At 40.8% G+C, this 131,430-nt stretch overlaps 8 protein-coding genes and 1 non-coding gene across 23 annotated transcripts; 5 read left to right on the top strand and 4 right to left on the bottom strand.

Moving 5' to 3' along the window:
* Positions 1 to 13,390: 13,390 nt before the first annotated feature.
* Positions 13,391 to 24,465, top strand: LOC144990086 (uncharacterized). The gene is made up of 5 exons (XM_078942668.1): positions 13,391 to 13,569; positions 17,443 to 17,751; positions 18,219 to 18,497; positions 23,782 to 23,919; positions 24,066 to 24,465. Exons 1-5 carry the CDS (start codon positions 13,521 to 13,523, stop codon positions 24,101 to 24,103), a joined length of 813 nt encoding a protein of 270 aa, XP_078798794.1. The 5' UTR covers positions 13,391 to 13,520; the 3' UTR covers positions 24,104 to 24,465.
* Positions 24,466 to 27,744: 3,279 nt separating this feature from the next.
* LOC101157827 (pleckstrin homology domain-containing family G member 3) lies at positions 27,745 to 61,335 on the top strand. 9 transcript variants are annotated; one of them, XM_078942660.1, is made up of 20 exons: positions 27,745 to 27,880; positions 29,656 to 29,707; positions 42,507 to 42,563; positions 45,078 to 45,532; positions 47,572 to 47,672; positions 47,760 to 47,829; positions 47,916 to 47,962; positions 48,751 to 48,901; positions 49,070 to 49,201; positions 49,509 to 49,556; positions 50,163 to 50,345; positions 50,415 to 50,507; positions 51,257 to 51,343; positions 52,689 to 52,722; positions 52,810 to 52,899; positions 52,976 to 53,008; positions 54,325 to 54,335; positions 56,515 to 56,586; positions 57,143 to 58,562; positions 59,390 to 61,335. In XM_078942660.1, exons 2-20 carry the CDS (start codon positions 29,659 to 29,661, stop codon positions 60,196 to 60,198), a joined length of 3,942 nt encoding a protein of 1,313 aa, XP_078798786.1. In that variant the 5' UTR covers positions 27,745 to 27,880; positions 29,656 to 29,658; the 3' UTR covers positions 60,199 to 61,335. The 9 variants fall into 9 exon arrangements, with proteins under 9 accessions (XP_078798786.1, XP_078798787.1, XP_078798788.1 ...); XM_078942661.1 differs by lacking the exon at positions 42,507 to 42,563; XM_023952908.2 differs by lacking the exons at positions 27,745 to 27,880; positions 29,656 to 29,707 and adding an exon at positions 40,456 to 40,679.
* Positions 61,336 to 61,941: 606 nt separating this feature from the next.
* Positions 61,942 to 70,415, bottom strand: mep1a.1 (meprin A, alpha (PABA peptide hydrolase), tandem duplicate 1). Its single transcript, XM_023952919.2, has 14 exons — positions 70,209 to 70,415; positions 70,111 to 70,135; positions 69,992 to 70,036; positions 69,877 to 69,917; positions 69,678 to 69,753; positions 66,942 to 67,059; positions 66,649 to 66,824; positions 65,842 to 66,063; positions 65,560 to 65,706; positions 65,234 to 65,449; positions 63,942 to 64,406; positions 62,513 to 62,686; positions 62,357 to 62,432; positions 61,942 to 62,285 (listed from the first exon to the last, which is right to left on the bottom strand). Exons 1-13 carry the CDS (start codon positions 70,260 to 70,262, stop codon positions 62,383 to 62,385), a joined length of 1,809 nt encoding a protein of 602 aa, XP_023808687.1. The 5' UTR covers positions 70,263 to 70,415; the 3' UTR covers positions 61,942 to 62,285; positions 62,357 to 62,382.
* An 822-nt stretch (positions 70,416 to 71,237) lies between these two features.
* trnas-gcu (transfer RNA serine (anticodon GCU)) lies at positions 71,238 to 71,319 on the top strand. Its single transcript has one exon. It is a non-coding gene; the product is annotated as a tRNA-Ser (tRNA).
* A 122-nt stretch (positions 71,320 to 71,441) lies between these two features.
* On the bottom strand, positions 71,442 to 74,204 carry LOC101160866 (uncharacterized). Its single transcript, XM_011491738.4, has 6 exons — positions 74,091 to 74,204; positions 73,944 to 74,006; positions 73,723 to 73,863; positions 72,117 to 72,171; positions 71,940 to 72,034; positions 71,442 to 71,832 (listed from the first exon to the last, which is right to left on the bottom strand). Exons 2-6 carry the CDS (start codon positions 73,953 to 73,955, stop codon positions 71,578 to 71,580), a joined length of 558 nt encoding a protein of 185 aa, XP_011490040.1. The 5' UTR covers positions 73,956 to 74,006; positions 74,091 to 74,204; the 3' UTR covers positions 71,442 to 71,577.
* Positions 74,205 to 75,383: 1,179 nt separating this feature from the next.
* brox (BRO1 domain and CAAX motif containing) lies at positions 75,384 to 86,858 on the bottom strand. 5 transcript variants are annotated; one of them, XM_078942667.1, is made up of 14 exons: positions 86,809 to 86,858; positions 86,638 to 86,719; positions 82,994 to 83,113; positions 82,731 to 82,837; positions 82,414 to 82,510; positions 82,185 to 82,280; positions 82,024 to 82,096; positions 79,876 to 79,981; positions 79,694 to 79,783; positions 78,901 to 78,986; positions 78,734 to 78,815; positions 78,407 to 78,557; positions 78,175 to 78,334; positions 75,384 to 78,016 (listed from the first exon to the last, which is right to left on the bottom strand). In XM_078942667.1, the coding sequence occupies exons 3-14, from the start codon at positions 83,092 to 83,094 to the stop codon at positions 77,933 to 77,935; spliced, it is 1,233 nt and encodes a 410-aa protein (XP_078798793.1). In that variant the 5' UTR covers positions 83,095 to 83,113; positions 86,638 to 86,719; positions 86,809 to 86,858; the 3' UTR covers positions 75,384 to 77,932. The 5 variants fall into 5 exon arrangements, with proteins under 5 accessions (XP_078798793.1, XP_020570220.2, XP_004083701.1 ...); XM_020714561.3 differs by having other exon boundaries at positions 86,638 to 86,816; XM_004083653.5 differs by lacking the exons at positions 86,638 to 86,719; positions 86,809 to 86,858 and adding an exon at positions 83,642 to 83,777.
* LOC101158071 (alpha-1,6-mannosyl-glycoprotein 2-beta-N-acetylglucosaminyltransferase) lies at positions 84,046 to 86,631 on the bottom strand. Its single transcript, XM_004083807.4, has one exon. It carries the CDS (start codon positions 86,585 to 86,587, stop codon positions 85,325 to 85,327), a length of 1,263 nt encoding a protein of 420 aa, XP_004083855.1. The 5' UTR covers positions 86,588 to 86,631; the 3' UTR covers positions 84,046 to 85,324.
* Positions 86,859 to 92,524: 5,666 nt separating the features above from the next.
* LOC101161360 (26S proteasome regulatory subunit 4) lies at positions 92,525 to 100,077 on the top strand. 3 transcript variants are annotated; one of them, XM_004083654.5, is made up of 11 exons: positions 92,525 to 92,626; positions 93,394 to 93,447; positions 94,943 to 95,039; positions 95,289 to 95,413; positions 95,509 to 95,694; positions 95,767 to 95,895; positions 97,225 to 97,321; positions 98,102 to 98,291; positions 98,499 to 98,650; positions 99,077 to 99,231; positions 99,812 to 100,077. In XM_004083654.5, exons 1-11 carry the CDS (start codon positions 92,540 to 92,542, stop codon positions 99,944 to 99,946), a joined length of 1,407 nt encoding a protein of 468 aa, XP_004083702.2. In that variant the 5' UTR covers positions 92,525 to 92,539; the 3' UTR covers positions 99,947 to 100,077. The 3 variants fall into 3 exon arrangements, with proteins under 3 accessions (XP_004083702.2, XP_078798781.1, XP_078798782.1); XM_078942655.1 differs by having other exon boundaries at positions 92,608 to 92,805; XM_078942656.1 differs by having other exon boundaries at positions 92,626 to 92,745.
* A 2,609-nt stretch (positions 100,078 to 102,686) lies between these two features.
* Positions 102,687 to 112,515, top strand: LOC100049419 (calmodulin-1). The gene is made up of 6 exons (XM_023952933.2): positions 102,687 to 102,877; positions 105,845 to 105,875; positions 108,540 to 108,683; positions 110,750 to 110,856; positions 110,946 to 111,081; positions 111,368 to 112,515. Exons 1-6 carry the CDS (start codon positions 102,875 to 102,877, stop codon positions 111,394 to 111,396), a joined length of 450 nt encoding a protein of 149 aa, XP_023808701.1. The 5' UTR covers positions 102,687 to 102,874; the 3' UTR covers positions 111,397 to 112,515.
* Positions 112,516 to 131,430: the final 18,915 nt, after the last annotated feature.

Here is a 131,430-nt window from a genome sequence, read left to right as displayed (position 1 = left end):
CACGATCATCTCCTTGGTCTTCTTCACATTGATGCAGAGGTTGTTGTCTCTGCACCAGCCCTCCTAATGCTCCACCTCCTCCCTGTAGTTGGACTCATCGTTGTTGGTGATTCGTCGAAGTATAGATGTGTTATCTACAAACTTCACAATCAGACTGCTGGAGTGACTTGCTGTGAAGTCATGCGTGAGCAAGGTGAACAGGACGGGGCTTAGCACAGAGCCCTGTGGGAGGCCCGTGCTGAGGGTGATCGGGGGGGGGGGGGGGGGGGGGGTCACAGATCTTCACAGACTATGGTCTTTCAGGAAGTCCAAGACCTAGTTGCAAAGAGTGAAGCACAGTCCTATGTGTGCAGTTTATGGATGAGGGTATTTGGGATGATTATGTTGAAGGCTGATGTGAACTCCACAAAGGGCAGGCAAACACACGAGTTCTTATTCTCTAGGTGGGTGAGTGTTGTGTGGACCACTAGTGACATCTTGTGTGAATCGGTTTGACCTGTATGCATATTGGTGCAGGTCCTTGGTAACACCAATGGATTCTGTGATGTGGGTCATGAACAGTTTTTCAAAACATTTTATGACCATCGGAGCTAGGATCACTGGCCAATAGTCCGTCAGACCTGTCACTGAGGATGTTTTGGAGTTTGGGATGATCATTACGGTCTTCAGGCAGGTAGGGAACACTGCCTGCTTCAGGGGGGTGTTGAAAATGTCTGTTAGCACCTCTGTGAGCTGGTGTCTGTCAGGACCCGTCCAGTGATGTTGTCAGGTCCAGAAGCTTTGTGAAGATTGATTCTCTGGATGGTCTTCCTCACTTCTCCACTCTTCAGGGTTGGAGTCCTCAAAGCTCAAAGCAGCGCTACAAAAGGTTGAGTGCGTCTTGTAGAAAGGGGTCTTCGGAACAACTCTGGTGTTGTAGTCTGTGATGCACTTAATGCCCTTCCACATACTACGGGGATTATTGGACGTAAAATGTTGCTGGATCCTCTGAGGGTATGCTTGGCCCTGTTCACCCCAGCGTGCAGATCCCTTCTCACTACTCTGAGTGCTACCTGGTCACCAAACTGGAAAGGAGCATTCCTGTTTTTCAGTAGAGACTACACTTCTGCGTTCAGCCAGGGTTTCTGGTTGGGATAGTACGTTACAGTCATGGTGCAGGTGAAGTTCTCCATGCACTTCCTGATGTACCTGAGGACACCTGATGTATAATCCTCCAGGTGCTCCTCCACCTAGTGCAAAGCTGCCTTCTGAAGACCTGCCAGTCTGTGTCTTGGTTAGCTGGGGCAGTCTCATTGGGCTACACTGTGATGGTCCTCTGTGTTGGTGCCTGGCGTCTGGGGAAAGGGCAGTAAACAGGAACCAGCACGATTGCGATGTGGTCGGAGAAGCCCAAATGAGGATGGGGACAGCTCTGTGTGCATCTTTTTTGTTGATGTGGACACAGTCCAGAGTGTTATTTCCCATGCTGGTGGAACTTGAACAAAGTGTCTGTCAGGTTTACATGGTTTAAGTCTCCTGCAACCACGTAAAATGCCTCCGGGTGCTTATGCTGGAGCAAGCTGATATTGTTGTGGAGCTCTGGCAGTGTGTCGTTAGCATAAGCATTAGCATTATGCTAATGCTAATGCATTAGGAGGGATGGTGTTCTGTACCTACACAAAAAACCCTTTTTGGATGGAAATTAACAAAATGCCTTCTGTTAGGGGAAAAAAAACACCTTTGGTGTTTAAGTTACATTCAAATTTTTAACCCAAGCTTTGGTCACTGGTTCAAATGGGCCTGTGGGGGAAAAATCCATCCAAAAACATTTTGAGAATTGCTGTTTTCTTTCAGAATGGGGTAACTGTGTACGTCTTCCTGATTTTTCTTCCAAGGAGTTTGGGGATGAAAAATATCTAGGGGTTTCTGTGCACCCACATTTTTAACATGTTGTACAGGGGTTTGCAAACTGGGAGACGTCTGTTTTGCCACAATCAGACATATATTTTTGAAACTGTGAACCCTGGAACTTCTGTTTTTCAGGTATTTGGAGCTGCCCCCTTGGGCCAATATTGTTTAAAAACAGGAGAAAATTCACATGAGAGCCCCTCATGGGGTGCTTAATAAGTTCACCAAATTTTAGATTGCTTGTTTGCCTGGTTAGATAGTTAGCTTTAGCATCATGCTAGCAACAAACAACAAAGTTATTTTGCATCAGGGGGATGAATGATACAACATAGTCAAAGATGGGCTTTATTGGCCAAAGGGAAGCATTTTTAATCTTGATTTCACACTTGAATTGGAGTAGGCCGAAACAAGGGTACAGGGGGCTACAGGAACAATGCTTTGACCTGGGGGGCTGAAACTTCTTTCATTACATCAGGCTGTTACCCTAATGCACCATCCAGAGTTTGGAGTCTCTTGCGTAAACTGGGCCACCAAGGGAGACGCAAACATTTACAATAAGCTCATCCTAGATTTTCCTGATGAGGTGTTTTCTTTAATTTCTCAGATCTGCTTAGAGTGAGAACTACCAAACTTACCAGTAATGGTTAAAACCTTGTACTTAGCTACTGTACAAAGTGTGATGCTCCTACGATCACATTTCCCCTCACAAGACCCCAAAAGGTGTTGTTTCAGGACTAGGCCTCAAGCCTCACTTTTTTACCGTTGACATTTGAGTAGAAATTGCCAGGTTATCCTGGCTTTAAAAATGACATAATTTGTTTCAACTAAGTATATCTGTTTGACAATACAAATATTGTCACTTTCCAAAAGTAATTTCAATATTTGTAATCATAAAATATGATATTGAAAAAGTACACACTTTGTCAGGAAAATGTCCCCATTAGTCCAACGTCACACACTGCTATACCCACTCTGACCACTAGGATGTCATGGTGAAACACACCTTGTCATGAAAAGTCATCTCCAGGGGACCGATTTTACTTTGCAAAAAAAACAGCACTAGGCATATCAGGAGGCTTTTTTCTATTGATTCCAATGCTTGTGCCTGTGGGGACCGAGCTTCGGTCCCCACGGAAAAAATTGGTACCCACGAGGTGGGTGAAATTTCAGGTCCCGGATCCCACAAGGGTAGAAATACAAACGCACACACACACACACACACACACACACACACACACACACACACACACACACACACACACACACACACACACACACACACACACACACACACACACACACACACACACACACACACACACACACACACACACACACACTTGTCAAAAAGGTGACATAGGGCTGCACGGTGGTGCAGTGGCTAATGATCTTGTTTCAGAGCAAGAAGGCCCCGGGTTCAGGTCTCAGCTGGGGGACCTTCAATGGGGGTCCTTTCTGTGTGGAGTTTGCATGTTCTCCCCGTGCATGCGTGGGTTTTTTCCGGGGTCTCTGGCTTCCTCCCACCATCCAAAAACATGCTTCATAGGATCATTGGCTACTCTAAATTGCCTCCTAGGTGTGCATGGGTGTGTGATTTTGGCCCTGCGACAGACTGGTGTCCCCTGCCTCCGCCCACAAGTGGCCGGGATAGGCTCCGGCAGCCTTGTGACCCTGAAAGGGACCAAACAGACGAGAAGATGAATGAAATAAAGGTGAAACAGTCTTGTGTGGTACAACAATTTCACATGGGTCATTATGAGTTATCATAAATGCACATCATTAAAAAATAATGATAAATTCATCATCATCATCATCAACGCTCTTGCAGGGGGGCAATGCCCCTTTCCGGGGCGTAGAGCGTAGACTGCTGAACTGATGCTGCCAGTGCCCTTCTGCGGGTTATCTCTGGTTTTAGGTCACCGTTAACCATCACTATGGATCCCAGGTATGCAAAGCTCTTCACAGGCTCTGTTACGTCCCTCTTCAGAGAGGAGGGAGAAATGTGTAACATAAAGAAAATTATGATAACCGGGCGGGGTTAAAGTTGGCCACGCAGCCGTTTATTCAGTGACAAATAACACTCACAGGGGACTAAAAGAGAAATAATCAACTCAACACCAAAGGTGCAATAAATAATGGGATAACTTAAATTCTCAGGCTTTAAAGCAAGGCACCAAATTACTCAAAATGCAAACAAAAGACCACAAGAGTAAATGTAACAAAAGGACAAAAACCAGAATCAAAGCTAAGGGGGAAACCAGAGGCTTTCTCAAGCTAAGGCCAGGCAGACAGCAGGGGCAGGCTGAAGAACAAATTCCCACTCAGGAATGCAGCCGCCACTGGAGCAGAGGATCCTCGGAGCTTTTAAGCTTCCCTCCAAGCCAGGCGATTGGTAGCAGCCTCAATCAGCTCTGCAGAGGGGCGGAGTCAGCAGCTGTGCAGGAGCTGGACTTCTACAGGAGCTGAGAACACATATGCATACACACACGCACACACAAGACAAGCAGACAACTACTAGGGGTCGTAACACCCCTCCCCTTAAGCTGCAAACCTTTAAATATAAAGATTTGCAAGCAAACCAACCAAAATGGAATTAAGTGTGTGATGCACAACTTACTCTGAGGGAGAACGTGAATCCAAACTGGTCATGTCATCACCTAACTGGTTCTCCTCTCCAGCAAAACCGAGCGCCGGAGGCGCTGGTTAGGAGTTCCGGGCTGGAACTCCTGCCTAAGGCCGGAGTGGAACGTCGCGAGGAGTGAATGCTGCCTAATTTTCCCGGTCTAAAAACTAGTGCCCCTTTCACTGGGTCACATGCAGGACATCCAACAAAACAAGCCGTGCGTAAAAGTGGATCAGCTCTCCGTGTGGCACGTCGCTGTGCGCATACGGGGAGCGCGGACTTCCTAGAGCGCTCCAAATCAGACGTGTGACCTTTTCTCATGGTCACCTGTCTTTGAGAAAAACTGTCAGATTTACACGACGTCGTGACATGGTTAGTTCCTGAAAGAAAATGCATAGATAAACCGTCAGACAAGTCATCTCGCGGCTGCGCGCGCGTAATGGCGCAGGCTGGATATGGTCTGTGCAGGGCTGTTCGGCGCTGACTTTTCGGCGCTAAGGTGGTTTTCGGGGGTACCTCGAGATGTGGCACAACCTTCTCGCCAGCCACATCATTTCCCAGCAAAACTGTAACACCTTTTATGGGCAGTTCCGGACAAACAGCCATGGGAAAAATACCTGAAATTAATTCAGATTTTAGATGCACGAGGTGAACGGGGCGAGGAGAATACTCCATGCCAATCCCACGAAGAAGGCAGGTATATCCACAGGAGGATGAATCTGAAAATGATAATGCATTAGCCAAAATAACGGTCTGGGAACCACCCGTGTCCCTCAAAATGCGCACTGAGCGCTCATCCGTGCGTTTGCCGCTCAGCGAGATAAGACCTTCAAAGACAAAAGGTTTAAAGCAGGAGGCTGAGGGTTTCTTCCTTTTACCTGACTTTAAGATGATTCCAACCCCTTTTGGACTAGAAGGACTCTGTTGGGCATTTTCAGATCTCGTTTGGAGGAGAACGCAGTCAGCGATGACATGTCCAGTTGTGTGACAATAAAAACACTCGCGTGTTTCTCTGGATGCACGTGGTTTGTTGCGAGTCGGCTGAGGTACAGCAGCAGCTCTCAGGTGGTTGTTTGGCACGAGGAAGGATGTTTTGTGAGTTAACACATATTCATCAGCCAGCACCGCTGCTGACGTCACAGAGTTCACTTTTTGCTCATTTAGATAAACAACTAGACTCTCGGGCAAACTTCTTTTGAACTCCTCCAACAATATAAGTTCCCGAAGAGAAACAAAATCATCAGCTTTGGATGCCAAACACCATTTATCAAAGAGAATGCTCTTTTCGCGGGCAAACTCCACATGAGTTTGCGACGGACTTTTTATCTGCTGTCTGAACCTTTGGCGATAAGCTTCAGGCACGAGTTCATATGCCTGCAAAACAGCTGTTTTAACCAAATCATAATTTAATGAATCCTCAAGAGGGAGCGACGCTACAACCTCTTGGGCCTTTCCACTCAATTTACAGTGGAGCAACAAAGGCCACATTTCACGGGGCCACTTCAGAGTACCAGCGATTCTTTCAAAAGATGCGAAATAGGAATCAATCTCCGCTTCCCTGAAAGCGGGAACGAGACAGATCAATTTACTGAGGTCAAGTGAGCTAGTGGGTAAACCGGGGAAAGTAGGGTTTGTGCCGTCATCAGGGTTTACAGGAATGTGAGCTTTTGCCTCCAACTCCAGCTGTCTGATTCTCACAGCTGTCTCGGCTTCAATCTCCATTCGTTTGATCTCCAGCTGCATCTGGCGGGTCTGCGCCTTTTCCTGCGCTTCAAACTGCAGACGGGCGAGCCGAACTTTCAGCCGGGTCTCATCCCGTGACCCACCGCTGCCTGGAGAGAACGGATCATATCGAGGGAGGCTGAAGGGCGGTTTTCCCTGTTCGAGCCTTTCAGCGCTCTCTCTGACAGGTGCTCCTAGCACGGGCAGTGTCTCCGCGTGCACGCGGCGACCCACGCGCGGGGCGCCGCCGTCACGCTCGCGGCTACCTCTCCCCGAGGCGCCGTCCGCGGACAACACAGGCACATCAGTGACAGTGACAGGCAGACAAACCACACCCATTTCCACCAAGCTACTCACCAGCAGATCCTTCAGATCCTGTTTGAGGATGGGTTTGGAAAAATTGACGAGGAAGTGATTCGCTATTTGCATCAAATCGCTTTTGCGGCACGTTTCCAATTGTTCAAAGGTTGGATGAGCAATGAAATGCTCCAAACCAAAGCCGGATGCCATGGTTTTCCCCTTTACATACACAGGCGTTGGCACACAAACAGGAGGAAAGGACACGTCAGCACAACAACGCTGCAGGTGTCACACAAACAAAGGTAAAAGCTGGTGACAGCTGACACTTGAACCCCTTAAATTTAAATAATCCCGGACGAGCCCCCACTTATGTTACGTCCCTCTTCAGAGAGGAGGGAGAAATGTGTAACATAAAGAAAATTATGATAACCGGGCGGGGTTAAAGTTGGCCACGCAGCCGTTTATTCAGTGACAAATAACACTCACAGGGGACTAAAAGAGAAATAATCAACTCAACACCAAAGGTGCAATAAATAATGGGATAACTTAAATTCTCAGGCTTTAAAGCAAGGCACCAAATTACTCAAAATGCAAACAAAAGACCACAAGAGTAAATGTAACAAAAGGACAAAAACCAGAATCAAAGCTAAGGGGGAAACCAGAGGCTTTCTCAAGCTAAGGCCAGGCAGACAGCAGGGGCAGGCTGAAGAACAAATTCCCACTCAGGAATGCAGCCGCCACTGGAGCAGAGGATCCTCGGAGCTTTTAAGCTTCCCTCCAAGCCAGGCGATAGGTAGCAGCCTCAATCAGCTCTGCAGAGGGGCGGAGTCAGCAGCTGTGCAGGAGCTGGACTTCTACAGGAGCTGAGAACACATATGCATACACACACGCACACACAAGACAAGCAGACAACTACTAGGGGTCGTAACAGGCTCAATGACATCCTTGCCGAGCTGGAGAGGGGGTGGGTCTGGGCCATCACCAACTTGCATGAATTTGGTTTTTGTCCAGTTTACCTTGAGACCATACTTTTTTGCTTCTTTGCTGTAAATGCTTAGAGCATTTTTTAGCTGGCTGAGGGATGTGCTGAACAGGATGGTGTCGTCTGCATACTCCAGGTCAGTCAAATGGTAATTGCCAAGAGACACTTCAGGGACTTGCTCGCAGACCCGGGACATCAGCTGATCTATGATGCAGTAAAAAAGATCGGGAGCTGCCACACAGACCTGGCGAACACCAATGGAGATGGGAAACCAGTCTGAGTCTTTGCCGTTTACGCGGACACAGCTTTCTGCGTTGCTGCAGAGCAGACTAAACAGAGAAACAATCTTGGGTGGTGCTCCAAGGGTCTTTAGGATATTCCACACTGTGGTATGGCAGACTGTGTCAAATGCAGCCTTTAGATCTATGAACACAATGTAGAGATGGCGATCTTTACGGAATTCATAGGTCTTCTCTATGAGTAGACGGACGGCAGAGATGTGGTCTGTTGTCGAGTGGTTGGGCGTAAAGCCAGCCTGCTGGGGACGTCGGCTGCTTCTGATGGCTGCGAGAGCATGGTTGAGCAAGGTGAAGAGCTTGCCAGGAATGGAGAGAAGTATTATGCCTCTGTGGTTGTTATAGATCAGCTTATCACCCTTGCCTTTCCAGAGGGGCAGGATAACCCCTCTAGTCCAGTCCATTGGAAGCCTCTCTGACTCCCACACCTCATTAAAGATGTTGGTTAGCTACTCGATCATGCCGTCTCCACCTGATTTTAGCATCTCAGCGGTTATGGCACAAATACCAGGAGCTTTCCCGTTCTTAAGATGTTTTAGAGCGGCTCTGACTTCTTGGGATATAATAAGATCTGTTCTACAAAATGCACTGTTGGGCAGCACTGTTTTGCAGCCTCCGGGCTGATGGAGTCTGTTGAGGCAGTGCTGTGCTGCAGGAGGTCTTTCCAGCGCTTAAGGCAGTTTTCTTCATTTGTAATAAGTTTGCCATCGGCGTCTTTCACCAGGGCTCTCTTTATGCGTGGGCCACCGCGGGCTTGACGCAACAGATTGAATATGCTGCTTATGTTGTTATTTTGAGATGCAGATTCGAGGCGCTGGGCTTCAGCGTGCCAGAACTTCTCTCTGTCCTCAGCTATGGCCACGTTTGGCTGATGGTTCAGTCGGCGGTACTCTTTCAAGTTAACACGGAGCCAGGCCTCTCGTCGCTCATCAATGATCTTAAAAGTCCTCTCTGATATCCAAGACTTTCTTGGGGGGGGGGGGGGGGGGGGAGCATCTGAGGACAGTGTGCGCCACCTGGATGACAGTTTCCTTGAATGTCCTCCAGTCTGTCACCTTATTAGCAGTGAGAGAGTTTAGTTTTTGGCAGATGGAGGAGCTGAAATCTGTGGCGATGATAGGATCGCTGAGTAGGAAAGAGTTCAGATGGGGCTGAGTATTCCGGAGCTGGTTGGCTCGTAGCTTTAGTTTAATGTGGGCTACCAGCAGGCGATGGTTTGTGTTGCCAAGCTCTGCTCCTCTGTACACACGGCAGTTGGGGATGAGGGATTTCCAACGTCAGGATATAAGGATGTGATCCAGTGCCCTCCGAGTTCTGCTGTCCGGGCTGTACCATGTCCAGGTATCACCTAGGCAGAGGTTGCTTTGGAGGCAGAGTAAGAGGAGACGGTCACTATTGTCATTTGTGAATGTGTATGCAAAAGTTGTGCCGACTGGAAAGCCGGTGGACCGGGCGTTTTAGAATATAGTGGCATTGGCATCAGTAAGGATGATGGGGATGTCGTGTGCTGGAATTTGGCTAATGGCCTGGTGGAGTTGGTCAAATAACTCATCTTTTATATCTACATCTGCAACATTTGTGGGGGCATAGGCAACTATTCTTGTCATCTTGCCATGTTTATGTAGGAACGGGTAGTAGTATTCTGTCGCTTAGGGGTGTCCAGTTGAGTAGGGATTTCCTGATGTCCTTTGGGGTGGTAAGTGCCACACCATAAAGGCCTGTCGGTTTTGCAGGGCCACTCCAGATATAGCAATGGTCGCCGGCAGTCAATTCGCCGGTACCTGACCATCGTACTTCACAGAGTCCAGACAAACATAGACCCACAGCTTGTCGAAACCATTTAAGGTGGCAGCCCCACTATCCAACTATCCTGCGGAGGGCCAACAACCAACCCAGGAGAAACTTCCTTTTTACGAAACCAACCAAAAAACAAAGCCGGAGAGCCCAATAAATGAAAAATTAAATGAGTTACATTTTTGAAGTTCTTGTCAACAATTTTTGGATTAAAAACAAAGAAAAAAACTAATCTCACAAAAAGTCATGTAAGTACACTGAAGGACCAACCTTAGTACACTGTGATCAGTTGTATGTATCCAACCTATCCAGTAGTTTTTATTTAAGGATTGCAATACGAAAGGAATGTTGTGTAAAAATATAGCCAATTTGACGCGCTTAAAGAGAGGCTTCCAATGCAAATTTGAGGCACGAATCGCGCAAACTTACATTCACACTGGTTGCATCAACCCGCATTTAAATGACACTTTCGATTAAAAAGTCTATGCATAGGCTCGTAAACCCTTGCTTTGGGAATTCGTTTTCAGAACTCTGATCTGTCGCTACACACGTTTTTAAGTGGATTCCAGGCACAAACCAGGTGTTTATTGATTGCGTGCTGAAAATTCAACCACTTAAACTTTTGACTGGTCTGCACAGTCCTGACCTGAACCCGATAGAACATCTTTGGGATGGATTAGAGCGGACACTGAGAACTAGCTGAATTAGAGCTATGACAGGTTCAAACACGCCATTTATGGAGATTACCTTCTCAGCCTGCGTGTTCACCTAGTGAACAAGTAATCTGCTCAAACAATCAGATAGCAGGCTTTACTGACAAATGCCCAATAACTTCCTAGAGCCACCTCCTCCAAGCTGTGCAAAGAGTCGTTACCTGTTTTATTAAGCGAAGTGAGAGCCATGCAACTCCACACCCGCCACCAAAGCCAACCCACAAAAACTCCACAAGAAACTGACCAAAGAAACACCACCAGAATCCATAACAAACACCTAAGAGAAAGAGAAGAAAAAAACTGAGTGAAGGAGTTTAGGAGTTTGTGACTTTGTTTTTCAAGCTGGGGTTGTTTGGTTTTGTGTGTGCATTGTGGTCCTGCGCTCAGCTTGTGTCTATTAGGTATTTTTCCCCTGCTTTGAGGACTTGTAAGTATTTAAAACTTTTTGTTTTTTTCCTTTGATTACAATGTGGTCATTCACAGACAGGATTAAGGCACTAAGGATCCCCATCCTCTTTCTGAGACTAATCGTATGCTTTGATGTTTCTCGAACCAGGTCTGTAAAAAAATTCAATGAAAGACATTGAAAGAGCACCTAGCTCCACCTAGCGCCTAGAGTTAAGTCTTTTGGCCAGATGTAAACACACCTTATAATTGTCTTTGACATAGACTTGCATGGCGCTTTTCTACCTTCCTCAAAGGCCTAAAGCATTTTACAGTCACAGTTCCATTTACCCATTCACATACATATTCACACACTGATGGCCGCTCAGCTACAGAACACTGGCATCAACCTAGAACAACCAGGGGCAATGTGGAGTTTAGGGTCTGCCCAAAAACACTTGACACATGGGCAGGAAAGGCAGGAACTGAACCTATAATCTTAAAATCAGAGGTTGACTGTGCCTACCTCTGCACCACGGCCTTCTTATGATGCGTTTCGTGTGAATACAGTTTCACAGCTCTCATACATGTCTTGTACATCTTAAACCTTCTTCTCCTCCAATCTAAACTTCATACAAAACCACAGGCAGGCCCTCGCTTTGGATCATCTCAAAGGAATTTTCTAAATCGGGGGTCTGCAACCCTTAACACTCAAAGAGCCAGTCATGCTGGTTCCTCACTGATCAAAACCAAGCAGAAGCACAGAACATTACTTCACCCTTTCTTTATACGTATGTCACTTTAACTTTGATAATAAAAATTTGAACTATTGGGTTATAGGTATGACTGAAAACATAGAAATATAAAGGAAAAATAGTTTTTTTTGTCTCAGTAAAAATGAAGTTTTGTTTTTTGTTTTTTTCTGTTTTTTAAGCTACATTTTAAGGCCCAGTTTATACGGAGAGGGATTTGAAATTGCTCTGGTCACATTGATCAAAAGGCCATGGGATGAGAATCACTCAATCACTGCAGAAAATGACACCAGCTTATGATGTCATTGGGATTAGAATTTGCCCCAATTTGGGGTAAAAGATTAAATGTTTATTAAGTTTTTTTTTATGTATTTAAACACTATGGATGCACTTGCATTGACAGAGTTGTATGTTATTGTGTCACCATTCCATTTCTGTCTTTGATTGGATGTTTCTTGAAATGAAATGAAAAGAAAGCAACTACTTGCTTCATAATATTATAATGACATAGGTGACTGTAGACAAAAGACCACAAAAAAGAACATGACATAAAACAAAAGATAACAAAAACATTCATTCATTTTCTAAGCTGTTTGTTCCCTTTTGGGGAAAGGATTTCATTCTTTGGGTCCCTTTTGCTGAAGCCACTTGTCGGCGAAGGCTGGGGACACTCTGGACAGGTCTGTTGCAGGGCCACAATCACCCACCCATGCACTCACACCTATGGACATCTAGAGTAACTAATGAATCTATGAAGCATGTTTGTGGAAATGGGAGTCCCTGGAGAAACCCCACGCATGCACGGGGGTTAACATGCAAACTCCACACAGAAAGGTCTCCTTTTGGTGTACTGTTTCCTAGCTGGGACTTGAACCAGGGACATTCTTACAGTGAGGCAAGAGCGCCAACCACTGCACCACTGTCCATTAATAAGAGAGTAATTTAGAAGCTGTGTCAGTGTAAGTAAGAAAAAAAAACTTTTTTATGCATTTTTTTTAAAGAGTGAGGTGTAATGACATATTAATAATAGAATAAATAGCAACAGTTACAAACAGATACTTTCAGTTGAAAGTATTAAATAAAGAGCTGCAGTGCAACACCTCTACATATCAGAGGAACAAATGACTTCATCTTCCTCTTGTTTCCATGACTGCAGGAAGAGATGTAATGTGCAGATGATAGGTGTTAGAGAGGTTATTTTAATTACATGCATTATATTATTAAAAGATTGCAGATGTTTTTGAAAACATTGTTTCAGAAACTGCCTTTAAAAGCTGAAAAACATTATTAATTTAAATTAGCTGGAAGATCTTCTTCACTTCCAGGAACTTTGGGCTGCTGTTGCTTCACTCCACACTCCAGTCATCATGAAGTCTTCTTCTGAACCAATAGAAAAATGCTCACCTTTCTTTTTATATTTCCACTTTTAAATTCACTTTCTAATCAATTTTACATTTCCTTTCTTAACTTTTTAGACGGTTTTATTCGCTCTCCTTCACCCTGTTCTCCAGCTGGAACAATAGTTTAGCATGATCTGACCCTTGACCTCCATCAGCGTCTATAGACTCCGGGGTTTGTTCATCTGTGGTCTGAGCTTGTTTCACACATGCAAGACGCCATGGACCCAGAATCTAACCACCAAAGATTTATGGACATGTTTATTAGGTCTTTCTTTCTCTATAAAGATCTCTCTTTATTGAAAATAGACACTAAACAGGCTCAAAACTGGAATGTAGTGAGTACAGGAAATGAACAAACACAGCATTTCCTCTGTTCTCACACTTCTGACAGGAAAAAGAAAGACTTTCTTTTTACGATACTAAACTGATGAACTATTGAGCTTTATCTTCAAATATAAAGACATCAATTTTGTTCTTTTGTTTCACTTTTAACTTCAGAAACTTAATTTTATATTTTTTAATCCGTGATTCATCCTTTCACTCTGACATCACTCACAGATGTACTGACACTAAAAATATTGAGTGGGTGGAGCCAAGTCTTTCTTTTCTATTTAGTCATCATCAAAGAGGAAATGAACATTTACAGCGAGAAACCAACAAACTAAGAATGACTCTACTGCTGGAAATAATCCTTATTTTCATGCTTCAGTTTGGAGGTAATATTTATTTTTATGTTTTGAAAAATATTTCTTACTTTAACTTTAAAACTGTTGTTTACTACTTATAGTGGGTCAATTTTTAAAATTACATGATTTTTTTGTTTATAAAAAGGTGTTTATTCTAAAAGTAGGTTATTAAAATGATAAAGTTGGTTAGGTATTATTAGTTTTGTTTTTGATAAAAAAAATATATTTTAGAATTTCTTCAGAAGAAAAAAAACGTTGGTGTAATTGTTTTTGTAAACAGAACTTTTAATAAAAATAAATACGCAATTCAGTTATAAAAGTTCCATTTGCTGCAAAAATGCATATTTGAATTCTGACAGTTGAAGCTGTGAAGATGGTGAAGAATGTTAACACAGTGAAGAAAAGTTAAAAAGTTGAAATATTTACTAAAACTGAACTAACTTCCTTAAACTAAAATCACTTCTGGTATTTTAACTGTAAAACTGCACTAAATGGTAATAAACATGTAAAGAATCTATGTTTTGTTGAGTAAAAAATAATTGAGGAAGAGAATAAAAGGAAGACTTTCAAGAACACAAATATTAACGCTACAGATTTCAGAAATGGATTTACTGACCTCATATTTTAGCACTAAACAAATTTACTTTTAAGGATTTGAGGTTTCTCTTCATTTATGGTTTAAATTAAATCAAGTTTAGAAAAATAACCAAATGTTTGCAAATGACTTTAGTTTTTAATGCCTAAAAGGTTGTAAATAATCTAAATGTCGGTTTGTTTGTAGCTGTTTCTTTCCATTTCTAAAAGTACAAACTAATAACTTGAAAAGAGACCAAATATTTGAAATACCATCAATTACAGGAAAAAATAAATACTTCATCTGAATTCACAATTCTATTCAGGAAATGTCAGAGTTAAAGATGTGAATGAGGTCAATATTAGAGGAAAGTAAACATGTATGCAGACTGTGGATTTCTACTCTGTATTTAGAAACCTGACGTTTTTATCAAGATTCAAGAACAACTTCATTGATCCCCGAAGGGAAATTTAGTTGCAGTAGCAGCACTACGGAAATAGGGGGATAAAGACAAACACAGACACAAAATATACAGGGAAGAAAAGACGAAAATTTGAATAAAATAATAATAAAATAACTATACAGTCGGTAACTCTAGAATTCTCATGTACATCCAAGTCTGTCAGATGAATTGTGAAGTCTAATGGCTGATGGCAGGAATGACTTCCTGTATCGTTCTCTGGCACAGCGGGGGTGTAGAAGTCTGCCGCTGAAACTGCTTCTCAGGTTGTCCACCTCCCTGAAGAGGGGGTGGGAGGGATTGTCCATGATGGTCCCCAGTTTAACCAGTAGTCTGTCCCCCACTACCTCTTCCAGATTGGCAGGCTAGAAGCCAATAACAGACCTTGCTTTTCTAATGAGTTTGTTCAGTCTGTTGGCGTCCTTTGCTTTGATGCCAGCACCCCAACACACTACAGCAAAGAAGATGGTGCTCGCCATGACAGACTGGTAGAACATATGGAGCATCCTACTGCAAACATTGAAGGACTTGAATCTCCTCGGGAAATAAAGTCTGCTCGTGCCCTTCTTGTAAACCGCCTCAGTGTTTGTGGACCAGTCCAGTTTATCATCTAGATGTACACCCAGGAACTTGTAGGACGAGACAATTTCCACATCCGTCCCACCGATACAGACTGGGGAGGGCAAAGGCTTTCTCCTGCCAAAGTCAATCACCATCTCTTTTGTCTTAGCCACGTTTAGCTGCAGTACTTCTGGAGGTGACAGAGCTCAGAGTGGTACTGGAAGTCACCTGTGTATGTGATGAATAGGAAGGGGGACAGCACGGTTCCCTGAGGGCCTCCTGTGTTGCTTATCAGGGTGTCAGACACACAGCTCTGCAGTCTCACAAACTGAGGTCGATCTGTCAGGTAGTCCTTAATCCACGAGACCAGGGGGGCATCCACCTGCATCTTCCCTAACTTCTCCCTCATCAGTCTCGGCTGGATGGTGTTGAAGGCTGAAGAGAAGTCAAAGAACATGATCCTCACTGTGGTGTTCGGCTTTTCCAGGGAGGAGTATGCCCTCTGCAGCAGGTATATCAGTGCATCCTCCACTCCAGCCTTGGGTTGGTATGCAAACTGCAAAGGGTCTTGGAAGGGGCTCACGAGGGGTCTGGGATGTGACGGCCCCAGCTGCTCCATGACCTTCATAACATGGGAGGTCAGCGCTATAGGCCTGTAGTCACTAGGGGCCTCAGGATGGTTTTTCTTTGGCACCGGGACAAGGCAGGAAGTCTTCCACAGCAATGGGATCCTCTGAAGGTTAAGTCTCAGGTTGTACAGGTGCTGAAGTACACCACATAGCTGGCTGGAGCAGTTCTTGAGTACCTGGGGACTGATGCCATCAGGTCCAGCAGTGTTTCGCTGGTTAAGCCTCTCCAGCTCTCTCCTCACCTGAGTGGGAGTGATGAACAGTCCATTCTGGGAGGTGGGGGTGGTGGGGCCTGTTTTAGGGTCTGTGAAAGATGTCAGCTGTGGGGAGGGGGTGGGGATTTCAGAGGTGCTGATGATGGCCCTGGAAGCTGAGTGGAAGGAGTCCAGTGGTCGTTCAGAGGACCAATGGGTGGACTGATGAGGGAGGGGGAGCAGGTATCGAACCTGTTTAAAAACTGGTTCAGGTGCCATGCAGGACAGCTGGGGGAGGGAGGTGGGGAAAGCAGAGGTGTTAATGGCTCTAGAAGGTGAGAGGAAGACCGTTGATCACTCAAAAGAGGAGTAGGGGGACAGCTGGGGGAGGGGGAGCTGGAATCAAACCTTCAAGGCCTGTTCACACCGGGACGAATTTCGCCGGCGATTTTCGCCGACGTTTAACGCCTCGTGACTAAACAAAGGCCACCAACGAGAGTGTGCACACCGACGCGAAAAAACGCCAGGCGTTAAAGCGTCAAAAAAAAAAAAAAACGCCTCGGGTTCGTTTTTTTTTTTCGACGCGTCGCGTCGAAATCTACTCGACCAATGAGAACGGCGCTTTTGCTCACGTGTCTGGAGCTTCTGAAGTTACAGTAAAACACAACTTGGGGGCGCTCAAACACAAAACTGCCTTGCTGAGCACACATACCAGCGAAGAAGATAGACGCCAAGTAGCGTCTACACTGCCGCGAAGCAATAATGACGGACATTCTAAAACATCCCCGAACCAAGCACCAGTTGGAGCTACTGGTGCTTGAAATATTCATGTTTTCTTTGTTTGATTCTGACAAGCGTGTAAATACTTGCTCTCTTCTTCTGAGGGAAAAGCGAGTTTAAGAAGCGTAAAGTTGCGCAGCGCCACCTTGTGTACAGGAGTATTTCTGTTTTACATTAAGCGCCATCTAATGTCAGGGAATGAAATTGCATGTTCACTCCACTCATCGTCAGCGAAAATCGCCTGGGTGTGAACACAAAAAACGTGGCGAAAAACGCTGGCGAATAACGCCTGGCGAATATTCGTCCCGGTGTGTACGGGCCTTCAGGCTGCGTTTCAGCTCCTTCTGGACTCTGATGAGCTCCACGCGGTCCCCAGCCATGAAGGCCCTCTTCTTCTCATTTAGAATGGCCTTCAGCTCACAAGTAACCCAGGGTTTGTTGTTCGGGTAACATCGCACCCTCTTGGACGGGATGGAGTTGTCCGTGCAGAATTTAAAGTAATCCGAGACACAGTCTGTTAGTCTATCCAGATCGTCACCATGAGTTTCATACAGAAGAGACCAGTCTGTGGTTTCCAGGACATCACGCAGGCTTTCCGTGGCACCGTCAGACCATTTTGTAACAGTCCTCACAGTGACTGGTTTCAATGATTCTGTTTGTGATTCTGATTTTTTAATTTTCTGTTTCTTCTTGTTTCTTCTGCAGGTTTCAGTTTGAAATTGGAGACAATCTATAAAAAAGTTGGAGAGGACGTCTATTTACCGTGTAATGTTAATAGATCCTCTGACTATGATGTTAAATGGTTGATCTACAGACGTGGAAAACCTGGTTTTGAAAGAATGAGCTGCAAAGAAAATGTTGTCCAGAGTTCAGCTAGAGCTTCCAGGCTGAGTGTGAGCAGTGACTGCTCTCTGCTCATCAGAAACATCACTGATGAAGATGCTGATGTATACGTCTGTCGGCTTGGAAACAATCACCACAATGACGCCCATGTGTTCCTTACTATTTTGAGCAGTGAGTATTCTGACTTCAATAATTCTGTGATTACATGAATGTCAACATTCTGATCTGATCCAAAAAAAGCTCAAACCCTGAAGAGACTCTGACATGTGAACTCATTGAATCATTTAGGTTGGAGAAAGGTCAAACTGCTGACAAAGCATGTTTAGTGTGAGAGATGTGAGAGAGTCGACTCATGGGAGAAAATATCATTACATGTTTCATTCTTTCTATAGTAAATAGGTTGAATTGATGAATCCATAAACAGTAAAGATCAATGTCTCTGATTATCACTGATTAATGAGGTGAACAGAGAGTTTGAGAGTTTCCTCTTTAGTTTAACTTGATAAACTTCAGATCAGTTTGATTGATTTTAGTAAAAACTGTAAATGTGTCACACATTAAAAAATGTAAATAGAAAATTCAATGAAGGACAAAAATAATAAACTGAAAACTATTTTCTATTGTTTGTTTTTCTTTAGTCTCTTTGTCTCCTTCAGATGTTTATGGAAGAGTCGACCTAACATGCTCATTAAAAAGTTTTTGTGGACCAGAAGATATCTGTAATGAAAACAGCATCATCTGGATGGATGAGACAGGATCTCAACTGTCTGGTAAAAATCCTGAGTTTGAGGTTAAAAAACAAACAAACTGTGATTCTGTTCTGACTGTGAAACATCAGAGTGGAAACCTCAAAAGATTCACCTGCAAGTTTGTTAAAGATGATGAAGTGAAGATAGAAGCTGTCTACGTTCTAACAGGTAAGACATTTTAAAGGATTTTAGTTTATAATTGTGTTTCATCAAATCATATTTAACCACATATTTGTTCACAGTTTAGAAACCCTCTCTGGGTTCTCGTTGGCACCCGCCCTCCTCCCCGCTTTTTACTTGCATATTAGACACTCTGATTCATCTAGGGCCTTGTGGAGAGGGTCTGGTGGAGGGGGGCACGGTGAAACATCCGTGCTCACCTTTCGCTGGCCCCCCCCCACAATTTTAACTTTCTCTCTAGACACACACACTGCATGCTAGCAGCACACACACAGCAAATACACACCACTCACAGAGGGACCCTGGAGTGGGGGGCTTTGCGGCTTGGCAGCGGTGGAGCCCCCCACACTGGGGACCTCCTATTTTACCTGCAGCACACACACAGCACTCCCACACCTCCATACATGGGTGGGGTCGGGGGGGGGGCGGCCAGTCTTCACCCGCCTGGTCCTCTCAGGGCGGCCGGGCTTATGGGTATCCTGTCGGCTGCGGGAATGGTCGGGCATACGGCGCTGGGGGTCGGCCGGCTGGGGGGGGGGGGTTACTGCGTGGCGGCGGGGGGTGGGGAGGGTAACCAGATGATTGTGAGTATGTGTGCGTGAGTGCATGGGTGGGACGGACCTGGGGGCTGGCTCGCTGGGACCCTCTGGGGCTTTCCCTCCCCATCACAGACAGGGGAGGGCACTGAGAGGGTTGGGGAGGGGGCTCAGATATTATGGCTGGCGGGGGGGGGGGGTTGTAGTGTGTAGGGTTGTAGGGTTATGGGGGGTGGCTGTGGGTGCGTGGCGATCCCTGGGTTGCTTAGGTCGCGTGCCTGTGCTGGCTTGTGGAGACGGGGCGCCGGTCGGGTGGTGGCCAGCTCATGGGTTCTGGGGGCCCTGGCTTTGTCCCTAGCCTTTGTCTCGGTGTCCGGTGCCCAGTGGCCCCCATGGCTGCCGCCTGGTACGGCTAAGCGCTCCTGTCTTGTGGCCTGGGGGCCGGACACTGGGTTCGCTTGTGCCTCTGGGCATTGGGGGGGGCCCCTGTAGGGGGGCACTATCTGTGCCTGGCTGGTGGGGTGGGCGGTACCCTCCTCCCCCCCTCCCGGGCTGCCTGGGTCCGGGTGCTGGGGGGGCTTCTGGCCTGGGGGGCTCTCCTCCCCTCTCCTGGTCTGGCTGGTCTGGCTGGGTAGGATCTGGCTTCCCTTATGAACACACGGTTCACGTCGGCAGCATGCATGTATCTCCACCCCCACGTGCACGTGCACACTGCCACACTGCTCCCTGTCTGCTTCATCCCTCCTCCTTACCTACAGTGTATTGATGGACAGGTTTTTTTTCGCTCATCTTAGTGTCAGATTTTCACCTTTGATGTAACATTCGTCTTTCCAGCAGATCTGGTATAATTGTTACAGCTTAAAATAATAACTTATTCAAATCAGTGCTTGTATCCCCCACCTTTTCACCTTTCTTCCTTTTACTCTCTTCCACCCTCCCCTCACATTCTTCCCCTCTCCCTCCCCACACACACCAAATGTAACAAATAAATAAAAAATAATACGACAAAAAGGGGTTTATACAAATCTACACTCTAGTTTCTCGAAGCTATATAACCTCTTTTTGTGATAGTAAAACCTGTCCAACACATAAAGCCTTCAGCTCTAATCTGTTTGCTCAGCTGTTGGACAGAACAAGTTTAGAGAGAAAAAGAGAAAAAGAAAGGAAAAAAAAAGATGATGAAGTGAAGATAGAAGCTGTCTGTGTTCTAACAGGTAAGACATTTTAAAGGATTTTAGTTTATAATTGTGTTTCATCAAATCATATTTAACCACATATTTGTTCACAGTTTAGAAACAAAAACACATTCTGTTCTTTTCAGTGATTCCTGTGAATCTTTGCTCTGTCAGCATTTTCAGATTCAAACAAAAACAAACTTTTACACAACATCACTGTGGATCATTTTAAAACACATTCAATGTCAATCAAAAATATCTATTTTTAACTTTTCAATATAAATTTCAGATTTTTTGTTTTTAACAAAGTATCAAGAAAATGAAGTGAAGTAAAAACTTAAACTTTGAACAGTAACTCATTTGTGTTGGTTGTTATATATTGATTGATTATATTGATAATCATTTTATATATTCAATCATTTAATGTAATCATCACAGAAGAAGAAAAAGATAAAAATTAAATCAAAAATATCTGTTGAATCAGGTATTTATTACAAATTATTACAAATTGAAGCAAACATTTAATTCAATAAAACACTTCATTTAACGCAGGTTTAATACTTTAAATAACAGAACCTGTTTGGAGTTTATTTTAGAAAAACATAAATTACAACCACTCAGCAGTTTTAGAGGAACATGTGACTTTCAAGAATTTCTGCTTTTTTGATCAACAATAAGAAAAAAATGAATGTATATGTATGTATGTATATACCAAGGCTATGTCCCACCAAGGTGGGGTAGCCTAGACAGGGCACACAATTTTAACTCCCTCCTTCTCCTCCCCAAACCCTCCTCCTTCAGTGTGTGCGTGTGTGTGTGTGTGTGTGTGAGACTGGTCTAAGGCCTGGTCTAAGCCACACCAAACTGCACCAGGGTCAGCTGCACAATCCAGTGTGGGCACCTCCACAGCAGGGCCTCAGCCAAGGCTGGTTTCCCCTTCATCCCAAGACCAGACCTCTACCACACCCATCCATTCATTCATACACAAACTCTCTCCACCCATCCCTGTCCTGAGCAGCCTCTCTCCCCTGCACCACAGTCATCCCTCTTGCATTTACCGCTCTTTTTACACCCTCTCTCCATCCTTTTCGTGGTATTCCTCTCATTCTCACTCTACTCACATCAGATTCTTATACCTTTTTCACCAAACGCTCCCTTTCCATTCTTTCAACATGTCCAAACCATCCCAGTGCCTTTTGCCCTGCTCTATAGGCCAACTCTCGCATCACACCAGTTTTCTCTCGGATAACTTCATTTCTCACACGATCCATACGCGTCACACCACACATACTCCTCAAAAATCTCATCTCAACTACATTCAGCTTCCTCTTTTCTGCCACTTTCAGACTCCATGTTTCAGCCCCATATAACGCTGGAGGCACCACCACACCCTCATACAATCTCCTTTTTGCATCCTTTCCCAGTGACCTACATTCAAACACTCTCTTCATTCCCCCCCATATCTTTCGTACTTTGTTCATTCTAAACTCTTCCTCTCCCCCTATTCCACCATCCACACAGACACACGAACCCAAATACTGAAAACACTCTACCTCTTCCAACAACTCCCCATTTAATGCCACATTCAATCTACGTTCACCCTTTAACCTCCTACACCTCATCACCTTACTCTTTTCCATATTACTCTTTTCCATCCCCTGTGGTTAGGGGGGTCAAAAAAGAATACTCCCAACGTATTCCCTGCGTGTCGTAAAAGGCGACTAAAAGGGACGGAGCGAGAGGACTGGGAATCCTCTCCCCTAAAAAGTTTGTTTTACAAATGTTAACCTTACCTGACTTTGATTCTCTAGATTGAATTGTTGGTTTAGACATAATAATGATTACATATATTTAACCAAAGGGAGATGTGGAGAGTTGTTTTGTTCTTTTTTTTTTGTTGTTGAGTTTTTTCATTTGTTGTTTTCTGCACATGTCTGAAGAGTCAGTTGTGTTGTTGTGTGAGTCTCTGCTGATCCTGCAGGTTCTTTGTTGTTTTAACAGTGTTGTGGCTCAATGATCAGAGTGTTGCTTGTTGGTTGTTCTGCAGCTCTGCTGCTATTTGCTCCATGAAAGACTGATGTATGATCTGCTAGAAAGACCAGCGTTAGGTGGTCTGCAGGTGAATTATGGGTTATACAGGTTTACGGGGGCTGTGAGCTCTCTAGGTTCTACTTGATCACTTTCTGTGAGGCTTTGGAAGAAGTTTTCACCTTTGATGGTTGGAAAGAAGTTGACAGACAAAACTCATGAGAAGTGTTTTGGAAGAAAGAAGCTTTTTAAAACAAATCTGAGAACAGTGAGCTTTTTCATGAGCTGGTTTTCTCAAGACAATCCCTTTAACCCTTGTGCTATCTTAGATGACCCCATCCTTACATTGATGTGTTCTCCCTTCCATGACAAAGGTGGATAGAGGTGGAAGGATTTCATGCAATCCATGGACACCAGTGAAGATCACAATTTATTGAAGAAAAAAGGTTCAGTGTCACTGTCTTGTGGGGTTCAGATGACCCCACTCCCAATGTTTAAGTGCCTAAAATTGCACAAGGATTAACTTAAAATATTTTTTAATTCTTGTTCTGTCAGTCTTTTGACTTTGTCATCCATGTTTGATTGTTTAAAGTTCATGTTTGCTGAGAAACTTCAAAGAAATGTTTACCATTAAAAGCATTTTTTTTACCTTAGGGTGAAGAAAACCTTCTTGAATGGATCTGAGTTAAAGATATCTTTGTAAAGAGGAAATAAAACTTCCTTGAGGAGAACTAAAAACTTTGTCTCTGTAACCCTTGTGCTATCCTAGGCACTTTAACATTGGGAGTTGGTTCATCTAGACCAGTGTTTTTCAACCAGTGTGCCGTGAGAGATGATCAGTGTGCAGTGTGGGAAATTGCCCTTATTAACTGATCTAAAAACATTTTCCATCTCCAGGACATCAGCTCTGTGTTCATCCAAACAAACCCTGATTAAACACTGAGAAGTTAGGAATATGAAAGATCGTAAAATTCTTTGTGTTTATTTGATTGAATTAAAGACATTTTGATAAGAATGACGGTACCGCGATTTAGCTGCAGCTTAAGCTCTGTTTTAGGAAAAGTCCCGCCCCTCTAACTGTCTCCACCAATCATTCTTGGAGTCTTAATCACACGTCATCAGTCTGACCAATCAGAAGTGGTTAAAGTTTTCACTTCCTTGTTTCGATTTAGCTCATAAGTCTCTCAGTTCTAACAAAAATACGAGCTAAAGCTCGTCTTTAGCTTTCCACAGAATCCGGTTTCAGACCGTGGAACAAGTGAACAAAACAATGAAGCTCAGAGACGCTTGTCTTTCTGCGGTCGGCGGATTTTTCCACTACATCTCCCATGGTGCATTGGGTTAAAGTGACAGCGTCTTAGCGCACAATGATTTTCTCCTCTTAACGTCTTAAAACAACAACGAACTCACATCATACAGTTTTTGAATCTTCTAACTTAACTTTTATTACATCTTTATCCACAAAGACAAAGTTTTGAATGTATAATCCATACACATCTGTTTAGTTGATGTTGGTAAATCTTTTGTCTGCAGATCTTTCTGGTCACAACTTCATCATCATCGTTGGAGCTGTGATGAAGGTGGTGTTGATGTTTCTGGGTGTGGTTGCAGCTTTGGTCTACATGTACAGGAGGAGAACCAAAGAGAACGAGGACCAGAGAACTACAACAAGTACTTTCACTCTTTTACTATTCATCATCTTCTGATGTGGATGATGGCATTTCCTGTTTCTCTCTACTTATATCAATAACTGAAGGTGGAATCAGAAAGATTTGATCTTTAAAAACTGCTTGATCTTCTAATTTGTGTTTCTACAGGAAGAACCATTGAGGAAGATGATGAAGACGCCCTGTGAAGAAGAGATCCAGGAAAGCACTTTTGCAGAAAAAAATATTAGACAATTTTTCTTTTCAATTTGTTAACAATTTTATTACATTATTGCAGATACATTCAGTTTGCTGATTGTTTTTTTTCTATTATTAGATTTTTTTATTCTGTTCTGACATAAAGTCGATGGAGATGCAGGATTCTCTGTTGGAACTTTTTTAAAAATGTAACATTGCATCTTTAGCTCCAGTGTTTACATTTTTGGAGCTTTTAACTCTCTTTACCTTAAGAACATATTGTTTACATTTCTATTCTGCATTACAAGAAATTATGTTGTTTATCATTTGTAATGTTTTGTTCTGTTGCATAAAATATTTACAGCCTTTAAAATGAAGTTCTCTGTTGGAGTTTTTTTTTTTCTTTTTCTTTTTTTCTAATTGTGGCCAAATACAAAAGTATTTTATTCCAGTGGATGGTGTCTGGTAGCAGAAACTGTAAATCGGTTGAGTTGCTCTCAAAGGCAGCAAGTTTCAGGACAGGAAATGAACTTATTGGTGGAAAGGTTTTGTTGTAGTATCACAGGATGCAGCGAGAGTAGAATGGTGAATTAACTCCAGCTGTTGCTAGGCTTCAGGAATTTTCTGACTTAAAGCAAACAGAAATTTTTCAAAGACTTACAGCTGTTTTGAGCAAATTCTCTGGAACTTCACTCTACTCTTCAAAGCCTTTCTTCAGCGAATCTCACTTGCAAATATTTACTGTCATTCACAAAAAACACAAATATTTTGCATTTCATCATTGCACCAATGGCTTCTTACAGAGGACACATTCATTCATTCATTTTCTTGACCATTTTTCCCTTTTGGGGTCACAGGGCTGCTGGAGCCTATCCCGGCCACTTGTGGGCAAAGGCAGGGGATAACCTGGACAGGTCGCCAGTCTGTCGCAGGGTAGAATGTCCACAAACACACACCCATTCACACACTCACACCTGTGGACAATTTAGAGTTGCCAATTAACCTATGAAGCATGTTTTTGGATGGTGGGAGGAAGCCGGAGACCCCGGAGAAAACCCACGCATGGAGGGAACATGCAAACTCCACACAGAAATGTCCCCCGTTGATATAGTATCTGACATCCCCCAGCCGGGACTTGAACCGGAGGCTTTCTTGCTGTGAGGCAAGAGCGCTAACCACTGCGCCACAGAGGACACAATCAAGACTTTTCTGGTCAGAACTTCACTCAGAACCCCCACAGTGTTGGAAATCTCTGCAGTACTCACAGACATTTTACCAACAATCAGGGACATTACGATACCAAACCCAACATGTATAACCTACATGTGCAGCCAGAGTCCAAAATGGAAGTCACTAATCAAACATTAAGGACTCAGTTCTCTAATCAGATCTTCAATTCCAACGGATTACGTACGAGAGTGAGATGATCCGTCAAAAAATGGAAGAGGTGGAGGAAACCCTCCCACCAGAAGATCTCGAGTTGGAAGAAAAAATCCTCCAACTGGAAAAGGAGAACGAACAACTTCGAAATTAAAACAAAGAACTATGCAAACATCTCAAAACTGCTTATTACGGTGAGACATCCTACCTTGAAATAATGGAAGAGGAGGAAAAGTGGATAAGGAATGTTTCGCCTCTCCCAAGGAACTGCTGACGGTAAATTAATTATGCAACTTTTTTTGCGAGAGGGAAAATTAATTAATTAATTACGCCATGGAATGAGCGATGTTTAAGTAGAAAATGAAAAAGCTTTTTGGGGGATTGATTTTTAATTTTATTTTTGAGTCCGTTGTTGCAGTTACATTGTGAAAATGAAAAAAGCATTTCTGTTCATCCATTTTATTTGTCAAATTAGATATTTCTAATTAAATTTTGCTACACTTTTACCAGATAACTTTTTGAAAATGAAATGTTAAATACCATTTTCTTTATCATTTTAATTAAGTGACAATATGAGCAGTGTTGAAGAAGAAAAAGAAAAAGCCATTTGGCGGATTGATTGTTCATCTTAGTTTTTGGGTCAACGGCTGCAGCTTCATTTTGAAATTTTCGGTATTGATTTTTATTTTGAATTATGAGAAACATATGCTTCCATATATTACAAGGTTCAAGACTTGAAGCATCTATTCTAACTAGGAACATCAGTGACATCTAGTGGCGACATGCAGACATAACATAACATTTATTTGTTTTCCATCTGAACAATTTTTAAGGATTTAAAAAAACGTTCTGCTTGGAGATTGTTAATTTTATGTAGAACAACTTCCAGAATCATTGACTTTTTCCCCCCCAATAAACTTTATAGCACATTTTTCAGTTTACAGAAATTCACATTTATATGTGCAATAAAAAAACAATTACAAATATCAAACACACATATAGAACCAAACAACAATGATAATAATAGGCCCTGTGTGCGGAATCTGTGACTGCCACATACTTTTTCGACCTGCTATTTGTATATGTATGTCTATATTTCTCTGGAAACTCCAAAGTAAATTTGGATGATTTTACCATGAATGTTGAAAAGTTAGACTGGTATTTATTTTAATTATTTTGGAAACAGAAATGTTGATTTATGTTCTGGAATAAGTGCTAGTTTTAGATTTGATAAGGATTTATTAAGATTGGGCCAACTTGTACTAACATTGTATTCTTATTTGTTCATATTTTGTTCTAAAACATAACGTTTCTGCTTAGATAATATATAGTTGTCACTGTAATCAAAATAAACTACAACTAGGAACAGAAATCTATAGAACTGGCAAAATGATACCGGTTATTGGACTGAATAACATTTAATTTTAAGTTTTTCTATATTTTTTAAAGCTTATTTTCCCTTTTGAATGCTTGAGTGGAATTCCTTGTTTCCAGATTTTTGTTTCTTTTTATAATATCTCTTGGTAAACATTATTTGATGGATGGACAGTTCACTTTCCATTGAGTTTCTTCTTAAGAATAGTGTTCCATACTTATTTATAGGCTACTCTTTTGAAGTACGCTTTTTAGAAGTCAACCCGTTGTTTAGAAACCAGGCTGGAAACACACTTATCCCCATAACCAGTGAGCTCTTTAGGAACCACATCTGGCTCTAAACTAATTTATCTTAGGTTTGTTTGAAAGAAATGTTCTGGTAATTGAACACTAATCTGACATTGCAGGTTTAAAGTCAACTGATGCTTAAACTAGTTTGTTCCTTCAACTACTCTTTTACAATTTTAGTTTTTGCATCTTTAAGCGTTTGCATTTGCTGGGTGAGAGTCCCTCATGGAGTAATTATTTCTGTTTGATAAACATTTATTTTTCTCTAACTGTTTTTTTAAATACATTTGTAGAATTGCTTTTCTATTTTTTAGACTTGTTCTCTGCAGCACATTTTTTTTTTTTTGAAAGTACTTTTGAAAGGAAGATAACTTATGCATAGCACCTTTTTGTGGTGATTTACTGCCCTCCTCTCTACTCTGACCAAACTGCATCTTTGTTTTAGGTTTGATTATTTGATAAGATCCACGCGTCTACTTGGATATATTCTTTTCGGGTCTAGTTTTCCACAAAAAAGAAGGAAAACAAGAGTCATTTTGAGGGGGCACGTGTATTATCTTATATTTATTCACCATTAATGCACATTTTTAGCCTTTTATTTTTTTGAAAACGGGGCGCATGCGCAAGGGGCGGCGGCACTTCAACTATCAGACAGCAAGGAAACCGAAAAGATTAGATTGTCTGAACTTGCAGAGGAGTAGATTTACGAGGATTGATTCCAAGCTGGTACATAAACCTGCGGTCAGGTGAGCTCCTGCACGTCCTTTGCTTGCTTTGTTCGTCCGTTTTGTAGTTTCGCTCCAGCTGTCACACAGCTGGATCCGCACCCGTGAGACACGGAAGTCCGGGTCTGACCCGGTCCAGTTGTAATGTGACCTAAACCGCGTGAAGACCACCGAGCTGCTGTAATAGTTTCCACTTCACTCAACCATCACTCTGAGTTTAATAAAAACTATCTGCAGGTTGAAGATTATGCCTTAGGTGGGGCGTAAACTCGAATTTACGACAGAAAAGCTTTACATTAACGCGACGTGGATTTCGGACAGAATTGGTTAATTTATCGCAAATAAATAATGATGAGTTTTTGTTAAAAAGCCCGTCTTTAATTCTGCAGATATTTTAAATAAAACTGTCCATTTTAGTGTAGTATGAACGTTTAAATGACTGTCGGAGTTTCTTGTTACTGACAGATTCAGGAATAAAATAAAATCATACAGGTGAGCATTTTAAAGTAAGGTTAGCGGGTCGGAAAATAGAGTTTCAGTCAACCACAATATACATTTCTTTGGCTTTTAACAGTTCTTAAAATGTTGCATATATTTTCAGACGAGCCTTATGTGTGGTTATAACCCCTAAAAACGCTAATATCGCCTAAATTAAGACTGATAAGACTCTGTTAGCTAACATTTGCTGTGATGCAACTAAATCTTTTTCAATGTAACTTAGAAAAAAAAAACAAGAAGGATTTTGTTTTTCTGGAGCACTTGAGCGTGTTTGAACACACCATAAAAAAGCCCCCAGCAATGATCTCAGAGGCAATTGTTCACGTTCAAATAGTCTGGAGGAAAACAACAGAGAGAAATGTGATATGAAGTCTTTCAGGGAGCATCCCAAACGTATTTGTTGTCGAATAAATGTAGAGCTGCCCAAAGCAAGCTTTCTTGCAGATTAGAGATCTTTTATACTGATCATTAAATTCATGCAAAATATCATAAAGAATACTAAACATTCATAACCAACCTGTTTTGCTGCCCTGCAGTGGTACTAATTCACTCCACCCTATTTTAGGATTCACTAATATCTGATATTTTTACTTCCATATGTCAAAAGCTTCACATATATATTCATACTTTAAATATTTAAATACCCACTTCTATAAATAAATTGTGTTTTTGACATGTTTATGTGGCTTTTGTCTGATGATGGAGAACATATTTAAAGGAAAGTAATCTTAAAATTGCATTTCTGAGTATTTCTTCAAATTGTTGCAAAGAGTTTTATTTATTGAAAAAGTCTGTATGTTGAAATTCTCCTTTAGCTTCTTTTAGAACAGGAACCTTAGCTCCTATATTCTTTACATTGTTTTACGTTCTGATGCATTGTTTTTACTCTATAAGTGCCATGACTGATCCTTAGATTGCCGAAATAGTTCTAGATGTTGGATTAACTATTAAAGGAACTCATAAATATAAAATGATCATCAAATACTTTTGTTTAGAATTTTATCAGATTATTTCTTTCAGATGGTAAAAGAAAGGTTACACGGAAAATGAAATCGTGGTTGATGAGATGTTAGGAATCCCGTCTGACAGCAGAAACTGTGATGAACTTTCTTTGTTTTGCCTCCATTTAACAGACTGCTGACACTGCTGAAAACGTATCCTACGATCCCTCCCCACGTCTTTGTGTTGACTAGAGATATGACTTTCCATCAATCATATCTTTGTCTGCGATTGGCTTGTCTGTTATTCCTGTTCTCCTTCAAGCCCTCATCCATGCCCCTTGTGTGTGTTTGAGACAGGTGATGCCTGAAGGATCTCGCAGCTCGTCCTCCCTTGAACGAAGGAGTGAAGGTAAGAAGCCTCACCTTCTTCTTGGTGAGAAATGTTTACAGTCATCAGTCGCCTGAATGCATCCTCGCCTTCCTCTATGTCCAGTTTGACAACACACACACACACACACACATTTACTGTCTTTGTGTTGTGATAGTCAATCTCCCCTCTTGTTTTGTGTAGGAAAAAAACAAGACATAGGAGTGTTGTAATGGCAACAACACGGAGGAAACCAAAGATTAGACATTACAGGAAACTAATTTGATTTTTCTACTTTGGTGTATAAATAACAAAACAAAAATGCAAAAAGTGTAAAAAAAATGCTGATTAAAATAATAAGTCATTCTGTTCATAACATGTTGTTCCTTTTAATTCTAGAAAACAGGTTTTATGTTTTTTTTGGTCTTTAAATACACCTTTACGACATCGTGAGGTGTTCATCAGAGTACCTTACTAGGAATACTGCCATTTAATAAATATATTATTTCCCTTCTAGCCTCCTCCAGGCAGGTGTCATTTGTTGGAAACAACAAGACCTTAGAGTGTTTTAATAGCAACAAATCTGTAGAAATTTAAGAACGAACATTGCAGCAAGTCATTTTTTGATTCCTCCTTTAAACATGTGTTCATGTAGCCAAATAAAAATATAAGACATGTAAAAAATTGATAATTAAATCAATAAATTATCATGATAATTATTTACTTTAAATATGTCTGGCTGCATATCAGGTTCTTGGTTCTCATTAACTGAATCTAACTGTTGATTTTTATTTTTGTAATAAATAAAAAAGTTTGAGGCTTTTTTTGGCCCCTTGGATGCACCAGGAGGTGTTCATCACAGTTCCTTTCTAGCAATCCTGTCATTTTATATTTTCTTTCTTTATTAGCCTCCTCCAGGCATTTTCTTTGCAGGAAACAACAAGACCATGGCGTATTTAAATAATAAATGAAATCAAAGGATGAACATTACATTAAATCCTTTTGACTTCTTCTTTAAATTGTGAATTTAACAAAGCAGTTCTATAAAAATGTTAAAAATGTTAACTAAAAAAATGTATTCACATGACACTTTCATTCTGATGAGATGCGGTTCTTTACATCCTAGAAAATAGTTGGCTTTGATGCATATTCCCCCGGGTTGCTCATGAAAGTCTCGCTTCTTATAAACACTATCTAACTTGGTTTTTTTATACACAAAACTTTAAGCTTTATTGTCATTAAACTGACTTTTCAGACCGCTGTAGGTGTTCATCAGGGTTCCATACTAGGAATGCTGTCATTTTAAATACTCTTTTGTTTTAATTATCTCCCAACTGCAACACTTATGCTCTTTAACCAGCATGGTACCCCCCCTCTGGAATTAGGCTTTTCCTTTAAAGTAAAGAATAAATACGATATTTAAAGTTTAAAAGTTCTTAAAAGCCTGTGCCTAGAGAGATAAAACACATTAATTCTGTATTCCAATTTACTCACATTAGTTTTCTGTAAAGAAACAAAAATAGAGTTTTAGAAGTAAAAAAAAGTTTATTCTGAAATTTAAAATGTTTTTGGAGAATTATGTTTTGTATTTTTTATTAGAGCAATAATTACCAGTACTTTTTTACTATGAGGGTTGTCATGTTTTAATTAATGTTTCCGTTATTTACTACCCGTGAGGGATATCATGTGTTTGGATCCATAACTCCAGAGTCAAGATCCTTCTAGTATCAGATCCAGGATTTGTAGCTGGTTCGCTGTTCGGTGCAGTCCCGGCTCATCACAGATCGGTCTTTGTCTGCGTGGATGTGAGCAGTCTTTTTTTTCCTCTGCGGTGGAGGGAACCGGCAGTGCTCTCGTCCGTCTGTGGGACAAAGAACGGGTGTCTTCAGAGCTCTGTTTGTTGGAGCTGAACCTACACCTGCAGAATGCCTGACCTTTTTTGCATACATTTAAGGCAACGTGTAAAGTAAGGGTTAATGGCCGACAAAGTGTGCGTTATTACTTTTTAAGTAAAGTGCGTTAAAAAGTAATAATGCACACAAGGCCATTAACCTGCTTATACCATGGTCACTTACAAAAGCAATACATATTAACCAGTTTTTAGTCCTGAATTCTTGTTTTTTTTCTTATTTGGATCGCCTTTCTCACAAAAAGCGGACTATTTGTTACGTAACAAATAGTCCGCGATGCGCCGCACCACCACTGCAGTCAAAATCCGGCACACTTGATGTGGACAGTGGACAAAAACACAGAGTATCCAAATCCAGTCTGAAGACCCGAGTTACTTCTGGTGCATCTACTTGTGTGTATCGTGGATACAACTCATGTTGTGTCCAAAAGGCGGCTGCTCCTCACCCTGAGACTAATTGGATTAAACCCCGCCCCCTCCTATTAGAGCTGCAGGCTCTTTCTCCTTAACTGAACAGACCTGAGGAGGCTTGTTCCTGCGTTATTCTGGTTTTAGGCTGACTTTTTGTTGTTTTTCTGCCCTGAAGAATATGCTCACCTGAAGGTAAGCTGGAATTTCAAAGCCACTTCTAAAATCTGCAAATTGTTTGACGTCAAACGCGACTTTGTCCTGAAGTCCTGGCAGATAAACATGGGGTCAGCAGAATCTGTGCTCTAAATGTACATAGGGTTGTTGTTGATTTTTTAGGGTGGAAAAGATTGAGTCCATGGTGCTCTGACAAAATGAGAGGACTTTTGTTCTTTAAGTAGACAGGGTTGTGCTGCAGGGCAAAGAACATCTAATCCAGAAGGTCATAACTTTGATGGTTGCTGTTGCCGTAGTAACAACATGCCTCTCAGAACTGGAAGCAATATTTAAGATATTGATCTGATTATTTGGGATTGTTTCTGCATCGTGTGTGTGTTCACGTGAGTGTGTGTGCTGTACTTATAGCTCACCTTGCGTCAGATGCCTCATTATAGCCTCAGGAACCAAGCTGGCTGCACCAGCCTGTGTTATATAACACAGAAAACATGAAATGGTTGAGACTGATTTATTACTCATTCAGGTAACTTTTAAGATTTAGGCGAGTCTTTAGTGGGTTCCACCAGTTTTTCTGGTTTTTATTGCGCAGGTACATTAGCCAGGTAAAGTCACCTTTTAGGACTTTGAGGGCAGGGCCAGTATCTGTTGCTTATAAGACTCTTATAAGTCATGAATCATATTTAATTTGACTTTAACCATCACATTTCTGATAAGCTGGTTAATTTTTATTAGCTATGGCAGTGTTTTGGTTACCCAGCAATAGAAGTACATTTCATCATTGTTGAATGTAATCACAAAATGCCTTATATTAACAGTTTTTTAGTTGTATTGACTTTTTACCAACTGTTAGAATAGATTGCAACTGTTATTACTGTAAAAATAAATCACCATGCATGCTGTTGCAAATTGTTTTTATTTATTTACTTTGGCAATATTGTACATTTAGGGTAAAATGATTACTAACCCTGAACAGACATCTGGAATACAAGTATTAATATTTAAGTGTTACTAACACATATGTCACCATAAATTTAAACTGGTTCTTCTACCTTGTCAGACATTAGATTTGTTTCTTTGTTTTATTGAACTTTTAAGAGCCACTACCATTGATGAAACCGCACAGAGCCTTATACCGTTTTCTATTGCTACTCCTGAAGAGAGCAAAAATAAGAGCAACTAATCTTCCGCTCATCACTATTGATGGTACTCTAAAGTATTACAAAAATATTGTACATTTGATGTAAGTTTGATTCTAACTAACATCAAAGAAACCAACATTAAAATAACATCAAGGAATTAACAAAGCTTGCAAAAGCCAAAAGTTGAACCTAATGCAAAATTAGGAGCATTCTTAGTAGTATTATTCATAAAATCCAAAGCTCTTAGTGTAAAAATTGTCAAGAATAACGAGGACTTTTAGGAGCCTATAAGGGTCGTTGGTTCATGAGCTCTTTATTGGTTCACCACCCACCAATGGAAAAGGGAGTAAGGTCTTGCAGTTACCAAAAAAAGGAACTTTAGTCTTTTTATTTTGATTTCTTTTCAAATAGATCATAGTGATGGTTTGTTTTGTGATTTTAGGGTAAGCTATTTTAAGAAATGCATGTTTCGTGGGATGTTTATAACCGATGGTATACCTTTGGTATATGGTACCCAAGCAGTAATAGTGGTTTTATGATTTTCATACTGAGCTTGAGCTCACTGTTGGCCCACTTCTGAAGACAGCTCTTAACTGGGTTAGCTTAAACTTGCTAACAAAAGAGAAAGGGGTTAAGGTGGTTTAGAAGATGGATGGACGGATGATTGGATAGACATATTTGGGTTTGTTACAGTTTATTAGTGTGAGATGGCCCTTTGGTGCAGACTAAACAAATTAACCTTGGTTCCTCTTAAAGTTCAGTTCCGTTTATTCAGCAGACCAAAGTGCAAAAGTGAACCAAGGTGAGTAAGTGACATCAGCTGGTGCATTAAAACTCCATTCTCGAACTCAAGTTCAGTTAGTAAGAATCAGCAAAGTGTTGGTAAGCATGTCGTCAATAGATGTGTTTATTGGAAATAAAAAAAAGGAATATTCATTTTCTTTGTTTATTTTTTGTTTGTCAGCACTTGTGTTGGGAAATAACCATCCTCAAAAGTGCAGTGTGAAAGAAACTAAATCAAAGTGTTGAACTGAACATGTCCAAAGAGAACAAGGTACCCTGATGTCCAAATCAAACCAACTTTGACCATTTCTGGCACCTGGTTTACCACACACCTCTAGCTAAGATTGTTTCTTCAATGATGCATCATGGTGTGGCCGTGGTGCAAAGGTAGAGCGGTCAACCTCTGTTTTGAAGATCCCTGGTTTGGTTCCTACCTTGTCTACACATGTGTTGAAGTATCCTTGAACAAGACACTGAGCCCCACATTGTTCCTGGTGATTGAGGTTGGTGCTGTGTGCTGTTACGTACACATCAGGCTTGAGTGGGGTGTTCAATAGTGTGCTGAACGTGGGTTTTTAAATATGCTATACAGTGTTTACACTGGACTGTCACTACCCATTACTACTGCAAGCCTACTCACAGTTGGAATAGGCTTGGTCAAAGCGGGCTTTTTCTGTCACAGCTCTATTCCAATATATGAAAGACTTGGTCTCATATTTCTGGCTGGGCACAAGCCACAATTTTTCATCTCTCCTTCATGAACAATTTTCAAACCGTTGGCACTTTTGTGTTTTGAAAAAGGAGGACGCTACCCATATGTCACTACCAAATCCGAGTCCATGATTGGTCAAAGTTCAACTAGTTTAACTGCGCGTTTTGGAGCTGGATAAAAACGTGCGTAGCGACGCACTAATGTGGGAGTTTTGAATGCGGTAGCCCGAAACGCATATATGTGTGTGTTTACATAGACTTTCCATTGAGAGTGGTCTCTTGAACACGTGTTTCCGAGCCCAGTCTGAATGTGGCATAAGGTAGCAGAGCTTGAATGTGTGTATGAAGGAAACTTTGACTGTGAACCGGTTTGGGCCCTAGAGCAATGTAGAAAAGTGCTGTATAAATATACACTATCATCTTTAGTGTCAGGTTGGAGAAAGATCCTGGCCTGATCTCCAGCTCCTCCACAGTACCCGATACTGTGCAGTTCAGGTCGGCCTAAATAAACATGTCGTAATGAGCAAACGCACTAAACACACGAGGTAATAAAAGGTGGGTGTGCTGTTTGTGTTTCTGGCAGGTGGTTCATGACTTATCAGTAGAATTAGCTGTAACTGTCGCTACACTGTCCTCTGAACTCTTGCCCAACTTTCCCTTTTGCATCAAAGTTGTGTAGAGTGTTTTGCTTCAGGTCACATGATCTCCACACTGCAGAGAGCGACCATGTGGGCTTCACATGCACGGACACTGTAGCACTGGCTGCTGTCGGCTGGAACAGAGCGGAGGTTATTGTGTTATTAGTTGTGCTGGATTACTTCACCGCTTCATCCTCATTAGTTCAGATTAAATCGTGCGCTTTCCTGGCTGCCAGCACCTCTGAGGCCTCTGCTTTAATATCTGTAGCTGATGAAAAGACCTTCAGTGGAATCCTCCTACTCCACTTTGATTTTCAGAGCTGTTGTTTTAGCAGGCTATTGGGAAACAAAGTGTTCTCAGAACGAGGCGTTCCAGGCTTGAAGCAGTTCTGACTCGCCTGCCGGAGTAGAAATTCCTAGTTTTTACTGTTTACCTGCATTTTCTTAACAAGTGACTCACCTGCGTTTTTTGTACTTCCTGCCTGAGTCACTTCGGCTGATTGAATGTGTGGGTTTCAGAAAGAGGTTGATTATCATGCTGTGAGTGGGTCTAAAATGATTCTGCAGTGCAAACTCAGTTTCAAAAGAACACCCAACTTCTCTAAAAATTACATTTTTGTAAGTATTTTACACACCTCGGTGTGAAATCCCTGACCACCTGAGTAAACCTGTTCCTCAGCAGCTTCAATGGAAGTGTAGCCATGGCTGTGAATGGTTTGTTGGTCTGGCTTTACAAGAACTGCAGCTGAAGACGTTCAATACCGCAACTTTTAGTGAGATCCATCACATGATCTCACTGGACTGTAAATGTCTTGAGTTATAAACTAATTTAAGCTGTTTGAGAATCTTCTAGGTTTTATGTCTTAAATTGACATTTTTGACATTTTGTCATTGAGATTTTCTTTTTTTTTATTGCACAGCACTAGTGATTGAGAAACAGCATCTTATTGTCTTGTGTATCTACAGGCACAAAAAAAGCAAAAGACTTGTAAATCAATGCACTGCAGATGCAGGGCAATCAAATTTCAGATTTCAAATTAATTTTATTTATATAGCACCTTTCATGAAAAGAAAGACAGCTCAAGGTGCTGTACATAAAAACAAAAACAAATGCAGAGAAACACCAACCACTATTCGTACAATAAAGTACATTAAGTTAGCCCCGCACAATAAAATACACAAAGACAAACACCAGTGGAAAAAATAAATAAATTAAAAAACTCTCCAATCAGTTGTAATATGTCCTCCATCATCAAAAAAGTGCAACAAGAGTATGTTAAAAACACCATTTATACTTTAGTGGGTCTTTTGGAGCATTTTACACTGAAATTTAGTGCCTTGGCAGGTTAATCAGAGCTGTAACTGAGCTCTACCTTATAACTGGACTATAAATGGGTTTTAACGGGACTTTAGCTGGACTAAGCCAGGGCTGCATGTTGGCCTTAACAGTGTTTTAAATGTGGTGTTTGTTTTTGGCCATAAATGGGCTTTAACTGAACCAAAACAAGACCATACCTGAACTAAATATTTCTACCAAATGAGCTGATTCAGCTGTGTTACATTGTTTCATCCAGACTATATCTGAGTTTTACAAGAAGCTTTTATTATTAACTGGATCACAGCTGGACTTTCTTTGGGCTTAATCAAAGCTTTGACAGAACTCAATACTGGGATTGAGTTGAATCTTTGCTTTGACTGAAACTTTAAATGGCCTGTAATGAAGCTGTTGTATTTTTATTACTGCAGATCTACTTTTAACTGGGAACTCTCCAACCTTGAAAGCAAAAAACAGAGAATATAAGAGCTCTTCCTGAGCTATAAAGAAGCACTTACTAGGAATTGCCAAGCTGCATTTCTGCATAGTTTAAATTCCTCTAAAAGTAGGGATGTTAGTCACTGAGTCCTCAGAATTACATCAGAATAACTATTTATGACATTTTTTTAGTATAATTGTTGTCTCTAAAAAAAGCTATCATCATTAACAAAGACTCCAGAAAGTAATTCAGCAAGAACCACAAACACATACAGCTGTCATTGTTACTGCTGCCATTATTTAAAAAAAATTTACTTTTATTTATCCCACAATGGGGAAAATGTTCTCCGCATTTTGACCCGTCTCCTAGGGGGAGCGGTGAGCTGCAGACTAGCTGCACTCAGGGGGGCGACAGCTGGCTGGGGAGAGAGGGGATCGATCCGCCAACCCTTCGGTTGTTGGACAACCTGCTCTACCGCCTGAGCTAAACTGCCTCAAACGCATTTAGGTGAAACAGATTCAAACTCTGATGAAGTAGCTCATACCAGAGAACGGTGTGGCTGCTGCATCTCTGGTCCAACACTGCATCACACGGGAATGTCAGTCAAGTATGATGGATTAGCAGATCTGGAAGAGTGCTATGAAAGAGCTTGACAGTTCACACAGTATGAGCTGTTTGGACAAAAATGTTTGACAGAAGAGGAACTGCTTCCCTGTGAAAACATCCCCAGAATGTCAGCTGTAGTCTAAAATCCTCTCAACAAAAAGAAAGAAAAAAAAATATTTGTTCACGTTTTGATGTAATTAGAGCTCAAAGTTTTGCATTATTACTGACGCGTTTTTATCTTACTGGCAGGCAGTTGGACTCATGTTAAAATGTTTACTTTCTTCCGTCTACTTGTCCATAATTGAAGGTCGTTGGGTTAGACAGAGTGTGCCCCTGTCATTGTGTCCGTCCCACTTTCGTCTTCATTTTGTTGGCTGATGTCAGACATTACAGGTTCAGTGGGCAGAACAAGGTTCAAGTAGTGTTCTGTTGGATCCACTCATCTGCAAATCAAAGAAACACACCACTGATATTTAAAAAAAAATTAATCATCTTTAATTTAATGAAATATACTTAATTTTTAAGCTATTTTGGCACTTAAACTTATCTTTACTTGGGTTGCTTCAGCGTTTTTTAGCTATTTATTCAACCTGTTTGATTTAGCAAACTTCAGCTTCTTATTTGGACATGAACAAAACTGCTTCAGCATCTCCAGCAGTCGCATTCAGCTTGCAGCATTTACACTGTAATGCAATACAGTATATCTATTTGTTTATATTCTCTGGCAATGTTTTTTCTGCTTTTAATGTCTAATTTAGGACAGAAAATTGATCTAATGAATTCAATTTCTACCTCAATTTATGAATTGCAGTGATTTTTATTCTATTTTGTTCATTTTCATTTTGGTCCTAGTATGTGTGATACATTAACATCACATCCACATTTTGTTTAGTAGAAGGGAACATTTGTAAATCCCCGAAATGAGCATCATGTGGACTAACTATAGATTTGTCTGCTGTCACTTCATGACAACATATCAGGCATGAAGAACTCTGTTGTGTCTTTAAAACAGATGGCCTTTATACGCGTCAAGACAACCCCCAACACCCACACACACAAACACACACACACACAGACACACCCCAGAGGCGCTCTGGCACAAACAAACCCAGAACAGTGAAGACTCTGAAAGAGGCGTTGCTCGAGCTGCAGAAACTGTTTGTTTTCCGTCAACATGAGAGTCGCTCATCTTCACAGAACATATTCCATCTGCAGTCAGAAACAGTGACACCTGCTAGAGGGTTTTAGCATTATTCAGTTTTTCTTTGAATAAATGTTTCTTTAGGCCATTTTGGAGACAAAAAAAAAAGAAAAGAAAAAAAGTCACCTGGTTGAAGTTTTGAACGATCACACTCATTCCCCCCTCTAATTCGCGTATAAAATGCCCAGCTTTAAAACTAAAATGTCATCCTCCTCTTCCTCACTGTGAAGGGCCTTCTCAGCCCATCCGTCCCCCTGCAGAGTTCAGTCGACCTTTGAATCAGTCAGAATCAAAGTAAAAAGGTTAGCGACCACAGCAGTAAGAGAAGAGAAGGTGCAGGATGTTTATCCAGTTACATCATTTTGTATCCAACCTTCAGCAGCCAACAGTAACATGGTAGGGCTTTCACAATATTTTGCATATTTATTAGTGCATCATGTAAATTATTCACCTCTAAAAGGACTTTCGTCGACAAAACTGAAGAGAATCAGCAGAGTAGAGTAGATGTTAAGCTGAACATTTTAGTGCTCTAAAACTGATGACAGTATTAAAACATTTGTTTAAGAATCTGTGGGGATGGATTGGTGGATGGAAGGACAGACAGATGGAAAAATAGATGGATGAAGGGACAGACAGATGATCAATAAATGCATGGAAAGACCTGGATGGGTAGTTTAATGATTGAACAGATGTGTGGATGGATGAATGTGAGATAAATGGATAGATGGATGGATGTTGGAAAGATGAGTAGATGGATGTGAGCTACATGGATGGATGTGTGATGGATGGATGGACAGATAAAGGTGTGGATGGACAGATGGATCTGGGACAGATGAGTGGATGGATGGATGGATGGATGGATGGATGGATGGATGGATGGATGGATGGATGATCAAGGGTAGCTGGCATGAGCGCCTCAGTTGTCTCACATTTTCTCTAACTTGTGATCAGTTCAGGTCCCAGAGACAAATATTCCAAATTATTACAAAATGCTTTTTTTTTCACACAGTAGAGCTGATTCAGGTAGTGAAAAATTGTTCTTACGTAGGTTCTGCCTGTGCTCCAAACGTAATGTTTGTTAGCCTGGATTTGACCACGCCTGTAAAAGGTTCAGATGTGGATTAAAGTATTCAAAAACAGGTCAAAGTCCGAATGCTTGTCACTCTGAGAGCCTGTCTGACTGCTTGCAGAGCACCTGTCCAGGTGACAGACGGAGATCCTCCAGCAGGGTCGATCTCCCTGCTGCTACAAAAACAAACAATGAATCTCGGGAGATGTTTGCTTGCTTCCTCCCTACTGTTTTTTCTTCACGACTGAGGAAATCCTCCACCTCCTAAGTGGGGTTTCTCCCTCTCCCTTGATTTTCTTTTTTTTGATCCCACCTTCCAAAACTCCTCCTCCTTTCCTTCCCTCTCTTTTGGTGTTGAACCCTCAGCTGTGCTTTCATTTCCTTGCTGAACGAATGTCCCTAAAGTCATAAAAATCTCCTCCGGCGTGGCGCTTTTTGGGGATCATCTGCGAGCCGATGGGGTATCAGAGGAACGGGGGGCGCAGTCTGGGAGGGGGAGGAGGGAGAGGAGGTGTTGCTGTTGTGAGGTGTTCATGTTCAGAAGAAGAGGTGAAGATTTCCTTCAAGAGTGTAGGTGATGACCGGCGGCTCAGATTGGTGTTTGGCCGGCGCTGGTTCGGTGAGTGTTTTTCATTTATAGATCATCTAATTTGTAAAATTTCTTTAGTTACGAACTTTTAAGATGCTTTCAGTTGACTTCGTCTACTTTCTGCATAGAGTTTGTGCTCTTAGGCTAGGTTGTGCTCCTCTCAAACATTTGAATGTAAACTCTGAGCTCTGACTGGTCCACAGACTCATATCAGCTCTTTAAGGTCCCTCCTTTCCTGCTGGGTCAGTGAACGCCTCTCTGACTTCACTCTGGCAGGAAGCCAGCCAGCCAAAGGACAGCCGTGTTTGAAGCTGGTTACATTTAAACATATCCTCCTCCTCCTCCTCTTCCTCCTGCTGTTGCAGAACACAGACAATCATATAGCTGGACAGTTGAGTTTAGAGTCTCTGTAGTTTGGTCTTTACAGACAGCAAAAAGGCCTTTCAAGTTTATAGAGCTACCTCAAATTTACCATACTTTTTAGCACCCTCTTTCTTAGGATATTCTTAGAAAAATAAAAGTTCTGGATTGTTTAATTTTTTAAAAATAGTTTTCGTCCTGCAGAGCTGCCCAACCCTGGTCAATAAGATCGGTAGATCTGATAGGTTTCTTGCATATCCGGTCCTCTGTCATCAACAGTTTTTCGATAGGTGGTAGATCTTAGAGATTATGGTTGAGCAACCTTGGTCCACACTCTGCTACAATTTTTTTTTTTAGTGAAAAGTGTTTGCAGGTTTTTCAAGACATTTTCTATCTCTTACTATTACTTGTAAACGTTATTGATTTGCTAAACCTCTTTAAAACCCAATTAGTAGTCAAACAGCTGTAGATAAAGTGTCTAATTTCAGGATGAATCAGTCAGTGTATCCAGAAGTTTTGATTTTTTTCACTTGCTATATCTCCATTTATTGTAGTCAGCAGCTTATGGGCATCCCCCTGTTATCTGCAGCATTTTCCTTCAGGGAATATAAGGACATTTGTGCAGATGCAAGGCAACTAAAAGTACTAAGACAATATTTAAAAAAAAATTGTTCCAAGAAATATAATTTATTCAGAAAAAAATAATTTATTCCTGATTTCTCAACATTATGTTGTCAATAATCAGTTTATTTCATAGATATAAAAAAATAGATATCACAGTTCAGGTTATGCTTCATGATGCTGATGCTTAGCAGTTCCCATTGGTATTTTAATTATGCCGTTTTTAGGCAAATAAAAAAAACTTGTCGTTTTTCTAGTGTCTGTAGAGATTAGAAATTCGACTCTGAGTTGTGGGACCATTGGCGTTGAACTACCCCACTTACCTTCCCCTTATCATTGCTGAGAGCTGTCTGTTTACATGCTTTCACGCCAGCTTACAGTCCGTCACACCCTAAACCAAACATTACCGGTGCAACAGAAATAGTGAGCACAATTTGAGCCATCCAGCCGGACATTATTAGGACCAGATGGCAGGTCGGAGCAGAGCAGGAAGCATGTGACCCGCCCACTGTATTTTCTACACCACAAAAACACTCTTTTTTAAAAAAAAAAGGCATTTTCTCGTCAATGATTTGAATAAATAAATACTCAGAAATGCAAGTGTGAGATTAATCTTTTTCATATATGTCCTTTATCTTCAGAAAAAATACTACAAAAACATGTCCAAAACACCCGAAACCTTATTTTCATTGGAGTAGGTCTCTGAGTACAGTTCCTGATAACTTAGCTTTAAGAGATTTTTAGCAACACATTGTTGGGGATTATTTTTTATTTTATTTTGCAGAAACCTTAGGAGTCTCTGTTTAATATTGTTAAAAGACCCTTGAGAATGTTTTTTTTTTGATTGAACAATTGTTTTTGTGTCTTGTGTCCCAGACGGACTACTTGTGCCTCTGCTATATAGGTTTTGGTCTAAACCCTCGAAGGACGGCGGTATGTTCACGATCTTCCACCTCAAACCGACATCCAATCTAATCGGATGGATAAACGGCTCTGATTCTAAAAAAAATAACAATAATAATCTTGATGATCACTCACTGATTCCTTCACTTTGATTTAAATCGAGGCAAACCTATTGTTGGGATGTAAAATAAGTTAAGGTAAAAATAGTTCTGTATGTTTGACTTTACTGAAAAAGCTCATTTCAGTTTAAAAACCTGCCGTGCTGAAGAAAACAAGAGTTCTGTTTAGATGAAAAAGGACCAGAAATGGATTGATATAGTCTTGTATTCCAGAAAATGATTTAGAAATAAAAAAAGCTTCAAATCAAAACCTGTGAATGTTTTGTCCTTTACTCATGCTACAAATCAACAGTAATTTCTAATGTTGGCCGTGTTCTGTGCATGTTCTTGATCGTCTTTAGTCACACAGGCGTTTCTGGTTGGATCAATATGGGAAATTCTAATGATTTATATGGTGACTGTTGATGCTTCATTTCCTCATTGTGGCAGACTATATCCTTCACTTTCATGTAGAAAGCAGGCTTTCCCAGGGCTATTTGTGAATGTTAGAAAGGTTTAATGATTCTTTACTTTCAAAGATAAGAAGATAAGATGTTCACATGCCTAGCATTTTTGAGTCAGAAGATTCAAGTATTGCTTCATCCACTCAGACATAACTTTTGTCTGTTAACAGCGAGTGGGAGGACTTTTTTAGACAAAACATTGAAAGCAAACCTAATGGTGTTCAACCTGTCCAAGTCCAAGGGTGGAAACTGGTCCAAGCTGGTTTCTTTGGATAGTTTCCTCTTTTAGCTCATCTGAACTCCATTTTCACGTGAACCTTGAGCAGGTTTGTTTTGGCTAATATCAGCGCCGCAAGTGTGAACATCAACACCAGGATATAAATCAGGTGAAAAAAAGTAGAGAGGGGCCTTTACTTGTTCACTTTAGAGGACCAATCCCCGTTTTTCTTTTTCTTTTTTTTTAAATAACATTTACTGGTTAGTTCCAAGCTCACATCGGCTTTACGTTACACTGTCGCTGAACTGCACAATTAAACATAGACCACTGCTTTCAGGTGGACCAAAATTCAGAGGAGCTCCTACTAAGTAGACCATCTAAAAATAAATAAATGAAATAAGAAGTATTTGGTGCAGATTGACTGTTTCTGAGAAGTGAATTGAGTGACTCCTCCCCCCTGGTGCTCTAATTAGGAAGTACCCGCTGGTTCCAAGAAGCCAGAGAGGGCTTTATTGACATTTTCTCCTGAAACTGCTTGCAAGTGGTAGGGGCGTGGAATTCTAACAAGCTCACACCTTATTGGCGAGCGTGGTTGCCTTAGAAACGATGACTCAGACTGAATGACTTGGACATGGTCTAGCTCAAATAAGGCGGTGTCCATATTGGGTAAAGCGGCGATTAAATTGAACCAGAAGTTAGTCATTTTCTACTCGCTCAGTCTAGTTCTCATATACAGTCAATGGTGCGGACTAAGCTCTCTACCTTATCCCAAAACCTAGAAAAACGGTCGTTTTCTGGAACGTTGTTTCTCCAGAGTTCCTTTGAAATTCACCTCTGAGATGGAATTGATGGCGTAGAGCAACCTCTCCCCCCCTTCCCCTTGTTGCTGAGAACTTGTACCAGGGAGCTAGTGGCCTGCCCAACGTATTTTCTATGTCACAAATAAGCTCTTTTTCTAACAGCATATTTTTTCGACTCCTAGTGAAAACAATCTAAACAAATACTCAAAAATGCAATTTGGAACTTAATTTTCTTAACATTTGTCCTCCATCATCAGAAAAATGCCACACCAACAGGTTAAAAACACCAAAAAAAAACATTATCATCTGAGTGGATGTTTAAAATTATATATATTTTTTGTCCCGTGGATCATCTGAACTTTCTTCCAGCATCTTTCCGGTGCATTCACTCTGGCATCTTAGGTCTTACCAGAGTTCATGTCCTCAGATCATCCAATTTGTTTGGCAGTTGTGAATCTCACCTGAACTCCAGCGTCTCAGTTTACCAACAATAGAACTCTGAAATGTATGTATATAAGTGTAAATGTCAAAGAGAGGTCTAGGCAGAACAAGGAGGAAAAAATCCAGCTCTCAAGCAATGCAGAAGACGTAGAGATCCCCAAAAAGTTACAACATGTCCCACCATTAAACAGAGGACTAGTGAAATAAAGGTTTTGTAGTTTTTTTCTTTTCCTGGTCAGAGTTTATGTTGAACTTGAAGACCCACTTTGATCATCTTTTCAACTATTTAAAAAGCGTTCCCAGTGGTCTTTTAATTAGAACGACCAGAAACGTGATTTTCATCTAAGTGGGTCTTTAATAACTAAATAAGCTGCTGTTGTAGCCTAAATCTGTGGTCAAATATTTGTTAGACGAGCTTGAGCAATTCTATTCTTGAGAATCAGTTTGCTGTGATGGTTGGTGTTACTGTTGCATTTAAGCAGAAGGATCCATTTTAGTGACAGAATTATTCTCTTTCTCTTCAGAATCCTCCCGCCTGTCCACCGCCTCCATCAGCAGTGATGAGCGCGCTTCTTCAGATTCACCCTACAACTCATCCGAGCCGCCGCCGCCGGGCCAGCGACCGCTGAGCCAAATAACATGCTCTTCCAGCGATGACAACATCGCCCCCCCTCAGCTTTCTGCCACATCTTCAAGCCCAGAACTGAACCAGAACCAAATCCCCGGTGGGGGCAAAGCCGACACTGAGGGGCTGAGTCCTGAGCCTGGAGGGGAGGACAGGAAGACATTCATTTACAACCAAAACAACAACAACAAAGCGTGGATAGCGAACCGTTCCTCAAATCGCAGGCAGTCCGCCTCGCCCTTCATCAGAGCCACCATGGCACCCAACCCCAATCTGACCTACCTCGATCGGGTCATCATGGAGATCATCGAAACGGAGAGGATGTATGTCAGAGATCTGCTCATCATTGTGGAGGTGAGACCTTGAAGGCCTCTCAACCTTGCCTATGACAGAGCTAGAGGTGGATCGGGACTTTGGACAGGACAAGTGGAGTACACACAAACACACACACACACCAGTGTGAGAGAGTGACCTGCCAGCGACTCATCACAGCCGGCTATAATTAACTGGTTAAGCAGGATTACCTGCTTATCCATCAGTCAGGATTGCACAGAGACTTGAGGCAATACAAGAAGCAGAACTCAAGCTGGGCATTAAAATCATAGAAAGAAAAAGGATGTAGAAAAACAATAAGTAGATGTCAACTCTTTTCACATATATATATTTTAGAAATTACTTTTGAAAGATGAGGGCTTTAATTGAACATTTTAATTTATTTGTAAGTAGTATAAATATTTTGTAACAAAAGTGACCACATCAGTAAAGTTAAAACTAGGGGTCTAACGATTTATTTTAGTGATTCAATTTATTTCATAATTTGTGGTTGACGATACGATTCATAACCGATATTGGTTCATTTTAGCCAAAACTTCAACCATTGTGACTCAGATAAATACCTGGATACTGAACAGTGCAGGTGAAGTTTTCCAGATTCCCTGTATTTCTTACAAGATAATCAGGTGTAAATTAAATATTTGTACAAACAAAGAAGTTAACAATAATTAATTGCAAATCTATTCTTATTTTAGTTTCCTAAAGTTAGTCCACTGTTGTTTTTCCACATCCAAATAATCCAAAGGGAACATTATTTGACCATTATGCCACACTATGTGATCACATGTCTTTGCTAAATTCAAAGTGTTTCCACATATTGGACTGGAATGATGGACTGATCAGTTTTTGCTGCATCATCACACGTCTGTTGTCCATTGTGATCGTACTTGGTTGTTTACATTATACTTGTACTCTGCCTCAATCCAAGTGGTATTTTCCAAAGTCGAAAATAGATCGATTTATTTCATTTTGAAACGATTTTATAATGGTATAGTTTGATTTGTCGATCGATTTGCTTGGATCGTAGGAATGTAAGTCGATTCGTTGCATAATCTTCGCATCCCATTTATGACGTACGGGATGATGCTGTCGTACAGTACGCTTATGCCACACTCTAGGTTTTATTAAGGTGTGCATGCTGGCCCCTTAATCACCGCATTAAAATGCTGCATTCATTGAGTGTGCACATTATACGTACTTAGGATGCCTACACAGACCACACGCTGATTGTCTAAATTCTAACAGTCAGAGGACGCACTTATCACGTGAAAAGCCCTGATGGGCTCCTTGCACAGTGCACAGGGTTTGGAGGGGATCACCTGCGTCTCACTTACTTAACCTTACCTGTTTTATAAGTGTTTGTTATGAGTTGTCGCCCACAGGATGACCATAAACTAGGCCTACACAATAAATCGCAAATTAATCATTATCGCAATATCAACCTGTGCAATATGCATATCCCAAAAGACGGCGATAATTACAATAAATGGTTACCTTAAATGTGCTAAAACAATGTTATGGCAGCTTCAAGTATTTAACTAATCAAATAAATCCATTTATGCATTTGACCAATCAAATGGACGCCTGCACGTTGTTGACCAATCGGATGGAGCCCTTTGATGTTAGATGTTGGCCTCCTATGTGGATGATGGTCATTTGAGTATCATTTTTAAATGGCAATAATGTTTGTGGTTGTTTTGCTATTTGTTCATGTACCGCAAGTTATATCGTCATCACAATGCTGATCACTAATATCGCAAGTTTTCCTCATATCGTGCAGCCCTACCATAAAAACTAATGGACATGAACATTTTCTGTCTTCGGGTTCACAGAGCCGTCTACAACCTTGCTATGTCGTGCAGGCCACCTGCGTCCCCATACAGGTTTGCCCGTTTATTGCCCCCAGACATCCCGTATTGAAGAGCAGTTGTAACGAACGCTTTAACAGTTTATCACACATCCTTACCCAGAAATCTGGAGAGCTGAGGATTTAACCATGTAAATTTATCAAATGAGATCCTACTCATCTGGTTTTAACTTCCTGTTCTTTCTCCTTCCAGGATTATCTGGCCTGCATCATTGATCATCCTAAACAGTTGATCCATCCCGACCAGGTCTGTGCTCTTTTTGGGAACATAACAGACATCTATGCGTTTAACAAGTAAGTTTTAAACTATCAGAAAAGCTTTGGTTAAAAAGAAAAGCAGGTTTTTTGGGGATAATGGGGTATGCTACCTGTTGTTCACAGTGAGCTGCTGCAGGACCTTGACATGTGTGAAAACGACCCTGTTGCAATTGCCAGGTGCTTTGTCGAAAAGGTTAGTGATAATGTGTTAAGGATGTAGTTTAATCACATTGTCATTGTGAAACAGTGAAAATTTCATCCGATTTCTTTTGGTTTCAGAGGGAATACTTTGACATCTACACTCAGTACTGCACCAACTACCCGAAGTAAGAGCCGGAAAACTTTTAAATCCCCATGTTCATGTCTCAATTCTGATTGTTCATTCGTAGTTTTACTTTTATTTACACTTGGTTTCAATTTTATCATATATGTTTTCTCTCTTTTTTCATTCAGTTTTATGTGCCTACACCAGCTTTCTTTCTCACTAAACTGCATTTTTCTCGCTTGTATACACCAGATTTTTATGTTTAAATGTGTTTTTTGTTCATTTACACATCTTTTTTTTCTATTTACACTTTATTTATTGTTTGTTTTAACCTGTTGTTTTTGTCTACACCTATTTTTTTTGTTCCCATCTTCTTTCTTTCCTTTTACCCTTGATTTTTGTTTTACGCCTGGTTTCGTTTATTTACACCTCTCTTCTGGTTGTTTAGACCTGCTTCCTCTTTGTGTAGATCTGCACATTATTTTTTTTGTCTAGGTTTACTGTTAAAACTGCTTTACGTTTCATTATCTTTTAATTCATTTTTTTTATAATTGTTTGTTATTTGTAAATTTATTAGTTACCCATTTTTACAGGGATTCATTGGTTGTTTTGACCTATTTCCCATCTGGATTTCCCTTCTTCTCTCGCCTGTTGTCTCCATATTCAACATTACTCACTGATCACACCAGTTTTTTTTTCCCCTTAACCTAGATGTGTTATTTCTTTTTGACATGTTAGAGCTGCTCTAGGCTCTTCTGTTGAGGACTTTTTTGTTTCATGTTCATAGTTTCAAGCTGTTCTGCACTCACTTTTGTATGTTCTTTTCTTTTTTTTCTTTATATTTTTCAGCTCTGTCGCAGCACTAACAGAATGTTTAAGGGATAAGTCAACAGCCCAATTTTTTAGAGACCGCCAGGCATCATTAAAACGCACGCTACCTCTGGGTTCTTACCTACTCAAACCAGTTCAAAGGATCCTTAAATACCACTTGTTGCTTCAAGTATGTGATTTTCTTCCAATTTTGAATAGTTCTGTAGTTACAGCCTGTTTTTTAGCACTTGCATAAAAACAACAATATCGTCTGCATAAAACCAGACTTTTCCTCCTTATTGGAAATAAACCTTTAGTTTATGTGAACTTCATCGTACTCTTTGCCAATGTCGCTCAGGAGATCGCAAAGCATTTTGACCCTGAAGAGGAAGGTTACGAGGATGTGGAGGAGGCCATCAATACCATGACAGGGGTGGCCTGGTACATCAACGACATGAAGAGGAAGCACGAGCATGCCGTTCGGCTGCAGGTCAACCAAAAACATGCTGGATTTTCATGTGCGCATAATGCGCCTTTCCACATCCTGTTTGCATAATTCTGTTGTATTCCAATCAAATTAGATTGAATGCATATATTTGCAAATATAAAGTAAACAGCAAATGTAAACTTATTACAATTGCTTTTATACTATTATACATTAAATATTACTCAAAATAGCTGGGGGGAAAAAAATTTGGTCACTGTCACTTTAAAGTATTTCTTCCAGTTTTTGTTTGAAGTCCAGATTTAGAAGAACAATTAACAGGGTTAAAAAAACTAATTACCGTATTTTCCAGGCTATAAAGCGCACCTGTGTACAAGCCGCACCCACGCAATTACAGGAGGTGTGTTAATTTCTTGCATATACAAGCCGCATGTAGTTACTAGCACGATGAACTTGACACTAACTATCCTGACTCTGAAAATTGAGACATCTTACAGTCTCACAGTGGGAGGAGTCAGCATAGCGTTGGCCCATGCAATTAAAGATACCCTCATCTACCAAACAGCATGCACGTGGCTTCTGTTCACAGGTTCCTCAGTTATGGTTTTATTTTTTTACTTATTGATAATTGAGGTATCATACATAAAATAACAGTAGTAAATAACAGTAACCATATAATTAACATTACATCCCTCAGTTATGATGAGGAAATTTACCCCCACGATTCCCCACTTCCCATGACTCTTAGGGGCTTAAGGCGGGGCTAACCCCCAGGTCGCCACACTCTTTTCTCTTCCGCCTGTGTCGCGGCAGCAATATGGTAGTAACAGGCTTGTAGTCCAGAAAATATGGTATTTATTGGAATTGTTCTTTTTAATGAAAAAGTATGTTGGAAAAATGAAAACCTTTTGCAAAGTTAAAATAAAACCTAATTAAGTCTAGAGTTTTAAGATGTTGACTTAAATACATACAAAAGGAAGGCTAACATCTTGTCTTCCGGCCGCAGGAGGTCCAGTCCTTGCTGCTGAACTGGAAAGGTCCGGATCTGGCTTCCTATGGAGAACTGGTTCTGGAGGGGACCTTCAAGGTTCATCGGGCCAAAAACGAGAGAACACTCTTCCTGTTCGACCGCATGCTGCTCTTTACCAAACGCCGTGGAGAACACTACGTTTACAAGACGGACATACCTGTAAGTAACAAACAAGCAAAGATTATTAAAGACTGACAGACTGGCTTCATGGTTGTGTTTGTTTTTCAGTGCACCACTCTGATGCTGATTGAGAGCGCCAAAGATTCCCTGAGCTTCAGTGTCACAAAGTACAAAAACCCTAAACAGCCTTACACTGTTCAGGTGAGTCTGTAGTTTGAAGTGATGTCAGGAAGAGCTTTTAGGAAACTCAATGATCGTCCATGTTTTTCTTTTCAAAAAAGTTGCATTTCTTCCTTCGGATTTTTCTGTCTTTGGGTAGGACTGATTAGTGGGGCTGTAAATCAAGCTCTGGATTTTAGGACCATTTCACCACCTCACATACATCCTGTTAGATCAGTTAAGCTCAGTTCTGATACTTTAGGATCTACCACCCTGCTTTTACATGCTTTTTGTTTAGCTTATTAGTTGGATCGGGTCAGTTTTTGTCAGACAGAAGCAAGATGAACTAAGTAGTCAAGATCAAGTACAGCAGAGAATGTGGTGGTACTTCTTAGACGGCAGGGTTGGCCAATCCTGTGTAGGCTTCTCTGTTGGGGAGGCAGCAAGGTTGTTTGGAGTGAGTGTTTTTCATCTGACCTCAAACAAAAACATGAACAAATTGCTAGGAGCAAATGAGAAAATTCTAAGAAAGACTGCCCTGCTTTAAAGACCAAGGGGGGTTGTTTAGCTGCACTCCTTTAGAGACCAGGGAGGAATCAACCCAGATACATTTTTAAAAAGAAAAAAACTTTAATTTTCAGAACAGAAAAAGTTTTTTCATTTGCCAAAAAAAAATCCGATTGTGTTCAGTTAAGAGTGGACATAGATATAAAAGTTTTCTACTAACCCTTGAAGCCAGATTTTAGTTTATATCTCCTGTTGTGAAATGTCCTCTTTTTTGTGGTTTGCAGGCCAAGACAGTGGAGGAGAAAAAACTTTGGGCTCATCATATCAAACGCATCATTGTGGAAAACCACCATGCTGTCATCCCTCAAAAGGTCAGTCAGGCTTTAAATTAAGGATTCAGGTTTTTATGGCCCCACTCCGATTCCGAGTCGTTTGATTTTGAGTATCTTCTGATCCTGAGTCCTGATCCGGTACTTTTGTAACTCATTTAAAAAATCAACAAATGTAATAAACAGATCAAGGCTGGTCCCTATTTTTATTTTGTTAACCTTATTTTATCGTTAAACACTTAAATAGAGCATCTTTGGAAATGTCTTGAACAATTAAGTAAAAATAGTTTAACTATTAACTAAATAAATAGTTAACCGTTAATTAGGAAAAATAGATCAAAGTTAGTCATGTGAGAAAGTTTGGTGGCTGTAGCGTTAGTATCATCAGAACTATTGAACATTTTGGATTGTTATTCATATCTCCATTAAAACGTCTTAAAAATGACTTTCTTCCCAAAACATTGTTGTTGCATGAATATGATGATGAATTTCCCTGACTAGCTCGTATCAATGTAAGCATTTATTAGTTTAGGTTGCTTTCGAGACGTTGTTTTTTGTTTTTTGGGGATCACTTTTTCCTGGGGCTTGCACTTTGTAGACGGTCCCCTAGCAGCCGTCTCACCGCCATCTCTCTGTCAGCACCACGGAGAGAGTCATTCTCATTAAAAAGAAACAAAAACCCAATCTTTTAGGTCCTTGTTTTAGTTGCAAGAGAGACTTGCTGTCAGTTTAAAACGTTTATTAAAAGAGTCATTGAGCCCCAAAACCCCCATCTGGATATTTTACTGAACCGTTTTTGTGCGCCTCCTGCTCAAACTATATGCTGTATTCTGTTGTGATCCGTTCATGATCATGATGTAGAGCAGTGGTCCCCAACCACCGGGCCGCGGACCGGTAGGGAAATTTTGGCACCAGGACGCACAGAAAGAAAAAATAATTTCCATTTTATTGTTTTTTTTTAAAAAAAACGTTTTATTTTGAAAAGTGACCGGATTCTCTCTGTTACATCCGTAACACTTAACGCACGTCAAAGTCGAGACACCAAACATCACGTGATACACACCTTGCGTTGCACCTCAACCCCCCACCCCCCCACCGGTCCGCGGTAAACGTGCCTTGCGTTGTACCGGTCCGCGGTGACAAAAAGGTTGGGGGCCACTGATGTAGAGTATTAATCTTTAATAATAAGCATGAAATATATAGCGTTGATAATAATAATAATAATAAAATAAACACCTGATCCCTGATCAGGGTGCAACATCCAATTTCAATCGAGTCTGAAACTACATGATCTGGCCTGATTTCCAACCAGGGCATAGTTCAAATTCGCACCAGCAGGGACTTCCATAATATGCAAAGAAAAAAATCTTATTGTTGTTTATTGCAGGCAAAAGAGGCCATTCTGGAGATGGACTCCATCTGTGAGTGAAAACAATGTGTCAGTGCCTAATTTGCCTTTGGTGTAATTTTAGTGTGTTGGTGCCGATGAATTCATATTTTTCTTGCAGATCCATCCAAGTATCGGTTCAGTCCTGAACGTCTGAAGAAAGCTGGTAACTCGCAGTCTGACGAAGCTCGTCAAGGCCGTTTCCATACTGGTAACCATCACATCGAATTACAATGATTATTCATTACTGCTAAATACATGTTTGAAACATTTTCTTGTCTTTACAGAAGCCAACAAAAAAATGCAAAAAAACGGCAAAGGTACAATTGTTTTTTATTTAATCAGAATCAGAATCAGAGATACTTTATTGATCCCACACGTGGGAAATTTGTTTGTCACCATAGCAACTGACAGCAGAGAGGAAAAAAGACTTAGAATTAAGTAAAAAAAAAAAAAAAAACAAGAACAAGAAAATGTAGCATAAATATCTCTTATCTCTTATTCTCTCAAAAAATGTTTTTCTTTGACTGCACAGAGATAATGTGCTTATGTACTATGGCAACTTTGAAGAGCCACATTTATTCATGAATAGTATATTTTAACATCGAGGAGAAAGTGGAAAATATTTGAAAATAGCACCAGCTGGTGGACAATAACAAGCTGTGAAATGGATCTCAGTTAATTCTTAATGATCAAATCTCATTTTGTTCAGATAACTATAATCCCTATTATGAGATTTTCAAAAGAAAAGCATTTAGTCTCTTTGTTTTCATTTTTTGTGAATTGAACCATTACAATCAGAATTTAGAGTGAAAGTAAAAAAAAGTTAACAATCAAGGATCTTCTGAAAAATGTTGCAGACATTTGACATGGCTAAAAAATAGCTTGAAAATAAAATCAACAATTGAAACGAATAATAAATGCTAAAAACCTTCATCTTTGAGTACATCCATCTGGGTAAAATTACTAAATGTATCCAAATGAGCATTTTTAGTCTGAGTTCATCAAATGTAGTGTTTTTAGTGTTTTTGTCACATTTTCTTATAATGGAGGACATATATAAAGGAAATTAAATGAATAAATTACTTTTTTCAAACTGTTGTAATTCAAGAGCTGAAAAGAAAAAAAATGTTAGAAAAAAAACTTATTTGTGAAATAGAAAATACGTTGGGCGGGCCACAAGCTCCCTGCTCCGAGGGAAAAGGGGGCGGGGTTTCCCTGCACCAACAGTCCCGTCCATAACTCAGGAGTGAATTTCTAATAAATTACTGCCACTTTACAGAAACTGCGTCCTAGAAAACGACACATGATTTTTGATTTTGGATAAAAACAGCATAATCATAATTAAAAGACACCACAAGATGATCAAAGTGGCTCTTTAAAGATTAAAAAATCAGATAAAAGTCATAAATAAGAAGAAAATAACCTCTGCTTCACCTGTATTTATTTCTCACATGAATTTATGCAGAATTAATGGAATGGAGAAATACTTTAAATGTCTAAATATGTCTAAGCACTCATAAGTGTAACGACACTTTCCAATTTCTTTAATAATAACAAACATCTCCTCTGTGTTTTCCGGATCACGTCATTCCCTCCTCTTCCTCTGCTGCCATTACACATGGGGAACCCTCAGCATCTAAAGAGGTAAGAAACCGAACTCTGGCTGGGAAATCATTGTGTTGAAAGTAGTCCTGTCTAGTCTGTAAACCAGCTGCAAAAGTTAGGAAGCGGTGGGTAAAAACAGTCGGGGTGAGCAGCGTGTGCCGTCATGCAGCTCTCGGACGGTGAAGGCGGCGGGTGCTCACTGTGGCTCGCTGAAAGTAGCGGCACGCTGGACTCCAGCAGCCTGGGGGAGTCTGACGGCGACCAGCTCGTCCATGAGGAAGAGCAGGAAGAGCTGGGCGGTGGGAAGGACTCACATGAACTGCAGCTGAGGTGCAGCGATGAAGAAGAAGAGGAGGGAGAGTTTCTGCTGGAGGATGAGCAGGTAGAGGACTTTGCCAGCTCTGTGCTGGCTGCCATCTCCTGCTGGCACTACACGGTCCAGGCCTTCCTTTCCTCTGCGGGGACGGTGAGGCTTTCTGCTGCCAGCCTGGTCTTCATCTCCTCCAGCCCTGTAACCCACTAAAAGGTTAAAGGCCGCAACTCCAGCTGCTGTTGGGTAACTCTGCACAAGCTTCATGCATGCGACTAACTGCAGGCGTGCTGCATGGAAATGCTCACCTAAAGGAACAGTCTGACATGCTCAGTTCTGGTCAGAAGGTTACAATCTCTGCACGGACAAAAAGGTCACAGAAATCAGGCATTTACTTTTCTTTCCTTAGTGCATAACATGTGGAGGAAATTTGCATAAGGTCAGCATGAAGGCAATCCCATAACTCTGACGATGTTAGCTATTTTGATTTCAGTCCACAGATTGGAATTCTGGGTAAATGTCCTGCTCCTGAGAATTGATAAAGCAACAGGTGCGCTGGTACTAAGCTAACATATGTGTGTCCAGCCATCCAAAATCGCTGAATCCCTTTTGGGGTTGCAGGGATGCTGGAGCCTATCCCAACTATCCCAGGTCACCAGTCTGTTGCAGCGCCACATTACAACACCCGGACAGGATTTGAACCAATACCCTCTCACTGTGAGACGACATGCACTAGTGAGGACTACACCTCATGTGTGCATCCCACGTACTATCTACCAAGTTCTAAAAATAAATAAAAAGTTTTAAAACATTTCAGAAGCTCAATTGCCATGCGGTTTGCTCTTCTTCCTCCTTTATTCTGACAGTAAAAGCAGTTTTAGGACAAGTTTTTGTAGATTCTATATCACAAATATGCTCTATTTCAAACAGTATTTTTTTTCTCATGTCCTGGTTCACAGCAATTTGAACAAAGACAAACTCAGAAATGTGATTTTGTTCTTAATTTTCTTTATATATGTCACTCTTTATATATGTCACTTTTAGCTTGTAAATCTAAATTTCAAAGGATATTAGAAATGTTATTGCAAGGATCATTGGATATTTCTGTTTCTCATTTTTAGGATCCATTGTCTTGGCTCACTAATATGGAGTACCACAGGGTGTGGTACTAGATCCACTCTAATATTAGTGCACATTTTTATAAAATAAAAACTTCATTGTTTTACTCTGTACAACCAAAATTCTTCGATTACACATCTTTTGTCTTTAACTCTCGCTTAAGTGTCGCTCTGAGTTAAAATCACAGAGATGGAAAATCCCAAAACACTGTTCCTTTAATGAACTCATTGGTTTGGCTTTTTATTACCTTTTTTTTTACAGTTTCATGCATGTATTGTTTTGTGAAGCCTCTGGCTTTGATCTTAACTCCTGCTCATTAAGGTACAAGCATGTTTGAGTTTTTTCTGGCTCAGTTTTGTTACGCCGCCCCCTTTTTATTTTTTTTATTTTGGTTTTGCTGTTTGCTTATGTTGTATAAAATAGTGAGTCTATAATGCTGTGACAAACGGTCAACTCATGTTGTGGAACTGCCTTTTATTTTATCTCGCAGTTGGGCTAAGCATAAGAAAGAATTGTTATTGTTGTGGTTTGTTTTGGAGTTTACTTATGTAAGATTATTACAATTGTGAAAAGAAATTGCACCCTTGAGAATGTTAATAATGGTCATGGAGGTATAGTGTTTAGTTATGCAGATTAACCCATAAATGGAGCACGAACGCTTTTCCTTTTTTTAATAGTGATGTGTTTGTGTTCTTTTTAAATAATGCAAACTGTATATAGCCTATATGTTTCCATAGTTTTTTTTTTAATGAACATGTTCTCTTTTTTATTTTATTTTTATTTTTCAAGGAGGCAGACAAAGACAGAAACTTATCAACCAAAAGAAGTGGTCAACTTGCAGAGGAGGCAACGCCTCAGCAGGTAACCAGTTTAGCTCAAGTCTTACATTGCCTCCCACTGTATTTTTTTATATATATATATAAACCAAGCTTTTTTGGAACCAACTAATGAAATGCTCCGTAAACCTGCTTTGGTCATTTTTGTTATATAACATGTCACCAGTTTAAATTGGCAAAGATTTGGTCATAAAAAACTGTCAAATTTCTTTAAAGTCCTAATCCGATGAAATTTGTGGTTTCCCATGTTCTTGTGGCATTTTTCTTATGTTGAAGGACATGTATCAAGAAAACTCATCTTAAAATTGCATTACTTTATTCAAATCATTGTGACTGGAAACACTTTTCATAAGAGATGAATAGATAATTGGAGTGGGTCTTCAATGATCTATCAACGTGGCGCTACACATACTACAATGTGGTAGTCTGATAGCACTACATTAAATCTTAAGCCTGTACAACCTGACTGTGGATTCACACCTGGAATCTTACTTTCACAGGGCAGACTCTCTACATCTTGGCCACTTAGCACAGTCAGTACTCGCACCCAATACTTACTTTCCTTTATTTTGCCTTTCTAGAGCCCTGCAGATACATTGCCTCAGGAAAAGACACTTGAACAGACGGTAAACTCTGAGGAAAAGCCGCACCCCAATCTGGATCCCCCCAGGAACTCGCAGTCACCTCCAAAGCCAGAAGCTGTGAAAGAGGAAGAAGCGAAACCTGCCACACCCGATTCCGACTCCAAGACCCTGAGCAGCGGGGAGTCCTCTGAAGATGAAGAGGAAGAAGCAGATGAGCACATGTCCCCTAGTATACTCCCATCCTCTGTCCTGGACAAGGCCAGTGCCATTGCTCAGCATTTCACCAGTAGCATTAAGCGAGGCAACCAGGTTCAGGACGAGACCCGCTCCATTGGCTGTCCCTCTCCCCGGTTACCCAGCAGGGCCGCCAGCTGCCTGAGCCTCGCCACTGAGTCCGCAGACCAGCTTCCACGACTCAACAGCATCTCCTCGGATACTGCAGAAACAGTCAGTGGGACAGATTTGACTCTGATGTCTCCTCGAGAAGACAAAGTCTTCGATTTAGACCGAAGTATCCGCAGGAGGAGGGACTCCACTCTGTCCAAACACGACCAGCTTCTCATCGGGAAAATCAAGAACTACTACGAAAGTGCTGGAAGCCAGGACTCCACTTTTAGCCTGCGCCGCAGGGAGAGCCTGACGTACATCCCGTCTGGACTGGTCCGGAGCTCCGTCAGCCGCTTTAACAGTGTCCCAAATGAAGAAGGAGTCCCAACTTCAACTTCATCCAACTCTCTTGATGGTCTGTCAGCAGACTCGACCACTACTTTCCCTGAACAGCCTCGGACCCGTATGGTTTCCTGTCACTCTTTGGATTCTTTAAGATCCGAACAGCTAAGCACAGACTCTGGGGAACATTCCAGGTCCAGGTCGCATGATAATCTGACTGAAGAAGAAGAGTTCAGACCTTCATCTCAAATAATTCAAGTCTGGAAGGAGATGGAACAACAGATCTGCAAATCTCAAACTGAAGCCGGAGCCTGTGATCAACCTAAAGAAGCTTTAAAAGCCTCCAGAGAGAACAGCATCCGCAGCTGTAACCTAACCAAAACCAGAAACTCGTCTGACCTCCCACCCGCTGAAGTAGACTCTGCAAGTCCTTCTTTCTCCAAAACACTAGGGGTAAACCGCTCCAGCAGCCTGAAGAAGACCCTGAAAGTTTTTGGAGAAGAGGCGGTGCACCTCAGGGCCACAGTTCCTCGAGTCGGAAAGCTGAGGGCGGAGGAAGATAGGACCCAACCCAGCGAGAACTCAGAGCAGACAGAGGAAACGGACAAAGCGCAGAGTAAAGTCCTCCAGCTGGCCCGACGATACAGCCAGAAAATCAAATCCACCCAACCTGAAGTCCAACAACAGAGTCAGAGCAACCTCATCCGCAAGACGAGCTTAGCCCGTGTGGTGGAGGAGGAGAGTTCAGGTACTGAATATCTGATGATCAGCTTTGATTATTCTCATTTTGTCATACAGGATTTCTATTTTAAATTTAACCCTTTACCATAAGAGCTTTAGCTCCAGTGCTTACATTCTTTTGACTACCGTAACTCTTAAATCAACCTAAGTCCAGCAGATTCTGAAGCCAAGAAAAGCGGTTATGTCATTATGTAACACTTTACGTTAGTATGTGTGACTTAACTGCGGTAAGCCGATATGAAAAGCCGTTTTTCTCCATGTCAAAAAGTCCATGTCAAAGACGGTGTGTTATTTAGGTGTCACTGGCGAATCTCCTGTGTTAAAAGGTTACAGGCTTATCAAATTTGTTCTCTGCATTTGACCCATCCCCTGGCGAAGCAGGGAGCTGCAGACACAGCCGCACACGGGAACCATTTGATGGGTTTACTTTTCCCCAATCCAACCCCTTATTTGGCCGTTGGGTGCCATTTTTAGAGTCTTTGGTATGATTTGGACCTGTGACTTTCCAATCACAGAGCAGAAACACTGCCACAAGACTATGGAGCCCCAAAATCTATGTGCAGGTTTTTCACAATTTCATGATATTTTTATATATTTATGAGAGATATATTGGTTGAGCATATTGGGTCATATTAATTTTTTTAATTATGAACAATTTGGGGCTCCATATTAGATTACTAAGTTGAACCTCAGATAAGATCAAAAAGAGAAATCTGTGTTTTAATATCTTTAAGACCTTTTGAACCCAGAAAAGGTTTTGTGTGTTTTGCCTAATTTGACTTTGCTACTTATTCTTAACACCCACTGCACATGTCTGCTTTTTGACCCTAAAAGACCAGGTCCTGTGTCCTGATGTGGGATCTACCGGCAGCTCCAGGGGCATCTCACAGAGCCGGGTGTCCTCCCGTAGCCCCCTCAGCCCATCTCCCTCCACTGAGGGATTCAGCTGGCCCGACGTCTGTGAACTCCGCTCCAAGTACTCCAACCATGGTGACTCCTTAAAGGGTTCTGTAAGCCGGAGTGGCTCAGTGGGGGAGCAGATGTTCGACAGAAGTATGAGAAGGTACTCCAACAGCCTCCTCAGTGACGTCATCGGCGTCGAGGACCCCAAACACCAGGCTAGTTTCGAAGCTGGCCAGTATGAACCCAACAAACGGCTCCACAGAGCCAATTCTCTCGATCCTCGACTCAGCAAAGACCAAATGACGGAGCTGCAGAGGCTCCAGGAGAAGGCTGCTAATGGTGACCACAGTGGTTACTACATTGCAGCTGAGGCACCACGAACAGGTGACCCCAACCACAAAATCATTGTCGTGGAGAAGCTTCCAGAGCCAGAAGAAACTAACCAACCTAAAGAGGAAGACGATGGTGGCTACGTTCAGATCCGTTCACCAACCAGCAGAGAGAAGATCTCCATCATGGCAGTAATCGACCGCTGCCGGGCCTATCAAGAGTCCGACGACTATAAACACAGAGAGGAGACAAAAGCAAAAACCGAGCCGGCGAGATCTCAAGAACCGGACAAGATGCCAGCGGCATTGACCAAACAGGCGGAATCCCAGAAAACCAGGCAGAGCTCCGGACAGAGCGGCCAGCAGAGCATGGTGAAGAATCTGAGAGAAAAGTTCCAGAACCGCAGCTGAGAGCCCAAAAAGACCAACATTTTAACTCATAGCTAACCAAACAACATTTTCCACAGATAGATTTTTAGGAACTGATGGAGACGATGTCAGTCATTTCATGAGAGATTTATATTTTTAGACAGAAAATGGTGCGTGGTCTCACAAAAATAGCACAAAAAATAGCACAAAACCCAAAACCTTCATTCTCAAACCTCTAAAGGAGAGTTTGTTTTTATTTTGTAGATGGATGATGACATGTAGTGATATAAATATTAAAACGCCTTGTCATAACTTCACTTTCTTTGCATTACCACTTAGTGAATCTTTCAACAAGATTAATTGTTGAGCAAAAGCAGAAAACTGAATAAAAAGCACCTTTTTTTTTTATTGGTACCGCCTGCTTGAATATTTAATTAGCGTCAACCTTTTGAGATTTTCTCTCTGTGAAAGAAAGCTGGAATTCGCTGTTCCCTATACTCCCCTATGTGACTTAAACTACTTTTAAAGCCACATTCTTGAGTAAAAATGGATTTAATGAAGAGCTAAAATTGATGTGTACCGTTAGGTGAATCGTGGAAGAAAAAACCTTTCAGAGCTCACGTGATATATTTTTTTTATTCTTTGAACAAGTAATGACTATTAGCGGTTAGGATGTATATTTGTTCCTGCCTACATGTCAGAATATGTTTGTTTTTTTAAACCCCTGTGGTTGTGGACACACTCACAGAATTAAATTTCATATATATATAGATATATATATAGATATATATATATCTATATATATATGGCGGTTTTATGTTCAAAACAGCATTAAAATGCTATTTTACTTTCAGTTTAATACTTTTTGATGTTGTGCCTTTTTATAATTCAAAGGTTTATTTAAACTTGAGGTTATTTAACATTCTGTCGGTTTTGCTTTCCATGCTCAAGGTTGATGGTTTCATTCCCTTCTAGCCAGGAGGCAGGTTTGAACAATTTGCTTCTTCTGCACGTCCTCCGACTGACTCTTGTGCCCTTCTTTATATTTATTGCATCTTGTAAATAGAAACAAGTGAGTGTGTCTCAACACTGTAGACTGAATGTATACTGTACATATGTGAATGTGTCTGATCATGTCGACTACACAAATAAAAAGAAATAATCAATGGATGAAAATGAGCAATATGTGTTTACGTTTCTTAATCAGCAAATTACAATTCTTTTTTTCTTTTTTTGAAAAAAGTGCACCTGACACATTGAGATGTTTACAGTTTGATCAAATAAAATTTAGCTTTGGATGCAAAAGAAATGTTAACATACTTGAAATTGTGTGTTACATTTTTGTGACCAGTTGTGTTCTTAAGTATTTTTAAAGACCCATTGGGATTTTTCTGCTTTTGACTTTAATTCACAGCATTTCTTCTGGAGCGACATTCTGAAGCTATGATGTCAGAAAATGTCAGATTGTTGTATACTCAGCAGCCCACAGGGCGGCGATAAAGCACACAGCAGAGTTGGTTGATTTAGTACTAACCCAAAATTATACACAAACACAAAAAAGAAAGGCCATGACTCTCCAGGTGTTTTCCCAGTATTTACACCAGACAGATTGGAAGATTACAGATTAGAAAAGCAATTTTGTGGGTTTCTTTATGCCTACTGAATCAAAGCTATTCAAATTCCTGGTTTTAGAACCAGATTGCAATATTCTTTATTGCCATACCAAATTCTGATTAAGGGAAAATAAATCCAAATCATTTGTTTAATATGTAACACGTAAGCGACTAGTTTTGATCACGTTTATTACAATGCTTATTGCGTTTATTATAATGCTTACAAGCCCATGAAACTTGCAAAATATTGCTGTGCACTAATAACTACATTAGAAAATGTTTTAAATTGTTCTCAAAAAATCAAATCCGGTTACAGAAAATAATTCCTATTTGTTCTAATATTGATCAATTAAAACAACAGAAGGTAAAAGTTTAAAAGCGGAATAATTTTAGATTAACAAACTTTTACATATTTATCATTTACATGATTCTAACTGATTATTCTTCATCCCATGTGGCATTTTCACAGATTCTTGCACCAACTCTCAATGCAAACGCGCCGTCCAGGTTTTTTGACTGAAAAACAAAAACATTTACCTGGATTATTTACCATTACATGTGAAATTGTGTCTATTCTAAAGTATTACCTCTTCATCCTGTTACAATCTGCTGTCTATTCATTTGGCTTTACGGGGACTTCCGTGTGGATGAGTGATGTTAAATCTGTGGACAAAGAAAAGCCCCCTCCAGTAATTCTTCCTTCTTTGCCTGCAGAAGAACTTAAAGGTAGAAAGAAGACTAACCCTCAAAGTCAATGAAGATAATAAGGTCATCGTTCTTGAGGTAGTTGCGCCTCCTGAGGTCGAAGTGCTTGATAAAGTTCCTCCATCCCCAGGATTCACCTCTGTAGCAATCACAGGAGGAGTCGTACGTCCCCACCTTGGATGGATTGTCCCAGCGATAGTTTCCATCTGAAGCTACAAACAAACAACAAAAAGAATCATGGCTGACAAGCGAAGCCATCGTGTAAATGACCAACAACCTGCAATTGTATTGCTGAAAACTATCAGAAACAAAATCCTCAAAGACTAACTCGGATGTAAATTCTATTTTTGGTGTTTTGGTATTATGTTCTTGTTGCATTTATCTCATGATGGAGGACAGATATTAAAGAAAATTAAGCTTAAAACTGCATTTCTAACTATTTCTTTGTTCAAATACTGGTGAATCCGGAGCAGAAAAAAACACAGTTTAAAAAAGATTGCATTTGTGACATAGACAATACGCTGGACGGGCCACAGGCTCCCTTCTCTTAAGTTCTCAGCAGCATGGAGGGAAGAGGGGGCAGGATTGTTCCGTGCCAACAGCCCCGCCCACAACTCAGACGTGAATTTCTGTTAAACTAGTGCTACTCTACGGAAGCTAGAAATCACAGCAGGTTTTTTTATTTTGGCTAAAAAGCGTATACTCAATTAAAAGACTACTGGGAATACTTTTACAATAGTTCAAAAGACGATCAGAGTGGGACTTTAATTTGACCAAAAGCCCTGTCCCAGTAAACACTGGTGTATAGCCACTATGCTTGTTTCCTCTACAACAAAAACCACTGAGAAGTGATCCCATAAGCCTCCCAAACCAACAGTCCAGGTGGAGTTTGTTTCCAAAAGTGGAATTCTGAAAAATGGTACTAAAACTTTCTCAACTGTAGTTGATGTTCCAAACCATGATTAAAATCTAGTTTAAAAACTAATTTTGTTTTTAGAAAAGGACCATGAATAAAATACGCGATTTTTCAGATTGTTAAACAATTTTAAAAATGTAGATATCTAGATCGAGTCTCACAACACACAGCAGCAGATGTCCTGGTTTGTTGTTTTTTCTTTTTACGTCATTGTTTTGTGAGTTTTGTGGCTCTAACAATATCTGTCAAGTAATTCAAGTTGTGCCAATTGGAGCTCCAGTTAAGACATTACTTTGATGGGACCACACTTGATACCAACGGTCTGCCTTGACGTTTCATAGATCTTTATACAATGAATACAACACGGACATTCTAACTGTTAAAATAACTGTTTTCGTTGAACACCTGTAGGGTCTTGCAATGTTGTCAAATCTTCATTCCCTAATTTAAATGAAAGAACCTAAATACCAACACAAGTTGAGTTAAAACGTGGTTGTATTTCATGTTCATTGGACTTCCTGTCTCTAATGTCTCAAGGCAACAGTGCTTACCTTTAGACATATCAGTAGTAAGACTACGAGCAGAGGACATCCTCAGCAAGATGTTAGGATCTTGGTCCATCACCACCAAGGTAGCCTGTCTGTTGATTGCTGGCCACTGCAGAATGAGGTCATTCTCCCCACTTGCCAGGTGAAAGTACAGTCCTGTGTAGTTCCCTGTGAAGTCACTGTACTCTGACAGTGGTTTGACACGGACGCCGTACGCATAACCTTCGGGGCTGTAGAAACGAGGGCTGTTGAGAACCGTGTTGTTGTCCGCCGTTTCCATGATCTTAGAGAAGTTGTGGATGGTCCACACAGCACTGGGACACCGTGTCTCAGTCAGGCTGATGTCGTCGATGTAAATGCCTCCGGAGGATGCAGAGGGGTCGCCGCGCACGGCTTGGAAGGCGTATCGGAATTTAACTTCCATTTCCATTTGGACGTGGGCAATTTTCCACGTGTGATCAGAATCCGCTGGGTAGACAAAAAATTCAACAAAGCATATTTCAGTGACAAAATCTTGAAACTATTACATTGTATAAATGTTTCCAGCGTAAATGGATGTCAGTATAAAGCTGTTGTGTTTTTTTAAGTTGCATGTGACACTATCTGAAACGTGTTGCTCAGCTTATCAGGGCTCTCCACAGCAAATCAGCTGTCAATGATATCCACGGGTTATTTGTTGGATTATTATGCCAATGCCACTCCAGACACAACCCTGTATTTTATCCAGATGCTGGCACAGACAGGGGGACCCAGATTTGGGCCCCTTTAGTTATGCAATCGTGGGAAGGGTCAAGGAATCACACTAGATGACATTTATCGCGCCCCCTGAGAAGTGAACTATTTTTCCATGTGCCAGTCCTGCCATTAACCAATTAAGCTATGCAGCCACTATCCAAAATTACTTTGCATAAAGTGGAATATTAGGATTTCTGTTACACAGCGAATGACCATTCCACATAAAATATATCGCTACAGACACCTGTGTGCCTCCCAGAACAAACTTGCATTGAGCTTAGCTGATAAAAACAGGTTTTCTACAAAAAAAATGATATTATTTTTCTGTTTTGATTAGGGAAAAAAACTATTGTAACTTTAAAAAATACAACGCAACAGTAGATGTGCAAATGAAAGAAAATTGCCCTGCATAGGCTACTGTGTTTAAAAAATAAAATGTGAACTACAAGCATAGAATAATTGACAACAATCGGATTTTAATTTCGCTTATAGCATCTCAGCACTTGCAAAAGCATGTGACTGTTACTGTTGTAGCGTCTGTACTCATTACTTCTAAATACCCTGAAAAGTGTGTATTTTCCTCATGCTGCGAACAACGCCTGTCCCATCATCCATCTTGACCCATATCACCAGCTTGTCCTGGACATTCCCAGTCATTTTATAGAAAAATTGCAGGCACTGAATCTTCCTCTTTGGATAGAGGGTTCTGGATTCCAACAGAGCTGAGTCCTGCGGGTTTCCGATCCTGGTGTTCAAGTACATGAAGTACCCAGCATCTGTAAAACAACACATAAAAAGAATCGACTGTGATGCAAAATTCCTTTAATACATCTTGTTCTGATATTTTACTTTAAAAGGTGTGTGAGTGGCATCTTAGAGGTCTGACCTCTGCACCTTCCCAGGAGTGTGTGGTCTTCTGCATCCGCAGTGCTCTTGGTATGAACCCAGTCAACATCGTCAGTGGAGGCTTGGATCATCCCACAGATGCTAGCGTACTCAAATGCACACTGATCCAGCAGGGTCAGCGGCCCAGCTGGGGATAAAGTTTAAACTTTAGTAGACATTCATGGAACCAAAACTTAAAAAAATAATATATATATATATATATATATATATATATATATATATATATATATATATATATATATATAGAACTCTGATCACATACAGCAGTTGTACATGCGATTGAGCCTGAGGGTGTCCTTCTCGCTGAAGTCTAGGTATTGGCCGATGATGTAGTAAAACTCTGGGATTTTGGTGGTGATGGTGGGTATGGATTCATTCTTGTTAAAGGAGAAGGGCCGATAATGCATGACAGACTCGTAGTCGTACGCCGTGTTTTGATCGGTGATGAAGTCGTCGTTGTATGCGTTGAAGTTGTGCTCAAGTCCTGCGAGGAATTTGATCCATTTAGTTTAGCTTTTCACAAAAACATTAAAAAAACAACCAATTTTTTAAGATTTCTACACTTTTCTAACCCAGATTGATTGTAAAAACACATCATTCAATATCTATATCTATCTATTACTGAAGTATTATACAGCTTCAACAGGTCCTGATACATTTTGAATTGGATTTTAAAAAATGGTTTTTAAACAATTTTTTGCAAAAATTCTCCTGCATGTTGATTGCCTACTAGTGTCAGGTGATACACAATTTGCAAACCATCGCCAAATCATTTTTGTATATCTGAAATATTCAAGACATCTACCATGACTGACGATACTATCCGCATGGTTCCAATGTCAATTTTTCCACCTTATACATCTTGATGTTTTGGATCTCTAATTAGCTGGTGTCAAACTCCATGCCATCAAGGTTTACAGTCCTACATGTTTTTCATGTAACCTGCCATGTGGCACCCTGTTGACTAACTCATATATTCAGGAACAGGTGGTTCCTGAAAAACCAGAGGGATGCCAGTCCTTAAGGCCTATCATCCTTCTCTCATACTTGGTGCAGTTCCTACACATACCAGGTTTCACCTGATCAAGCCAGATGTTCACATAGTCATCCCTGTCTGTGCGGGACTGCTCATGATAAAATCCAAGGGCATGAAGAAGCTCATGCTCAATCACAGCCTTGTGGTCACAGCCTGGTCCCAAAGATAGAATCTGACCGTCACTCTGTTTGCCAACGCTGGAGAAGCATCTGTGACAGAAGAAATGGTAAGAAATGAAGATGGTAGAGCCCAGGGTTGGATAGCCTTGGATCCAAGTAAAAGGCAGATTTATTTCATTTTTTGTGGTGATTACAACAGTGTCTCACCCTCCTTGTTTCTCAAACTTGATGTAGGACTTTTCTCCCTCGTACGGCTTGAAGTCGACACAAGACTTGAGACGATACACTTCAAATGCCTGGTGGACACAGCCTTTGGCATTCAGATCTGAGGAGACAAAGTCGGAAAGTTTTTCCTTCCAATTATTTTTTGGCTTTCAGTCCTGTCACAGCTGGTCAAGAGTATTAACTATAGTTAATGTGTAATTGACGGACTTTTGGCCCACATGAAGACCTACACTTGCAAGTAAACCCTGGAACGACTAAAGGACTCTCTGAATGCAAACAAACATCTTGTTCTGATATTTTTCTTTAAAAGGTGTGTGAACTCTGCCAATCTTGTTCTTGGTTTGGATTAGAACTTTGTTTATGATTGTTTTGGTTTAGCTTTCAGTATACAAAGATCCCTCGTTATATTCTGGTTTACCTTTTGCAGTCTTTCTTTTTTTTATGCAGTTTTGCATCCTTTTTCCTTTTTTACAGCACATTGGTTCTGCATCCTGATTGGCTGTAGAGCATTGTCAATCAATTTCTTCCTTGCCGTGACTCTATACTGTTATGGTTTGTTTTGTATTTTTTGGCTTAGTTTTTGCTTCCTTTCTGTTTCATGTTTGTTGTCATGTTTGAGTTCTGTTTCCTGTTTTATTTTGAAAGGTTTCCTGTTGTGCCATGGTTTTGAATTTTACTTCCCTGGTTCCAATCTCTCCTGATCATGTTCACCTGTGTCTTGTCAGTGCAGTTTGTATTTAAGTTTTGTCTCTGCCTTCCTCTTGTGCTGGTCTATACCGTCTCTTCCCTGGCTGTCATTTCCATGTCCGTCTACTGTTAAATGGTAAATGGCGTATACTTATATAGCGCTCTCTACCTTCTTACGAAGGCCCAAAGCGCTTTACAGTCACAGTCCCATTCACCCATGCACACACACATTCACACACTGATGGCGACTCCACTGCCGAACACTGGCGCCAACCTCCCACCAAGGAGGCAAGGCGGGATTCAGTGTCTTGCCCAAGGACACTTCGACACAAGGCGTGCAAGGCGGGATTTGAACCTGCAATATTACGATCATGGGTCGACCGCCCTACCGCTGCACCACGGCCACCACAGTTAGCACACAGTGAGTTTTTGTTTTGTTTCCCTGCTCGGCAGCACTTTTTGCTGTAATAATAAACCCCTTGACATAATAACAATATACACGTATATATATATAATAATAAACTTGACATGTACAGAATCTGTCCAGTTTGCCATAGTTACATAAATCTTTGATCATAATCAGGTCTTTGTTTTTCTTCTACAATACTGAACAGATTTTTCTATGAAAATTTGAACTTTGAGAGTCTAGACAAGAGAGAAATGTGTGAAAATGTTCCTGTATATCTGAGAAAAGTGTATAAAGTGTGTAATGAGGAGTTTTACAGCCTTTGCAGCCTGGATGAAATACAGGATCATGTCAGAAATCTTTGCCAAACCAACTGTGTGAAGCTGATTAACTGTGGCAAATCCTGAAGGGATGTACTGAAAGGTTATCATTATTTGCCGTTTTCTTCATAATTTCAATATCTTAATGTAATACTTCTCACCTTGGATTTTGTGTGGAAAATTGTCATCTTAAGTAAATGGGAACAAATCAATATTCAATATTCTTGAGGTGTGTTTTGCCTTCATTTGGACCCAAAGGTTGACTAAAAGTTGGGCTGGATAGTAAATACAAAAATAAAACTGACAACGTCACCACAAAAAAAAAACAGCTGTTGATCATATTTTCATGCTCTGTATGAAAGCAGTATCTTCTTTATTTAATAGTATTTAAAAATAAAAAGTAAAAAAAAAAAAACTACATTTGTGTTTGATTTTGTACATCACTATGAACAGTACTACTGACGTACCGTTAATTTCTAAAAATTTTTGAACTTTATGCTAAATTGTGAAATAAGTTGTGAGCATCCCCACAGCATGATAGCACCACCGCCAGGAAGTGTTTCTCATTTTATTTTCAGCTACTCCCTTCATAGGTTGCCACAGCGAATCATCCACCACCATAAGATGTTTGCATTAAGGAAAGCTATTAATAATGAATAAAGGAAGCTCTGTTTTAACAGAGATTTACGCTGGCTTCCTCTGTCTGTGGAAAGGTAACAAATTAAAATCTTAAAATGTATTTGTAGATTTTCACTCTTTTCTTTCAGAACTGATGTTAATATGAAAATAGATTTCAGTAAGAGTGCAGGGTGCTTTAAGGAAATAAAATATTGTTGTGCTGTCTACTCTGGGCAGAAATCAGTGTGAGTTTGCAGATGCATTTCAACATATTTGAGAATATTTCTCATTGAAGGTATGACTTTTTTCAAAGTCAAAAACTGTATTTATGAATATTAAACTATTTTATAAACCAAAAAAGCGTATTCTAAAATTGCTTTTGGTGTATAATTTAATCTGGAAAATGCAAGCTTGCTCAAGTCCTGATGGTTTAGTTTAATCCCCACTGCTATAAACCATAGCTGTTAACAGCAAAACTTGAGAATCAAGTTGCGACGTTAAAATAAAGCTACAAAACTCTTTACGTAATTTCCATTTATGTCATTAGATTAAACTATCCTGCATTAATTAAAAAACATTTTAACTATAAGACATTCTGCATCTATAGCTGCACCTATTTCTCACCAATGAATATAACATCAAAATAGCTCTGGTCAAGACTTTTTAATAAAAAATAAAAAAACTCACCTAAATCATCTCCAAGGATGTAGGGGATGGGAAACTGCCATCTGTACCGTTCATTAATTAGAGCATTCCTTTCTTTCTATGGCATGAAGAGTTTTTATTTAAGTCAGGTTAATGTAAAATATTTTTAAAAGCAGCATAGCCACTTAAGAGGAAGGCAGCTGCCAATGAAAGAAAATGTATTATAAAAGTTAGAACTTACAGGAAGTAAAATGTCACCCTCAATTAGGTTGGCATCTGAACCTGAAATGTAAATATCTATATTTATTTCTTATCAGCTGGAGCAGATTTCCAAAGAGTCGAGTTTCTTATCTTACCCTCGTTAAGGAGAGGATTCACATCTTCACTGTTTTCATACACCTCTGTGAGAAAAACATTAGTGTTTTACCACTTTTCGTAAATAATTGGTCAAAATATATAATTTTTAGTTGCATACCATGTACTTCCAAGGAAACTGGTATCTGCACAAAAAAAGCCACTGCATCAACTTTATTCCATAAATATTCACTATTTTTGTGCATTAATTATACTTACAGCATATGATGTGGTGAAAAAGACAAGTCCAAACAAAATGAGCACCTTCCCCATTGTGTCATGGAGTTAATTCTGTTGCTTTTGAACCGAATGTGCTTGTAGTGTTAAGACTTTAACAAACATATCCAGTTTATGGTGCCTCCAAAGAGCAACAAAAGGACTTTGACATAAAACTGTTACTAATTGGCAGAGTTTTTTTTTACATGTGATGCAGTGGCTTCTGACACTGCAGTATTTTTACTCAATGATTAACTGTGCAATGTAGACCCAAATATACTCTGCCTTTGTTATTTTATTGAAATTTTAGTTGTAATCAGTAAATATCTGTGTGACTGAACATATAGTCAGTAAACATTTGAATGAACGCTTGGAAATTATCTCACATTTTACTGTTGCAAAAAATATATTATTTTAAGTTGTTTTATTAACCACTTAATCATTTGGAGGATGAAGTATCTCAAATCAAGGGTTAAATTCTAATTTTCGAGGTGTCATTAACGCACCACGGTTTTTATGTTCTCCTGTAGAACACTAGGGGGCGACACAATTCTAATTTTCTCAAGAACGCTTTTACATAGATTGTTATATAAAGGCAAGAAAAGCTGCATAATTGCACGTTTTATAACAAACTTGATGATTTTTAAGTAGTGTTACAGTTGTTCTTGTTTTCAACTATTAGGCATGTAACTGAGCAAATAAGACTTTTTATTAATTTATTGGTTGTTTTTTTACCGTGAGATCAAAAGAAAGCTGTTTACTTGATGCTTTAAAAGTAGTAATTATCCCAGTTTGCGAGGATTACGCGTTCATGTGTTGAATTTTACGTTAACAGAAGGATTATTTTTAAAAGGTCGCATGAATGCAACGTGTAACGTTTACGTAACCTCTGTTTAGCTACTTCAGAAGTTGGACATTGTTGCCCAGTACCTAAATAAAAGCGTTGATAGACGCGTAATCCGAGACCCATGGAATCATTAGTCCAATATATGCTAGGTCCAAATACGAGGTTTTGTGTTGGAGCGCTCATCTGACGAGGTGGCCGAGTGGTTAAGGCGATGGACTGCTAATCCATTGTGCTCTGCACGCGTGGGTTCGAATCCCATCCTCGTCGGACCAATGAGTTTTTCTTTTAGACAGACAGATGTGATCTTCCTAATGATTTTTAATCGCCATATTTTATTATAGATTTAAAATTAAATCTAATCTTTACTCACAATCATCATATAAGTAAAATTTGGTATTTAGCAGCTTATGGATTTTATTTCCTGCATTGCATCACCTTGTAAGACATTTTACAAAACTAGAAAATTATAGCAGTTAAAGGTTGTTAATGGTAGTTTTTAATTTTTACTGTGGCATGTGAATCATCTTAGCCATCATTTGTTTCAAAATGATCCATCTGAAAACACTTGTCCTCTTGTGACATCTCCAGATTTCCACATTGTTCCTTTCTCCAATCGTATTTCTCTTGGTTTGCTTGATATCCTTTATTAAGATATCCTCCGCTGTTGCCACACCTCTCTGTGGAATTCGAAGATACGTTTAAACTTTCCGTGGCTCCATAGGTGCTTCCACCCACTCCAGGAGAGAGGTTCAGCATCTCTGCTCGTCTCCGCTCATCTATCTGTTAGAGCGTCATGGGAAAGAAGAAAAAAAAAGAAATGCAAACCTTGAATGCTCACACATTTGTTTATGTTTATATATTTCGAGTAACGTTTTGCTGAGGTATACCTTGTGTTTTCGATGATACTGATCAATGGCGTACTGATACTTGGCAGCATTCAGCCCAAAAACTCCAGCGAACCTCTCTCCGAGAAAATCGCAAGCTGCAGTTTTTTAAAACCAAATCACAGAAGAGTCTATGACAATCACCAGATATAATATTAGTTTGTTGACCACAGAACTTACCTAGAAGTGAAATCCTACCTACTAGAAGGGCCGCATTCTTGAAAGATAATTTGGTCTGGAAAAGAGACAAAAAACTTGATTTCCTGCCAATTTTGTAGATTTGTCCACGATCAACTTAGTGATTTATCTATAAACTGGTGGGTTTATTTGAGCGGAACATAATAACAACAAACAAATGAAAAAAAAATGACAAACTTATTTATATTTTACTTTGCAATAAAGGCTTGTGTAAATTTAGTAATAAATAAAAAACGTCCCGCTGGAACGAATCCCGTTTGTTATGCAAAGGTCCCATATGACGTACATAACAATGTAATGTTTAAACTTCCTGTTTTCCTCTGTCGTTTGGTTAACATGTCGTGGAGGTTCGTAGACAGGAGCAGCCGGCTCAAGGTGCATCTTAACCCTTGTGCTATCCTAGGCACTTTAACGTTGGGAGTTGGGTCATCTAGACCCACCAGACAGTGCTCTGAACCTTTTTTCTTCAATGATTTCAGATCTTCACTGGTGTCCATGGATTACATGAAATCTTTCCACCTTTATCCACCTTTGTCATGGTAGGGAGAACACGTCAATGTGAGGGTGGGGTCATCTAAGATCAATGGTTACGAGGAGCACAGGTGTGTCTTGCAGTTTATTATTATTGTATGACAGCTGTATTTGTGTTGACTGTCAGTTGAGCACATTTACGAATTATGGGTGATGCTGTCGTGCCCCCATGCCACTCTCTAGTCACTAGTAAGGAATTAGCCCTTACGGTTTGATACTGTGGGTAAAAAATGGGTGCAAGGTGCACGCACTTGTCCCATGAACAGCACTTATGGGCTCTTTGCACAACCCACAGGATTTCGAGGGGTCAAAAAAACTGAAAAATCTGTACGACACAACAAATCTGTCCACATGCAACTCGTTGTCTGTAGCATGCCCAAAAATGTGCACGACCATTTTTGCACTACGGTTTCACTGAGCGATCTACGACCTTTGCATTTTATCCAGGTCACCTTGCCCACACTGTCCTAGTGCATAATACCTCCCCTTCCGTGTTTGACAGTGAGGGGGATGTTCTTGTGGTCCTCGGGTAAATTCCCCTTCCTCCAAACTTCATTTTGAGTCGATGCCAAACCCCTCAATTTTTGTCAACTTCCACCTAAATTCTCCTCTGAATCATCCATATTTTGGTGATTTTAAACTTTTGATGTACATGTCTTCTTCTGGGGATAGGGTAGTGTGGTAACTGTTGGTTTCTGGGTAACTGAGCTCCCACAATCCTCCTACGTAGTTCCTCATCGTTATGATCATACGTTCTGCGTTTTTTTGTTATCTCTTTCTCTAGTCTTAGTGATAGTCTTGATACTCATTCCAACTTTGTGTAAGTAGTCTTATTATTGACATGCTGGGACATTTCTTTAATCTTGGTCATAGTAAATTATTACTTTTCCTCAATAAACAACACTAGTGGGTCACAAATCGAATTGATTCCTGTATTTTTGTCTAAATGTTCAGATTAAAACAATATTTGGATCATTTCTTTGTCAGTATTTGACTGAGAAAAATCATGTAGAACACATGACCTTACAGGGACATTATTTTCTAGCAAATCCCCTACCCTCCCTGCTGGTTCCTCAAAGGGGATTGGCTTTGATGGCTCCTCATCTGTGCTGTCCTCTACCTCCAGAGTTTCACCGCTAGAGAAGTGGAGGATCTTCCTCTGTTTAGGCAAAGCCGATCCCGGGATTTCTGTTGGCTCCTGAAAAATTGTAGAGGTGGACGAACGTCAAATACAAAGTCTCACACATGGAATTTCTGTTGTGAAGTAGAAAGTTTGACCTGGTTGTTCATTCTTCAGAAGTTAGTCTCCCATCTGCACGGTTTCCATCCAGTACAACTCAGCTGTTTGGACAAAAATGAATCCAGGATGCAGAGCAAGTGTTGAAACCGGAGATGACAAAAACAAACCTTCTCACAGGCTCCTACCATGTTTCCTTCTTAAGCCTGATAGGCCGGACCTGGGTGGTGACAGGAGGGTGTTGAATGTCAAGCTTTATTGACACTTCTTGCCTTGTAAACTGCACAATGAACAAGACATCCAGCTGCTTGTTTTTCATGGATCATCAGGAAAGAAACTTTTGAAATCTGTTCATTTTCAGCTGGTTGAGTATTTTAAAACACTTCGTACAAACAGAATTAAAGGTACTAAATCTAAATAACTTTGATGATTTTTGATTTTGTGTGATACTTTTCTTCCGGTCTCCAAAAAGCAATATTTTTGAGCATGTTCTTACTTCCATGAGTTCAGAAAGGAAAGGAAATATTGATCTGAACACTGGATTGGTTTTGGATTATACTCTTGGATTCTGGACCTTTTGCTAAAGATTCCACCCTCTTGCTCCCCATCCTAGATTAATCACCACAGCCACAAAGTCCAAGAAAACTTTCTTTTAACCCTTGTGCTGTCTTAGATGACCCCACCCTTACATTGACGTGTTCTCCCTACCATGACAAAGGTGGATTAAGGTGGACAGATTTAATGTAATCCATGGAAACCAGTGAAGATCACAAATCATTGAAGAAAAAAGGTTCAGCGCACTGTCTAATGGGTCTAGATGACCCAACTCCCAATGTTAAAGTGCTTAGGATAGCACAAGGGTTAATAAAATCATCCAGGTCCACTTTGGTCTACAGCGCTGTTTCTTTCTCACTGGGACGTTCAGATCACAGTCACAAGGACATCCTTGTGGTACGCCGTCATGGCAACACGAGTTCATCATCTGGACATAGAAAATATCTTGAGGTTATGACGGGAATTCTGGTTTGAGCTGTGGCCTTAAAGCCCTAGAAGCATTAGTAGTCAATTTGTCTAAATTCCTCTGGTTTAGCTCAAAGGTTAACGGTTTCCCACATCACTTTTAGAGGCTGAAGTGCCCTTGAGCAACACACCTATCCCTCACCTGCTCAACTGCAAACTGAATTTCAAAGCATAATACATGTAAAGTTGATGAAAACAGTCAAATGTCTTGTTGGAATTACTTTAGTAGGAAATTATGACTTTTAACATAAGTTTTGCAGTTAAATGTCTATGGTTTGATTTTTTTTTCTTTTTTTTTTGCAAGTGACATGTTTTTTGAACATTTTTAGGAACTTCAACATGGACCATAGCCTGATCATGTCCTATTAAAAACAAAAAAACATTTTTAAAACTCAGGTCAAATATTTATGATTAAAAAGTACCTGAACTGATCACTAAAAATAATTTATTTCACAAGAATCTGACACGGCTTATGATGATTTATTACAGGTAATATAATGTTTAACATGAAATAATCAATGTGTTTATATTTTCTAAAGATACATTGCAGAAAATTGTTTTCTTTTAAATGATTATGCATTATTAACACCTTTTTATACATAAATGAAAACGTTTAATAACATATGAATTTTATTTTTAATGAAAGACACACTTAGAGAAAGGGAAGTGAATACATTTGGGATGACGGGACTTAACCTTAAACATTAGCCCACAAACTGATGGGGACCGACTTTGAAAAAATAAAAGATGAACTACAGTACACATCATTCAAACCATCTCCATAGTGTGCCATAAAGGTGTACACGTCTACTTTTGGTTAGCAAACAGCACATTAAAGCAGCATATTACTGTTTCTTTATGTTTCCAGCAGCCACGAGCAATGCTCTAATTGACAGGACTTTTATTTTGAAAAGCGGGAGGGATGGTACATAGAGCAGGAGTCCACTTTCATGTATGTGGTTTTCAGGAACACAGAGTAGTTACTTCCTGCATTTCAAAAACTATTCAGTCATCATCCATAGCAACAGACTGCAATTCAAAGCTCCATGACGTCAAAAGTGTATTCAGTAGAAATAAATCACTTTTTCCTCATAAAACAGACTTCAAATCAGTAGCGTCCAACAAGAACAGTTTTCTAAAATGTGATAAAAAGGAAAAGAAACAGCAAAAGAATCCATTAGAAGATATAAGAAACTGTAAACGGTTCCGTCAAACCCAATTCCGATCCCACGTTCCAGATGATAAAAGTGCTTTTTTTTCTAGCTTTGTGTTCTGAAAGAACATCCAGCTTTGTAAAGAGCTTAGTGTTTTAATTGAAATCCTATTTAAGAGGCTGGTAAAGTCCAGCAGATAACATTCTGATTTAAACAGATCTGTCCCAACTTTATCTTTTCTTCTGTGAATCTTAGCAGCTGAGAAGCTGCAGAAACTTTCTTGGTGGGGGCTCCAGACCTTAAAATGACACACACAAAAAAACAACAGAAGTAGGCTGGTTTGGTTTGGTTCTTCCTTAAAGTGCTGCTTTCTGCACATAAAAAATAGATTTATCAGGCAAATAGGAGAACAAGCTCCAAAAACGACAGGTTTGGACACCGAGTAGATTAGAACCACCGCAGAGAAAAACAAAACTACCAGCTTCATCATTTTCAATATTTTTCCAAGAGGGACTAATAGGGGCACAATAAAAGAAGAAAACTGAACAAATATTTGAGAATAAAGTCCTAAAACTATGAGAAAAAAACAGTCAAAATATTACTACTAAGTTGTACAGTGGGGAAAAAAGGCAAGTTTTACAATAATTAAGTCATAAAATGTGAGGAAAAAGGCAACATTTTATGACAAAGTTGTAAAATTATGAAAAAAGGCTAAAGTTAACGAGAATAGAATCATAACATTGAGGGGGGGAAAGTCTACATTTTACAAGAAAAAAGTCTCATAATAAAGCTTCATAAGTTTTTTTGAAAAAAAATAATAATAGTATTTAGCTTTAAAAACATTTCAACAAAGACAATCGATCATTAACCGGTTTAATTTTTGTTTTTGGACATCAGACTGCTCAACAATCTGCTTTACTTTTTAGTACATCTGACTATTTTGACAAATTTACAACTTTATTTTCAAAAAGCAAAAAAATAATTTCTAACCCTTTTTCCAATAATTGTACCACTATTCTTGTAAAACGTTGACTTTTTTCTTATGCTTTTACAATTTTTTCCTCATAATTTTACAACTTTATTCTCAAATATTATTTTTATTTGATGGCTGCTCTAAAACGGTCAGTTTTTTTATTTAAGTAAATTCAAGCACAAAAATGTTGTGACTTTTTAGAATTGTTAGGATTTTATCTCATAGTCGTGACTTTAATCTTAAAATTTTAACTAAATATCAGAATTCTGACTTTTTGTTTTAAAAAAAATCTTAAAAATCTTATAAATATCTTTGTTTCTCCTCAAATCTTTTTGGGAAGTATCCAGACTCAAATCTTAAAATTTATACCTCTTTAAGTAGAATTCCAGCAGTTTTTCATTACAATAATGTGTCACTATATTCCGCTTAACTATAAAAAGGAAAATTTCTTGTAATATTTTTGACATTTTCCCCAAAAATTGTTGAATTTTTTTTAGTATAAGTTAAAGAAGATTTATCTTAATCTCAAACCTAAACATTTAATTTCAGAATTTAGGTTTTGTGACACTTTTTTTATTATTTTTTAACTAATAAAAATAAAATAAAACAAGAAAAATAAGAAAACATAAAAGAGACAAAGACCACCCCCCCCCCCCCCCCCCCCATAGGCTCAAACACTTTACCGTACTTGGAAGAGACGGATCAAATACCAAACGATAACTGCTCATTTGTAGAATAGGTGTACTTGTCTTAGCAGGAATGCATTACATCATCGATTGATAATACCAAAAATAATAAGACAGCATGAGTGAAGGGAATTCTGGGGGAGCACATGGGGGGAGGATTGCTGACTGCAGTGGAGGTTAGAAACGGTGATGAGTGTTTAGGAGAGGACACAGCCCGTGTCCTTCTGTGGCTTCAGGTCGGGCTCCTTCACCGGCTTCACCTCCTCTTCCTTAGGTTTGCCCTGATTTTCAAGATAAAAGAAAATAATAAAACATGATGTAGGAACTGAAAACTGTTCACCTCTCCAGATGTGTTTTTCAGATCACGTTTCATAAAGAGTCACAACCCCTTTTCTGGATTTGTGTTGAACGTTTTGAATTTTTTCGCTATTGTTTTCACCTTGTCGTTTTTGGCTCCCTTGGTCAGATCGAAGGTGGCGTAGACTTCAGGGGTGCACTGCTCACTGAGGGGGGGCATCTCGAATCCGACTGGCTCGGCCAGGCCGTAGCTGGCCTTCAGCTCCAGCTGGGGCGCCTCGGCCGGGACTTTGTGGAAGTATCTGAGGAACCAAAGGAGGAGATGAAATGGAAGCGGAAGAAGACGCTTCGTTTTCCACGCCAGCCCGACTCACATGAAGCCGTTCTCCCTCTGGCACTTCTCCAGCGTGTTCTTGATGAGGGCCCCCAGCTTGAGAAAGAACAGCTGCTCGGAGGGTTTGGCTGTGGAGCCGGGTCCGCTGGTGTGACGGTACTCCTTACACAGTGCCTCCGCCCGGGAGTAGCCTAAACAGAAGGAAAACGCAGCAGATTCACACAAAAGACTTCGCTTGCATGACAGCAAACACCTGTCAGGACGGAAAAACAGCAGAAAAATGCAAAACGACATTCTACCGCACAAGAACTGACTTATTAGATTTCACTTTTTTAGATAAATCAAATAGCATCCAGAGCAAACGCACACTTTTCGGCCTCCTGCAGCGATCGAATGGCCTCTCCACACTTGTCGCTGGCCAGCAGAGTCTGTCCATGATAGCAGTACGCCTGCAGACAAAATAAACGTGGGACTTTTTCCAAAGAGGGCTCGTTTTCCCACAAAGTAATGCCGTAGACATCTGTGTGAACCCACGTAGGCCATGTAGAACTGCTGCTTCAGCTGAAGGTACTTCCTCCACTTGCTGCTGTACTCTGGATCCAGAGTGTTGAGTGTGTGATCTGAGGAGAAAAACAGAGCAGCTGCAGATGAGACAACCACTAGGATTTAAAAAAGATATGTTTTTGACATGTTCTTGTGGCATTTATTTTCCTGATGGAGGACATATATTAAGACAATTAAGCTCAAAATTGCATTTTTGAATATTTGTTTTTTCAAATTGGTGTGAATTAGGAGCAGACAAAACAAGGCCGTTTGAAAGGATCATGTTTGTGACGTAGAAAATAAGCTGAGAAGGCCACAAGCTCCCTGCTCTGCTCCATTCTGATGCATCCACTTGTAGACAAACAGATCCATGTACGTCTTTGTTTTCCTAATCCGAGCTGGAATCTGGCTAAAAACTGTACAGCTGGAGAGCTCCGATATCACTCGCCATTTTTTTTCACCGCTAATGTTAGGTTGGGGGTGTGAGAGATTGTAAACAGAGAGCTCTCAGCAAAGGGGAGGGTAAGTGAAGGGTGAGGTGGCCCTGCGCTATCTGTCCCGTCCAAAATCAGAGGTAAATTTCTAATGAACTTCTGCCGCTCTGCATAAATTATGTCCCAAAAACTACACAGGTTTTTGATTTTGCCTTAAAAACAGCATAATCATAATTAAAAGACCACTAAAAATGCTTTTACAATAGAACAAAAGATGACTGGGGTGACTTTAATGCAAGCTGAAGCAAACAGGAAGCAGGTAGGGAGTGGAGATGGGAAGTAACACCAACCGGCTTTCTGGTAGAAGTTTGCTGTCTCAAAGGCCAAAGCTGCGATGAGCGAGGCGTTGTGCTTCAGTTCAATGGCTCTGGCAATTGTCACTGTTAACGGAAAACAAATAAACATATTTAAAGTTTCCACTGCCTAGAAATGAAATCTTTCTGGTAGAAAGTGTCTGGAGTTTTGCTGCTACCTTCTTGAGCTTCTGCTTGACTCTGGATGATGTATGCGTCCATGACTCTGGGCTCCAGGTCTTTGCCTTTTTCAGCCGGAGTGATGAGGCGCGGGACGTGGACTTCCTGTGGAGAAAAACAAATCTTGAGCGATTGGTGCCTAAATCAGATATTTAAACCTTCTATTTCTTTTTGTCTAAACCTTAAATGTTTACAGGTAAACAGATACCGTCACACGCCTGACATGTGATAAGAAGTACTTCAGAGTTCATAATTGTGTTTTAATGCCATAATCAATAACAACTATAATTATTGTGTATCCTTAGATTTAATTGTAAAAAAAACAAGCAAACTACTAAATGTAAACAGATGATTGACATACACAGGTAAAAGTTTGGTTCGTTTCATAAAACGTATCTTCTAAAATATTGCCTATGAGAAGAACAATTTCTCCAAAAAGTCACTGCAGCAGATGTGACTTGTGGCCACTCACCCATGAGTAAAGAAAAAAGCAACAAACACACAAAAAAAAACATGGATTAATTGTAAAAATTTTGTCTTGTGTTGGAGACAAGTATTGACACCTGCTAACTGCCAACTAAATAAGGATATAAAAATAAAGGTAAGAAATAAAGTAAAAAATGTTGCTTCCTTTTTGCCCTTTTGTTTACATTAAACTTTATTTCTTTTTCTATGGATGACTGGAAAAATAACTAGAATTCTGTATGTCTAAATCAGGGGTCGGCAACCTTTTTTACTCAAAGAGCCATTTGGGACCGTCCCCAATAAAAAAGAAAGCACTCGGAGCCACAACCCGTTTTGACATCATTATATATTTTATGCATGTATATATTATTCAAATGTGCTCATTACGTCGATCGCGATCGACCTTCAATGACATGAGTGTAGATCGCGGGCCAGAAAAGATTTAAAAAAAAAATTACTTCTTTAAAATCCACCAGCCAATCAAAATCCTCACTGAGAAGTAAGGGACTTGATTGACATGTATATTGGCCAATCGGACATCGTCTGAAGCATACGTCGCTGCAAATGCACATTGTGTTCTTTAAAGGATGATACCGCGGCCGCGTGTGGGAGGAGCTACTGGTTCTGGTCTGATCGCTGCATGGAGCGATGTGTTTATCAATGCATGGTAGACACTGAGAATGTGGAGAGATCAGGATTATTGTTTTGAAGAGTTCTACTTGGTAATCATGTTTCCATGTTTGAGTTCATAAAATCATCCCAGAGAAAGTCTCTGCTTCAACTCCCGCAGGGAAAGCTGCGTCTCAATCTGACACCCGTGTTTGCATCTCTCTGACAGAGTTTGAAGCCAAAGCCTCTCCTCCGCCTCTCCACCTGCTTTTCCTCTCTACCTGTTCACCTGTTCACATCCTCTGCAGCTGAGAGTTGGTTTCCCCCGCGCTCCACAGTGTGTCCGACACAGAGAGCGCAAAATACGGTAGTCGGGGGGCTCCTGCGCCGCACAAGGATGAAAGAGCCGGACGCAGGTTATAGCGGGGATAGAGCGGGTTAAGCAAATGAATGGAAGAAGGCGCTCCGCTGAAGAAATATTCAATATTGTACACATTTTATTATTAGTCTGAACTTTCTTTTATTTAGAAAAATCTTTTATTTTATCAGTCCAGTACGGAAAAAAAACATCAACAAAAGCTGTTTTGGGCGGTTTTTGGCTGGGTCTGGCGGTTTTCAGACGACTTTTGGGCTGGAAAACTGTGACTCTATCTGGCAACGCTGGCGCGAACTCTCAGTCTGTCATCAGCGAGTTGGTCTCTGCCCCGCGGTACGTCAAGTTCCCGGCAGAAGATCGGAGTGTTTATTGAAGCCGCCCCGCGTGCCTCTCCCTGCTATCAGCTCTGCAGGTCTCGCCCGATAAATACGAGCTCATTAGGAAGCTGTTTTTTACGTGGCACTCGCTTCGTGCGGAGCCAGCAGCGCCTTTGAAATGCCATGAAAAATGAACAAACTAAAATAAAATTTAATTATTATAAAATACTCATTATTTTCCAAAGTCACAGGGAGCCACAACAGATGGATGAAAGAGCCACATGTGGCTCCGAAACCATGGGTTGCCGACCGATGGTCTAAATCTATTAACATCAGACAGGAAAAAGCTGCCCCCCTATGCACACACAAACACACATTACCTTGAGATTTTTGAATATTCCTGCTGCAACCTTCAAGCTCTTGTGGACATCTTTGGCTTCAGCCTCTGTTACGCTGTGGACCACAGAAACAGCAGGAAATCAGTCAAAGTACCATTACTGTACATTTCCTGTTGCATTCCTAAAGCGGCAGAGGCACTAACTTCTCTTTCCCGGCAAGTCTGGAGGCAAACTTGGTGTACCAGAGAGCAACGTTGAAGGCCATGGAGGCGAGTTCAAAGATTGCATCCTGCTGGGCACTGGGGGCAGAAGACAGAGGCATCAACTAAAGTTCAGATACAAAAATAATTTAAAAAAACGTAATCAAAGAGTGATGAATAAGAACAACAGAGCAAGCATCTCTTTGCTTTTGGCTTTTTCTTTTGTTTTCACCTCGGAGTGTTTCCATGTAAGGTGTCGGTCCACTTAAAGTTCTGGATGAACCTCATCTTGTTCTCTTGCGTGGTTCCATCGAGAGCGGCGATAAAACCTGTTAGTCAGAATCCAGCGAAAACAAAAGCATAGAAGCTGGTTAGAAGCAGAGCAAAGATGAAGGGATGAGCAAGCAGCAGCATTAGAAATGAATAAAACTGAAACTTGAAAAACAGAAATTCTATCAAATCAAGATAAATTAGTTCTTTGTTAGAGTAAAATCCAATTTTAAGACATTTTCATAAACAAACAGCTCTGGAAGAGCATTGTCAGGTTACCTTGCAGTAAGGAGAAGTAAGCGTCTGTGGCGTTCTTCATCATCTCTGGATTGCAGGTGGAATCCGTGAACATGTCCAACAGTCTGGCTCGGGTGGTCCTCAGGTCACTGCATGTGGAACAGCCATCTTTGTGTTATGACGTCACCCTACACAACCTTTATTTTAATTAAATATATATATTTTTGAATGTACTATAGTCAATCCATAACAACATCATGCCGATAATACAGTGTGCTGTGGAAACGTGCAGATCTTATACACACTTGCATATCTTGTTGGCTGCGGGGCTTCCTGCTACTCCATAGTAATTGAAGGAGACCGGCGCCGTTGCTTTCAGAGGGTTTCTGTGAAACCAGTGGGCCATCCTGCGGTTCTGGTCGCACCTTCAACAGAGACAGGTTTCAAGAAGCTGGCCTGTACTTATAGGTTCCACTCACTTTGTAAGATAATCATTTTTAGTATGTAAGCTCAGCTGTGTTGATGACGGATAGGCCTCATCCCGCCTTTTCAACAGTCTAGATCTATAATTCAGTGAGACAATATCATAAATAGTATCTGGGAGGAAAGCGATTACTAACTAGCTGGCAATTTTTTTTCTAGCTAGCTTAATTTTAGCGCAACGGAACAGGTCGGTCTCACCAGACATTTCTCGTATCTACTTCGTCCCTCAGAAATAACATATACATTTTAAAACATAACGTTTTTGTGAACTTGTGTAAAATGTATATTTATAGGATCTCCTTTTGACGGGAAACCATTTAGTTGGCTACAACAAGCTACCGCTAACGGCTAACACAGGCTACACGGACAAGCTTAGACTTATTTTAATTGGTTGGTCTGACAGATGTTTGTTTTATAATACGGTTTAAAAATATTTGTATTTAAAATAGTGTTTTTTATTTGTTTATTACCTGTCAAAGTGGCGCTGTAGATTTACAATTCGATGAACGTAAAAGTCTGCCGACAACTTACTTCCGGAAATAAACACGGAGTAAAAAGTGGCCTATCAAATGCGCGACTGGCTGTCACGTGACAAGCACTCAGCCCATCTCGTTTTCTTGAAGCTCTGTTTGGGGCTCATTGACAGCTTTTTTTTGACGTAAGTGTAATAACACGTCCTTTGATTCAAGTGTTCTATTAATGCTTCAAAAAAAAATCCATTTATTTTAGTTTTTGATGCATACTATAGTAATGTAACTTTTAAAATTGTTACAATAGAAAATTGATTTTAATTCAGTTTAAAGATCTAATAACTGGATCATAACACTTTGAACAAACTATGTATTGCATATTTAATGGTTCACAGGAAACAATGGACAGAGAAAAAAACATTTTATTTTCCCATTTGGCACAAAGAGTGAACACCGAATTCAAGTGATTATCAGAGCAAAAAGAAAGTGTGACAAAGTAATATTTGGCACCGTTCATAAAAAAAAAAATCAGAACAAAGAAATTACAAATATACACACAAGATAGTCAATTTAGAATCATGATCTGCATTTCCCCGAAGCTTTTATTGTATTGCATTATTCCATTCCTTTTATTTTGAAGGAATTCCACTAAGGCACATCAGGTTCAACCTCTTTTCCTGGTGTCACTGTTGTTTAAGAAACAGAATTTAAATTTTTTGTTTTAAAAAATTTCATAATTACCAAAAAAAAATAAAAGTAAATTGGATCCATACATTTTTACAGCATAAAATCACTGGTAAGTACTTTGCTGATAATAATATCAGTGCATAGAAATCTCTTCCCAAGCCAATTTAGAGGGTGGGGGGGGGGGCACTTCTGGTTAGCTTTAAAAACAAAAACAAATAATCACTGCTGTTACTGTCACAGTTACAAAGCAAAGATCATTTAAAAAAATATTCTAAAAAAAAAAAAAAAATCTCTTTAAATTTAATGCTGCTCTTATTTAAATGAACAATCCCAAACCTGTTCCAAAGGAAAACAAAGGTGCAAATGTGATAAAGCAGAACATGTGACCCTGATATTTACACAATACAAGCGATTCCAAAAGGGCATCACATAATCAATTTGTGGTCTTAACCCCACCTGGAAAAGCACACGAGTCAGTGTGACAAGTAAACTAAGCTCAAATAGCACCCCAAAATTTCCCTTTGGTCCCACAGTTTACATTCTGCTACATAAATTCCACTTTGTCTTCTTACGATGGGAATTCCTCCCCCCCATATAAACAACATTGTGAGGAAGGCACCGTCATGAAAAAGTGGAAAGTTGTGTTACATAAAGAGACGTCAAACAGCAATCAGGTGACTTCTAAGGCAGGCAGCCTGACAGTCAAGTTTAGGTTCACGACCCCAGGTCAGGAAACCAAAGCGGAATGTCTTAGTCATAGACTCTACCCTTTTAATATATTAATTTTCTACAAATCTGATCAGTTTTTGGCTTGTGAAACACTGAGAAAAAAAGTCTTTGGCATCGGTAAGGCTTTGGTGAATGAAAAAGATGACTTTTTTTTTTTTTGCATGTCAAACATTTGAATCGAAGAATATCCACGACCCATTACGGCGCCAATTGAATCCATTTAAATATGACACATCTGCAATTTTAGGCTGAAGAAAAGGTGTCATTTCAAAGACGTTTGGCATAGTTTTTGCACAGAATATGATCCCGGATGTCCCCCCATCCTCCGTTCTTCATGTGGGCTTTGTGCTCCACCGTCTCTGCAGCACTGAGGACGAGCGACTGAGGGAACAGGCTGCTTTTAGCCTTCAGCACGATCTCCTCTGCCCTCTTTAAGGCACGCTCAGGATTGCAGCTCTCCTTCTGGTGGAGGCCGCAGTCTCCTGTGTGGAGGACCCTGGACCCCAGCGCGGCTAGAACCTTCAGAGGCTTGGATATGCAGGTTCCGGAAAGGTGCTGCAGCGTCCAGTCCCAGTTGTAGTCATCGTAAGTGCAGTATTCGTCACTGCAGCCCATCAGCTTGTAGTACACCTCCCTGGAGATGCCCATACCTATGTTGTGTTTGGTGGACAGCCACCCCGTGGTTAACACTTGATTAGAAACGCTGGTGAAGTCACTCAAGTCATTGTGATTGCCCAAAGCGAGCAAGTCGCAGTCTGAGCAAGTCTTTTTAAACTCAGCCATTAATTTGTGAAAACTGAAGAAGTCCGGTAGGATGTAGTTGTCTTCCTCCAGGAAGATGGCAAAGCCGCTGTAGCCTTGCATGGCGTGAACTCGCTCCCACACGAAATGCAGCTTCCACCACCAGTGGTGTTTGGTCTGCGTGATGAAAGCTTCCCTGTAGTGTCCGTACGAGTCCGGGTGCTTGGCGTTGAGGCATCCTGTTTTGAGGGCTTTGTCCTTGGACAGGTCTCGGGGGCAGTCTCGTGGATCCTGCCCAGGAAACTCATGGGGATACAGCTGAGTGCTGAAGGGGAAATAAATCTGCAGTACCTTGCAGAAAGTTATCCCACGCACAATTCTGTTCATTTCCTCAGAAATGTAATCATGGCTGAAAATCAGGAGGAAACTGTGGACCTCTGCGGCTCTCTCCAGTGACCTGATGAGCAGTTTGAGGTATTCTGGACGGTTGTGAACCTGCACGACCAGAACCAGCTGGGGCTCTCCTGGGAACTTCTCTGCGTTGAAAACGCACTGTTTGTAATTGGCACCGTAAACGGACTGCCTCAATCCGTCCAGAGAGTCATACTTGAACCTGAACGTGTCACACGACAGCGAGTCCCGATTCCTGTCAGTCACAGTTCCGGGTAATTGAAAGTCACTTTCCTGCTCAGAAACGACCAAAACCCGAGTGGAGAGCAGGAGAGTCACCACCACGAAGGCGACCCCCAGCAGGGCGAGCAGGTTTCTCCTCAGCAAACGAAACCTCATGTTTGCCTCCAGTGAAAACACAGCTTGTCTGGACGACGGCACGCGCTCACCTCGTCACCTTAGTCTTCGCAGGGCGGCCGCGTGTCCCCGGGAAGTCGTAACATTTCAGATTTTTTTTTTTTTTTAGTGCTCCTATGTTAGACAAAAAAAGTGAAATAAAGTCAGCAAAAAAAAAAAAAATCATAAACAGTTGAACTCGTGTAAGAAGTGGAGTGGTTTACCAAGCAAATGGGTGTTCCAGCAACCAGGAAGAAGACTAACTACTGTTGACGTGTACAAGCCAGCCAATCAGCGGACAGAATCTTTGACCAATCAGAGGTCGTGACACATAACTGGATAAAAAACAGCTAAAGATTATTTTAAAGGAAAGTTGTGTTTACTTGGTTAGTTTATTGTTGTTGTTGCACTTTATGACAAAAAAGTCTTACAGCACAGCGGGGGAAAAAGCCAATTCATTAACGTTTTGTTTGTTGTAACTATAAAATATTTGTTTGCTGTCTTGTTAACCATCTTTTAATCTATTTTTAAATTGTTCCCAGTGGTCTTTTAATTAGGATAATACCATTTTTAGGGGGAAAAACTGTTGTTTTCTAGGACACGGTTCCTGCAGAATGCCAGTAGTATTTTAGAAATTTGTCTGAGTTGTGGGGGTGACTGTTGGCACGTACTACGCCTGCGCCCCTCTTCCCATCACCTATGACTGAGAGCTTTCTGTTTACACGGTCTCCCAGTAGCTTACAGTCCCTCACACATCCAACCTAACATTACTGGTGCAACAAAAATGGCGAGCAGTATTGGAGTTATCTATCCATACAGTTTAGAGCCAGATGCTCGGACAAAGGAAACATCAATTCATCAGAATGGAGCGGAGCAAAGAGCTTGTGTCCCATTGTTCCAGCTATGAACAGGTATGATCTTTTTCTAACAGCATTTTCTTTCCATCTGCTCCTGATTTACAACAGTTTGAATAAAGATTTTCTCAGAAGTGCAATTTCGAGTTTAATTTTCTTTATATGTGAACGTGTTATTTAAAAGCTTCTTAAGACATTTTCTTTCAGATGTGCTTTTAGCTAAATTTCGCTTGTTGACTGCCTTTTTCTTGTTTTTACCTTTATTGTATTTGACCTTTGATGTTTTATTCATTGATTTTATTTTTTACTAAATTTATATTTTGCTTTTTATTCATTCCTTGTTTTTTTTACTTGTGAAAATTGCTATACAAATACGTTTCTTTTTTTTAGAAACACCAAAAGGACAACTTTTATCAGAGTGGGCCTAAAGCCGTTAAGTTTGGGAGCATGTCAGTATTGCTTTTTTAGTTTATTTGAATTTTTATAGTTTTTATTGCCTTTAGTATTTCACATTATTTTGCTGATTTAGCCTATAGCAATTACCTTTGCTCTTGTGAGAGTTTTAAAAAGATTTTTAAACAGTTGCATACTTTTGCATATACATATTTTACAGAGTGAATGCAGTTCTTTGTGTACTTTCAACTCTGTATTCAGGTTAAACCAACATGCAAAAACGGAAGCTATTTAATGTATTACATGTATGCAAACCTAACACAAGGAGCAATGAAACCCACAGTTGCAGGTTTTCCTGCAAATATCTTTAAAAGTAGGCCTCCCCGCCCTCTTCACAAAAGCAACAGAGAACAAAAGAGTGATGCCTGACTCCACAAGGCTGCAAAACCTGATACCACTGATAAGACAAGACGTTACAAAAGAAGATGAAACCAGAGTTCTCTGGGTTTTATTTTATACTGGGACATTATATGCCCTTGGAATGTCTATTGGCTGCTATGTCAGCTAACAGCAACACACAAGGAATGATGAAAAACTACCTGCTTTTAAGGAAAACAAGGACAAAAAAAACATTTTGACTACATACCAGAATTATTTTAATAACTTGTTGCAAACATGCCTGCAGCAAAAACGTTTGCCACACTTTCACCTGTGGTGTTATCTTAGAAACGTACCATCTATCTGGTAACCCCATCTTCCTCATGCCTTTATCCCGCCCATTATTTGCATTTTTCTCTTGCAAAAGGAAACAAAGTTATGTCTGTTTTTTTTCATGGCTGGTAACAAGCTCAGCAAGTTGATTCCAGCCTGAAAAACTAGGTCAATTTGAGTTAAAACTGTATTAAGTTGAAAAAAAGAACATTTCTTAAGAGAGAAAAGCAGCATATTACACATATAACACAAAAGAAACACAACAGTAGGCTTCAGTGTTTTCTGATTTTTGAGGTTTTGTGTTAACTTATTTAACCAAGTACAAAAGCTTCTACTGTTTTGCCTGCAATGCGTGGCTGAACATTGCTGATTGGCTGTGTGGAACTTCAGTTGTGATTGCTCGATGCTCGTCTGTTGTCTTTTCAAGTTGCAAAAGAAAATAAAGAAACAACAACCCTGTGAGATAATTTGCTTGTCTGCCTGCTTCATGTACTTCTGCAACGCATGTTCAAGTGACAACTTTCAATGAAAAGTCTATTTGAATATGAACGTAAATGACTTTTTGACTTCTATGTTTAAAACATTTGCGTTCACGCGTAGCTACACATATTTTTCAAGCTTTTTTCAGGCACTATGTACAAAACGCACGGCCACTGAGCGCACATTGAAAGTTAAACCAGTTGAAATTTGACCAATCAGGGACTTGGATTTGGTAGTAAAATATGGAATTTTTCAATTCACTAAAGTGCCAACCTTTTGAAAATTGATCACAGAGGAGAAATTAATAATTGTGGTTTGTGCTGGCAGGAATGATACGACTCCATGTCTGTCATTTATCAGCATAGAGCTGTGAAAGAAAAAGCCTGGAGCAGGATTTCCGAGGTTTGCACCACATTTCCCATCAAGCCCTCTCCAACTGTAGGTGGCGGACATGCACCAGTAAACAGTAAACAAAAAAAGAAGCAAATGTCCCTCCCTGCTGGTCCCATGTGAACACTATTGGTTAAATGTGCATTTAAGAACCAACAAGTTCGTTAGACTTTTTAATATTTACAATGCTTGACATTGTCTTGCAGTTTTAATTAAAGCCATTCAGTCCTCATTGCACAATAGACTGAAAAAATACAAACTGTCCCATAAAAAGCGAAACAACCATATGAAAGTCAAACTATGCTAGACGATGGCATTTGTTTAAAATATCTCGTAGTGCAGAAGGTTTTCTGAAAAGTTGAGGAATAATTTTCTTAACTATTGATGGAGTCTCATCAGGGAGATGTGTGAGGTTGAAGGAGTAGAAGCTGCCCATCCTGGATGCAGCTAAAAGAGGAGGATAACTATTGGATGCTAGTGTTCAAATTACCTGGTTTCTGGGAAAAACCTGGGTACAACAGGTTTAGATGTGAGGCGGTAACTTGACTTCACTTCTTTCATCGCGTCTTTTATAAAAGTTGTTCCACTTGTTTGATAGTTGGGTTTGAAGTGTTAGCAGCCCTTGTTTGGACTCTGTTGCAGTGGAGTAGCCATATTACATGAGCTTTTTTTGGGTACCGGTATACTTTTTTGTTTTTGTTTGCTGCTTTGTAACAGTGGTGTGCACCTTCACCTCACAGTGAGAAGGCCCTGCTCAAATCCCGGCTGTGTCGTTTCTGTGTGGAGTTTGAATGTTGTCCCTGTGGATGCCTGGGTTTTCACTCCAGCTTCCTCCCACCTAACACAGGTTTTTATAAGATCATAGGCTAATTGGTGACTCTAAATTAGCCCTGAAGTGTGGTTGGGGTACCCTGAAACAGAATGGTGACCTATTCAGGATGTGGCCACCTTCTCCCAGGGGCTGGGTTGGCTCCAGCACCCATGTGCCAAGATGGGATTCAGCATGTTCTCAAGATGGAAGGATGTTTAGGAAACAGGGACAATTGACTGTAACTGGGTTACTTTAGTGCATGTAAACACAGCGAGTTTCCACGGACACTATTTTAGGTTTGTACTCTAAGTCAACACACAAATACAAAAAAAAATACTGAGCCTTAATGTATACAAAACCCTCTTCAGAATTCTCAATTCTTTACTAAATCAGCCACACGGTTTTTGTGATTTTCGCCTTTCAAATATAGGACAGGTCTTTTACATTTTCTCCATCTGGATAGGAAGAATAAAGCAAAAGAATTAAAAGCCCACATCGTCTTTTGATATATTTTAAAATCCTGTTTTGGTTTTTAGAACAAGTTCCTCTTAGTGATGAGCAGGGTTAAGTCTGTTAACTCTGGCTAAGCTGCATTTGATGTGTGTATTGAGGGTGGACACTTTCCTTGAAATAAACATAAGTACAATACTTGCTATCGTAAGGAGAGTGTGTTATGGAAAATAATATGGCTTTAATTTCATGTTTGTGTGTGTGTGTCTTAGCGACAGTGGCTCAGGCGGTGAAGCGGGTCGTCGAAGGGTCGATCCCCGCTCCCTCCAGCCAGTTGTCGTTGTGTCCTTGGGCAAGACACTTCACACTTCAGCTGATTGTGTCAAACTTGTTCGCCACCCCTGTTGTAGAGCAAGTTTAGCAAACGCCTCTGTCCCTCTCATCTACACCATGAAAACAACTTCAAACTATCCTCAGTCTTGCTCTCTTTTTTTGACAAACACCATGTGGGTCAACATCCCCGTTGGCGGTTCGTAACCCAGGTCACAACCCATCCACCGTGAAAGTTCTGTTTGTGATTCATATGTTTGATTTTATGATTTCCAACAATCCCCTTCATAACACAAACCTCTGCATTTATCCAGACTTGGAACTGATAAACACACACACAAAACCATGGCCTACACTTTAATTTTTAGTATTCTTTAAATAAAATGGTCATTTTCCTTTATTGTTGTTTAACATTACCCAAGTATTTTGTTTTCCTGCTAGGTTTTTCAAAGTATGTCAAACAGAAAAAGCTGTCACTAGTTAGGAGGTAGTTTGCTATGAAGATCTTTTAAAAAAAAAGACATCTCTTATAAATACAATAAAAAAACACCTTGTTAATAAAGCATATCTTTTATTTAGTAACAGGCATATTACACATAACATAGAACAGACCTAAACATGAGAACTTAGGAATACTAACAAGTACATGTGTTCCTGGAAAAACTACTTTCAGGGTATATTTATGTGGCATTATGGTTTTTTTCCAAATTGCTGCTGAGGGAAGCCACCAGAAAACAAACAAAATTAAATGAAAACATATAATCACAGGACTCTGACATAGGAAACACTGAACTCTCACACTGACAGAGGGAAATCACTTTTATAAACTCTCTGCAGGTGAGCAGCTGCTGCACACAGGTGGAATCATTTTTGGCCCTCCACCTGCCACATTTAAATAAATTCCAAAACAAACAAAATAAAAATATGAGAAGAAAAACTCTCAGATTGTTTTGCATGTAATTTTCAAATATGTTTGTGGAACGTGTGATTGTTTTAAGATAAATGGATTTTTTTCAACAGTTTTTTTCAAACATCTTAATACTTGAAATAAAATCTATATGATACCCACTTATAGATAATAACAGTAGTTTTTTTTTTTTTTACCTTTATTTAACCACCGGGTTGAGATTTAAAATTTCTTCTTCAAGGGAGCCCTGGACAAGAAACAACAACAATAAAATTAATAAATAAATACAATAAATGCTAAACAATTGGAACAGAGTTACAATGATGATTGAATTAGTTATAGATCAATGGTAATAGTTGTAATGGTAATAATAACAACAACAGCTATTTCTAAAAGTCAAATAGGCAATATTGGACTAGTTTTTTTCCTTTTAAAAAAAACTTTATTAGGCAATGTTCTACTTTTGCAGAAATTAGCAAATAATTCAGAAAGTAATACAAGAATTAAGCAACACATTACAATTGTAAACGATTAATCTTGTAAAGTAAATGATTACTTTTCAAAAACAAACGCAAACTGTAATGTATTACAGTTCGAAGGTTTGAAAAATGTATTTTCAAAGAGACGAGATGGTAACTGCCGTTTTTACTCAGAGCTCTTTTGTCCTAAACTGTTGCCGTAGCTTTGACGTCACATTTCCGCGACAAGCAACAATGGTACGTGAGCAAGCAGTTTTGTCTTCGGCTTGTTTCCATTTATTTACACAGCGTTTTATTTCCGTTTTTGCAAAAATATTGCACAAATAGTGATGTAAAGGAAAATATTTGATATAAAGGTAGTTTTTGTTTGACCCCCGGGGTTTATTACGAGAAGTTAAAAGAAAAACAAGAAAAAGGTCCGTATCGCTAGTACTACTAGCCGAGGGCTAACGAGGTTTGGTTTCTTGGTTGTGTTCGCCTTTTTATGATTATTTTTTTTAAAGAAACATTCTTAGTACTGATAACTTTTCTCTGATCAGACTTTTGTAAAGTAAACCTTTTGTCTTTCGAATTTACAGTAGTATGCAGGAAACAGAAATACGTCTGAGTCATAGTAGTTTTTAATCTATTAACCTAACATTTTAATAATCGACAATAATATTCGAAAATCATTTTTTAAATGTTACAGTGCTGATGGTCTTAGATCATGGATTAAGTCTGTTTACTGTATTTTTTCGTAACTGTATGAAAGCAACAAATCGAATCATTTGACTGCAGGCTCGTGACCTTCTTTTCAAGTTCATTTTTTTAAAGTGTCCAAGGCTGACTTCATATTTTGTCTGTACGGTGATGAATTGGATACTAAATTCTGCTTTAAGGGCCTTAAAAGCTTTAAGAAGTCTAAAAATGTATGTGTGAAAACCTGTTGGAACCCTGACATAGGCAGAAGGACATTTAATTTATTATTTCTCTGATTTATTAATTGATGTTTAATGTTTTCCAAGGGTCAAAGTCAGAGCGGAGGCCACGGCCCAGGAGGTGGAAAGAAGGATGACAAGGTGAGATCGCTGATGATCATTATTTCAACAGGAAAAGAAAAAAAATCTAAGGGGTTGATACCCTGCAATGTTTTCAAAAAAATGACAACAAAATCACATAATTGGGATATTTTGGACACATATTGGCTTTTCTTCAGAGCACAAGAGAATAAAAAGATAAGTGCTCATTTCAGTATAGCTGTTTAAGAGAAAATAAAACTTTCAGGGACATTAAACAGACAAGATGAGTCTGTAAGAAACAAATCAGTCTAAAATGCCCTGCCCCTCTTGAAAGTCCTGTGTTACACCACTTGTATGTATCCTTCAAAAGATACGAGACAAAATCCAACACCTCTAGGTAACCATCCAGAGAAAAAACGTACAAAATTTTAATCAAAAGCTTGACAACTGAGGAAAATCAGTCCTTTCTGAAACAGAATACATATTTTTGCATTTGTTTTGTATCATATCTGCATCCTTTAAATGTCATTTCATTTTCTTTGCATTAACTTGACAGTTTTGAAAATATTCCGAGTGCAAAAGTAAAGTGAGAATGCTGAAGAGCCCATTTTTAAGAGACAGAAAACACTTCAATCATTTTGTTGCAGCAGGAGTAAAGGTTAGAATTTTGACAAAAAGAAACTGTAACTCTTTGTTCATTGAATCTGACCTTTAAAGCTCTTGGATCCTGGAAATCTACTGAGAGCAACTTTTCAAACTGCTCTTTGGTTGGAGTTTGAGGCTAAATGATCATGTGACTCCAATTAAAGTCCTGTTCCAATCATTTTGTATTATTTTTAATCTATTTTAAAAGTCTTCCCAGTGGTCTTTTAATTAGGATTATACAAAAATGTAAAAACTCCTTCTAAGACAGTTTCTCCAGACCAACAGTTAACATTAAAGATTCCCCTTTGAGTTGGTGTGGAGCAACCCCGCCCCCCTTCCCCTCCCTGTTGCTAAGAGCTCAAAGCAGGGAGATCGTTGCCTGCCCAACGTATTTTCGACGTCGCACCTATGATCTTTTATATTGACATTAATTCACAACAATATTAATGAAGAAATACTCAGAAATGTAATTTTGAACTTAATTTTCTTTATATGATTCCTTTATCAGAAAAATGTCACAGGAAAAGCACCAAAAACACAGTTTTCATCGGCGTGGGTCTTGAAAAGGAAGCAGGCGTACAGGAACTTTAAATACATCTAAATGTTAAAATTAAAGCAAAATACAAGTTTTAAATTGATATGTCTATATTGTTTTTCTCTGGTTTTTGTGACTGTGTCTGTACTGTAGGCCTAGTCGAAATGACAAAGTGTTTGCCATATTTTGTTTCAATCATCTGACTAGTCAGTTATTTTTGGACTAAAAAAAAAGAAAAATAAATCCTAATTTGATCAAAATGAATCGCAGGCTTCTAAATTCAATCTGATTTATTCTTTATTGTTTGTTGTTATTACAGGATGAGAGAATATAACCAGTCTTTGTTTGTTTCTTTCTTTCTTTCATTCATTAAAGGATAAGAAAAAGAAATACGAGCCTCCAATTCCAACCAGAGTTGGAAAGAGAAAGAAGAAGACTAAAGGGCCTGATGCTGCAAGCAAACTACCACTGAGTAAGGAAGGAAGCTAAAAGCAGCTTTGTCTGTGGTTTTTATTTTTAGAATAGTTATTTGAAATAAACTTGTGGAACTAGAGAGAACTTTGACCACACATGCTAGTTGAGGTTGGTTGCTCGTGGAAACATTCCTGTATGAGCGCCGTTCCTCTTGATTCACTGCTTTAAGATGAAATCTAGAGTTTAAACGAAGTTGTGTCGTTTTTATGTGCTGCTGACATTTTTCATGTATGTTTGCAACTCTCAGTAACGCCTCACACCCAGTGCCGCCTGAAGCTGCTAAAGCAGGAGCGCATCAAAGACTACCTGTTGATGGAGGAGGAGTTCATCAGGAACCAAGAGCAGATGAAGCCCTTAGAGGAGAAGCAGGAGGTCTGCCTTCTCCTTTGAGCACGACGGCTCCCACTCTGCTGCGTCGTGCTGTAGAGAAATACCAGCTTTTGCTTTTTGTTTTTTTCTGAGAACAGGAGGAGAGGTCAAAGGTGGACGACCTGCGGGGAACCCCCATGTCTGTCGGCACTCTGGAGGAAATCATAGACGACAACCACGCCATCGTCTCCACCTCGGTGGGATCTGAGCACTACGTCAGCATCTTGTCCTTTGTCGATAAAGATCTGCTGGAGCCCGGCTGTTCGGTCCTGCTCAACCACAAGGTAACTTTATTGACAAGAGCAAAAAGAAGGAACACAAATAAGGGCAGTTTTAAAGTGGTTTGATTGTCTCAGGTACACGCTGTGATCGGAGTTCTGATGGACGACACCGACCCGTTGGTGACCGTGATGAAGGTGGAGAAAGCCCCACAGGAAACCTACGCGGACATAGGAGGACTGGATAACCAGATCCAGGAAATTAAGGTACATCCGCGTCTGTGAACAGAACCCGAAACTAGAGATGTCCCGGTCCGATCGTGGTAAATCAGCCCAGATCACACAGTTTCAGACTCAATTAGAAACGGTTTTTGTTTCCCGATCAGGGATTAGATATATATTTTATTCTTGTTATGATCATATTTCAGGCCTCTTATTACTGAGAAATATTCTGCTAGAAGTCTGCTAATCCTGAACGGATCATGAATGCAGCAGAACACAGCTGTAGTCTGAGCAAGAGGTGCCCAAAACAGTTGGGTAAAGTTAGGTTGACAGTCACAGATTCAGACTTTGAAGGCCCGTACACACCGGGACGAATATTCGCCAGGCATTATTCGCCAGCGTTTTTCGCCACTTTTTTGTGTTCACACCCAGGCGATTTTCGCTGACGATGAGCCGAGCGACCATGCAATTTCATTCCCTGACATTAGATGGCGCTTAATGTAAACAGAAATACTCCCGTACACAAGGTGGCGCTGCACAACTTTACGCTTATTAAAGTCGCTTTTCCCTCAGAAGAAGAGAGCAAGTATTTACGCGCTTGTCAGAATCATACAAAGAAAACATGAATATTTCAAGCACCAATAGCTCCAACTGGTGCTTGGTTCAGGGATATTTTAGAATGTCCATCATTATTGCTTCGCGGCAGTGTAGACGCTACTTGGCGTCTATCTTCTTCGCTGGTATGTGTGCTCAGCAGGGCAGTTTTGTGTTTGAGCGCCCCCAAGTTGTGTTTTACTGTAACTTCAGAAGCTCCAGACACGTGTGCAAAGGCGCCATTCTCATTGGTCGAATAGATTTCGACGCGAGGCGTCAAAAAGAAACGAACCCGAGGCGTTTTTTTTTTTGACGCTTTGACGCTTGGCGTTTTTTCGCGTCGGTGTGCACACTCTCATTGGTGCCCTTTGTTTAGTCACGAGGCGTTAAACGTTGGCGAAGATCGCGCGCGAAATTCGTCCCGGTGTGAACGGGCCTTTAGGCTTAATGAAAGTTTAAATAAACATTTGATACTGACAGCTAGTATTGATCAGTTTGTCTAAATGCAAACACCAACCTTAATAGTTACTTTTTTTTGTAGTTGTACTATTTTTACTGATTGTTGTTGAAGCGACATCACAGAAGTCACTGTTGAAGTGTGAAATGATGAAGAAGGTTCATAAAGGAAAACCTAGACGTGTTGATTAAACTTGTTATTGTTTTTTTAAACATGTTGCAAAAGTCAAAACACTATGGATCAGATCAGGCCCAAAAAGATCTGATCGGGAGATCCACACCCGGAACCGTCCCACTGATGTTCCTGTGTTTGGGCTTCAACAGGAGTCGGTGGAGCTACCCCTCACCCACCCGGAGTATTACGAGGAGATGGGCATCAAACCCCCCAAGGGGGTGATCTTATACGGACCCCCCGGCACAGGTGAGTTCCTTGTACAGACGGTTAAGCAGCAAAGTACCATCAGTGAAGGTGTGAGTTTATCACCGTCATTAAATGTTCCCTCAGTGTTTCCACTCTCAGTGACAGTAGCTGTTGCGGTTTTTAATTATCATTTAACTTATTTAAAAATAAACAAAAACATTTTTAGTATTTATGAGGCTGCAGGGATCCTTTGGTTCACACATGTTCTTTGCATTTTTACATCCTTTTGAATCAATCAAGCCATAATCAGAGTAAATAAAAACAGCAACAGGATCAGTCTGAGGGGGAAGTTGTGCAGGAGACAATAGAAAACTTCAGGACCGATCACGTTTGGAAGTCCCACTCCGATCATCTTTAGATCTAATGTCAAAGTGTTCCCAGTGGTCTTTTAATTATTGTGATGCAGCTTTTAGCCAAAATCAAAAAAAACCTGCGTTGTTTTTTAGAACAGTTTCTGCAGAGCAGCAGAAGTTCATTAGTAATTCACCTCTGAGTTGTGGGCGGAGATGATTGACCTTTGAGCAGCCCCGCCCCCTTTTCTAAGAGCTTGTGACCCGCCCAGCGTATTTTCTATATCGCAAATATGATCTTTTTCAGGTGCCATTTTTTTCGTCTGCTCCTGATTCACAATTATTTGAATATAGAAATACTCAGAAAAGCAGTTTTAATTTTAAGTTTTTTATATATATATATATATATATGTCCACTTTAACAAAATGTTAAAAACAGAATTTTCATCAGAATGAGTCCTGAAGACTTTTCCTCTCTTTGGTTTTCCAGGTAAGACGCTGCTCGCCAAGGCAGTCGCCAACCAGACGTCGGCCACTTTTCTGCGTGTGGTGGGCTCAGAGCTGATCCAGAAGTACCTGGGAGACGGGCCCAAACTGGTGCGCGAGCTCTTCAGGGTGGCGGAGGAGCACGCCCCCTCCATCGTCTTCATCGACGAGATCGACGCCATTGGCACCAAGAGGTAGAGCGTGGAGAAGTCCTCAGAGGGGCGGAGATTACCGTCATCCTGACATAAAATCCCAACAGCGAGGATGTTTCCTGTTATTATTATTTGTTTAAGAGTTAAACAAATTTGGTTGTTTTGACGGATGTGGTTTCAGAACGATCCAAAAATGAAGGAATGTTCTCCTGCAAACTGCTGCCATAAAACCTGGTCTGCCTCCTGCAGGTACGACTCCAACTCCGGAGGAGAGCGGGAGATCCAGAGGACCATGCTGGAGCTGCTCAACCAGCTGGACGGCTTCGACTCGCGGGGGGACGTCAAAGTCATAATGGCCACCAATCGCATAGAGACTCTGGACCCGGCCCTCATCAGACCCGGTCAGTGGCTCTCCGGTCGACTCGGATCCTGCAGGATCCGCCTCCGAGTCTGACTCTGAGCTCGCCTGCAGTGCTGTAAATCAGAGGAAACAGCTGCTGAGTCATGGCAGGCAGTGGAAATGGAAAAGTCTGCCTTTGGACCAGAATATTTATGAGATCTATGTGGCTTTAACCTTTACACACTGCAAAACAATTTCCTCTCAGCTTTTTTCAGTATTGTTCCTTTAGACAGGAACATGTCATTCATTTTACCAGCACAGTTTGAAGCAGATGCAGCGTCAGACGATCAATACGCAGACAAATCCTGCCAGAAACCTCCTCTCTAGAATAAAGTGAACTCACTCGACTTCATTTATCAGCTTCACTGTCTGAACCGGAGAGAATGTCATCAGTTGTTTTTTTTTTCCCGTTGACTCTGCTGCTCAGGGCGGATCGATCGGAAAATCGAGTTCCCGTTGCCAGACGAGAAAACCAAAAGAAGAATCTTCCAGATCCACACCAGTCGGATGACTGTGGCTGATGATGTCACCCTGGATGATCTGATTCTGGCAAAGGACGACCTATCAGGAGCAGATATTAAGGTGAAGAGAAGATTCCCTTCTCAACACATCGATCTAGCTGTAGAAAAACCTTTTTTTTTAATATACTTATGTCAGCAAAAAACAAGAGTACAGACTTTTCATTCTTAAAAATGGTTGTTTTTAAAGTTCAACTCAAACATCTTTTGGACCGTTGTTAAAACATTCCCAGTGGTCTTTAAATCATGATTATGCCGTTTTTAGCTAAAATAAAAAAAAGTGGCGAGTAATATTGAAGCTATCAAGCAGTATAGGTTTGCTAGCTCAGACGAGGAAAGACAAAGACGTACATAGATGTATTTTTCTTTTTTTTTTATGTGTTCCGTCGTAAGAAAAACGCAACAAGAACAAGTAAAAAACAAAAAAAAAACCATAACACCATTATTGTGGGAGTGTGTCTGTATGTTTATAAGTCTAGTTTGCTGCCCTCTTGTGGACGCTAACTGAAAAACACTCATTTTTTCTGCAGAAGTTCAACTGGAGATTTATTTTTTTAATTAATAGGAAATACTTCACTTTCCCAAATAGAAATAAGGTTTGCCATCATTTTGAAATCGACCGTCTCTTCTTTTAACCCCTTCAGGCCATCTGCACAGAAGCAGGCCTCATGGCTCTGCGGGAGCGCCGCATGAAAGTCACCAACGAAGATTTCAAGAAATCCAAGGAGAACGTCCTGTACAAGAAGCAGGAGGGCACGCCCGAGGGGCTTTACCTGTAATCCCCAACCCCCTCCGATGCAGCAGCATCGACCACCCACTGAGTTTTGATATATTTTGCGCATGTCGTGTCTGGAAAATCCCCTTCTGTTACCGTTATGTGTTAAAACAGTCAATAAAAATTCAAAATATCTCCCATTGTGGTAAATTTGTTAATAAATGTTTGTTTTTAGAAGAAATGATTCTTAAATACGTGGAGGACAGCTTCCTCATGTCAGCGTTAATACTTACACTAATGTGTTAACTCAAAGGAAAGTAACTGATTCCATTTTCCTTTAGGGACATTTTTAGAAACACTGACAGAAATGAAATAATCCCATTCTAACTTTTTTTTATCATTTCTTCTTTTGTTGAAAGTCAAGCCTGCGAGTGCAGATGCAGCCGAGCTGCTGCTGCTGCAGTCGTATATTAGGAGATTGGCAGCGTTGATGTAATTACTGGTGATGTGGAACCGCGTGTAAGTCAGCAGAAAGTGGCCCCCATGCAGCAGGGCTGTGACCGAGTGAAAAAACAGATGAAGCTGCTGTACTGCAGCGCTTTAAAACCTCCCAAGTATTAAATCAGTTACACATCAGAAGCCCAGCTCATGCATCGCAGTAAATCTGCAGAAAACGCTTCATTTGATCATGAAAAATTAGGATTAAAGGACAGTTGGAGCACGAGGACTGGTCTCTGTAAAGCAGCTCTTGACTTTAATAGATTTAGGAGAAAAGGGAAATATTGGGGTCAAATAATCATTAAATGTCTGCAGGAAAATGTTAGGAGTCTCAAACTGATAGGTTTCTTTTGTGATAAGCTACAGAGGAAAGAGAAGACGGTGCTGCATTAAGTTTTTTACGTAATTTTTGGCACTATCTTAAATTCAGCATGCCTTTTTTTTTTCCTTTTTATAAATCTTTCTTTTTTTTTTTCATTCATTCATCTTCTAAACCCGTTTAGTTCCTTTCAGGGTCACTGGAGCCTAACCGGTCACTCGTGTGTGTGTGAAGGCAGGGTCGGCTCTGGACAGCCTGTCGCAGGGCCACGACCAACCCATGCACTCTCACACTCGCACCTATGGACAATTTAGAGTAACCAGTTAACCTATGAAGCATGTTTGTTGGACGGTAGGAGGAAGCCCATACATGCACGGGGAGAACATGCAAACTTCACACTGAAAGGTCCCCCATTGGTGTTCTGTTTCACTTGCTGTGAGCCAACAGCGCTTGCATTCCTTTAACTCTTTATTCGGTTATTTGCCTTGTTTGCTTTTTCATTTGTTTGCTCTGAAAACATTTCTTTCCATTTAATATAATTTTATTTCTCTCTCTTTTGTTTATTTATTTTTCTTATTTTACCTTTTTAAAAAAAAAAACAACCTTTTTTTCCCTAAGTGTCTTACTTTCATTTGCAAAAATGCTAGTGATGTATTTTTGTAAAAATAAAAATATATGTGTATTTTTAAAATGTTTTGAATGATGGTTTTAAAACCTGATATTTCACTAAAAGTATTTAAAAGAATATATATATATATATATATATATATATATATATATATATATATATATATATTATTTTATTTTTAGAAAAAAGCTTTTACTATTTAGTCACAGGTTCCAGTTTTGTCCACTGGGTGGCGCTTTCGTCAGTTTTACAAACCTGCGTGCTTTTGAGGACTAATTTGTGACACTTTTCACGCCAAATTCTGCGTTGTCATGATGTCAGTCCCGATATCCTGCGATTTAACTGTCATAGTCATAGGCTGCTAATATAAGTAAATAAACCCATAAAAATGATGTATAAGTAAAGTCAGCTCCCCTTTTTCTAGTCGACGCCAACATAACCAACCTCATGGTGGCCAATAGTAAATGTGCGCACCTCCCTTATCGAGCCTATCAAACATTCGCCATGCGCCTGTCACATTCCCCTTCGTCTTGGCAAATCTAATAAATAAACATGTTGAAGTGAACATGCGTGTTTGAGCGCGGCGCTAAAAGATTGTTGACTATAAACTCCATGAATTTATATATTTCGTTTCCACCAGTTACCACAGCCTGGTGCATTGCAGGTCCAGTGTAGCCAATTACCGCGCTCGACACATTCAGCATAATATTGCAGGTCCGCAGTGACCAATCAGAAGCGCCATCTCATACGGGCATCACAATCCCGCCTGTGTGTGTGCCTGGCTTCCTCAACTTGATATATCCTTCCGCGAGTAAAATAATCCCTTTTTCCAGGAAACTGGACTTCCTTATGAAAAACTTAATATAAACGTGTCCTTCTAAATGGTTTATTGTTTTACCTCCAGGATTATCTCATTTTAAACTTAATTTTAATCTAAAAGCAAACAGTTTACTTTTTAAATTGCCATCATTAGCCATCCATTCTTTTTACACATACAAACAAATCAAAGCAATATATCAGTTTACATATGAAATTATGTTTACTCTAATGAATAGTTTAATAATGATGCTTTTTATGCGCTTTTTTAATTAGTCCTTAAATATACTGGAGACCTTTAATATAATGTAAAACAGATAACAGAAAATTCAAGCAAAATGCGATGTTATTGTTAAGTATACTACTTTAAAATGGTTTTATTGTGAAATTGGAATGGTGAGAACCTCAAACAATCAATCTTTTTGTTGGAGTTGATAATATAAACTCTTTTCAAACAACATGATCAATAATTTATAGCATTCCAATCCCCAAGTCCTGCAGTGCAGACGTGTGCTCATCTATGCGTGAGCTACAGGCCGTCCTGCTGCAACGTCTCGGCACCTGAAATGAGGAAGTGAGTGATAAGTGCTAGCGTGGCGGAGGGATACAGACGATTCCCGCTGCCTGCCACCGCCGATATACACACTCCAAACCGACCAGTGGAGCTCCATCTAAGGACCGAGCGAACACCGTTTGCCCGAACAGACCAGCAAGCACAGAACCCGTCTGAGATGGTACGTATGGCCGTTCATTCCTCGTAGAAACCTGCTAATGTTGTATTTATTGGACTGTGTTCATAAAGGGGACAAAACCCACCGGAGCTTATTTCTTCTTCTGCTGCTGAAATGTCGGTATCTCTGCTGTTCCATTGATTCCACATATATACTGGGCAGGCACGAGACGGAAAACAGCCCGCGAGGTGGTGTTTTATTAACGTGGCGGTTATATTCTCCTTTTATGATAGTTTTGTTCATTTAAACAATTTCTTGAACAAAATTCGTGGTAAATTGTCAATCTTGTTGGCTGAACGGCTACAGGGGATCAGGTAGCTGCTTCACGGCTGCAAGTCGCGGCTAGAATTTAAAACCTGGACCCAGAGAGGCTAGCAAGCTATTTTGGGTTATTACTGCATCATTCTGGGTTTCTGAAAAGACGCAGGCGTGGCGGGAAGCATGGGTGGTAGCTGGAGGGAACGTCCGGGTTTTTTTCCCCCCCTTTTTCTCTGCTTTTTTTGTCTAGAAACACGCACGTGCGTGGCGGGAGGCTTTCCGGCGTTTGGGTTCCCCATTGGTGGGGCTTGCACCATTCTAGCCCCCCTCCTGTTCGAGCGGTTCCGCAGCGGAAGCGGACCATTTCTGTCCCGGAAGGGAAGGCTGCTCCGAGTCTCCCGGCAGCCGTGCGGGCTCCAGGAGGCGGGGACGGGACGCCTGTCCGTGCAGCCTGGCTTGAGTTTATCAGGGGCTGGTTTATCTATGTGTGTTATGTGGGCTGATTTGGTTGCCTCTTTGCAAATGTTCGATGTTATGCAAATGCAGCACCAGTGTTAGTTTATCCAAGAAGCCTTTCTCATATTTTTTTAGCACAGTTAAATCCTGCCTGTAGACGACACATCACCCCCCCCAACAGAAAATTATGTATTTGTAGACATTTGTGATCTTGTGTGCAGAGATGGTCAAGCCCCTGCAGTCTTACACCCCCCCCCCCCCCCCCCCCCCCCCCCCATGTCGCCATCTGATATCCCTCATATGGTATCAAACTATTCAGTTTCAGGTTGCAGCGCAGTAATTGGAGTGTTACGTTGAACTGTTGTGGCTTTGCACACGTTCCTTTAAAAAAAAACAGATATAGAAGCTGTAAACTCCTTATCTGCTGCAATGGGTCCACTCAGATTGGCGCCTCCAATTGATGTGGAAGTATCATGTAAGTGACGGGAGCACCCTGGATGCCGGTCCCGCTCTTGTCTTGCTGATGCCTGTTTAGTAAATGGAAGCACATCTGATCCGCCCGAAGCTGAATAATGAATACGCTCGGAGGCAACGCTTTAGATAAAAATCTTCAGTGGATGTGGCGTACCACCACCACCAGCTGCAGCCATATGGTGGAGTGGCCTTGGACACTGCGATGGTTTACCCCAAAGCCCTCAGAAGGAGAACAAGGCGTGCAACAATCTGCAGAGCCCCCACAGTGAGGAAGCAGGTTTCCCGGTTTCTCACCTTTTTCCCCTTAGCGACCAAACCAAAGGTTTGGGTGTCAAATCAGCAGGAAAAAACAAAGAAAGCCCATTAAACATTGATAAAATGCTGTTAAATGAGAAGATCGTCCTCATCTGGGGATCCTTTTACTCATTAAAATAAGCGTGAACAGGGGAAGACTCGTTTAAAGGGATATGTCGTCAAGTGAGAGCGAAATACACCCCCGATTAGCCTCCTGGCTGCCAAAGAGCTCAGGCCTCCTGTCTGGGAATCGGCGTCTCTGTCCAACAGTCGGCTTCACGCGACGCTACAAGCTGCTGTTTGAACTGAAGCTGGGAGCAGTGAATCACAGGGAGTTCCCTCTGTAGCAGCAGGCGGCTACAAGGGGAAAAGATGAGCCTGCATCTGTGCTGCTGAAGCACTAGAAGGCCCAAACTTGTTGGGTCCAAGCCAGAGGAGGATCCATCATACTGAGTCACTAAACGGGGAAGGTTTGAGAGGCAGGAGGTGCAGGGAGAATAACCGAAGGCGAGGAAAAGCTTGAGTCAGCTGCAAAAGGAGCCTTTTCTGTTTGGGGTCAGCCTTCACTGTTTTCGTGTGGTGAACTTGAAAATCCACTCTGAACTAATCTAGGCCTTATGCAACATATTTAATTTGCTGGCTTGATTTCCAAAAATGGCCCAGCCTGCAGACAGACTCATGAGAGTCGGGGCAGCGCAGTCACGGGATGCACAGGCCGTCGTGTTCACGTGTGCTGGGCTGCATCCAGATAAGCATGAAGCAGGAGGAGCTCACTCTGAGGCCTGTGTGCAGATCTGAGCCTCCATTTTTATGTTGTGGTCTGGAAGTGGGAGGATGTCAGTGGGCGGATGTACCCGCTCCAGGTGTGCGCTTGAAAAGCTAAGTTGTTTTTTTTTCACAGATATTTTTAAACTACTTTGTACAGAGCTTGTTCCAAGTCATTGAAAGTGTGAGTCACTGAGCTGACAGCAGGGAAACTGAACCGCGACCACCGCTGATGTGTCTCCATAAAGCCACTCCTGGTGGCGTTGCAGGAGACGGCCCGCCTTTGTATCCAAGATGAGTAATGATCATGAAACCATTCATCCAGTCGGTGGTTCCCATCCTTTTTCCACTAAGCTTGTTATCTTTCCAGTGCAATAAACATGTCTGAAGTACTGGTACTTCCTTTATTGTTTGATTGCATTACTGAATACGAAACAGGCATTTAGCTTAACGCAATCGAGGGCGGTGTGATTCTCCTTAAGAGAAACTGAGCCATTTAGGTAATAATATTAGTTTGGATTGTTACCCAGGGTGCATTGTGGCAGTCCAGTGAGAATCCTCCAGCTGAGGTGATGACGGTGGACAGGGAAGCTCCTGAATTTTGTGTAGCGGCTGCTGGGTGGGGCTTTGAAGGAATGCAATAACCAACCCTGGTGTGTTTTCGATGTCGGGCTTGTTTGGAAACAGGTTTTGCTGACGGTCTTCTTTTTTTTTTTTTTACAGGCTGACCAACTAACAGAGGAGCAGATTGCAGGTAAAAATTATTTTACTGCTGTTTGTGGGATTGTTTACCAGTGGATGAGCCCCCACCCCTTTTTGTTATTGAATGAACTTCTCGAGGTGCGGAAGGTCATTACGGCTTCTTCCACACCACCAGAAGTTAAGCAGAACAATAAAGAGAAGGGTTACGCCGTGGAGGTCGTGACCTTTTAGAGTCTGAAATCTAAAAATGAAGGGCAGAAAGCTCGCCACCACGAAAAGCAAAAGATGGGTGGTGTTCTATCAGGTGGAAAGATCTTGGATCAGTGGAGGAGTTTTAATGTGAGTCAGTTTAAGGAGTGAAATTCTGATTAATGCCATTCTAATGTGAGGATTCAATTTTCTCAAAGGAAAAGTTGATTCAAATTTATCTTTGACTTACTGCTTTTTTAATTTTTCTTTGAAGAATGAATTATTTTACTTATGAGGGTACGACTGTTTTTAGTTTTGATGTGAGTTTTTCATAAGCAGATAGAATTGAATTTTTAGAATCGGTTGAGTGGTTTGGCCGTCACATTCAGCGCCTTTGTTTGAATCGAAGGTGGGTATGGTCAAACCCCACAAGCAGGAAGGAAACACCGCCGTCACATTTGAAAAGGGTTCCTAACGTCTCTCTGGGGTCAGTCCCAGTTCAATCATCTTTGGATCTTTATTTTTAAAGCGTTCCCAGAGATCTTTTCATTATATTATGCTGCTTTTAACCCTTGTGCTATCTTAGATGACCCACCCTTACATTGACGTGTTCTCCCTACCATGACAAAGGTGGAAAGATTTCATGGAATCCATGGAAACCAGTGAAGATCACAAATCATTGAAGAAAAAAGGTTCAGAGCACAAGGGTTACATAGTAAATGGCATATACTTGTATATTTCACACACACACATTCACACACCGCTGTCAAACACTGGCGCCAACCTTCCACCAGAGGCAAGGTGGGGTTCAGTGTCTTGCCCAAGGACATATGGGGGGGCAAGTTGGGAATCAAGCCTTCAATATTCCATTCAGAGGTCGACCACCCTACCTCTGCACCATGGCCAAAAAAAAAAAAAACTTTAGTTTTCAAGGACATAGTTTCTGCAGAGCGGCAGGATGTCACTAGAAATCTTCCTGAGTTGTGGGTGGGACTGTAGGCGTGGAACAACCCCACCCCACTGCTTAAAGCAGGGGTGTCAAACTCATTTTCAGCGAGGGCCACATCAGCATAGTGGTTGTCCTAAAAGGGCCAGATATAACTTCTATATGTAATGAAAAATAAATGTAACTACTCCTTAATGTTAAATAATTCATTTATTTATTTATTCTAACTTTTGAAAGTGACAATTACAGTTTCATAGAAAACATATATTTGCTTGTTACTCTAGCATTAATCCTTTTAAATTTGATTCTGTCAGGTTAGGTTATCTGGACAGTGTTTAAGTCCTAATGTATAGTTACCCAATCCGATATTTCAAGTCAGATTCTCCCTATATATATAAAAATACACACCAATTTTTTTATTTTTTATTTTAAGAAAGACTTTTATGCTCTCGCGGTCCACATTTCATCTTATGTGGCCCCCGGGCCTTGAGTTTGACACGTGTTGCTTAAAGCATGGCACAGGGAGCTTGTGCGTGTTTTTTACATGACAAATATGATCTTTTTCAAACGGCATTTTTTTCACAGCAGTTTGAACAGAAAAAACTCAGAAATGCAGTTTTAATCTGAAATTTCTTTATATGTGTCCTCTATCAGAAAAACGCCACAAGTACATGTTAAAAACACAATTTTCATCTTAGTGGGTCTTTAAGGAGGCAGCCGTTGGAGGGAGTCCACCCCCACCCCCCACCCCCCAGCCTGAACAGGACCAATAATCAAAGCCACCTCCACAGGTGTCAGCGCATGGCGTGGGTGTTGTACAGGGGTGGTGCAGAAGCAGTTAAAGGTGGCTAATCAGACTCGTCTATTAGCCCAGTGCAAATCAGATTAAGGGAGGAGCGTTGATGCCCCCACCTACATTGGCCGGGGGTGTTGCTGTTCAGCTTTGCTTTTCATAGTCTCTCTAGAAATGATTCCTCTGTCATGGAGGAAAGATGAAGGCTGACATCCCTGCTTAAAGCTCCACTATTTTCTAGAACTGCTTCATCCTGTATTGGGTGGGTGGGGGTGTCATTGGGTGAAGGCAGATTACACCCCGATTAGGACTCTAGTCCATCACATGCTCTAATAACTTTAAGCTGGAAATTGGACCAAAGCGTCGACTACATTCATTTGTTCAAACTAGTCCTTTAAAATGTCTCAGATCTTTTATTTTCACACTTGCCAGCCTTTATTTTGAAAGGTTGTTTGTTTATTAAAGTCAGAGCTGGTGGATTTCCTAGCATGGAGGCCCTGATGGTGCCTTGTGGGTGTTTTTCTGCTGCAGATTTTTCTGTCACTCACCTCATGCTGTTAATTCAATTCTTCTAAATCCATTTCTTAGCATCTCTTTCCCCTCCGATGGGGTTAAGTCTTTATATGATCCTAGAAACCTGTTGACAGAAAGGAAAGGTTCTGGAAATGTTTTTTTTTCCCCTAAAGCCTGAGGGTCTCTGTTTAGCACCACCCATGTTCTGGTGCAGATCAGACATCAATTGGCTGCGTTGTTCTGACGTCAACCTTCTTTTTTGCTTCTATCTGCAGAGTTCAAGGAGGCCTTCTCCTTATTTGATAAGGATGGTGACGGCACCATCACCACCAAAGAGCTCGGCACCGTCATGAGGTCGCTGGGCCAGAACCCCACAGAGGCAGAACTGCAGGACATGATCAATGAGGTGGATGCTGACGGTCAGTATCCGGGGGCGCTCTTCCACTGATGCCAACAACACAGCTGTCAATCGTTGGCACTGTGTAGGTTTCACGGATACAGACGGCGATGACGAGAGAGAAGAATATTTGAGTTAATACTCCTGTTTTTATTCAACGGTGACCTCCACCCTTCACTGTGGGTTGTAAGAACCGCCCAGTTCCAACACGGTTTGCTCCCAAACCCGCTGAATGGCGTGACGGTTGTTGTGGGGGGGTGGGTGGGGGGTGGGGGGTTGGGGCGCATGCGTGTGTTTGGAGTTAAAACTATTGTTGCAAATGGGTCGAGGATTAGCACAGCATCAATTACTGCATCATCTCCTCAGCCTCCAACAGTGCCGTGGAGCGTCTCCTTCCACGTTTCCACCAACTTTCTGCTCGGTCACGTGACGCATCCTTCTGTTTGGTCACGTGACGCATCCTTCTGTTTGGTCACGTGACGCATCCTCCTGTTTGGTCACCGGTGGAGTCGTTTTCTGTTCCCAGCGATCCAGTGAAGGAGAACAAACGCAGAGATCAGTTAAACCGACTGACCTTGAGGTCCAGAAGATGCCAAAGAGGCCTTCCAGCGGTGCATTCTGGGCACATAGGAATTTGTAATGGGCCCACATTGATCAAGAGAAATCAATGCAACCCCCCCCCCCCTTCATGCTATGCTAACATGTCCTCAGTGCTCCCCAACCGCCACACTCGGCGTCCTCCTCTTGTTCTGCCTCCTTTCGGCTGATGCAATCTAGGTCAGACAGCAGTGAAGCCAGTAATGGAAAATAAAAGTGGTTACATAAGCCCCCCCCTCCTGCACTCTGCACATCCAGTACCCACATCAGTGGCCATGGCATCAGCCGGCCCATTCAATCCAGCTTTATTAACAAACGGGGAAGCCGCTGCTGCAGAGAAGATCCTCGGTTTGATCTCAAACCAGAGTCTCGATCGCTGCGTAACTCTGAAACTCTGTTTGGGGCCGTTGAATTTCTGCTCCTGGGGGAGAAAAGAGGAGCATGCGTGTGGAGACGCCTCAGCCTGTGTAGTTATGTGTAACCATCTCCCACTCGCCTCCCTCCTTGCATTCTCTCCTCCTCCACCCACTCACTTCCTTCCTAGCTCTTTTTCTCTCTGTCTTTTTTACCTCCCACCATTTTCTTTCTCTTCCCATCTGGCCTCTTTCCTCTCTTTCTTCTGTCCCTCCTCCTCGCAGCAGCATGTGTCGCCTCCTTTTCTGCTGAATGTCTCTTTCCATTAGATAACAAGTCTTTTAGACGGTTACCGCAGGCAACAGGATCGCCATCTTTCCCCATCCCATCATCCCATTCTGTCCCACAAACTCTCCTGCTCCGCTGGGCTTTATCCGTCTCTCCCAGTCGCCATTTTCATTGGTTAATCTGCACACAATCTCACCTCGTGGATAATCTGCTAAACTCCTCCCCTTCTCTGTGCTTCATGGAAATTGACGGATCGATGTCAGTGTTGTTTTTCATTTATTTTGTTATTATTGCTTTTTTTTTGTGGGGGGCGTAAATGTCTGTTGGTTGCCTCAGTTTCCCCTCTTGCAGCGCTGAGCTCCTCAGATCCATCCGCTGTCAGGAGAGTCTGATCCGCTGCTAATCCTGTTTTGACAACAGCTACATGGATATTGATCCCTCCACATCCCATATGTGACCTTAGCAGCACAGCAGCAGCTGCCGCCGCCGCCACCCAAGCCAGCATCCAGCTACCGGATCAAACGACAACAGGAAGTGGCGTGCCCTACGTCTGCCCCCGTGTCTGACCACCATGAGTCACGCGGATTGTCCAGGCTGGATTCTGGATTCAACATCTACATTATGGACGACTGGCTGAGAATCCCAACCCCTCCCCCTAACAGTTTTTCCAGGGCTCCTACACAACCGCTGTGCTAATAAATGCATCAAACACTGAGAGGTTAGGGAGGGGGGCCAGGCTCCAAATTAATATTTTAGGCCGACTCCTCTTCATCAGCAGAATGCGGCTCACCGACGGCTTTTAGGTGATTGCAGTTTTTGTTGATTAAACTCTGCCCCCCTCCCATTCAGGGAATGGAACCATCGACTTTCCGGAGTTCCTGACCATGATGGCCAGAAAAATGAAGGACACTGACAGTGAGGAGGAGATCCGCGAGGCTTTCAGAGTATTCGATAAGGTAGCAAACCTTTAAAAGGTCGTCCACATGCCCCCCCCCCCTCCTTTTTTTTTATTTTTTTTAAATAACCTTCACCAACTGTCCTCCAGGATGGAAACGGCTACATCAGTGCCGCCGAGCTCCGTCACGTCATGACAAACCTGGGGGAGAAGCTAACGGATGAAGAGGTGGACGAAATGATCAGAGAAGCAGACATCGACGGAGACGGACAGGTCAACTATGAAGGTAGTTTTGTCTTTCCTCCTTTTCCTCGACACATTTCTACAGGAGCTTTTATTTTGTAAAACACGCTGAAGGCGAGGAATCCTGTAAGTGTCCTACTTCAGTGACATTTTTTTTAGCTTGTTGCTGTGCTTTGATGTGATGTTATTCAGGAAAGAGGACAGTAATTAGGACATTTCTTCTCTACTTGTTTTTTTTTTAAAGGAAAAACTTCAAAATAAAAGCATCTATCAGCTAACTGAGGCTGCAACCCCCCTCAGTGACTTGACTGTCCTGTTTCTCTCCACAGAGTTTGTACAGATGATGACTGCAAAGTGAAGCTCGCCTGCCCCCACCTGCTCCCTCTTAGAAGAAAAGAAACAAAAAAAAAACAAAAAAAAGTTTTACTTACCTCTTCAAAAACAAATTTTCATTTATTCATACTGTTTCTGTACAGAAAATAATTGAATGTTCAAATAATAAAAAAAAATTCCTACTGTCCACGCAGAAAAAACATGTACAAAAATGTCTGCATGAAAACGATGGTTAGTGATCCAGCCCCGCCCCCTCCGTCCTCCAACAGATCAGCTGAGCTCCATCACTTGACAAAATAAAAGCAGGACCCTTCAGAGTAAAGCTAAAGCACTTAGCGAACTCCTTCCAGTTCCGTTTGCTAGGAGTTGATGTCTGGGCTGGCCATTTCCTCTGTTTTCTGTTTTTCATGCATGCAGCTTGAGACCAGAGCACTAACCCCGCCCCCCTCCCAGACCAGAACGTTCTGATCACCAAAAGCCGTCCTGCTGGTTCCTCTTTTTGTTTTGTTTTGTATTTTGAGGAGGAACCCTGTGCTGTTAGGATGACAGAAAATACCAAGTTCTAACTCGAGATGGAATGGGACTTAAATTTATGCTAGGTTAAAAACAGGAAAAAAAAATGTACAAAAATAGAACATTTGGCATGTTTTTTTTTTGTTTGTTTTTGTTATTTGGATCTTAATTATTGTTTGCCCTCTCTCAAAGGGGGAGGGGGGACTCAGAGTCTTACCGTGAGCTTTCTCTTTTCTTTTTCTATGCTAAGATGGATTGTGTGTCCTCTTTTCTTGCAAGAGAGAATCACTGGCCTTCACTTTTCTTCTGTTTTTTTCAACTGGGGTGAAGCGTGGCGAGGGGGGGGGGGGGGTGGGGGGGTTGTGCTCACACACCGGCTGCCCTCGCCGCCGCCGCTACTCCTCATCCCAGTTCAGTTTACATTCATTCCAAGCTGTACATGCTAGTCTTTTTTTTTTTTTTTTTTTTTTTTTTTTTTTTTTTTTCAAATAAAAGACCATAAACTTTATCATGTCTTATGTCATTTTTCTTATTGCTGCATTGTGAGAATGGTCTATGAAGACACCATTACAAGTCTGTATGTTGTTTACCGACTAGACAAATGTGTCAACAATAAATCATTCAAATCGTCTCCATGTGTCCGGGTGGTGTTGGGAGGATGAAGCTGTGGCAGGGCAGCGAGGCGGGGTGGAGGTGGGTGGTGTTTGGTGGAGGAAGCAGTGTGTTTGCTCACTCATCCCTGGATATGAATACACATTTCTGGTGCCTCTCAAGACGACCTGGCTGGTTGCTAGGAAACAGGATCATGTTGAAACGGGGATGTTGGGGATTTCTGGAGAGGGGGAAAAGATACTAAGTGGGAGTTTGAATCATTGAAGAAAAACTGCTTTAGAGGCCAGAACGTGAACACAAATTTAACCCTCAAATTAATCATTTGTGGCCATGGGTTCGTTTTTTTGTGAGCTCAAATTAGCATTTTGTGGCCACAATTTAGTTTTTCATGGCAACAAATAAGCATTTGGTTAGAAAATTTGTGGGAACAAGTTAGCATTTTGTGCTCATAAATTGGAATTTTGTGTGCCATAATTTGTTTTTGTGTGCACAAATTGTGATCAACCAGCAGAATTAGCTGTCTACACAAATTAATATTTTGTACCTACAAATCAGTAGTAGGAATTGAAAATACTAAAACACTAATTTTTGAACAAAATACTAATTAAAGTATAACCTGTGACCACAAAATACTAATTTCTGTGCACAAAACAATTAGTGTAAGTACATTTTTATCACAAAATACTAATAGAATGCTAATTTGTGGCCTAAAAGAACATTTGTGTGCATATATATATATATATATATATATATATATATATTGTGTACATATGTCTGCTCCTGATTCCCAATCCTATAAAAGATAGTATATCTTTATTGATTCCCAATAAAGATATACTCAGGAATGCAATTCTAACCCTTGCGCTATCCTTGGCACTTTAACATTGGGAGTTGGGTCATCTAGACCCACTAGACAGTGCTCTGAACCTTTTTTCTTCAATGATTTGTGATCTTCACTGGTGTCCATGGATTACATGAAATCTTTCCACCTTTATCCACCTTTGTCATGGTAGGGAGAACACGTCAATGTAAGGGTGGGGTCTTCTAAGATATCTTAGATCTTAAATGAACAAATGTGCTGCAAACTGGGCCAAGTTAGCAAACTCTGTTTTCACAAGTCGCAAACTTCACAAGTCCTGAATCTACTCCCAGGTTTTAAAATGACTGAATACATGAAAAACACGATCTAATCAAACCCTAAGTGGCAGAGTAAACCTGAGGGTGATGGTTAGAGGGTCCGTTTCCCACACCTTTTACAGATCCTGGACATGTCCACCTTCCATGGCTGAGGGCACCCTAAGAACGCACCAGGCTTTCTGAACCACACTCACGTACGCTTTGTAGGTTCTGTTTTCAGCGTGCAGGTAAACAGACCTGGAAGCTATTTATCAACCCGCCAATCAAAGACAAAGCTGCTAATAATGCACAAAACAGTGTCAAGCCGAGTAAATGATCATCCTTCTGCACAGCCAGGTGTCAGTCCACCCAATGCAAATCTTTCATTCTAGTAAGATTCTGATTTATTTACTGGAATATTTTAACCTCCATCAATGAAAATGCAAATAGCTTCTTGTAATATCACAAAAAAAACCCTAACAGATGCGTTTGCACGCTCTGATCTGAAAACAAAGCTTTGGTGGGTTAAGTCATTTCCACCAAAAATAAAATAACCCTTCTCTTCTCTCGCTGGAGGGAGGGACACCTGAGCACTCTGGGGGTTCATTTAGGCGCGTTAATATTTTATGTGTAAATGAAGCGGCGTGCTGCAGAGGTGGTAACGTGAGAAGGGTTGACCGGGCAGGGATATCGCGTGTCAGCACCCCTGGAAAGAACAAGCGCCGTGTATGAGGTGGGTTTATGGCATACAGCGGGAGCGTGCGTTAAGGGAAGGCACAGGCAAGGCATGTGTGCATTGTGTCACAGAGACTTGTTTGTTTGTGTAGCAACAACCCGTATTAGCTACTTAATGGATGGAACACGGTGACCCAAGCGAGTCGCAGCTTCATTATGGGATAGATGGGAAAGATTGTAGCACTTTCTACAACACACACATTGTTGGAAAAGGCCAAGAGCTCAACCTTAATGTGCTGTGGATGACGTTTCACTGATTGGTACAAGTCAGCTGTTGTGTCACAAAGAGTTTAAACTCTATTATTTGACCCATCCTCCCACAATCCTTCAGGCACCATTGGGAGTCTTTTAAGATGCAGCTGCTACACCATAGCTGTGTTCAACTTCACACACTACTTAGAGGGCTATATAGGTGGTTTACAATTTTGTTGGGGTGTCCGAATCTACAATTCCATAATTCAGTTCTCTGGAAATCTCCCAGAAGTCTCTGTGAAAAACTGGCGTGCACCAGTAGCTGCGTTTACATGAACAAAAATAATCGGAAAAAACACCTGATCAGAATAAAAATGCGTCATGTAAACACGCCGTTCAGAATACTCTGCCCCGATCAGATTCATTCGGATCAAAGCCTCCTTCCGATCGAGATGGGTGGGTTATGCCGACTGTCTGCTCGTTGGTCACTACTGCTCTGGCTTTTATATCATGCGTAGATGGTTTGGCCGTCCAGAGGAGGCTTTAGGATGGCGTGTGAGCTGGCGGAGCGCAGTCCTTAGAAACCGAGTAAACAATCACGTGGATTTGTGTTACCAGTTGTGTCCAGACAAAATAAAGGCTCATGTAATTCCCACATATTTACGTGCAGCAATGATGCACATTGCACCATTGCCCACATGGATTTTAAGTTCATCCTAAACTAAATGTTGTTGGCATATATTAGCCTAATCCTAACCCTTCTTCTTCTGGGTCCATTCCGAACGAACAAACAGGCCCTTAATAATGATCAAACAATAATAAAAGCGTGTTTAGACGGTCGTCTCGCTCTATGCTGCAGCTTTGTTTGTTTACAACGGTAGGGAGAACACATCAATGTAAGGGTGGGTTCATCTAAGATAGCACAAGGGTTAATTAAGGGTTAATGGCCGAGGAAGTGTGCATTATCACTTTTTACCGCACTCTGTGGAAGCCTGAACCGTCCGACACGAAGCGTTAAAAAGTGATAATGCGTACTTTGAAGGACATTATCCCGCTTATAACATGGTCACTTACAAAAGAAATAAATATTAACCAGTTTCTTTTCGATTTGGATTGCTTTATTCACAAAAAGCGGACTATTTGTTACTTGGTGCGGCGCCTTGTCATGGCAACGTGACAAGGCGCCGCACCACCGCTGCAGTCAAGATTCGGCGATATAAAACGGTACATATATTCTGATCTTCTCGTTGGGTTGAATAAAGCACCAGTTCAGAATGGAAATTCACCTCTAACCACTTGTTTTTGTCCAGATGATGAAGCTAAAGGTTGTTTTAAAGAAGCCGGCGCAGTGACACAGAAGATTTAACTAATTTAATTGAATTAACTATATGTCAATAGTCCAACTTAGCACATCCATCTTCATGCAGTTTCACCCTCAATTGTTTAGTACTAACTCCACACTAACAGTTACAACTCGCTATTTCTTCTTCTACAGTTGTTTCTGGTATTTAAGACAGTCCTGCACATGATTCAAAATGATTTATTCCAATCGAAAATGTGTCGTATGTAAACGTTTGTTATAATCAGATAAGCTTTTTCTGGGACAATGTACACAGTTCAATTCTAATCTGATCTCCCTACCTTTTTTGCAAAATGTAAAAAACAGACTGAACCCGCCAAACCAAATGTTACTGTGACAACGCTAACTCCCAACCTCGTTAGTAACATTTAAAAAAACCACAGTCCAACACAGTAAAGTCAAAGTCCCAAATGTGTTCTTCGCATTTACGTTGTTGCTCTGACTGAGTTTGAAGGCTGTTTGTCCCGGATTAACCAGAGAGGGTACAAATAAAAACAAGACCTTTTGTATTATTGCATTGATGAAAATGAGAAAAATATCATAAAGTTCAGGAGGCCCGCGCAGGCTGGCTCCCCATCCAGCAGCAGGTCTCTGTCTGGCCGCTAACTCGCCTCCCGGGAGCCGGCATAGTGATCGGGATCGCTACAGCTCCATGTGACAGACTGTCCAGGGTTTACCCGCCTTCGCCCAGCAGTAGCTGGGACTGGTACTGTTGGGCCATTTGGTTCAGACGGGTTCCAAATTGTGCTGCTGCCAGACCTTTCGTCGGTCAAATCATGCCGCAGGACCTCAGATCGCGTCTGGACCTTTGACTTAACATTAAAACTGGCCGCCTCTACCACGTAGATCACATTTTGGTGTGAACGCATCTTAACCCAAGCCTGTAATCCTAAATTTGACCCTTCCTCTGAATCCGTGCGGCCAAGAAAAAAGTTCAGCACTGGCTGCAGGTATACCCATGCAGATGAGATTTCTTAAACAGAGGCTTTAGATAAACATGAAGTATGCCTTTTAAACCCTTGTGCTATCTTAGATGACCCCACCCTTACATCGACGTGTTCTCCCTACCATGACAAAGGTGGATAAAGATGGAAAGATTTCATGTATTCCATGGACACCAGTGAAGATCACAAATCATTGAAGAAAAAAGGTTCAGAGCACTGTCTAGTGGGTCTGGATGACCCAACTCCCAATGTTAAAGTGCCTAGGATAGCACAAGGGTTAAAACACCACTGGGAATGTTTTTTTTATAGAAAAGAAAATTGTCATAGGGGGACTTTAAGGTTTTAAATATTTCCTTTAATGTATCCTTTCTTAAACTAAACAAAAATATGATAAAAAGAAAGTAGTAACACCCAAAAGTTAATTAGCTGGTATGGATTTTGTAGCCTAATGGCTCATAATGGACCATGGAGGGTCGTTTTCATCATGTTGCAACAAATGACAGTCCTCTATGGGGGTGGAGTGGGGATCTGTTGGAGGGGGGGTTAAAGTTTTTTCACACTCCCCCCACCCACCACCGTACTGACAAACCCACCTGGGCTCCCCTGCAAATCTGCTGTGGTGCCGTCTCAATTACTAGCAGCATTAAGGGCCTCTCACCTGCTCCTTCTCATAAGTTTTAATGGCGCAATTCCTTGCTTTTATTATTCTTCCTCTCGCTGTTGTTTTCTTGCTCTGTTTCACTCTTTTGTTCCGCCTCTTTCCCCTCCATTTGCCTCGCCCTCTCCTCTTTACTTGTTCCACTTGTTTCACAAAGCATCTTGAAATTTTGTGTACTCCGATCACTCTCCTCGCCTCCTTTCCTCGGCTCTCTTTGCGGTGAGCCGGCGTCACCATGTCCCGTCTCCGGCCTCCTCTTCAATGATGCCGGGCCTCCCTTCATTTACCTGGAATAATGAGGCTCATTCATCTTTGATTGTTCTGAAATATTACAGCGGAGTCACGACAATCAAGCATCCCTGAACCTCATGCAATATTCAGGGGTGATGATATACGATTCCCCGCTAATGAAAAAAACAGCAGGCAAAACAAACAGCTCTTTAATAACGGCCTAGTGGAGCAGTGTGCGCCCTGTTAATGTGGGGTGTGACCAAAGTTCGACAAGCTTTTTACACCACAACAGAGAGGCTTGACCAGTTTAGGGCAGAAAAGTAAAACAAAAGTAACACATTGTGAGTAAACCTTATCGTTGGTTATCAAAGTTCATTCATAAAATCTTATGAGATGAAGCCTAAAGGTAATGAAAACAGCCTTACTTAAATCTATTTCCCGTTAAAGAATATCCTAATCTGCATGTCGAGCTATAGTTTTCATTGATGCAAGTTTTTTACTTATTTTTTTCCTAATTTGGTCAGTTGGAAAAAAAAAAGGATAGATTTTAGAATAATTTTTGCAGCTGAAGGATTAGGATGGAGCTGAATGAACCCATAATCCATCCAGTAATAGAAAATGTAGTTTAGAATTTGGATTAACTGAGATCGAGATAGACTTGCTTTCGACTACCGTAACTCTTCAACTGTAGACTGTAAAGTGTTGCACAAATGTAAAAGGTTGCATAACGGCCAAAAGCTGATATTAAAAAAGCCACTTTTTGCCACGTCATAATCAGCTGATTCACGTTGATTGGGTAAACAGTGGGAAAGTTACTGTGTGTCAAAGAGCGTGTTACTTAGGTGACAATGGTTAACGAAGGGCTAAAGAGTTCTAAAAACCTCAATAGTTCTGTTTTTTTTCTCATTAGAATGTGGTAAAGATTGTTCAGATCTTTGCCACATTTGATCCGTCACACAGCTGCCAATAGACCCCATGCAGTGACATCACCGCTCTATGTGCATGCGCCGTCGTCAATTAGACATTCTTCTGACACATCAGTTAAGAGTAAATATTGGCTGTTAGTGTGGAGTTAATACTAAACAATTGAGGGTGAAACTGCATGAACATGGATGTGCTGCTAGTCATTGAACTATTGACATATAGTTAATTAAATTAAATTAGTTAAATCTTCTGTGTCACTGCGCCGGCTTCTTTAAAACAACCTTTAGCTTCATCATCTGGACAAAAACAAGTGGTTAGAGGTGAATTTCCATTCTGAACTGGTGCTTTATTCAACCCAACGGGAAGATCAGAATATATATATCGTTTTATATCGCCGAATCTTGACTGCAGCGGTAGTGCGGTGCTTTGTCACGTTACCATGACAAGGCGCCGCACCAAGTAACAAATAGTCCGCTTTCTGTGAAAAAAGCAATCCAAATCGAAAAGAAACTGGTTAATATTTATTTCTTTTGTAGGTGACCATGGGATAGGCGGGTTATTGGTCTTCAAAGTACGCATTATCACTTTTTAACGCTTTGCGTCGGACGGTTTAGGCTTCCACGGGGTGCGGTAAAAAGTGATAATGCACACTTCGTTGGCCATTAACCCTTACTTAACCCTTGTGCTATCTTAGATGAACCCACCCTTACATTGACGTGTTCTCCCTACCATGACAAAGGTGGATAAAGGTGGAAAGATTTCATGGAATCCATGGACACCAGTGAAGATCACAAATCATTGAAGAAAAAAGGTTCAGAGCACTGTCTACTGGGTCTAGATGACCCACCTGCCAATGTTAAAGTGCCTAGGATAGCACGAGGGTTAATGGTTTAGCCTTTTTTCCCTCGTTTTTCCCCTCATGTATTTTTGCATCAACAAAGCTAATAGGTTAATGGATGCGTGCGGAAAATGTGTTATGTTTGAAGAGAAGATAAAAGATGACGGCTGTGGTTTGAAGGAGAGAGAAGAAAATGAAGCAGAAAGATGGCTTGGAGGGGGAGGAGTGGATAGAAGCGAGGGAAAAAAAATGAGCTGGGATCCTCCTGCAAGGGATTTCCTCACTCTGATGTACCCCATCCAGCCCCCACCAACGCTTTGAAATATTGTTTTTACTGCAACGTAATCTCTCCTTGTGCGCCGAATACTGTCTACCTAAGCACCACACATCGCTGCCTCCACAGACACGTCCTGGCCTGCGTGCTCAATGGCTCAGCGCCAAGCCCCTGCAGATCGGCACCAACGTGACACTGGGGAATGGGACGGGGAGAGACATAAAAAGGGAGCGAGGAGATGTAGTGGTGGTGGTGGTGGGGAGCAGTCTTGCAGATGAAATGCAGAGGCAATCTGATGCAAATTCAACATAATGCAGTGATGCTGGGGGAAGCAATGCAGATGAGACTTGGCAAGGACGCCCGAGAGAAGGGAGCCACTAAAAGGGCCCCTTGGAAACAAGCAACGATTCATGCAATGTATGCTTGACCTTGATGAACGCTCGGTGAATTACACATACGCGTGCACTGGAAGTGTCCAACAGCGTCGCAAATGAAAACAAGAATGGCCAGAGCTCGTCCCTTTCAGTCACGGACAAAAGATGGCTTTGACAGGAAGCCAACCGCCGGTGCTTCTTCCTCTCGGCCCGCACATTAACATGCATGCACTCCTATCAAAATCTGCACACGGCCCGGTCTTTAATTATTCATTGACGATATATGCATCGTCTGAAACGAACACACATGCACCTCGAGTTATGACTGCAACTTCATAGGTTTACGCAGCCTATGCTGATGCAAGGCAAAAAGTGAACGTTTTGACAGGGAATCTTGTTTGAAGTCTTGCATGAAGTTGGCAAAAACAAAGCGTGTGTGCTGCTTTAAATGTTAACATCCTCTTTTTCTAATCTCACCATGATGACAATTTGGAGGCGAGAACATCAGCCTTTTTTTTTCAACCAGACCATTTTGTGACAGTCTACTCAGCTCTTGATTTAATAAGACTTTTCCTCCTGTATTGGCTGTTTGTTCTTTTGTTGCTAGGATGTCCTACCACGGGGAACAATTTGTGCTTTGGGGGTTAAAAAATAAATAAATAAATCCTATCAAGGGGTAACTGGAAGAGACAGCAAAGAGAACTGTGATGGGAACTGAGTGGTTCTGCATTTGGAGAGTATTTTATGTAAAAGATGCTGACAGGCGACAGGATGGGAAGGGCAGAGTTTTCACTACCAGGATGGATCGGTCAGCCAACTGTCAGAGAGGGCCTAACGAAAAGCTGTGCTGACTGACAGAATCAACTGTCAGCAAGTGACAAAACGCCGTTCTGCTCACTGGCATCACCTTGCAAGGGTTCACCTCAGTCTTGTGGCAGAAGACAAACATGGCTGTTTGCCAAAACTGGCAAACTATTCTAAAATGTTCAAATATCACATAGTCTGTCAGGAAACATGATGTGAAATTGCAGCCATTATTTACTACTTAAAGGTTTCATTTCTGATGAATAATCCCCTAAAGATTTCTGCACTTGCACCGAAGCAGTTTTCCTGTGGCCCTCCAAGCCATCAGGGGCCCCCTATGCCTTATGCTGTTAGGTTTACAGAGAATGGTTTGAAAGAGAGAAAATATCCAGTGAGTGGCAGTTCCATGGGCAGAAATGCCTTGTTGATGTCAGAGGAGAACCACCAGACTGGTTCCAGCTGATAGAAAGGCAACAGGAACTCAAATAACCACTGGTTTCAACCGAAGTCTGCAGGAGAGCATCTCTGAATGCACAACACGTCCAACCTTGAGGCAGATGGGCTACAGCTGCAGAAGACCACACCAGGCACCACTCCTGTCAGCCAAAAACAGGAAACTGAGGCTACAGGCTGTATAAATGGTTCAGTCTGGTGGCGGTGGTGGTATAATGGTCTGTGGCAGGGGTCGGGAACCTTTTTGGCCAAGAGAGCCATAAACGCCACATATTTTGAAATGTAATTTCGAAAGAGCCATACAATAATGTGGTGTCCCTTTCCCACACGGAGGCACGGAGACTTAACCTCTTTTAAGGTTCTTTATTCTGGTTACTGCAGACCGCGACAAACGCCGTACAATTAGTTCAGCAACTTCTGAATCTCTCCCGCTGAGACAAGAGCACTTCTCCCAACTTTATATTCCCCCCCTCCTGCTCCAGCCCTCCCATTTCCCTTATTTGGCCCATGGCTGAACACCATTGGTCCAAACTACCTAATAACAGGCTGAGCGACAGAACTGAGAGCCAATCAGATGCGTTCAATGAACTTCAGAACTTTCAACGCGGCCCAACAGCCGCTCAGTCCGCGACAATATGTTTAAAACTAAAAATACAAATGAATGTGTGCATTTTATTTAATTTCAACATTTTTAAAGGACAATAAGTCTGGATTATTTTTAATAACATTGTTATGCTGTTGCTTATAAATGATGAGTATTTCTCGTGGTAATTCTGCTGATGGTCTAGTCTGGTTGATACGTGGTGAGTTTCTGCTTCATGCAGGCGTTGAGACTTTAAACGTGGTCGTAGGTCTGAATGTTCTGTAGATGTGAGACAGACTGATCACATGCAGACATGGAGCCAAACACACACTTACACGCTGCAGTGAGTGACGGGCAGCAGGTTTTACGTATTTACAATCCCTGCGCGATTCACCTGCTGCCTGTCCCCACAACACCTCACCCCCACCCTCTGCTTTCTTCCTCAGACGTCCCGTCCCCGCATCTGCGCACTCTTTCTCAGAGACGGGAGCGCGCAGTTTTAGGCACGGCAATTCACAGGTTTCCAGGTGGTACAAACTCTGTGAAATAATAGATAATAGTAACTGATAGCGCTGGCGCAGATTTTTCTCTCTAAGCACTGCTACTACTGCGCGCCTCTGGCATCGCATCGCGCCCGAGAAGGACTGGTCTAATGAAAAAAAAAGTATAAGCAAAATTTGTCTGCGAGCCACATGTGACCATCAAAAGAGCCATATATGGCTCGCGAGCCATAGGTTCCCGACCCCTGGTCTGTGGTATGTTTTCTTGGTGAACTTTGGGACCCTTAGTACCCACCGAGCATGGTTACAATGCTACAGACTACTGGAGTATTGTTGCTGACCATGTCAATCCCTTTCTGACTACAGTGAACCAACCCGGAACTAGCTAAGTTTACCTAATGAAGTGGCCAGTGAATGTATTTGATAAATAAGGTTTTCTTTTGGTTTTGTTTTCAACACTTTTGTTTTTCCCTCAAAGTTACTTGTAAAAACAATGTTTTAAGGGTAAAATCCAGCATTTTTTTTAAATTAGATCTTGCAGGGAAAAAAATGAAGCCCTGATCTTTTTATGTATACCTGAAAGAAAGTGTCTTTTCTGTGCGTACAGCCACAGAGATGAAGCCAAATAAAGCATATTCACCAGGTGGAAGTTTGTAGTCATGTTTTATTGGTCTGCTGAGACTGCCAGTTCACTGCAACAGTTTCACAAACCCAAGAAGATTTCCATTTCCTCATCTCTCCATTTTGCAATTATGAGCAGTGCCGGATTCAAATGATTCAAACGGAAGAATTACCCTGGTAAAAATAAAACTCTGCCAGCAGCCTTTACCATAATAATAAAGTGGTATAAAAGATTGAAGCGTCCTGTGAGTCATTGTGGGCTTTAAGAGGCCTGTTTGATTGAAGCTGCTGGAAAGAGTAACGCATGTCGGCAACTGAAGATCTAAAACAATCCCACAAGGTGCCATTAAAGCTGCATAAAGAGTTGACATCATGCAGGACGATAGCCGGCGGTCAGACGTGAAGTGATTAATGAAACTCGCCACCCCTAACACTCATCTGAGGACTTAAAAAGCTGTTTGTCCTTGTACTTTTATTCCTTTTCATAATACTTCCTTCCTGTTTTTCAGTTTTTATGAACATGAAAGGAACTTTTTTTTTTGTCTTTTTAAAAAAAAGTGTCTTCCAGCTTTTGAAGGCTCCTGTGGAGTAAAAGTTCTTCACAAGCTAATTGTTTTGCAAACTTGTATCACATTTTTGACAACTTAAGACATGAAAAATTCCAATGGGCTGCAATACTGGACTCCAGTTTGCTTTTGCATCACGGATAAAACCGCTCATGGAAGAATTGGCAATAGCTGGAGGAATCATCACTGTAACCCCAGCAATGCACGCCACAGCTTCTGCTGACCAGCTGAGTCACTCGCTAATTCATTCTTGATCCATTTCCTGCGATTATAGCCTAGTAAACTAATGAGGAGAAGTCTTTTGTTAAATTCTAATAACCTCCTGGTTCCTAATTAGCCATGTTGGCTTTGATAACACAGTCAGGAATGAGAATTTAATGAAGATCGGGTCGAACCTGACATAAAGCCTTAAAGGATGCCTTTTTTTCTCTTATAACGGTAAGTAAGGTTGAATAAATACCAAACAGCACAAACCCAGGAATGAGAGTTTTAATATTGTAACTTAGTAACAAACTTCTTCATCTAAAACTAAGGTAATTCACAATAGTTTGGGAAAACAGGAACAGAAGAGTCACCTGCAAAGGTAAATATGATATGAAACTAGTGTGATGCTAAGGTCTGCCTAACTAAAAACATGCTTTTATTTTATTTTCCTTTGTGTTTTGTAGAGGTTTCCTCTGTTTCGGTCCCATGCCATCCAGCATATTTACTAGTCACACCAGTTCAGGGGGAAAACTTACATCCTTGGTTGCCAAGGAGACCAGCGGCAAACTTAGAAGATGAAAATTCAAGATGATGGCAATGGCCTTCTGAAATTAGCTGCCACCACCTGGGGTGGCTAAAGTTTCTTTGGGTTTACAATTTTATGACCAACACATTGATGTGTAGCTCAGGTTGAAGCTTTGAGATCAAAACCAGCAGCCACATCCTGCCAAGGTCACACATGTAATAGATGAGGCGGTTGAACTGGTCGCTAATGAGATACTAGATCCTAAATGATAACAGAGTGTTTATGAGAGGTCACTTGAGACCATTGGATGAATAATTGAGAGACTGTACCTGATGAGAACAAGTGAACTTACTGGGCTATGTTCAGAGCTCAGATTAGCAGCAGAGGAACTCCGGGTCAACTGAACGAGCCACGTGCGACCATGAAAAGAGGCCCGGGTGACAGACCAACAACAAAGGCAGACAGTCAGTCAGGACAAGCAGGAGGTCCTGAGCTGCACTCAGGTCGCCAACATTATAGTGAGATGTACAAAAAAGCTGGCGTTGCTTCACAGTAATTCTTTTTGGAAAAACAACATGAGCCTTTTCACATTTCTCTCTCCTTTTTTAAACTCTCATAGAAAATTGGTCTCGTATTATAGAATGAAATATCTGATCGCGATAAAGATTTATCTAACTCTGACAAGGTCAACGACTGTAAGAAGCACATGCAGCAATTCTGTACAAGAAACATGGCACGGAAGATCAAAAGCCAATTAGGACAGAAAACACAAAAACAGAAAAGAAAGAAAAAGCCCGGAGACTATTCATTCATATCGTGTGTCCAGATGGTTACTGACTAGACAGATAAATTAATCTCCACCCGGTTTGTTAGATTGATTTTTAATAAAGAAATAGTTTGTTCTGCCCTCAAACCAAAGTGATTTATTAAACTTGCTTTTGGTTACAGACTTATAAACTTCAATCTTTTGGGTGCTGTTATTATTATCTCTTAAATCCCCCAAAATTAAATGATAGCCCATGTGTTAATAACACAGCTGGAAAATGCAAATCTACCATTCGAGCTTGTTCACATTGTGTTTGTGCATCACACTCTGCACAATTCTAATCGCCCCTGAAAGCACAGACAAGTTGTTTCAATTAAAAACCCTGTTGGATTTATTTGAACTTGAAAATTATTGGATAACGCCGGATTCCATTAGTGCGCCCTCTCTCTATTCATCGCCCCCCCTCTGCTTATCCAGTTGTTCTCTGTCCCTGTAATCCATTAGAAGATGCATCCATTTCACAATAAAAGCTTGTTTTTTTCCCAGCTTTCCCTTGCATTAGAGAGTGGGGAATGGAACATTTCTTTGTGGAGAAAAACTCAGACACATCCAACTATTCATTTCCACTTGAACCATGTGTGCGGATGGTTGGATGCATGGGGAAGAAGGGGCTGTGCTTTTGCTCTCAGGGACCTCTGTCTTTATGCATGTTCCAGTGCACAGTCTGCGGGGCTTAACTTGCACCCCTGGGCATCACCGAGGCTCAATGAAGCCAACACAGAAAAACAGAACAAGCCTGCTCCTCCACTTGCCCTTCTTCTGAGGCTTACATAAGAGCAAAGGCATACTGGCGTTGCTGCAGCCCGAGGTGGAAGTAGGCCTGTGCAGCTGAAGGGTTGATAGGTAGACTATTGTTTACTGAAAGGCGTGAACAAGTCTTTTATTTAGTTAGTTCAACATGGAAGAAAACAAAGACGTAGACCCAAAGCTCTTCTGACTCTTTTTTTTTTAACGCCATTCTCTGTGGACAAGGCTTTTACCAAAAACACAAAGTCCTCATGAATATTCAAGCAGCCAAACGATGCTGCAGCATATTTGACTGGGATCAGTGCAAAGACATCCCCGCTGAGCCGTTGTGGGGCTTGACTCTCCAAGATCCCGCCCGGACACGCTCATCCCAAATTTACAGCAAACCCTCCTTTCATGGTTATGGATACCGATGTCGCACTTTACCTTCAACCACTGACTGTATATGAGAACTGGACTGAGCGAGTGTGACGTCACCCACAGAAAAGGGCTGACTTTCGCCTTCAGCTAAATGACTTAAATTCAGTCAGCATTTTTTCATGATACGGATGCCGTCATGTTGCAATCAGAAATCGTCAGTAAGCAGGGATTGGTCCGAGTCTGACCATGAAAAGAGTCTGAGTCTTCGTTTCCTGGAAACCCCTCTCAGCAATAGATTATTGGAAGTACACACACCGACCACTTGAAAGCGGGCTCAGTAATCTGTCAATCAATCGCTTTGAACGTTTGACGCATACTTTTATCGAGGTAAGTTTATAACTTGAGTAACTTGCAAAAAAAACGCATCGGAGCGAGATTGGTTATTCTGACACATAGAATGACTGAGTAACAGCTGTTAATTTTTCTACAGAAGTCTATAAGAGTTTGGTTTCTTGGAACCAGCGGGTACTTCCTGTTTGGAACACAAGGAGGGAGGGGTCACTCAGTCCAGTTCTCATACAGTCAATCCCTTCAATAGGGCTTTAGATTGGGGTTCCCTATACGTCGATCCCGATCCACCGGTCGACTGCAAAGGAAGTGTGAGGGGATCGTGGGTGCTCAACCTCACCAGCAGATGTGGACTCTTTTCTTCCTCCTAAACTTCAGGAAGGTTTGAGCGTTCAGTGTCAGACTCTTAACCACGGATGTAGCTGCCTTTTTTTCTGGACTGGCCCGAGGTCAGTCACTCAAAAAGAACCTCGAACAGACAATCCACTCTAAACCTCTTCTGTAAATGATTTGAAATGGATCCATTTTAGGACAGCTGCTTCTGTTTCACACTTCTCACTACAGTAACACGTGGTGAAAGACCGAATTTAAAGCCTCACTAAATGTGTTTGTGCACTCAGCACCTGCCTCTCAACTTTTTCATTTTGCGTTGCCGCCGTAGGTTTGACACTTTCCAGACTCGACGATAAATGAAAAAGAGGAAGATGATAAGTGAAGATGACAGGCCTGCCAAGCCTATGGGGCCTTCCTTCACCCCCACAACACTGACAAGTAACTTTAAGTATCTCCCTGATCTCCTGACAGCACTTGGTGAGCTCGCTGCTGTGCACACGCCACCATGACACACACAATAAAAAGACATGCTGTAAAGGGAGCTCTAACGTCATTCGGTTTAATATCAGAGAGCAAACACTGAGTGTTTGATCTAAAACTGTTGCTGCAGCAACAGCTTGTAATGCAGCACTAAGTGAAGTAAAAATTAAAACAATGAGGCCTTAATCCTCATAAAGCATCAGTGGCCTTGCTGGTAGATTGGAGAGGCTGAGCCATCATCGCCACCAAAAGAGATTTTAGTGGCTGCTGACATGTTTTCTCCAATGCAGTAAAGTGAAGGATGGGAAACATTGTGGTTGTGGACCAAACCCAAATGTACATTATCTTTATCTCATTTAACTTTGTTACAAAGCTGCTGGTGCTAGAAAATGCTCAGATGTGCTATTTACCCTTTATCCATTCAGTTAGGATGCTTTGAAAAAAGACTATGGAGCAACACTTCCTTATGAGGCTCATTTAAGATCAAAAGTTCATGGAGCCATGGCAGGTCACCATTTAACCACTAGGTGGCTTTATAGCAAAAGTCAGATTACAGTGTAAAAGGGTTACAAAAGATATCCGCTTTATTTCTTGATGACTTTTAAAAACCTTGTGGTTAAATATATTTTTGACTATTATTCAAATAAAAACAAATTTCAAAACGTTGTGTGTTTAATGTAATACCAGACACAAAAGTCCAACAACTAAAACAAAAATTTAAATTTACAGGAGGCAGACTATGTGATCTTGTCACCAAAGGAAATCGGAGTCTATTTTTTTACATTATTGGGATATATCCTTATGTAATGTTTTGGGGAATTTTAATATAGTATTGTGTATACTATTAAATTATTTAGCTATATTGAAATAATTGGAGCTTATTGTTACATTATTGGGCTATTTATTGTTATGTTAACATGGTATTTTATTATATCATTGGGCCAACAGTATATTATTAGTCTAAAAAACTACGTTATTGAGATATAATACTATACTACATATACTATACTAACAGTCTAATATTATATCATTGGGTAAAATTTAATTGGGATGTATTAGTATTTATTGAGGAATTTCATTAGATTATTGGGCTACATTATTAAATTATTGTTGTCTTTATTATACCTTTTGGCTCTTTTATTATTAGGATATATATATATATGTGTGTGTGTTATATATAAATATGTAAATACATAAGAATATTTAAGTCTATTTAAACAAATTTGTTAATACTTTCAAAAGAGCGGAAAAACCCAAGAGGTTAATTCTTCTCTTCAGGCTTTCCTGTACATTTTTCCTGTTATTACATCAAACAAGTAAACATCAGATAAAGTGGAAACAAACACAAACACTTGTATAAATGTACAATATTATTAAAAGGTTTCGCCCATATCATCCACACGGCCAACTGCAGGCCCTTTTCAGAAGAGAGCGACGTTGAAGAAGAAACTGGTCATAACAGAGAAGAAGAAACATTTTTGTGTGTGTAGTTTCTAGGCCATAAAAGTGGCTTCTGTCATAAAAATTTATGAATTCAACACATAACAAGAGATTATCTGTGGTGCGTTCTCCCATTTAGAAATTCCCCTGTTTAATTTAGATGAGCGAAGACTCTCAGCAGGAGGCAGAACAGGAAACTAAATGGAGAAGAGGGTTCGACAGTCAAGTTGCATGTTTAGTATCTGGTTGTAAACAATTTATGGGATGTTCTTCCAGTTCAGGAACATGTTTGTCCCTTCAAGTTTTCCATGTAATGTTATCTTACCTGTTAGATGTTTTTGTAACAATTCTTCTTTCTTACTGCGCCTTGAGTGACTATTTTGCCCCCGCCACATACAAGTGGGAAATTTGGTGATTTTCACTTTATTGCATAACATGAACTTTTGTTCGAGCGATCTTCACAAAATTTGCCACAGATACCATCAGGTTAACACAACCACAACCAAAGTTTTGTTGATCTTTGACCTCAGGCAGAGGGTGCCATCTTGAATCCACAACTTTAGTACCAGCTACAAATTTAAACTGCTCCAAAGGATTTAGATCTATTGCTTCCTAACTCTTCAAGCACTAGTGGGAAGCTACTTGGGGAAAAAATGTTGGTATTAGAAGTCGACGCAAAAGCGAACAAAAGTAGTGTTTCCCTGTTGCTTGCATTTTTTAGTAGAACATTGTAAAGCTGAACAAAACAATGACATTCGTTTTGAATGTGGGCGTGGTTAACAAAAAAAACCTCTGTTGCTAAGGAAATCCAAAAATTTACATTTGACGATTCTTCTAAAAACTACATAGACCTGTTTGTCACACCCAGTTGACCAAAACATAAAATAGTTGCCAAAGCCAGCAGAGAAGCTGCAATGTTGAAAACAGGTAGCTTGAAAGTTTAACAACTTTTACATTCATGAGCTGACAAAAACCAAAAAAAGGATCTACTGATATCCTAACAGGTAACTTCTACATTTCATGCTCACTTTCCTATCAGATATCTATTTTAAAGTAATATTTACTGGGTTTTTTTTATTGTTCCCTCTTTTTCAACCAAACCATTTCATACTTTTACAAATCTTAAATCTAAAAAACGGTTGAGCAAAATGCTAAAAATAAATCCTCAACCAAGTGTAGATCAATACCGATAGCATTTTTTGCTGTTATTTTTAAATAAAAACTCTTATTGATACAACTGTTTTTCTTTAAGGGTCCTTCAAATATTTTAGATATTATTATTATTCTTATTTTATTGAAAACATGTATATTTCTGGTTGAATTATGCTTTATGATGTAATATTTTGGAATCATTAGTTTTTCGAATTATAATGGCAGTTGTAATTGATCAGTTTTTAAGTTTTCTATTCAAATATTAAAGCATGGACATCTTTTTTTAAACTAAAAACACATGTTTTGATTAAGCTGAATACATTCAAATTTTTCTTTACTTTAGAACATTTTAATGTTTATTTCTATAATCTGCATTGAATTTAACACAATATTATAGCTTGCTTAGATGTTTTAGGCAACTACATAAACTGGGAAACTAAGGAAACAAACACGGTTTGAATTCTCGAAATTCAATTGACTTTTTTTTCTCTTTCCTGTAAAGGAATAAAAAAAATAAAAATATAAAAACATTCAAGCCTGCAGGGACTACATGGAAACAGAAAGAGAAAACCTCACAGGATGGGGTGAGGACGTTATGTAACATTAAAGAATCAATTTGAGCGGAAAGAGCACAATGCTGAAAAAGGCTGTACTTAAAAAATTTAGGATTAATCCCTGACAGGCCTAAATTTTATCTGCTTCTCTCCCTACACTCAGCTAAATGGCACTTTGACCTTTTAAACTCCCCCCTCCTGGTTTAGAGAATTAGGAACGCCTCAGCTGCTTTAAAGAAAAAAAGGCTTTTCATATTCCACAATCGTTTGTCTCTTCCTCCGTGATTCCTTGAAAGAAGTTTGGATTTCTCAGTATTTTTGGGGTCATACAGTCAGATAACAGTCTCTCACACCTGCTCCCCATCAGTGCTTCCAGGAGGAAATGCAAACGACACAAAAACGGCTGAGGACCAGGAAATAATGCCTCAAAATCGAGGGTGAAAGGTCAGCTGAGCAATCACTAAAGAAGATTACGCCAATTGAAATCTGTGCAGCCATTAAGAACAGATTTGATGTGCTTTCAGTGGCATTTTAAACTTGTTTCATGAAGGCCATTGAAGAACCAGAGGGCTTTGTTAGTTTTATTAAGCAAATAATTACAAATAAAAATGTAATGTATTTTATTTTATATTTGCAACCTTTCCAGCTTCAGTTTCTCTATTTGAAGGGATTTTAACCTAAGGTGTCTCAATGGGATGTCCTTCACAGGAAACATTTGGTGGTTTAACCCCAGTCTAACCCTTTAATACTGAGTGTCAAGCAGGGATGCACTGGGTCCCATTTTTAGTCTT

Source organism: Oryzias latipes, chromosome 24, assembly GCF_053564925.1.
Source record: "Oryzias latipes strain Hd-rR chromosome 24, Olatipes_Hd-rR_3.1".
Taxonomy (NCBI): domain Eukaryota; kingdom Metazoa; phylum Chordata; class Actinopteri; order Beloniformes; family Adrianichthyidae; genus Oryzias; species Oryzias latipes.
Note: the sequence above shows the minus strand (reverse complement) of the source record. Positions and strands in the feature narration are given on the sequence as shown.

What these genes read in the sequence shown, in the direction of transcription:
- LOC101160866 (XM_011491738.4), bottom strand. An exon ending in TTGAGGAACCAGCAGGGAGG is followed by an intron (nt 72,172 to 73,722) that starts GTAGGGGATTTG and finishes TCTCTTTTCCAG; the next exon opens with ACCAAATTATCTTTCAAGAA. An exon ending in AGTATCATCGAAAACACAAG is followed by an intron (nt 71,833 to 71,939) that starts GTATACCTCAGC and finishes ACGCTCTAACAG; the next exon opens with ATAGATGAGCGGAGACGAGC.
- mep1a.1 (XM_023952919.2), bottom strand. Translation starts at nt 70,262, where the DNA reads ATGGGGAAGGTGCTCATTTTGTTTGGACTTGTCTTTTTCACCACATCA. An exon ending in AAGTTTGAGAAACAAGGAGG is followed by an intron (nt 66,825 to 66,941) that starts GTGAGACACTGT and finishes CTTCTGTCACAG; the next exon opens with ATGCTTCTCCAGCGTTGGCA. An exon ending in ACTCCTGGGAAGGTGCAGAG is followed by an intron (nt 65,450 to 65,559) that starts GTCAGACCTCTA and finishes GTTGTTTTACAG; the next exon opens with ATGCTGGGTACTTCATGTAC.
- brox (XM_020714561.3), bottom strand. Translation starts at nt 86,771, where the DNA reads ATGATTTTTTTTTTTTTTGCTGACTTTATTTCACTTTTTTTGTCTAAC. An exon ending in TCAAGCAGAAGCTCAAGAAG is followed by an intron (nt 79,784 to 79,875) that starts GTAGCAGCAAAA and finishes TTCCGTTAACAG; the next exon opens with TGACAATTGCCAGAGCCATT. An exon ending in CAGAGGGAGAACGGCTTCAT is followed by an intron (nt 78,335 to 78,406) that starts GTGAGTCGGGCT and finishes TTGGTTCCTCAG; the next exon opens with ATACTTCCACAAAGTCCCGG.
- LOC101161360 (XM_004083654.5), top strand. Translation starts at nt 92,540, where the DNA reads ATGGTAACTGCCGTTTTTACTCAGAGCTCTTTTGTCCTAAACTGTTGC. An exon ending in TGCAAGCAAACTACCACTGA is followed by an intron (nt 95,040 to 95,288) that starts GTAAGGAAGGAA and finishes TGCAACTCTCAG; the next exon opens with TAACGCCTCACACCCAGTGC. An exon ending in ATACGGACCCCCCGGCACAG is followed by an intron (nt 97,322 to 98,101) that starts GTGAGTTCCTTG and finishes TTGGTTTTCCAG; the next exon opens with GTAAGACGCTGCTCGCCAAG.
- LOC144990086 (XM_078942668.1), top strand. Translation starts at nt 13,521, where the DNA reads ATGACTCTACTGCTGGAAATAATCCTTATTTTCATGCTTCAGTTTGGA. An exon ending in TTTCATGCTTCAGTTTGGAG is followed by an intron (nt 13,570 to 17,442) that starts GTAATATTTATT and finishes TTTCTTCTGCAG; the next exon opens with GTTTCAGTTTGAAATTGGAG. An exon ending in GGACCAGAGAACTACAACAA is followed by an intron (nt 23,920 to 24,065) that starts GTACTTTCACTC and finishes GTGTTTCTACAG; the next exon opens with GAAGAACCATTGAGGAAGAT.
- LOC100049419 (XM_023952933.2), top strand. An exon ending in CAATGAGGTGGATGCTGACG is followed by an intron (nt 108,684 to 110,749) that starts GTCAGTATCCGG and finishes CCTCCCATTCAG; the next exon opens with GGAATGGAACCATCGACTTT. An exon ending in CGGACAGGTCAACTATGAAG is followed by an intron (nt 111,082 to 111,367) that starts GTAGTTTTGTCT and finishes TTCTCTCCACAG; the next exon opens with AGTTTGTACAGATGATGACT.
- LOC101158071 (XM_004083807.4), bottom strand. Translation starts at nt 86,587, where the DNA reads ATGAGGTTTCGTTTGCTGAGGAGAAACCTGCTCGCCCTGCTGGGGGTC.
- LOC101157827 (XM_023952908.2), top strand. Translation starts at nt 40,517, where the DNA reads ATGGGGTATCAGAGGAACGGGGGGCGCAGTCTGGGAGGGGGAGGAGGG. An exon ending in TAAACCCTCGAAGGACGGCG is followed by an intron (nt 42,564 to 45,077) that starts GTATGTTCACGA and finishes CTTTCTCTTCAG; the next exon opens with AATCCTCCCGCCTGTCCACC. An exon ending in GACATCTATGCGTTTAACAA is followed by an intron (nt 47,673 to 47,759) that starts GTAAGTTTTAAA and finishes TGTTGTTCACAG; the next exon opens with TGAGCTGCTGCAGGACCTTG.